General features: G+C 49.3%; 1 protein-coding gene across 3 annotated transcripts; it reads left to right on the top strand.

Annotated features, from left to right (window-relative positions):
- Positions 1-44,837: 44,837 nt before the first annotated feature.
- LRFN5 (leucine rich repeat and fibronectin type III domain containing 5) lies at positions 44,838-121,502 on the top strand. 3 transcript variants are annotated; one of them, XM_088674861.1, is made up of 4 exons: positions 44,838-45,498; positions 97,650-99,075; positions 112,291-113,066; positions 121,010-121,502. In XM_088674861.1, the coding sequence occupies exons 2-4, from the start codon at positions 97,670-97,672 to the stop codon at positions 121,132-121,134; spliced, it is 2,307 nt and encodes a 768-aa protein (XP_088530987.1). In that variant the 5' UTR covers positions 44,838-45,498; positions 97,650-97,669; the 3' UTR covers positions 121,135-121,502. The 3 variants fall into 3 exon arrangements, with proteins under 3 accessions (XP_088530987.1, XP_088530982.1, XP_034984515.2); XM_088674856.1 differs by having other exon boundaries at positions 112,291-113,306; positions 121,010-121,135; XM_035128624.3 differs by lacking the exon at positions 121,010-121,502 and having other exon boundaries at positions 112,291-113,915.
- The last annotated feature ends 21,519 nt before the right edge of the window (positions 121,503-143,021 follow it).

Here is a 143,021-nt window from a genome sequence, read left to right as displayed (position 1 = left end):
AAGATTTATATGAAATAGAGAAACCAGTAGAATAGAAATAAACCTCATAATGTGTAACACAAATATTTTTATTGGAATAATCATCATCATCATCATCATGAAGTACAATGTAACTAAAGTAACCAACTGCATTTACAAATAGTACATAGATAGACAACAACAATGTTAAAATAAGAATTGTATGCATCAAAGGGTTTATATACTCACAGACAATTCATGGACAATTGCATAATTAGAACAACAATATATAGAATGGATAAATAAAATGTGAAAAATTAGAAGTGACATAAAGAAACCAGAAGGCGGAAGGAGGGAAGTCAGCTCGTAGGAGCAAACTATAAATGTATAATGTAACATAATATGTATTTGAAGTATGAAAAACTTGTTGTTGTTGTTGTTTAGTCATTTAAGGCTATATTAAAAAACAAACAAAAAACAAAAGATAAAATCAGTGATAGACTAGAAACAGATTAAAACTTGCATTAACTTCCTAAATACCTGGTCAGGCTTATGTAAACAAGGATATTTTTAGCAGGCACAGAGCACAGTGGAGGCTGTGATGTCCATAGGCAGGGAGTGCTGGTGCTACCAAACTAAAATATCAAGTCCTTACAAATGCAGAACGAGTCAGTGTCAGTTCCACAGATCAAAGTGTCTTTAGTGCTGCCTCTCTTGGCTTGGCATCCGTCAAGATGGTTAGATGATAACAGATCCATTCCTGCTTCAAAACGATACTTTGCATGCAGAGCTCGCCCAAAGGAGACGTCCTGGGAATCCCCCAGAAGCCACATCCCCTCTGCATGCAAATACCCTTCCCTTCCTGACTTCCACTCCCTTCCACAGCCCAGAGCTCTGATCCATGTTATGGACTAACAGCCAGCACTATTTGCATCTTCCAGCTGGAAGGGCGTGTTAAGTTATGCGAGCGGAAAGCACAGCCTGCAAAGCGGGAAGCGGAGGTGCATGGCCATCCTCGCAGCTGTGAGAGTGCTGGAAGCCAGTGGAGCCTCTTGCCGTTGGCTTCGCCTTCCAGCACCTCCTTCCAAGCAAGCCAGGCTGGGCTGTGCACCTTGACTGTGCCAAAATGGTCTGGGAGGCGGCCTGAAGGAGAGCAGGGATGGCCACCAACTCGCATGGCTTTAAATGAGGATTGGACAAATTTGTGGAGGGGGAGAGGGCTATTGGAGGCTGCTAGCCAGGTTGGCTAGGCTCTGGCGCCTCAGTTAGAGGGAGCGATGCTTCTGAATACTAGTTGCGGGAAACCATAGGAGGGGAGAGGGCTCTGGTGCTTGAATCCTGCTTTTGGGTTTCCCTTCAGGATCTGTGAGGAGAGGGTGTTGGGCTTGATGCGCTGCTGGCCTGGTCCAGCAGGCTCTTCTTCTTCTTCTTCTTCTTCTTCTTCTTCTTCTTCTTCTTCTTCTTCTTCTTCTTCTTCTTCTTCTTCTTCTTCTTCTTCTTCTTCTTCTTCTTCTTCTTCTTCTTCTTCTTCTTCTTCTTCTTCCTCCTCCTCCTCCTCCTCCTCCTCCTCCTCCTCCTCCTCCTCCTCCTCCTCCTCCTCTTCTTCTCCTCCTCCTCCTCCTCCTCCTCCTCCTCCTCCTCCTCCTCCTCCTCCTCCTCCTCCTCCTCCTCCTCCTCCTCCTCCTCCTCCTCCTCCTCCTCCTGACTCTCTGCTGCCGCATGTGTGCCCAGATCATGCTCCAGACAAGAGCAGCGCCTAGCCATGCCTGTTCCTCGCCCTCTCCTCCAGAGCTGTCCATTTGCTGGGTGCTGAAGTCACAATTGGCTGCTCAAGAGGAGTGAAACGGCCTTCCCACAGCTGAGCGCAGCAGCTCATTCCAATGAGTGGGGAAGCTCTCCTCCCACCAGAGCCAGCAATCCGCAGCTGCTGGACCAACATGTTTCCAATGCAGATACATCATTGCACGCATCCGCCAAAGATGGATGCTTGGTATTCACTCTTGTACTGTGTGTGCCTTTGAGTATTGATTAGTAACATAAAAAGAGCCTGCTGGATCAGACCAATGGCCCATCTTGTCGCGCTGCCTGTTCTCACAGTGGTCAACAAGGTGCCTCTAGGCAGGGATGTCCAATGGGTAGATCGTGATCTACTGGTAGATCACTGGGGGTGTCCCAGGTAGATTGCGGGATGACTGAAGGTGATTCCTCCCTCCCCAAAAAGGTTAAAAAATGTGGCCTCTCTCCAAAAAAGCTCAACAACTTTGCTTCCCCTCCCCAAAAGCTCAGTCACCATCTTGGGTAGATCACTGGGTAGTTAGTTACCATCTCAGGGAGATCACTGCCAGTTTTTTTTATAGTGGGAGTAGATTGCAGCATCTTGGGAGTTGGACATGCCTGCTCTAAGGGAAGCTCACAAGCAGGACCCCTCCTGTGGCTTCCTGTAACTGGTATACAGAAGCATGGCTGACCCCAGAGACAGAGCAGAGTCTTCATGATTAGTAGCCATGGGTAGCCTTATGCTCCTCCATCAATTTGCCTAATCCTCTTTTAAAGCCGGCCAAGTTGGTGGCCATCATTGCCTCCTGTGGACATGAGTTCCTCTCCCATGACCACAGGCAGGAGCAAAGACTTGCGGGAGGCAGGCACTGCCTCTGTTTTTTGGATTCGCCAAGCAGCAATGTTCACCAAAGCACATGAAACAAGAATAGCAGCCTGCCTCCCTCCCTTCCCGGATCATAAATAGAAGTGACAGAGTCAATAGTACCCCTTCTAAAGGGAAAATATATCAATGTGACTGTAGGCCATAATAGGGAGGGTCTTAAATGACTCAGACATTTGGAGACCCTGACCCTGGTTCACCCTGAATTTTTCAACATTCAGCTTCATTGAATGAACATTCCTTCTTCACCTGCCGAGCAAAGCTAATGCAGGAGGCAAAGCTTCATGGGCATATGCAGAGTGCCAGGTGGACCAACCTATGTTACTCTTCAGCTGGAGTTGTCCCCCTTACAGCGGCATACAGGAGTTTTGCAGGGGGCACAAGTCTCTCCACTGCAGAGTGAGGGGCAGTGGTCTGCTCATCCACATGAGGAGCTCAGAGGCAGGCGAGCTCCTTCCTCCTCCCAGGGGCATTCAGGGTGAAAGTCTCCCCTCTCTTCCCTCTTTTAACTTCTTCCCGACTGCTCATAATCCTCTAATAAAGGTGTAAAAACTGAGTATTAAGCCCAGCAGAGATTGTGCTGAGCAGACTGACAGGTTCCCAGGGCAGCTAATCTTGCCTCAGACCCAAGGACTTTCTACATAATTGAAAAATCTTTAATTAAAATCCCCTTTTTAAATTTTAGCCCCATCAAAGCCAATGAGATGTCCTGCAGGGCTCAGCCAGACTGAAGAGTCATTTTGACCCTGGTTTCATGTTTCCAGTGTGGGTTCCATTTGCAAATTGTTCCCAGGGAACATTTAGCTGCTCTTGCTGGAGAAAATGCGTCTCGTTCAGCCAGGAGTTTCTGGAGAGGCTAATGCTATTCTAGGCTGCATCAACTGAAGTCATAGTACCAATCTTATCTTCTGTTGAGGCAGCTTGGAATAGCATTAGCTTTTTTTGCTGCTGCATCACAACGTTGACTCATGTTCAGCTTGTGATCCACCAAGACCCCTAGATCCCTTTCACATGTAGTGTTAGTAAGCCAGGTGTCCCCCATCCTATATTTGTGCATCTGGTTTTTCCCGCCTAAGTGCAGAACCTGATATTGGTCCCTATTTACATTCATGTTGTTATACCATACATACATACATACATACATACATACATGTAGTGCAGAGATGGGGCAGGTTTGCCATGTCACATGCTACTTGGAAAGAGGAAGGAAGGAAGGAAGGAAGGAAGGAAGGAAGGAAGGAAGGAAGGAAGGAAGGAAGGAAGGAAGGAAGCAAAAGAAAGAAAGAAAGAAAGAGAGAAAGAGAGAGAAAGAAAGAAAGAAAGAGAGAAAGAAAGAGAAAGAGAAAGAGAAAGAGAAAGAGAAAGAAAGAAAGAAAGAAAGAAAGAAAGAAAGAAAGAAAGAAAGAAAGAAAGAAAGAGCTGTGCTGTGTGTGGTGGAGGAAGACAAGCTTTGTAGAGGAACAGGTGGCATTTTGGTCAGAGGCCAGGGAAAGTTTGCTGCATCTTCTTGGCAGAGATGCAGGCCCCATGCAGGGAGCCCCCAGAGTAAGTTCCTGAAATGTACAAAAGCCGGCAAGGAAAGCGCTGCTTGCCTGAAGCCTCCCAAGTCTGGCCTGATTCTAGCGGCGTCTGCTCAGCTGCAAGGAGCTGCGCTGAGTTACGGCATCGCTAATTAGAAGGTCCCCCAATGTTTCTGAACGCCTCGGGGAACAGCAGAACTCATGTTTGATCTTGCCTAACACAAGCATCTTTGTTAACTTCTTACCTTTTCAGGAGCGAAAAAGCTCCAGAGCTGCTTCCCATGGATTCAGTTTCCTGCTGCCTGGGAGCAGCACCAGCTTGTCTCAGCAAGTCAGAGAAGAATTTGGACAAATATCTCCTCTTTTGTCGAGGCAGAGGAATGGGGGGTGGCCACCAGCTGGCGATGCAGCTCCTACTCCCCAACCCCAGGGAATCTCTCCCTACCCATGCCAATGTTTCCACTGAGCTGTGTCAGCCGTGGAACCCATGGGATTTGGTGGGATTTTCTCAGCGAAGTCTCGCCATGAGCCCCAGGACACCTGCAACAGCCCCCTGAGCCTACACATCACAACAGAATCAGAGAATTGGGGGTTGTAAGGGACCCCAAGGGCCATCTAGTCCAACCCCCTGGAATCCTGCATCCTGTTCTGGGCACCATAACTTCAGAAGTACATTGACAAGCTAGAAGGTGCACAGAGGAGGGTGGTCAAGAAGACCAAGGATCCAGAATCCAAGCCTTGTGAGGAACAGTGGAGGGAGCTGGGTCTGCTTAACATGAAGGAGAGAAGCCGAAGAGGTGATATGGCAGCCCTCTTCAACTGTAGGAAGGGCTGTTCCAAGGAGGACACAACAAGCTTGTTTTCTGCCGCTCCCAAGGGGAAGACGCAAACTGGCAGATTTAAATTGCGAGAAAGGAGATTCCGATTAAACCATAAGAAGAACATTCACAGTGGAACGGACTCCCTTGGAAGGCGGTGGAATCCTCTTCCCTGGGGTTTTTTAAGCAAAAGCTGGGTGGTCATCTGCCAGGGATACTTTAGCTGTGGTTCCTGCATTGCAGGGGGTTGGAGTAGATGACCCTTGGGGACCCCTTCCACCTCTACAGTTCTATGATTGTAGCCCCTACAATGCCAGAATCACAGCTCTAGAATCCCTGACAACTTTGCAAAGAGGCCAAAAGGGTGTGTGTGTGTGTGTGCTGGAACAAACCCTGAAGAACTGCATTAAACAAACAGCTCACCACCTCCCCTTCCTTGAGCTGAATGCAAATTTCCTTTAAGCAGGACGTCTGCTACTGGACCTGCATTCATACATGATCTCCATTTTCTATTTTAAAATGGTAGATAACTGCTCAGAGTCTCCTGGGGGGGCAGGCTGGGTTAGAAAACTAAATGATGAATCAAAGCATAAACAGAATAAGATGTGATGTTGTAGCAAATGAGCTGCATTGGGAATGATTGTGAAACTGAGTCTGCTGCAGCTCCCCCACCCAAACACACACACACACACACACACACACACACACACACACGAGTAAGCGCCACTAAGCATAGCAGGACTCACTTCCAAATAAACGTCATGCTACACTTCACATTCCTGCCAACCTAGCAGTTCGAAAGCACGTCAAAATGCAAGTAGATAAATAGGAACCGCTACAGCGGGAAGGTAAACGGCGTTTCCATGTGCTGCTCTGGTTTGCCAGAAGCGGCTTTGTCATGCTGGCCACATCACCTGGAAGCTATACGCCGGCTCCCTCGGCCAATAATGTGAGATGAGCGCGCAACCCCAGAGTCGGTCACGACTGGACCTAATGGTCAGGGGTCCCTTTACCTTTACCTTACACTTCACATAAGAAGAGAACAAAGAGCCTGGCATGTGGAGGAGGCCAAAGGGGGTCCATCTGGTCCAGAATCCTGTCTTCACAATGGTCAGCCAGATTCCCCAAAAGGAATCCCACAAGCAAGGCCTGAGAGCAACAGCACTGTGTCCTCACTTGTGATTCCCAGCAACCGATAGCCAGAGCTGCCTGGACTGTGCCTGGGCATTGAGGTTCTCCCAGTAGACCTCCACAGGTCTACAGTGGCCAACCAAATGCCCATCATGTGAAGCCCCCCCCCCCCAACAGCAGGAATGGTCTCTAGAGCTGGGATTCTCAGCAACTGGCACAGCAAGGCCTTTTTCCTCTGAGCGTGGAGGCCAAGTATATCTGCTTGCAAAGGCAAATGCTGCACACCAAACTGAGCCAGACCCAGGGAAGAAAGGGCATCTCTTCGCAATCCCTGGGACCAACCAGGAGCACCAAAGGGCATCCATTCACAAAGTGGGCAGAAGCACAGCTCCAATGTCTTCTTCATGGTCTAGGGCTGCATCCAGTGCCCCCTTTGAGGACCTCGGGACAAATCTCTCTGATTCAGGTCTGATTTGTGCTCTGGCAGGCTCATAGGAGATCCCTCCCAAAGACTGCTCAGTCAGCACGCGGCAGTTGGAGGCAGAAGCGCAGGTGTCATGGAGCATCTTCTGGCTGCTGCATGCAAGACAGGTATGTGCTCAGGGATGGCGATATTTATTCATCACTTGTTCAGCACAGATCACAAGGAAGAGTTCATCAGAAGATCAAAAACCAGGACTCTCCCTCAGAGCCGGCACTCCAATTGAATAGAAAGTGGAAAGAGGAAAGCTGTTTCCTCCACAGGAAGGGGTGGAGCCTTTTATGCCCCCAGCAGCTCCTCTCCTCTCTCTTTCCAGCTGAAGCAGCTGAGAGCACACCTGGGAGACCGTCAGAGACACTTCATCCTGTTCCAGAGACGGCTGCTAATGAAAAAGTGCAATTAATTGCGTGTAAAAGGTTGCACTTGACTTAGATGGAGTGAAGGGAGCTGGAGCGACTGCGCGGCCTCATCCAGGCACCAGGAGAAGCATCTGGGAAATCAATTAATCACCAACATTTGCTCTCTCTAGCGTGATGCAGGCCTTTCATTAGCTGCTGGGAGCGGCAGCTGCTCCTTGGAGGGAGCCTCTGCCCGTCAGGACACCCACCCCACAACTCCCTTTGGAAGGTCTCTCTCTCTCTCGGCAGGTGGCTCTTCAAAGCATTCCCACCGGGCCACTCATGGGATCTGTGGCCACAACTGCAGGAAGAATCACCCGGGGGGGACGGGACTCAGGTGTCCCATCCGCAGGCCAGCCCCACTTGTGTGCTCTGTGGTGTGGGGTGTGATACATAAGTAGCAGCCAAGTACAACATTCCTTGTTTTCCTAGAGTGGACATGTGGGGAAATGTTTGGTCCAGCCAGTTGAAGACTTCCTGTTTCCTCCTGGCTGGGACATATTTCCTTTGCTAGAGGTGGGCGTCACCTTACCTGTCCAGGTAACACAAAAGGACAAGGCATGCTGCCACACTCTCTCTTCCATCTTTCTTTCGTCGTGTGAACTGCAGTGACTGCTAGCTTGCAGTCACTGGGATTATTCCCCCATATAGGTAGAGCCACGTGCATATATTACTTGTAACTAGGTCTGCCTTCAGGGATCCAACTGTGAACTGAATGTGTGAGTAAACTTCTTTTATATACTTTACATAAGATTGTGGTGTGCTTATTCTTTTAAGAGGCATAGAAGGGGACTTAGGTAAAGGTAAAGGGACCCCTGACCATTAGGTCCAGTCGTGACCGACTCTGGAATTGCGGTGCTCATCTCGCATTATTGGCCAAGGGAGCCGGTGTACAGCTTCCAGGTCATATGGCCAGCATGACTAAGCCGCTTCTGGCGAACCAGAGCAGCACACGGAAACACCGTTTACCTTCCCGCTTGGAGCAGTACCTATTTATCTACTTGCACTTTGAGGTGCTTTCGAACTGCTAGGTTGGCAGGAGCTGGGACCGAGCAACGGGAGCTCACCCCGTCACAGGGATTCGAACCGCCAATCTTCTGGTCAGCAAGCCCTAGGCTCCGTAGTTTAACCCACAGTGCCACCCGGGTCCCTATAAGGGGATTTACCAGGAATCTAATATTGAGAGGCTTACACAAGACTGCAACTAGCTACCTGCTGTGCATTTAAAAGGGGATTGTGAAACTCTGCTAAGTAAAAGAACTTGCTAGCGCAAGTTAGGAAGAATATTTATAAACAATATATCCTCTCCTGCCTCCCTGAACATTCCCACATGTGGGGCAAATCCCCCTGGGTGGGTTCAAGCATGGAGGCTCACACCTACCTCCTGATTGGTGAGACCAGGACACACACTAAGAGGCAAAAGAGACACCATTCTCTACCCAACCACTTTCAGCCACCCCAGTATTTCACCATTTCCTCCTCCAGCCACAGTCCTTGAAATGCAGCTTTACTCAAACATGATTGAAGCCCTCCTTGTACCTTATTTGGAATTGGTTTTCACTTCAACATTCATCTTTAGGTTCTTCCTTAAATGGTCTTACCAGTTTGGGAGTCAGGTCACACTTTTGCATATGTGGCACTGACATTACTGAAATTGAGAATCCCACATGAGTGGAGACCCTTCAGACCAGGACATTTCCCCTCATATGGGAGTTTTGTTTAGGTGCCTGTGCTGCTCTTTCTTTCTTTCTTTCTTTCTTTCTTTCTTTCTTTCTTTCTTTCTTTCTTTCTTTCTTTCTTTCTTTCTTTCTTTCTTTCTTTCTTTCTTTCAAAAAATGCCCCACTCCAGAAGTGGGCAAAAGGGTGCAGTCAGGCAATTGGAAATTTGCTTGTGCAGTTTTCTAGTTTTTGCAAATCTGGGCACTCTACACCCCCTGCCCCCGTTTCAGGAGCACCTCAGAAATAGTAGCAAGTCTGGCTGGAAACTAAAAGGAAGCCTTGCGGAAGTAGAGGGCATGGGAAGGAGAGTAGCAGAAAGTGACCATTGATCCATTCACCCCAAAACACTGAAACAAATATACCGTGCTTTTGAGAGGAACAGCTTGGAAGCCCAATTTCCGCCAATTTATCAGATTATCCCTGTATCAGGTAAACCCAAATTTGCAAGGGGAAAACTCCTGCACTGCTAGATAACCTTAGAGTCCCTTCCAGCTCTACAATACTGTGATTCCTTCAGGTGTGGCTCGGCCTGCAGTGTTGCTCAGTATTCCGGAGTAGATTTATGTCCCAAGATATAAAACTCACACCTCCTCCTATTTTCAGGGTTTTTAAGTAATCAGAAGTGAGCCACCCAGCTCATGGCATCTTTGTTAACAACACCTCCACTCAAAATCAGCCACATTTTAACTGGATTAACCTTGAATCCAAAAACTCAAGAAGAGCCTTCACGCTCGTCCGAAGGTCGGCATTGCCCTCGCCAGTGCTGTTAGGCTCCTTCGGAAAGATCCCATACGAGCAGAGACTCTGCTCCTGCCTATTGGGGGAAGTAGGCAGCCCCGAGCATCTATTTTTTAGATGCCCTCTGTTTGATAAGGCACACAGAGATACCATCGCCCCCATTCTGGAGAGCCTGGCCGACCTCCCAGATAAGGTCAAACTAAAGGCCCTGCTATTAGGAAAGGAGCCAAAGTTAACTCGGACGGTAGCCAGATTCTGCGCGCAGATCTGCAGGACCAGTCTCTCCCCCCCCCCCCCGAACAGGACAGCCATTGGAATAGCAAACTCGGTATTGGACTGTGGGAAGTAGTTCCTCCGCTCGGGTACGAAACTGAGAACTTTGAGCAGCACCAGGGGAAAGGCTAGCTGGACCCGCCTTCTGGAAACATAGCCCCTTCAAACCCATAGACTCTTATATCCACCCCGAATGACAACTCCCATAGCCTTGTAAAGCATTTTTATTTTTAATAGCTGGTATATGACCGTAATAAAGCTTGATTGATTGAACTGGGTGGGTTTTTTTTAATGAAAATCGTCATCCTCGTCTTCATTTGAATGCTGCCTCTGCATAAAAATTTTGTTCAAAGCAGCTTACAACAGGAAAGAGAAACCACAAGACACAACAAGATGTCATAGTAGCAACATTAATTAGCCAGGATAATACAGCAATCCAAACCATTCCAAAGCAATAATTGGAACCAATAGTAACAAGGCAAGCAAAGCAATCAATAATAATATCGTTCAGCATAATGACGTCGAGTTAACTAATTAACCCAACATCTCAAGAGGCGGACAGAAGAGGGAATGGAGCACAGCAAAGAAAGAAACATGGCAGCAACAAAAGACCTAAGAATGAACATCTGGGGAAAGGCGTCTTCCTGAGGCCACATGAAATACAACACTGTCAAACCTGAATATTTTCTGCTGCAGTTGGAAGGTGATGGACCCTCTTTCCTTGGAGGTTTTTAAGCAGAGGTTGGGTGGCCATCAGCCAGGGATTTTCCAGCTGTGATTCCTGCATCTCAGGGGGTTGGGCTAGATGACCCTTGGAGTCCCATCCAACTCTACAATTCTCTGATTCTATGAAAAGCTACATGAGTCACAGTCTGTGCTGCTGGGGCAAAGAACATTTTGGAGGGATGTTTCCAACCTCCTGCCTGCTGGGCTGACGCTCCCTTTTGTTGGCACTTGCCAAGGATGGCACAGAGACCAAACCCTGTTCACTTGAGTAGCCTGTTGTTCCTAAAATAATAATAATAATAATAATAATAATAATAATAATAATAATAATTTATTATTTATACCCAGGTTCTCCAGCCACTCTGGGCGGCTTCCAACAAAATATTAAAATACAGAAATCCATCAGACATTAAAAGCTTCCCTAAGATGCCTTCTAAAGGTCTGGTAATTGTTGTTCTCTTTGACCTCTGGTGGGAGGGCATTCCACAGGGTGGGTGCCACTACCGAAAAGGCCCTCTGCCTGGTTCCCTGTAACTTGGCTTCTTGTAGCGAGGGAACTGCCAGAAGGCCCTCGGCGCTGGACCTCAGTGTCCAGGCAGAACGATGGGGGAGGAGACGCTCCTTCAGGTCTATGGTCTAATGGCCTCCTGGACCGAGACTGATGGAACAAGAGATCCATCACTAGCCTTCTCTTTATTATTCACAAAAACAGCTTTGTTGAATTGGGAAGGAAAGTTTAGCATCTTTCACTAATGTTCAATTAGTCATGCGGATTTTTCAGCATCTGTGCCAATGTGATGCAGGATTTGGAGAATGCCAGATCCCCCTCCATCGTGGGCCTAGGAAGGAGGGCTCAGGTGGGGACAAGTTCTGGCACCACCTGAGCTTCAAAAGCACACACAACATACAGCACGTACCCCTCTGCAAAGAGGCGGGTTCAAATCCCCCAGGCTGTCCCTGAGGAAGGGCGACGAAGGTTTGCATTTGTGTGAAATGCGGAAAGGTTCCAGCACAAGACTAGAGCGCATTCGCACCCATCAAAACACACAACAAAACAGCACCAGCATCAGTTTGACACATATTATTTGTGGATTATCAAAATTAGTGTCATAGGAAAAACCTGAAATAATTATAGCTATCAGAATTATAATAATCAGGAAAATCAAAGAATGTGTCAGCAGCACCGTCATGTTGGGATGTAAAAGCTGTGTCGGAGCAATCAAAATAAGGAACATCAACAGACACAAATAGATTCGGAATAATTAAAGGCAAAGTTGGCGTCAGCCTTGTGGTTTCGCTGCTGGATCAATACAAAACAGGGTCCAACTTCAGGTGCAGGAGGAAAAAAGTGCTTCATTGGACCTGGTATAGCATCACATCCCAGAACGGTATCATTGGAAGGGACAGCAAGGGGCATCTAGTCCATCTCTGGCATTGCAGGGGTCATGGCTGAGGAATCCCTGACAGATGACCACCCAACCTCTGCTTAAAAACCTCCAGGAAAGGAGAGTCCACTGTTGGGAAGGTTACAGGTAGGTAGCCGTGTTGGTCTGGGTCGAAGTAATTGGACCTATATTGGACAAACAGGCCAAACCCTACGCCAAAGGATAAATGGACACAAATCTGACATCAGGAACCAGAAGACAGAAAAACCAGTAGGAGAACACTTCAATCTCCCAGGACATTCTATACAAGATCTCAAAGTAGCTGTCTTACTACAAAAGAATTTCAGAAATAGACTGGAAAGAGAAGTTGCTGAATTACAACTTATCACCAAGCTCAAAACCATGGAGGGACCTGGTTTGAACAGAGACATTGGATTCTTATCTCATTATACATGATAAGCGATCTTCAGCCATCTCCACCCTTGCTTTTTCATGCAAGACCATTGGCAGTCGTTTTCAGTCAGTCAATCACCCACTCCCACCACCCTTCTGAGTGATACCCCCTCCCCACCCCACCCCTCCCCACCCCTTCTCCACATAAGCGCCTGGGGACTCCTGTTTCACTGTATCTGAAGAAGTGTGCATGCACACGAAAGCTCATACCAAAATAAAAACTTAGTTGGTCTTTAAGGTGCTACTGAAGGAATTTTTTTATTTCACTGTTGGGAAGGAGGAGGTCAATTAAAGACCCTCCTGGTGACACAGAACAAAACAAACTTATCTCCCAGCACTGTTCCTAGGAAGACTTTTTGAAAATGCAGTAAGAAGCACATCCTGCTCACATAGAAATGAGTCCAACCTCCTAAAGAATCTCTGACAGACAGGGAGCCATCCAAGCGATGCCTAAAACCCTCCAATGATGGAGAGCCCACCACCTTCCGAGTCGGTTCCACTGTCCAGCAGCTCTCAGCATCAGGAAGTTCTTCCTAAGGTTGACTTGGAATCTCCTTTCTTGTAGTTTGGGTCCTCTCCTCGGGAGCAGCAGAAAACCCTACAATGCTCCCACAGTGGTCCCTTGGTTCTCAAATGCCTTGGGACTCAAATAACTTGGAACCCAAACGCTGCAAACCTGGAAGTAAGTGTGTTTCGGTTTGTGAACCTTTTTCGGAAGTCGAATGTGCTCTGTTTTGAGTGTTACGCTTCTGATTTGAGTGCCACAATTCCGTTTTGAGTGTTACGTTGAGGTCTGTATGTTTTTGCTATTTGTTTTGAGGTCTGTTTTTGTGGCTCTTTGTTTGTCTCTTGGTGACAGTGTAGAACCCAGTTCAGCTACTGATTGATTCATTGATTGTGTGACTGCAGTATATTGTTTATTGCTTTCATTTAATGGATCAATGGTCTCGTTAGATAATAAAATTCATGTTAAATTGCTGCTTTAGGGTTGTTTTTAAAAGTCTGGAACGGATTTATCTGTTTTGCATTCCTTTCTATGGGAAAGCACACCTTGTGTTTTAGAACACTTTGGTTTTGGAAAGGACTTCCAGAACAGATTAAGTTTGAGAAGCAAGGTACCACTGTATTCTCCTATTTGGCAATGCTGCTGCCCAAGTGAGGCTCCATCTTGAGGGGCCTTATGGAGGGAGGGGGGGCTAGGGAGAGAATTTTCTGCTCCAGCACCCAGTTTGGCAGGCCCCCCCCCTGCACCTCAGAGCAGGAGGGAAAAGGGGTTCTGAGTCCCTGCCTCAGGATTGGGCCTTTGCCCATGACTTTCTTTAGGGTTGCAGGACAGAGGCAGGATGGGGGAGCACAAAGGGGGATGCCCACTATACCCTCTCCGTGTGGTGCCCTTGACATCTGGGTGGGCTCTTAGCTCAGGAAGAAGAGTTGCTCAGGCCCTTTTCACCCCCCTCCCCACCTGTTGTGTTGGAAGCAGGAAGGGGGAGGGGCAAAGGCAGCCAAATGAGTGGCAGGTGATGCTCCCTAGGAGGGATGCAGGGAGGGGAGAAGCAATCAGGAGAGACAGAAATCTGTTGAAAAGGTTAAAGACGGCATGAATAATGCAAATTTCAATTGCTTCTGAATAAACGAGGGGCTGTTCAAGGCTCTGCTCAGGAGTTGCCCAGGGAGGGGCTGGGGGAGCAAGGTCTGTCTTCCTTCATGGGAGAGAAATCTGGGAGTGGGGGGGGGAGACAGAAGTAGGAGGAGGAAGGGGAAACGCCTTGCCTTACCATAAAGAAGAACATGAGAGCATGAGACGAGCCTGCTGGATCAGGCCAATGGCTCACCCTGTTCCCACAGTGGCCAACCAAGCACCAGTGGGAAACTAACCTGCAAGCAGGACCCCAGCACAAGAGCACCTCTCCCTCTCTTTTAATAGTCTTCTAAGGCGAGTGCCAAATCTTCAGAAGTGTAATGGGAGGAAGCAGTTTTAATCATCTTCTATCTTAGGGAGCGTATAATCTCAGCAAGCAAGCAGAGTTCAAACCAGCAGAACCATTTCGAAGGCAAAGCTTCCTTCCTTCCTTCCTTCCTTCCTTCCTTCCTTCCTTCCTTCCTTCCTTCCTTCCTTCCTTCCTTCCTTCCTTCCTTCTAGTAAGAGTCAAAGACTGATCTTCTTTAGCCATCTTTAATGCTTGCCTCCTCCACTGTTGCCTGAGCCAAGGGTCATTCTGTTGTCAGTGCAATACCTATAGTGAATGAGAGAAGAGGGGAAGATGGGACACTCCACTCGGAATCCTCACCTACATCAGCCAAGAAACACGACATCAGCCAAGAAACACGGCATCAGCTGGTCACTTGCGAACTGCTCAGCAAGTTGAATCTTCTCGCCAGGTGCTTTGTCTCAAAACACAATGAAGAAATGGCAGCTCAAAGGCTCTGAATCAGCTTCCAGACTGACGCATGTTCAAATAGTAAACAAAGGCAAAACTGCCAAACCAAGTTCAAAACTAGAGACCAATAAGATGTAGAAATCACTAAAGATGATTTACAATGTAACGCAGTTGGAGGACGAATGAGGAAGTCAACAGTGTTAGATTTGAATTAAGATATAGAAAATTGGAATTTTATTTTTGTTTTTTGTATTTTTGTATTTTTGTATTTTGTATTCTGTATGTTTTTTGTTTTTGTTTGCTATAAAATCAATAAATATATATATATAAACTAGAGACCAATAGACTCCATTTTTTAATAGTACTAGTTACAGGTAGGTAGCCGTGTTGGTCTGATGTAGTTGAAACAAAAATTTTTTAAAAAAACCTTCCAGTAGCACCTTAGAGACCAACTAAGTTTGTCATTGGTATGAGTTTTCGTGTGCATGCTCATACCAATGACAAACTTAGTTGGTCTCTAAGGTGCTACTGGAAGGATTTTTTTTCATTTTTTTAAAAAAGTGACATGGTATTAGGAGCCTGGATGCAAGGTATTGCTTAAACTTTGCTCTGCAGTGGGAATGCAGGAGGACCACACACATACCGAGGAAAAGCTGACCTTTGGAAGACACATTAGGAGCAGGGGGGAAACCAAAAACAGACACCAGGCCTCTCTTTCCCTATTTGGTGACAAGAAAGTGCAAGAGAGCGTTCCTTGGGACCCCTCCTGCTGTTTCCAGCAACTGGTACCGGTATTTGAGAGCACCATTGCCTCTGGCTGTGCAGGGCAGGGCAGAGCCACCATAGCTAGGAGCCATTGATCTCCCTCTCCTTTTTTATGGTCCAATCCTCTTTGGGACCCATCCAGGTTGGTGGCACTGCTGAGGGAAGGAGTTTCATGGTTTAACTATGTCCTGCACGAAGAAGGACTTCCTTTGATAGGCGAGAAGGAGAAAGTCTTTCCTCTATTCACTTTCTCCATTTTGTGCATGATTTTAGAATCATCTAACTCGCCTTTTCTCCAAACTAAAAAGTTCCAAACACTGCGACCGTTCTTCATAGGGCTGCAGCGCTGATCCTTCTGGCAGCCGTCTTCTGAACTTTTCCCAACTCTGTAATATGACCAGAACTGTGCACAGCATTTCAAATGTGGTTGCACCATAGACTTGTATGATGGCATTAGGATACTGGCAGTTTTATTTCCAATCCATTTCCTATTGATGCCTAGCATGGACTTTGCCTCTCTCATGGCTGTTGCATTCTGGGTCAGCACCTTCCTTGAACCCCCTGCTCTGACCCCGAGGTCTTGTTCTCGGCCTCCCTGTGAGACTCACCACATCTTTTTGTGGGGGTTGGCCAAGGGATCTGTCCAACCCCTCATGCACAGCGGATCTTTACATTGGCACTTGGGCCCATGGCGCTTCCTCCAAGGAGATCATCCTGGCTCTCCTGAAGTTGATCCCTTTTCATCCTCGCAACAGCCTGCTCATGGCAATTTCTGGAGCTGCTCGAATTCTGCACGGATCCTCTGCTTCCTAGCCAAACCCATCTTTCATGTAACCAGCTGTGATTTATTGATTTGCTAGCGTTTGACGCCGCATCTCCCAGCAACAGCTCCAGGGGAGCCCACTTGGCAAATATTTCAGAAAAGCAAAATACTTCTCATAAAAAACTAGAGAAAGTGCAAACTGTTTTCACCCTGCAGAAAACAAGGTTCCATAAATCAGTAATTGCTTTTTTTGATTGGCAAAGGCAGGTCTGCAAACAGGGCTAGGATTTTAATTACTGGGGGAAGTCAGTTCACATTGCATCCCTTTGCCAGAGTAATGGCCACCATCTTAGCAGTGGGGAACGGAGGCTGAGGGAAGGAGAGCTGGATTCTCAAACTGGAAGCTCAAACTCCTGCTTGAGATGGGATTTCCATGTTTGCAGCCGGCTGCAGGGCCTGATGATGCCCTTGGAGAGGAGGAGGAGGAGGAGGAAGTGGAGCACAGACTAGCTGCCAGGCAGAGCGGGACATAGGGGGCCAGGTGGACCAATGGCCAAACTCCGTGAAAAGCAGGCTTATAGGCTCATGTAGCTATTAACCTCTGAGAGCCAGTGTGGTGTAGTGGTTAAGAGCAGTGGGCTCGTAATCTGGTGAACTGGGTTCACTTCCCTGCTCCTCCACATGCAGCTGCTGGGTGACCTTGGACTAGTCACACTTCTCTGAAGTCTCTCAGCCCCACCCACCTCACAGAGTGTTTGTTGTGGGAGAGGAAGGGAAAAGAGAATGTTAGCCGCTTTGAGACTCCTTCGGGTAGTGATAAAGCGGGATATCAAATCCAAACTACTACTACTACTACTCTTCTTCTTCTTCTTCTTCTTCTTCTTCTTCTTCTTCTTCTTCTTCTTCTTCTTCTTCTTCTTCTTCTTCTTCTTCTTCCCCCTTAATGGAACTGGAACCTGAATTATTCAATTAGATACTATTGAAGTGAGAAATTTTCAGTTTGCGAATATTATTTAAACATTACGCTTATTACAGAAATTGTATGGTTGCATGTAATTTTGTTTTCTATGTTCACAATTGGTTTGTTAATAGGGATTATTCCCATTATTGAATGGTATTGTTGGCCTGAGTTCTTGGCCTGATTCATATTGGTGTGGCTTCCTGTTATGGGCATCTGGCCGTTCACTGTGAGAACTGAATCTTGGATCAGATGAGCCCCCTTGGCCTCATCCAGCAGGATTCTCTTATGCTCTTACCATTTTAATCCAGTTTGGTTCTTGCCTTACACAAGAATGCCGAGCTGATCGAGTGAATCTGACAAAACTCCAAAAGATAACTTCATAATTAACAAACTCTTTGGATTTGAACGATGCCATTCAAATCAAAACAGCTTTTCAGATTATCATTAAAATTCAAGCTATCTGACAGGCGCTCTCTGAAAGTACTTGGGCAGTGAACATCCCCAAATGGATGCCTGTATTTTAAAAAAGGCATTATTTATTAAGGGAAAGTAGAGAATAATGTGAGACACTTTCCTCGGGGAAATCACTAAAGTTCCTTATGTTGCTGACGATCAACATTCATGAGCTGCTTTTGAAGCATGCGCTGGGATGTAAATCTGAATGAATTAATGAATGGGCTTTGGGAAGAGCAAGAGGCTCAGCCCTCTATAGTCATTCTCGCCTCCCCCCCCCCAAGCAATCCGCCTGGGACCCTGACGGCAACCATTCTCCAACATGTCCATCCTTTGCAGGTCTCATCACAGGCCCCCCAAAGGCTCCATTCCAGCCACGGGAAGGAGGTTCCCCAAGCCAGTGCCAGGCAAAACCCTCAGGTGGCTCCTAGGCAGGCAAAATCTTCTAATATGTGAAGATGGGGGTGGGGACTGCCACCTGTGGGGTGGGGCATCCAGCGTGGGGGGGACACAACCGTGATGGCAGCCTCAGGATTGCGCTGCCCGGGGCGGAGTGCCCCTATTGCCCCCTCTTCCTACACCCCTGGTTTGATTGAGGTGGCTCTTCTGATCTCATGTTCTTGACCGCCTCCGCAGCATGTTGCCTCTCTCACATCCTTCAAACACCTCTTCCTATCCCAGCTTCCACCCAGACGCGGGTGGAGCTGTGGTCTAAACGACTGAGCCTCTTGGGCTTGTTGATCGGAAGGTTGGCGGTTCCAGTCCCCATGACGGAGTCAGCTCCCATTGCTCTGTCCCAGCTGCTGCCAACCTAGCAGTTCGAAAGCACACCAGTGCAAGTAGATAAATAGGCATGTCTGTCACGGTGTTCCATTGTGCCAGTAGCGGTTTAGTCCTGCTGGCCACATGACCCAGAAAGCTGTCTGTGGACAAACGCTGGCTCCCTCGGCCTGAAAGCGAGATGAGCGCCACAACCCCATAGGCGCCATTATTATTTATTATTATTATTATTATTATTATTATTATTATTATTATTATTTTATTTATACCCCGCCCATCTGGCTGGGTTTCCCCCACTACTCTGGGCGCCTTCCAACAAATACCAAAATACATTAAAATATCACAGATTAAAAACTTCCCTAAACAAGGCTGCCTTTAGGTGTTTTCTAAATGTCCGGTAGTTGTTTATCTCCTTGACCTCCGATGGAAGGGCGTTCCACAGGGCGGGAGCCACCACCGAGAAGGCCCTCTGCCTGGTTCCCTGTAGCTTTGCTTCTCGCAGTGAGGGAACTGCCAGAAGGCCCTCGGCGCTGGATCTCAGTGTCCGGGCTGAACAATGGGGGTGGAGACGCTCCTTCAGGTATATAGGACCAAGGCCGTTTAGGGCTTTAAAGGTCAGCACCAACACTTTGAATTGTGCTCGGAAACATACTGGGAGCCAATGTAGGTCTCTTAGGACCAGTGTTATGTGGTCTCGGCAGCCGCTCCCAGTCACCAGTCTAGCTGCCGCATTCTGGATTAATTGCAGTTTCCGAGTCACCTTCAAGGGTAGCCCCACGTAGAGCGCATTGTCCAAGCGGGAGATAACTAGAGCATGCACCACTCTGGTGAGACAGTCTGCAGGCAGGTAGGGTCTCATCCTGCGTACCAGACGGAGCTGCCCTGGACACAGAATTGACCTGCACCTCCATGGACAGCTGTGAGTCCAAAATGACTCCCAGGCTGCGCACCTGGTCCTTCAAGGACACAATTATCCTATTCAGGACCAGGGAGTCCTCCACACCCGCCCGCTCCCTGTCCCCCCCAAACAGTACTTCTGTCTTGTCAGGATTCAACCTCAATCTGTTAGCCGCCATCCATCCTCCAACCGCCTCCAGGCACTCACACAGGACATTCACTGCCTTCACTGTTTCTGATTTGAAAGAGAGGTAGAGCTGGGTATCATCCACATACTGATGAACACCCAGCCCAACCCCCCCCCCCTGATGATCTCTCCCAGCGGCTTCATATAGATGTTAAAAAGCATGGAGGGCCCAGGGGTGAGAGCCCAGGGGTCTGAACACTCATCCCCCAGGGGTCCTTTACCTTTCTTTACCTATCCTGACTTTCTTTCAAAGCCTTTGGCCCAACCCCCCTGCCCCCCACTGAATCAAGGGCTCAGGCTCCTCAATTTCATTTTGGTGCTCAGCAGATCTCAAGGTCCTTGATATTAAGGTGTTTAAAAGAAAGGGAAATGTTTGGTTTGACACCCCCTCCAAATTATTTGTCCATGCGGATGAGTGAAATGGGGATTATTTTCTAACAAAAGTGTTCCATTATCGGGTGGGAGTGGGGTCACACTGAGTCGAGATCAATGAATGGGGAACATCATCATTTTTATTTAAGAAATGAATAGAAGTGTCCTTCCTTCAGTCCTTGGCAACCATCCAGTAGCCTAACAAACAATGCCAAGAGCAGACCTAATATCATATCCATGAAACCCACACGGGGAAAAACAGATCTACAAAAGGAATTTATGGCAATAAGCACAATACACAATAATATGCAATGCCTAATAGCAAGACATAATCAGGAGCCTTTTCACAGTGTCAACACAGATATAAATTACACAACTCAACCATTGCGAAATGCAAGAGTCTAACAACATGCATTATTATCTACCCCTCCCAGGTGCTGCTCTAAAACATAATGCATATTTAACAACAGCAATGGGCGTGTGTGTGTGTGTATTAAATGAGATTTTTAAAAATGTGGTCATTAAGCTACTGGAATGAAAATGGAGACGAAAGAAAGATATCCCAGACAACAGGTGATTGTTCAATGCTTGCAGGCAGAAATGTTTCGGAATACCTTTCCTGGAAACTGCAGGAGGGGAGAGTTGCTCTTGTGCTTGGATTCTGCTTGCAGCCTTCCCCTAACGGGCATCTGGTTGGCCCCTGTGAGAATAGGACGCTGTTTTTATCATGATCATTTGTATGGTTTGACTGCCTGTGCATCATTTCTGGCTGCTGTATGAGGAAGCACATGAACCTGACCTTTTTGTAAGTAAAACCATTTTATGACTTACCAAGTGTGTGGTCATAGCTTCAAAAGAGATTTTAAAAGGGGACATTTTGGGGACTCACTGGAAAGGCACATTTTAAAGGATTTACAGCCTATAGTTCTATGCATTTCTTGGCTGCATCTTTTGCAGCTGGGGTTCTCTCATCAAAGATTGCTGGCCCCAAACTTTGGTCTTGGCTTCCAGGACTCCAAAAGTATCATGGGATCTCCAGAGAAAGGCCCCCACCCCTCCAACTCTGAGCCCCTTGCAGATGTTTCTCTCCCAATTGTTTGCCATCATGCGTTCCCTCCTACAGATGACATTGCTGGCCTCATTCCCATTGCTGCTCAGGCACCCAATTAACATGGCAAAAACCTTGGCAGCTGCACCAGGCAGGCAGAATTGCACCTGTGGAGACCAGCCGGATGCTACAGCAACACTCCACACGTGGCTCTCCTCCTTCCCTCCCTCCTGAAGTTTCAAGCTCACGGCGAGTCACTGGGTCACCTGTGCCGAGTGTAACTGGCTTCCCTAACTGCTGCTCATTATGCAGATGTGTTATTTACAAACACCATTGGGCTGAAGCGACTGTGATTGGAAAGTGGAATCAGCACCACTCCAGGAGGAGAAGCCACCCTGTGGGAAGGCGAGAGGGAACTTGCGTAGGAACCTAGCAAGGGTGTAGCTCTATTCTTGGCCCCACCTGGGGTCCTGTGTCCAGTTCTGGGCAGCCCAGTTGAAGGAGGATATGGAGAAGCTGGAAGGTGTGCAACCAAGATGATCAAGGGTCTGGAAACCAAGCCTTGTGAGGAATGGTTGAGGGAGTTGGGAATGTTTGGAGAAGACAGGATCGGGAGGGGATGCGAAAGCCATTTTCAAATACCCGAGGGGCTGTCACATAGAAGATGGAGCAAGCTTGTTTTCTGCTGCTCTGAAGGAGAGGACCCAAACAAATGTATTCAAGTTACAAGAAAACAAATTCTGACTAAACCTTAGGAGGTACTTTCTGATAGTAAGAGCTGTTTGACAGACACCCTTGGAGGGTGGTGGGCTCTCCTTTGTCTGGGATGTGATACATAAGCAGCAGTCAAGTGCAACATTCCTTGTTTTCCTAGAGTGGACATGCGGGGGAATGATTGGTCCAGCCAGTCGAAAACTTCCTGTTTCCTCCTGGCTGGGACATACTTCCTTTGCATGTGCCTAGAGATGGGCACATGACCTTACCTGTCCAGGTAACAAAAGGGATAAGGCACACAGCATTCTTTCTTGTTTATTAATCAACAATATATCAGGACTGTCCACCCCACTGCCTGCATGTGCTGCTGTCAAGAGCTCTCCATTCTCCTGCTGGTGATTTGCTCCAGCTCCTTCCCACACGAGGTCCTTGCCCGGTGGCCCTCATTAAACTGTCGCAGAGACCTGACAGCCAGCATAGGTTGGAGCGAGGCTGTCACGGCTCATGAGGGGTCTGTCAGCACTTTGAGAAAGTTGCTGCTGATGCCATTGTCCTTTGGCAGCCCCCTGGAGCCCCTCAGCCTTCACAGGCTCCACATCCCCCTGCCCGCCAAGGACAGGGTGACCACTTCATCAGGGAACTGGAGGGCCTGGCCCTGGGAGCCATCGGCCAAATCCTGCTGAATGGTGCTGGGATTGGTAACCCCGATGCTCAGGAGTGTTTTCCCCTGGGGTTTCTGCAGATAATGCTTTTTTATTTATTTATTTATTGAAAGATAATATTCTCCAGAAACAGCCAGTGAGACAAAGGCCTCCCTCTGCTAAGAGGAGTGTTTCTCCAGGTGTTACGCAATCTTTTCTCAGGTGCTTCTGGAAAAGCATAGAATCATAGAATGGTAGAGTTGGAAGGGACCCTGAGGATCACCTAGTCCAACTGCCTGCAGTGCAGGAATCTCAAGAATGCTCAGCCTGCCCGCCCCCTCCCTCCCTCATCCCCCTTCCCTGTGGGCCAAGAGAGGCCATCCTGCTGGCATGGCCAGGACCACCATCCCAGGGGGGCCACAGATGATGCCTTGTGAGACCTGGTGGTCTTCCTCCCATGGGCAAGATCGAGGGACATCTGATCAAGGCTTGCTAGCTTGGCAGGGAAAAGACTCGCCTAATGATCTTCCTGAGAAATTTTATGCGCTGTGATAAGTGGGGAGTTGTCATTCCGCTTGATGCTCCCCAGCCTGCTCTGTCTTCCTAATGATTGCAATTGGTGGGCTGCTCTGCCCTCCTGCTTCACTCACAGGAAAGGCACAAAGCCCTCCCCCCTCCCTGATGATGATGCACAGCATGGCCAGGCACTGGGATGAAGCAAAATGAACACCCCTAAACCACCCTGAGAAACCCCAATTCCTATCTTCCCTGGTGCCCAGGGACCTTTGCTCTGCTCTGCCTTCCTGCTGCTGAGGCACATCTGTGTTGCGCAGGCAGCGAAAACTCAGTCAGACCCCCCCACTCCTTCCCCATAAACACTTGCCTGGCAACCTCCATCCACCTCAAATAGGTGATAGAGGATACCAGGAAACAAATCCAAATGTCAATCTTAATTGTGATTTGGAGCTTACTGCACCCGAAACCTTGAGTGTGGCATTTAAGAGAAGTCATTACACTGCTTGATTCTGCCTTGGCTAGACGCCACCCAGGGTCATAGCTGTCAACTTATGGATTGGAAAATAAGGGATCAGCAGCCTCGCCCAGCAGCGCAGCATCGGAAGTCACTTCTGCGCATGTCTGGACACACACATAAGCGACTTCCGGTGCTGGGCTGCCCGTGTCCACATGTCTGGGCACCAGAAATCGCTTCTGCGCATGTCTGGACGGTTTCTGGTTTCCAGTGCCCAGACATGGGCAGAGTGACATCGGAAATTGGTTCTGCGCATGCCCGGGCATGTGCAGAGGCAATTTCCGGCAGCACTTGGCAAGTGAGCAAGCAGCCAACCGCCGAGCGAGGCGTTTTACCGGGCGGCGGCTGGCTGCTCGCTCGCGGGGGTGGGGGTGCCGAGTGGAGAGGAGCTGCTTTGAAATCCGGGAAATTTACAGGATTTACAGGATATCTACAATCTGGGATAGCAGCGGGAAACAGACTGAAAGAATGCTTTGATGGTGTTTCCTGCTTGGCAGGGGGTTGGACTCGATGGCCCTTGTGGTCTCTTCCAACTCTATGATTCTATGATTCTATGAAATAAGGGGGTTTTCCGCAAAAAACGGGAGGGTTGACAGCTCTGCCCAGGGTCCTGTGTCCAGCTCTGCACACCACAACTTAAGGAGGGTGTTGACAAGCTGGAAGGTGCACAGAGAACTGTGGGCAAGATGGCCAAGGCTCTGGAGACAAATCCTTGTGAGGAACGGTTGTGGGAGTTGGGTCTGCTTAGCCTGGAGAAGAGAAGACTGGGAGGCGATATGAGAGCCACCTTCAAATATCTGAAGAGCTGCTTCACAGAAGAGGGAGCAATTTTCTTTTCTTTTCAGGGGAGAACCAAGTCAGGAGATTCCAACTCAACAGGAGGAAGAGCTTTCTGGCAGTAGGAGCGGACTCCCTCAGAAGGGAGGGAGATCTCCTTCCTTGGAGGTTTTAAGGAGAGGTTGAGTGGCCATCTGCCAGGGAGTCTTTCCCTGTGATTCCTGGACCACAAGGAATGGGGGTGGAGGACCCATAGTGTCCCTTCCAACTAACTCTGCAATGCTACAGTTCTCTGATCCACGTGCACAACCCACCCTAAGCTTTGTGTGTCCTTTCAATGATGTGGTTTCAGGTTGGTGCCGATGTGCAATTTGGATCTTGGCCAACCCAGGCTGTTTTTCTTTATCCTGTCGAGTCTTGGAAAGCTGTTAAGAGGCTGTTAACATTTGGGGTTTGGACACTGTGGTTTTACTTTAATGTTGATTTTGATTATTTGCTACTTTTCTCATGTGACAGCATAATTGCAGATGTAGAAATCAAATGTTTCCATGCAGTCATTCAAGCGGAATTTAGGGGAAATAGGAAATGTTTGCTTCTTGGCAAACCAGACGAATTCAGTCTAAATACAGGAACCATTTATCACACACACACACACACACACACAGAGAGAGAGAGAGAGAGAGAGAGAGAGAGAGAGAGAGAGAGAGAGAGAGAGAGAGACACTTAAGAACCTTAGAAACCTGTTTTTAGGATTTCTTTAAACTTCCCCTTTATTCATTCATTCATTCATTCATTCTGCTCTTCAGATGTGCTCAGCAAGAGTGGAGGGCAGCTTTGGAACATGCCAGACCATAATGGAGGGGGTGGAATCCTTAGGTCAGTCCCAAAATCGCAGTCTGGTAGAGTTCCCAAAAGAGTCAAGTCATGGTCCACCAACAGTGAAAGTTGAGTGGACACAGAGCCTCTGACTTGCTTCTCTTTTGATTCCTCCCCATCTTCTTTGATGCCCCTGAGCTTGCTCCAGTCAAGTCTCTCCCCTTCATGAAGCATGGGATCCTCACCTGCCCTGAGCGCCACCTAATTGAGCGACCACAATCCTTCTCCCAGACCTCACCTGTTGCAGTCTCTTAAAGGGCACTTTCCTACTCACTGGATCATCACCTTGTCGTAGTGAGTGGGCTTGCATGTTCCTATGACCCTTGTGAGCGAAGCCGTCGGGAATCTCGTACTGCCAGCAGGATCACACAAGGCGGTAAGGTCAAAGGGAAGGAGCTAAACAAAGAATGATCCAAGACGTCCTCAACGGCAGAACAGGCGGATGATAACAAATGGTATGTTACAACGGCTGTGAAGGCGGGTGAAGGCTGCAGCAGATAGGAATCTACCGGTTTGTTGTGACTACTTCATGCCATCGGAACAGAGCCCTACTGCAAAGACTGTGCGTTGGTCAGCGTGCACTGATCTTCTTGTTGTTGTTGTTTAGTCGTTTAGTCGTGTCTGACTCTTCGTGACCCCATGAACCAGAGCACGCCAGGCACTCCTGTCGTCCACTGCCTCCCGCAGTTTGGTCAAACTCATGTTGGTAGCTTCGAGAACACTGTCCAACCATCTCATCCTCTGTCGTCTCCTTCTCCTAGTGCCCTCAATCTTTCCCAACATCAGGGTCTTTTCCATGGATTCTTCTCTTCTCATGAGGTGGCCAAAGTATTGGAGCCTCAGCTTCACGATCTGTCACATAAAACAAAAACATAAAACTTCACTGATCTACACACATAAAACAAAATCACGCACAGGCGTCTTCCAGAAACCCAACCCAAACCCCAAAAGTCCCATGGCAATTGACAAATTGCTTCAGGTTACAAACTCCGCTAACCCAGAAATAGTACCTCAGGTTAAGAACTTTGCGTTTGTAACCTGAAGAGTTTGTAACCCGAGGCACCACTGTACTTCTCTGAGCATCGAGTTGTTAAGACTTTTGCAAATAATAATAACAATAATAAAAATGTGGAAGCAGGTTTTTGTGCAAAGGGCATCAACAAAGTGCTTATTAATACCCTTTGCAATTTAAATGCAATCAAGGAATGGCTCTTTCTGTGAAACTGGCTCAACTAATCTGCATTACACACTTGTTCTCTTTCTCCCTCACCAGTGGCAAGAATTCTCTTCCGCAAGCAACAAGCGATGAGCCCAAGAGTGGGGCAAAGCTGTGTGTCTTTTGCCGTGGGGAGGAGGTATTTGCCAGGAGAGGTCTAACCTTCAGACCTGCCTGCCTTGCTTGAAGAATGAAAACATTTTGTGGAATATTTGAGAAAATACCACGGTTATGTTAAAACATATGCAGGATGTGTCTAGCAACAGATGAGAAATTGTCATTTAATAATTTGATAATTAATTTTGTTTAATAATTCTGAATTTAATAATTCAGAGTTAATGTGTACAATGGATAAAATGTAAGTAAGTAAGCAGTTTGTAAAGGAATAAAAGTACATCATGGAAGGGTGGATGGGAAGACAACCGATATAAGAGATTGGTTCTGATTGTATTTTTAAAGTATTTGTAAAATTTGAAAATTTAATAAAAAGATATTACGGAAAAGCACGACTTCCTCTGACACATAGCCATTGTAGCCATGAATTTGTCTGGCCCTCTTTTGAAAGCACCCACGATCGTGCCCCCACCGCCCTTAAATCTGCTCTGCAGAGACTTTCTTTTCTCTGCCTTGAATCTCCCGAGGTTCAGCTTCTGCTCTGCTCTGGGGCTCCTGGAGACGATGGCCGCCCCCCTCCTGCCTCGCTCTTTGAGCAGAGCCGCTGTCACCGCCAGAACGGTGCAAATTCGACTTTGCTACAAGTTGACGGGATGCAAAGCCTGATTATGGCTCACATTTGGATGACATTTCATTAATGAAAACAACAACGCACATCAAAGGCGAAGAAGAAAAATTAATATTTCCAGTGACATTTTCAGGTTTCGTTTGCATAAGTAGGAAGAGGGCCCTCTGGTCAAACGCTGCTGCTGCCTGGGTGATGGCTGGTCCTGCCCAGACTCCCTCCATGGCCTGAAGGGAGGTTTACCTGCATGGTTTCTCACTCAGGTGAGCTTCCCCTAGGAAACACGCATGGCAAACACTCCCCACAGTCCTTCCGCCCTGAGATTTTGCCCCGCAGACCCAGAGATGGCTCCAGTTTCCCCTTTTTCTTGTGTTTACAGCAAGAACTGAGATAGCTGCTCCCTGCCCCCCTGACAAAAATCCTGCTACCTACTGAGGTGTGCTCTCTATTACTGTTAAATTTTATTTCAGTGCATTTCCTCCAAGGAGCTCAAGGTGCTGGACCTGGTTCTCCCCCTCCTCATTGAATCCCCACAACAACCCTGTGAGGTAGGTCAGGCTGAGTGGCCGTGCCTAGCCCCCTTAGCTTCACAGCCAGGGGGGGGGGTTGAACCCTGGTCCTAGTCTGACATGCTAACCACTACACCATGTTGTCTCTTTGGAGAACAACCCACAGGGCACCCAGGCACAGAGTATTTTGAGGGGGTGCTGGGTCACCCAGGACTGGGTTGAGGTTTGAGAAAGCCCTCAGCTACTGAAGAAGAAGAAGAGTAGTTTTGGCTTTGATATCCCGCTTTATCACTACCCGAAGGAGTCTCAAAGCGGCCAACAATCTCCTTTCCCTTCCTCCCCCACAACAAACACTCTGTGAGGTGAGTGAGGCTGAGAGACTTCAGAGAAGTGTGACTAGCCCAAGGTCACCCAGCAGCTGCATGTGGAGGAGCGGGGAATCGAACCCAGTTCCCCAGATTACGAGTCTACCTCTCTTAACCACTACACCACACTGAAGGCAATGGGGCCATTTATCTGTCCAGCTGTCCTTTGTCAACAACAAATTGTCACTGGTTTTTGTGTTGAATATACGCTATATGGTAATTTATGGACCTAGAAAGTATCTCAAGCCATTTGCACATGCAGAATGGAGGCACCCTATATATAGAAATGAGCAAAGCAGTGATATTTGAGGGAGGAGGCGAGCAGGCAGGGCCCATGACTTACATCATAGGAGCCGACACAACACAAAACAAAACAAAACACAGTTGCTGGATGTAGGTTTTATTTTATTTGCTTTTTATCTTATATTTTGTAAATGTGCATCCAGGTGTTTTTTTCCCCTTTAATTTTTTTTGGGCTTGTTGAGCTTATATGTCAATCCAGCCCTGGGGTCCCCACCCAGGTCAAGAAAAGGGGAGATGGAGCAGCTTGGGAACAACCGCTTCTGAAGAAGAGAAAGGGTGGGAGCTGGATTTGTGCCCCCCCCCCAAGGCAAGTTCATCCGCAGTGCAGATATTGTGGCCAGAGAGGCAGAAGAGAAAGAGCCTAACTGCGTGAGGACAAGACAGACGAGCAGCGGCAGGAGGAGGCAGAGCCTGTGAGACCAAGGGAAAGCCCTGGACTTGAGGCAACAGGCTGGGCAGGGGGCTCTTCCCTCTCCCTTGCCCCCCCCCCACCCGGTTGCCTGCTGCCTTGCGCCTCCTTGCATGGGTGAAGAGCTCTCTGGGCACGCTTTGGCACAAGTGAGCAGGGCGATGTGACAGCCCACCGCCATCCTGCCAGCCACTTAATATATGCAGCTGCGGAGCAAGAACAACAGATTCCAGCTGACAGCTCAGACGGGCGCCCAGCCCCTTCGCACACACGGGATTAAACCGAACAGAAAGGTGATCATATTGAGTTTGCGTATCTCAGGAGCCAGCTGGGCTGTTGCAGCAGACAGTTCATGGGAATGCAGGGAGAGCTGGCTGGATTCGGCCAAAGGCCCATCTAGCTCAGCATCCTTTTCTCACAGAGGCCAACCAGATGCCCCAGTGGGAAACCAGTGGGCAGGAGTGGAGCACCAGAACCCTCTCTCCTGCTGCCATTGACAGTGATTCAGAAACCTCGCTCTCCCTGACTATGCAGGGTGGAACACAGCCATCACGACTAGCAGCTTGAGGACCTGGTTAGTGGGGTAGAAGTGGCAGGATCATTAGGTGGGAGTGATCATGCTGTTCTGGAGTTTATTGTTCAGCGGAAAGGAGCAACCAAGCATACTAAGACTCAAATTCTAGACTTTAAGAAAGCCGACTTCAGAAAACTTAGGGAAACGCTGGGTGAGATCCCATGGACAGAAATACTAAAAGGGAAGGGAGTTCACGATGGTTGGGAGTTGGTTAAAAGAGAGATATTAAAAGCACAACTCCAGGCAATACCAATGAGACGGAAACATGGAAGGTGCCTAAAGAAGCCAGGGTGGCTATCTAAAGAACTTTTAACTGAGTTAAGATTTAAAAGGGATATGTACAAAAAATGGAAAAGGGGGGAAATCACCAGAGAGGAATTCAAACATATAGCCAGCATGTGTAGAGACAAAGTCAGAAAAGCTAAAGCACAGAATGAACTCAGGCTCACCAGAGAGGTTAAAAGCAACAAAAAGGGCTTTTATGGGTATGTCCGTAGCAAAAGGAAGAACAAGGAAACAGTGGGGTCACTTAGAGGAGAAGATGGTGAAATGCGAACAGGGGACAGAGAAAGGGCAGAACTCCTCAACGCCTTCTTTGCCCCAGTCTTCTCCAAAAAAGAAAACAATGCCCGACCTGAAGAATATGGAGCAGATGATTCAGCAGGGGAAACACAGCCCTGAACAAGTAAGGAGGTAGTACAAGAATACTTGGCTAGTTTAGATGTCTTCAAGTCTCCAGGGCCAGATGAACTACATCCAAGAGTATTAAAAGAACTGGCAGAGGTGATTTCAGAACCACTGGCAATAATCTTTGAAAATTCCTGGAGAACAGGCGAAGTCCCAGCAGACTGGAGGAGGGCAAATGTTGTCCCTATTTTCAAAAAGGGGAAAAGAGAGGACCCAAACAATTACCGCCCAGTCAGCCTGACATCAATACCAGGAAAGATTCTAGAGCAGATCATTAAGCAAACAGTCTGTGAGCACCTAGAAAGAAACTCTGTGATCACTAAAAGTCAGCATGGGTTCCTGAAAAATAAGTCATGTCAGACTAATCTGATCTCATTTTTTGACAAAATTACAAGCCTGGTAGATGAAGGGAACGCTGTGGATGTAGCCTATCTTGATTTCAGCAAGGCCTTTGACAAGGTGCCCCATGATATTCTTGTAAAGAAGCTGGTAAAATGCGGGCTAGACAATGCTACCATTCAGTGGATTTGTAACTGGCTGGCTGACCGAACCCAAAGGGTGCTCATCAATGGCTCCTCCTCATCCTGGAGAGTAGTGACTAGTGGGGTGCCACAGGGTTCTGTCTTGGGCCCAGTCTTATTCAACATCTTTATCAATGACTTGGATGATGGGCTTGAGGGCATCCTGAGCAAGTTTGCAGATGACACCAAATTGGGAGGGGTGGCTAATACTGTACCCCAGAGGACAGGATCACCCTTCAAAATGACCTTAACAGATTAGACAACTGGGCCAAAGCAAACAAGATGAACTTTAACAAGGAGATATTGGTTGACCACAAACTTGACATGAGTCAGCAGTGTGATGCAGCAGCTAAAAAAGCCAATGCAATTCTGGGCTGCATCAATAGGAATATAGCATCTAGATCAAGGGAAGTAATAGTACCACTATATTCTGCTCTGGTCAGACCTCACCTGGAGTACTGTGTCCAGTTCTGGGCACTACAGTTCAAGAAGGATACTGACAAACTGGAACGTGTCCAGAGGAGGGCAACCAAAATGGTCAAAGGCCTGGAAATGATGCCTTATGAGGAACGGCTTAGGGAGCTGGGTATGTTTAGCCTGGAGAAGAGAAGGTTAAGGGGTGATATGATAGCCATGTTCAAATATATTGTTTTCTGCTGCTCCAGAGAAGCGGACACGGAGCAATGGATTCAAGCTACAAGAAAGAAGATTCCACCTAAACATTAGGAAGAACTAGGAGATCTTGGTAGCCCTCTCCTTCTCCATGAATTCATTGAAGCCTCTTTTAAAGCCATTTGGGTTGGTGGCCATCAGTGCCTCCTGTTGCAGGGAGTTCCATAGTTCTATAGGGCGAGACAATGACTATGGGACACTTCTTCTTCTTCTTCTTCTTCTTCTTCTTCTTCTTCTTCTTCTTCTTCTTCTTCTTCTTCTTCTTCTTCTTCTTCTTCTTCTTCTTCTTTCCCTCGTAGCCAAGTAAGATTGTCTTCCATGAACACGGTTTTAATAATGAGTCCGTAAGTGACTGTGGAGGCCAATTCTGGATCCACACATCCTTCCACAGTGGAGACATTGGTTTCTGGGTGGGAGTTGATCACGGTGAGGGTTTGCCAAGGGTTCCTTCCTCTTAGCATGTTTCTCCCTTGCGTCCTGAGTTTGAGTGTTTTCAAAGCCCATGACACCTTTGGTAGAGGCTGTTCTCCAACTGGAGTGCTCGCAGGCCAGTGTTTCCCAGTTGTCAGTGTTTATACTACCTTTTTAAAAATAGATTTGCATTGAGAGAGTTTTTAAACCTCCTTTGTTGACCACCAGCATTACACTTTCCATTTTTAAATTCGGAATAGAGTAGTTGCTTTGGAAGACGATAATCAGACACAACATGATCAGTCCAACGAAGTTGATGTTGAAGATTCATTGTTTCGACTGGTGATCTTTGCTTCTTCCAGTACACTGGCATTGGTTCACCTGTCTTCCCACGTGATGTGTAATTTTTTCTCAGACACCCCCTTCCACCCACTGCTCAGAGAACTCTATGCACCTGCAGTTAAATCTCAGCTCAATCCAAACTCTGGGATTTCCATAATCCACATTTTTACTGCACAACGGCATCTATTTTTGGAAGCAATAAAGGCCTGGCTGTCTTTTGCGTGCACATGTTGGTTTCACCGATGTCAAAATTGCAAGAGGAACAGCAGCTCACAAACCTGGCTTGCAAAGGCAAGTGGAGAAACTGCAAGCGTGTAAGTGGGAGCAGCAGCTGCCACTGTGTGCTCCTTTTGCCATCCTGAGTGACTCATAGAGTGAGTCAGGCATGGGAGGGGGATTACTCCCATTTCATTCATGGGTCTCTCCAGCTGGACTTGCAAACAGTGATTCACTTCTCTTTGGGCGGCTGAGAGAGCGGCAGAGAGAGAAGCGTTGTCTTTCAGATCTGCCAAAGACCCAGAAAACACACAAAGGATGGAGCCTAAGCAGAGGCTGGGGGGGGGGCATTGGTCAGCGAGTCTTTCGCTGTGATCCCTGCAGCCCTAAGGACAAAAGCGGCAGACCCTTGCCAGGCACTCCTGGGCACCTTCTCCTCGGTGGTCTTGCAGCAACAGGTTTCCTGAGCTCGGTTGCTGAAACTGGCAAGACATTGTCAGAGCTGTTGAGTGAACTGGAAGCTCTTAACTCAACAGAGGTATTAAACTAGACACACATGTAACTAGCCAACTGCTAAGAAAATCCAATACAGTTACGTTTTGGATGTGGCAGCCCTTCATGTATTTGAAGAGGTCTCTTAGGTCACCTCTCAGCCGGCTTTCACCTTCCCTTGGAGAGGCTTCCATTGGATTTAATGGGAGTTGCTTCTGAGTGGACATACTGTATGTAGACAGGATTGCTGCATTAGAAAGATGCTTTGAACTGGTCTGGGCAGGAGGAAGTTTTTAGGATGGGCCTGAAGACTTAGCAATAGACATGTTTTATTGGTAGCTGTAAGGGCTCCATAGAGAGTTAGAGAGTTCCAGAAAAAAGCTAGAGAGTTCCAGAAAAACATCTACTTCTGTTTCATTGACTACGCAAAAGCCTTTGACTGTGTCGACCACAGCAAACTATGGCAAGTTCTTAAAGAAATGGGAGTGCCTGATCACCTCATCTGTCTCCTGAGAAATCTCTATGTGGGACAAGAAGCTACAGTTAGAACTGGATATGGAAAAACTGATTGGTTCAAAATTGGGAAAGGAGTACGACAAGGTTGTATATTGTCTCCCTGCTTATTTAACTTATATGCAGAATTCATCATGCGAAAGGCTGGACTAGATGAATCCCAAACAGGAATTAAGATTGCCGGAAGAAATATCAACAACCTCAGATATGCTGATGACACAGCCTCGATGGCAGAAAGTGAGGAGGAATTAAAGAAACTTTTAATGAGGGTGAAAGAGGAGAGCGCAAATTATTAAAAAGCCCAAGATCATGGCCACTGGTCTCATCACCTCCTGTCAAATAGAAGGGGAAAGAAATGGAGGCAATGAGAGATTTTACAAAGTTGACAGAGGAACAGGTTGGTGGGGTAACCTAAGGGGACGCAAAGGAAGCCTACAGTCAAATGGGTGCAATATTGCACATAATATTGAATGTATAATACTGAATATTGAATGTATAATACTGCAGTGAGAGATTTTACTTTCTTGGGCTCCTTGATCACTGCAGATGGTGACAGCAGTCACGAAATTAAAAGACGCCTGCTTCTTGGGAGAAAAGCAATGACAAACCTAGACAGCATCTTAAAAAGCAGAGACATCACCTTGCCGACAAAGGTCCATATAGTTAAAGCAATGGTTTCCCCAGTAGTGATGTATGGAAGTGAGAGCTGGACCATCAAGAAGGCTGATCGCTGAAGAACTGATGCTTTTGAATTATGGTGCTGGAGGAGACTCTTGAGAGTCCCATGGACTGCTAGAAGATCAAACCTATCCATTCTTAAGGAAATCAGCCCTGAGTGCTCACTGGAAGGACAGATCCTGAAGCTGAGGCTCCAATACTTTGGCCACCTCATGAGAAGAGAAGACTCCCTGGAAAAGACCCTGATGTTGGGAAAGATTCGGAGCACTAGGAAAAGAGGACGGCAGAGGACAAGGTGGTTGGACAGTGTTCTCGAAGCTACCAGCATGAGTTTGACCAAACTGCAGGAGGCAGTGGAAGACAGGAGTGCCTGGCGTGCTGTGGTCCATTGGGTCAGGAAGAGTCGGACACGACTAAACGACTAAACAACAACAATTACTTCCCTTGATCTAGATGCTATACTCCTATTGATGCAGCCCAGAATTGCATTGACTTTTTTAGCTGCTGCATCACACTCTTGACTCATGCCAAGTTTGTGGTCTAGATCCTTTTCACATGTACTACTCTCAAGCCAGGTGTCACCCTCGACTAAACGACTAAACAGCAACAACAACAATGGTTAATGATGGCCATTCCTTTTCGTTAATTAGTCAAATTGCTGCTCTCTTTAATGCCCCCAAATATCTCCCTATCTCACTCCACAGATTAATTTTCTTTTGTTTCTGTATTTATTGCTCATTCTACATTTTTGCATTTTCTTTTTCCAGTTAATCATTGATTGCATCTCAAACGGCACTTTCCCATTTACATGCCTCTTTCCTTTATACTGTATTTCAGAGTTTTCATGGTTTATCTTCTGTGATTTAAATACATCTTTCCAATTGTATTTTTACTCTTAGCCTGACTCTGGCCTCTTCCTGGTCCTGGAGACAAGGAACTCACTGGAGCAAGAACTCCACCTGGCTAGAAAGATACCGGCACTTGGGTTCACCAACAGCTGGGGATCCCAAGGAGCAGGAAATGCAAAATGGAATGCAGTAGATACAGGTAGGTAGCCATGTTGGTCTGGTGTAGTCGAAACAAAATACTGTAAAAAAAAATTCCTCCAGTAGCACTTTAGAGACCAACTAAGTTTGTCATTGGTATGAGCTTTTGTGTGCATGCATCTGAAGAAGTACAGTGATACCTCTACTTACGAATTTAATGCGTTCCAAACACACATTTGTAAGTAGAAAAAAAAGTAAGTCGAATCCCATAGGAATGCATTGGGAGAAAAAATCGTAAGTAGGAAAAATCCTATCTAAAAAATTGTAAGTAGAAAAAAATCCTATCTAAACCGCATCCAAGATGGCGGATGGAGCTCCATTCGTAAGTAGAAACATTCGTAAGTAGAGTTATTCATAAGTAGAGGTACCACTGTACTTCTTCAGATGCATGCACACAAAAGCTCATACCAATGACAAACTTAGTTGGTCTCTAAGGTGCTACTGGAAGGAATTTTTTATTTTGTTTGGAATGCAGTAATGTTTGTTTGTGGATTCAATTTATATCCCTTCTCCCAAAGGAGCCCGGAACACGCCCCATGCATGTGGCATGCCACACTCCCAGAACACACGCCAGCCCCACCCCCGTGGCGGAGCTTGGTGTGCTGTGTTCAGTTCTGGACACCCCAATTTTAGGAGGACATTGACAAGCTGAACCATGTGCAGAGGAGGGTGACTGAGAAGATCAAGGGTCTGGAAACCAAGCCTTGTGAGGAACAATGGAGAGAGCTGGGGATGTTTGGAGAAGGCAGGATTGGGAGAGGATCTGAGAGTCATCTTCAAATACATGAAGGGCTGTCCCACAGAAAAGAGATTCTGTCTCAACCTGAGGAAGAACTTTATGAGAGTAAGAGCTGCTCAACAGTGGAATGGACTCCCTCAGAAGATGGTGGGTGCCCCCTCCCTGCCAGTTCTGAAGCAGAGGTTGGATGGCCACATGTCAGGGATGCTTTAGTTGAAATCCCTGCATTTCTACAATTCTTGGGTTCTAGGTTTTGAGCAGAAGAGCCCTCTCTCCTCCTGTGCCATGGTACCTTGGTTCTCAAACTTAATCCGTTCTCAACTCAATCCAGTGATATGATAGCCATGTTCAAAAATATAAAAGGATGTCATATAGAGGAGGGAGAAAGATTGTTTTCTGCTGCTCCAGAGAAGCAGACACTGAGCAACGGATTCAAACTACAAGAAAGAAGATTCCACCTAAACATTAGGAAGAACTTCCTGACAGTAAGAGCTGTTTGGCAGTGGAATTGAGTCTCCTTCTTTGGAGGTCTTTAAGCAGAGGCTTGACAGGCATATGTCAAGAATGCTTTGATGGTGTTTCCTGCTTGGCAGGGGGTTGGACTGGATAGCCCTTGTGGTCCCTTCCAACTCTAGGATTCTATGATGAGCAGGGTAGGCAGTGCCAGATTTACGGATAAGCTAAAGAAGCTCTAGCTTAGGGCTCCAATCTCTTGGGGGCCCCAAAAAATGTAAAGAAAAAAAACTTGGTGTACATTTCCAAAAAATAAAATAAAAAAACAAATAAAATAAAACCTACATAGAACAACAGTGTTTTGTGTTGTGTAGGCTCCTATGATGGAAGTCATGGGCCCCACCCGTTTGCCTGCTCCCTCAAATATCCCTGGTTTGCTCCTTTCTATATATAGGGTGCCTCCATTCTGCATGGACTGGTTGCAGGGCAACATGTGCAAATGGCTTGAGATACCTATTCAGTCCATAAATTACCATAAAGCATCTATTCAACACAAAAAAACAGCAGCAATTTGTTGTTGACAAAGGACATACCGTAGCAAAGGCCCCATTCCCTTCAGGAGCTGAGGGCCTCATCCAACCTCAATCCGGCCCTGAGCGTAGGGAAGGCATCAGGAACCTTCCATGGTGCTCCTGGCCTCTCTTTTCTTTTCTGAGTGCAAGGAACATTTATTCACAAGTATCACACTCTCTTTTCATTGGTGCCCCCCCCCTCGCTGTGCAACACTCTGTCTCTGCCAGGGAAAGCTGAGCAAAATGGCCTGGAGGCTGTGATGTTGGCCGGCTTGTCTGAACAGCTCCTGTTGCTGCTGCTGCCTCTGATCAGGGGGGGAGATGAGTGGATTTTGGCCCAATTATCTCTCCAGCCAGGAGGTGTGAATGTGAGCACAGAGTCAGGGACTCCCTTGCAGCAACAGGCAGCAAGGGGTTAAACAGTTACACTCACCCCTCCTTAATTATTCAATATACAGATAATTACGTGAGTCATTTACATGAAATTATCTCCAAAAGATGTGCCACAATTCCCATTAATTGCTGAATATCTCAATTTCTCCTAATTAATGACTGTTGCTCCTAGAACATCACAGCTTAATCTGGTAAGAGAGATCTCTATTTTTAAAATAAATCCAATTCCGTGTAAATCTCTTGGGGAGGAAGGAGGCGCAGGCAGGCCTTCCTGAGAGGAGGAAGAGGAGGAGGAAGAGGAGGAAGAAACACACCCAAGCTTGGAATTATTGAAAATATCAGGCAGCCAAGAAATCTGCCTCCTTCTCAGTGATTTCTACCTCATCCCAGGTAAAACCAGTACAGTTTAGAATCCAAAGACATTAAAACGTGGAACTATAGAGATGGAAGGGACCCAAAGGGCCCACAATTCTATGGTTTTATGAAAGGGATTTGGGCTATGATAATAACCCTATTAAATGGGGAAGAATGTGGAGCAGGGTGCCTTGGAAATCAACTGCAGCAAAGATTTAAGAATCTACTCTCAAGATAATCTTTAGGTGGCACTGCACACCAGTCATTTTATCACACGTTAACCCCTGTCTGTCCCCCAAAAGCTGGTGCTGGGGGAAAAAACATCAAAAAACACTGTAGTATTTCCACTTACAGTGGGAGTGTCACTCAGGGCATCTTTTGGGGAGGGGATGTTCCTAGAAATCAATTTATAAACTCAACCAAAATGAGATGGGTCGAACAAAGATGTTTGGATAAAGAATGGATTCTGTGTTTATATTGTGAGTTACAAGAATGGCTATTGCAAAAAAAATTGGAAATATTTAGAGGAAAAAGGATTTACGATATAATCAAATCTAGTCTGTAGCTATTGAAGAAAAATTAACTCAAAATTCAAGGCATGCTAGAGGACAAACGGGGGGAGGGAATCATTTTCAACTACATGCTGTTGTTGTTTAGTTGTTCAGTCGTGTCTGACTCTTCGGGACCCCATGGACCCCAGCATGCCAGGCACTCCTGTCTTGCACTGCCTCCCGCAGTTTGGTCAGACTCTTGTGGGTAGCTTCGAGAACTACATGCAACTACATGGCAAAATATTATTTTGGATATGGGCAATAATAACTATGTTCAAAAGCTTCCTGTGATATATGCTTCCATTTGGATCTCAGAGTGACTTTTCAGCTTCATGTGAGCACATCATACCTTGAGGGCAATTACTGATATTTTGTTGTTGTTGTTTAGTCGTTTAGTCGTGTCTGACGTTTCGTGACCCCATGAACCCCACCGCTGATATTTACAGATGAATAAATATTTTAACGATGTCTTTCTCCCTCACAACACCAACTTTAATGAATAAGTTAATCCCTTTTTCAGGGAATGTGAGTGAAGCAGTGCAAATTCGTACCCTCTGTGTGCATTTGTGTAGGCTTAATCTTACTTTTTGCAGAATCATAGAATTGTAGAGTTCAAAGGGTCGTCTAGTCCCTAAGTGAACATGTTTTAGTTTAAATAAATAAAAAAACTACATATATTTGAAATAATAATAATAATAATAATAATAATAATAATAATAATAATAATAATAATAATAGTTGTTTAATCAGTTGTGGGCAAGCCAAGGTCTTCAGGCCCCTCTCCGTGAGAATATTCCACCCCCAATGCCCGGGTCTGGGGTCAGATGAGGCGGGGCGGGGTGGACACGCGCATCCCGAGCAGGACATGCAAAAAGGGGATCCCTGAGCAGAGCAGGATCTCTGGGGCAGCAGGGCAGGGAGGGAACTGCCAGAGGGGATGCCAGGGAGGGGGGCTCCCTCCCCCCGCGGGAGTCTCCTCGGGAGCCGGGCTGCTTTGCGGCTTAACGTCTGTCGGGCAGAGTTTTCTCCGAGGCAGCAGCGGCCCCAGCCTACAGACCGAGGAACTTCAAGATAACGTCGGGGGAGAAGGAATCCGAACTGGGCAGAGTCTACTCTTGGCCCCCGGCCATTCTCACTATTCCTAGCAAGAAGGGGCAGCAGACCCGCCAGGAGGAGGCGGGGGGGGGTGTCGCATTTTCTCTTGGAAGAGAGATGGGGGGGGGAGTCTCCAAAATCGCAGCTTTGCAGAACTTGGTTAAGAGAGAGATCAGGGCACGGAGGGTGGGGCTTGTGAGGAAGAGAAAATAGGGGGGGGGGCTCCTCGAGGGTGGGGGAATATCCAAGATGGGTGGGGGCTGTGCAGGAGGAAGTGCGCCCTGGAAGGATTCTGACAGTTCCTGCAGAGGGAGGGAGGGAGAGAGAGCGCGCGCACCTGGCTTCTGGTTTCTAGCAAAGCTGGAGGATCTTCCAATACTGTAGTTTGAAACACCTACAGGGTGTCACGTCCCCGAGGAGCTGAATTTGGAAGGGATTTCCTTTCAGGATAATATTGCAAAAGCAGTAGCTTCTGGTTCACGTGGGAAGAAGAGCAGAAACACGTGGCTTTCTGAATTTCATCAACAGAAGCAAGCACCCCATATCGTGCCATCCTTTCGCACCGCATTGAAATGGTGGCCAGGGCTCAGTTCCATTTCAGGCACAGTGTGGCACTGGGTTCAAAGTTCATAGGACTTTGAGATGGTTACAAATCTATCTATCTATGTCTCTGAAATTCAGGGCAGGTCGCAGAGTATTATTGCATCCCAGAGAGAAAAAAAGATGCTTTAGTTGAAAAATTATAAGAATGCAAGATTGTAATATTTGCAGAAGACTGGGAGGGGTAGTGAATGCTGCAGAAGACAGAATCAGAATTCAAAATTACCTTCACAGATTGGAGAACTGGGCACAAGCTAACAAAATGAATTTCTGTAAGGACCAATGTCAGGTCCTTAGCCAGGAAGAACCAGATGCACAAATATAGGATGGGGGACACTTGGCTGACTAGCAGTACATGTGGAAAGGATCTGGGGGTCTTGGTGGACCACAAGCTGAACATGAGTCAACAGTATGATGCAGCAGCAGAAAAAACTAATGCTATTTGAGGCTGCATCCACAGATGTCTAGTGTCCAGATCAAAGGAAGTAATGGTCCCAAACTATTCTTCCTTGCTCAGACCCCACCTGGAATACTGTGTGTCCAATTCTGGGTGCCACAATTTAAGAGGGATAAATTTAGGAAGCAGAAGCTGCAATGTGTGCAGAGGAGGATGACCAAGAAGAAGGAGAAGAGTTTGGATTTGATATCCCGCTTTATCACTACCCGAAGGAGTCTCAAAGCGGCTAACAATCTCCTTTCCCCTCCTCCCCCACAACAAACACTCTGTGAGGTGAGTGAGGCTGAGAGGCTTCAGAGAAGTGTGACTAGCCCAAGGTCACCCAGCAGCTGCATGTGGAGGAGCGGAGACGCGAACCTGGTTCCCCAGATTATGAGTCTACCGCTCTTAACCACTACACCACACTGGCTCTCAAGGGCCAGTGACCAAGAAGATCAAGGGCCCAGAAACCAAGCCATATGAAGAATGGTTGAGGGAGTTGGGTATGTTTAGCCTGGAGAAGAGGAACCTGAGAAGTGATATGATGGCCATCTTCAAATATCTGACGGGCTGCTTCATGGAAGATGAAGTGAGTGTGTTTTCAGAGGGCAGGACCTGAACTTGCTAGATTCAACTCGCAAGAAAGGAGATTCCCACTAAACATTAGGAAGAACATTTTCTTTATTTATTATTATTATTATTAAACAAAATGTAATAATAATAATAAATAAACAAAATGTTCTTCCTAATGTTTAGTGGGAATCTCCTTTCTTGCAAGGTTGGAGTAGATGACCCTCAGGGTTCCTTCCAGCTCTACAGTGCTATGATTCTGTGACAGTAAGAGCTGTTCGACAGTGGAATTTGCTGCCAAGGAGTGTGGTGGAATCTCCTTCTTTGGAGGTCTTTAAGCAGAGGCTTGACAGTCATCTGCCAGGAATGCTTTGATGGTGTTTCCTGCTTGGCAGGGGGTTGGACTGGATGGCCCTCGTGGTCTCTTCCAATTCTATGATTCTATGCAATCCCAGCCTGCAGGATGCTCCCTCTCCTCACACAGAGTTGTGGGCATGCATGACCAGCTCACAACCCCACAGAGCTGGTGGTGTTCTTTGTGAACCCCACTCTGCCTATCCATATCTCTATATGTGCAGCAATGTGGAGAAGCATCCCTGTTCGACGCGTTGAGTCATGCTGCACACAGCGTGAGCCGCTCACCATGGAGAGGCAGACAGCTGCCACAGCAGGCAGTAGGAACACAGGAAACTGCCTTGGTGCATCTGGCTCAGCATTGCCAACACTGGCTGGCAGCAAGAGCTCTCTGGGGTTTCAGGCGGGGGGCATTTCCTACCATACCAGGGACCTTCTGCATGCAGAACAGGTGTTCTATGGGGGTGGGACTGTATCCCCAAAACAGCAAATCAGCCTCCATAGACTGGTCTCCTTGAGGCTCCCAGTGACTCCTGTTCTGCAAGTTACAGGCAGAGTGAGGGATGGAAAGCCCATAGATTCCTGGCAAAATCCAGCCTGGTCTGTGGAGTGGAGCCTGTCTGGTCCTCCTGCTCTGCAATGCGACGTCAGGCGTCATGGGCTGATGTGAATTATGTCTGGCCCAGGTCCAAACTGACTCCTTGGGGTGGGTGGGGCACCTGCTTTCCAAGCGGAAGGTCCCAGGTGCTAGGCTCTGGGAGGAGAACAGGCCACTGGACTAGATAGCTCCCCCCCTTTGGCCTGATCCAGAAGGCTCTTCTGATGTCTTTATGGAACCTGCGGGTGGAGAGAGGGCTCTTGTGCTCGAGTCCTGCTTGTGGGATCCCCATGGGGGTTGGCTGCTGTGAGAGGAGGATGCAGGTCAACATGGGTCCTTGGCCTGATCCAGCAGTAACTTTTGCTTATGTGTTTATCACCCTCAGCTCCGGGGAAAACCATGCAATCGGAGAGGGCGCTTCGGAGCCAGACAGTCAATAGCCCTGGTTAACTCCATATTCCAACAGGTCACCAGGGAATCAGCTGAAAGGCCATCAACAAGGGATAAAGCATCCCCTACTGCTCTCTGGAAACCATTTGGATCCATTAAGTGGCGGGGGTGGACCATCCAAATTGGTCCTACCTCCCTGCAGAGGGGAAGGGTCGCGGAGAAGTCCAGTTGCACTTGGAGGTTTCTCAGCAGAGGTCAGATGGCCACCTGCCAGGGGCCATTTTGCTATGATTCCCTCGTTACATAAGGTTGAACTAGATGACCCTTGGGGTGCCTTTCAACTATACAATTCTATGATTTCACAGCAGCCAATGGGACTCACTAAGAGGCTCAAGAGCCTGGTGGGCAGAGCGTGGACTGCAAAACCTCCTTTACATCTTGAGTTGAAGAATAAATTTGGGTCTTGGCACAGGGTGTGTGGCTTCCCTTCAGCTCAGAATACAGACAAGCATTAAGAGTTGGAGAGAGGCAGATTCCAAGCCAAATAATTAAAAACTCACTATTCCCAACTAATTAAGAAGCCGGCATCTCTCTGCATGGAAGAGGAGGGCTTATATTGTACATGCTTGGACAGGGAGTTTGGAGATTCAGTGGAGAGAGTGTTGGATTAGGACCGGGGAGATCAAGGGGGCACACATGGTTTCCCCCCTCCTCATTTGATCCCTCCAACAACCTGCGAGGTAAGCTAGGCTGAGCTTCGTGGCTGACTGGGTGGGTGGAGATTCAAACAATGGTATCTCAGGCCCTAGACCAACACTCTAATCCAGGCATGGCCAAACTTGGCCCTCCAGATGTTTTGAGACTACAACTCCCATCATCTGCAGCTAACAGGACCAGTGGTCAGGGATGATGGGAATTGTAGTCCCAAAACATCTGGAGGGCCAAATTGGGCCATGCCTGCTCTAACCACTACACCACACTGGCTTCCCCACTGGTCCACAGGGAGTCCTGCCTGGCCTACTACATTCGGACCTGCTGTTGCCAAGAGGTCCCTCCCATTTCTCGGAGAAGGAGGTCACCCACGTTCCGGCTCTTATTCCAGGATCTCCCACTTACTCAGGGAGCAGAGGGTGAGTCACCCAGGTGAGTCACCTGCTCACAAGGTGCATGTAGCTCCCCAGTGTCCCTCGGGTGCTTTGAGTGTTCAGAGTGCTTCACACCAATTGAAACAACCTTGTAAGGTAGGTCAGAGGAGGCCAGGTCTAAGAGACTTGAGACCTCTTGGAAGAGGCAAGTTTCAAGCCTTAAGAGGTATTCCCCCCCCCACCTGCTTGGAAGAGGCCACAGCAGAACCCCAGGGTGAGCTCTTTCACACCTCAGGACTTTTTGCCTTCCCTTGCCAAGGAGGACTTGCCTGTGTGCCTTCTCCTCTCCAGGCTGCTCCCTAGCACCATCACCAGCGGCAGCAGACCACCCACATCTCAGGGGGATGTGGGGAAGTGGAAGGATCTTCCTGGACCTCAGGACCTTGAACCACCATTTGCTGCCCTGTTTGGGGGTCACCTTTGACCAGGGTGCCCTGGCCTTCAATGCAAGCCCTGCCCTGAGCTGTCAAATGAGGGGACAACACTGCAGGGAGAGTGGCTGGCCTAGCAGTTTTGCAGAAAGACCAATTACAGCCAGTATGTTCCTTGGAGAGAGACGCAGGCAGCTGCTTCAGGCCAGCTAAGCAGGCAGGGATGAGGGCTGGGCAGAGGCTCTGGAGCTCAGCCTGGGAGATGCTCAGTTATTGCATAGAAAGAATCATGATCACAGAATTGCAGAGGTGGAAGGGACACCCCAAAGGTCCTCTAGTTCAACCTCCTTCAATGCAGGGCCATCATCCTCACCAGTGATTTCCAAAGGATTGTGCTCTGAAAGAACTTCCAAGCCCCCTCAGTACTCCTACAACCCCCTGCAAGGTAGGCCCATGAACTTTATTATCATTATTGTTATTTATTAAACCTGTAGGCCACCCTTCATCTGAGGATCACAGCGTGGTTTGCAACTTAGAAATACAAAATGAGATCAAAACACACATCACAAAAACAAGACCAAATCAAGACCACCCACTCCCACAAACACATTTAAATGGACGTCGCTTCTGTCAGCTAAGAGTCCGGCCTGCTGCCCGCTTTCCCTCCACGCAGGCCGATCGCCGGTGAAAGCGAAGCAACACCCCTTCGCCATCTCCGCCACCGAGCGAAGCTCCTGTCCAGCCTCCCGGGTCCCCGCCGTCGGAAGAAGCGCCCGCGCCGCGCCCCGGAGAGAGGCCGGCAGAGCGCGAGCCCCGTCGGGAGGAGCGCGTCCCTTCTCGGCTCAGCTACGGTAGTTGCTCTCGGGCCCGCTCCGGAGGGCAGCAGCACGTCGCAGAACCGCTGGCCCTCGTGCTGTTGGCCCTGCGCCCCCGTCCCACCGCAACTCCTCCGCTGGGCAGCCCACAAAGTCCATCCTCTTCCGACGGGGCGTCCGGCCGGCGTTCCTTTCGTCGCTCGGAAGCGCGGCGCCGCGGACCTTCTCCCGCGCCCCAGCAGCTCCGCCATCGCCGTCCTCGCGATCCGAGAGGGAGCAGCACCCGATGGAGCCGAGACCCCGCACCCCGTCTCTTTGTTGGTGGAGGCGGGGAGGAGAAAAGAAGCGGCGGTCGCGGCAGAACAGGCGTGCACTGCCCGGAGGAAGAGACCGGCGGTGGTGAGGGGCGCACACAGGTCGGGCAGCCCCCTCCCCGACGGCGACGGCCTCGGCGGTGCGTCCCGGCTCAGCCGCGGCCGCCGCCGAGTGGAGGGGCGTCTGGGCGGCGGGCGCCTTTATTGGAGGCCGGGCTAGGCGGGCGCCGCCTCGCAGCTCCTGCGCCGGCGCCGCCCCCTCCCCAACCCGCTTGCTTGCCCGCCCCTCCGCGCCGCCGGACGCTTCCCGTCTCCGCCACTCGGGCGCGCTTCGGACTGCGGAGGAGACGCCGCTGCCGCTGCCGCCGCCACAAGGCTTCATGCGGCAGCGAGGAGGCGAGCGGGGTTCGGCCGGGCGGCAGCCGCCTTGTTCCGGGGCTTCTGGTGGTGTGGCGCCGGGGATGGAGCTGGCCGCGGCGGGCGGCGGCGGCGGCGAAGAAGGAGAGGCTCGGTTCGGCGCGCTCGGAGGAGCCCAGGCGGGCGGCGCTCGGCTGCGACTGTCCCCGCGGCGCTGCCACTGAACGGCGCCCGGCCGAGGCTCCGGCGCGCCTGCTCCTCTCGCTCGCGCTCTTTCCTTCGTGCCTGCCTGCCGGCGGCGGCGGAATCTACAACAGCAGCGGGGATGTGATCGGCGACCGGGGCGGCGGCTCTGGGGCGGAGGGGCCCGGGGCCAGCGAGGGCGCGGCGCGCCCGGAGGGATCTTTGCGCATCGCGGGAGCGGCGGGCGAGGCGGCGCGCAGGGCGTCGGGGCCGGGCAAGGTCACCCCCGGGCCGGTGGAGTCGCTTCCCGCCGCCCGCGCGCTTCCCATGGGGCGAGCTCGGCGGCTTGAGTGCGCCCGCCGAGCCGGGCGCTCCGGCCCCGAGCGCAGCCGCTCTTGTGCCGCCGCCGCCGCCGCCCGGGGCCGCTGCCGCCGCCTCTCGCCTCTAGGATGCGGCGCCTGCCGCGGCTCCTGGTGAGCGGCGCACCGGAGCAGGGAGCGGGCGGACGACGACGACGAGGAAGGCGGCCAGCAGTAGCAGCAGCAGCAGGAGGAAGGCGGCCGCCGGAGACGGAGCGCCCCGGGCGGCCGGTCGGATTCCCCGGGAGGCAGCAGGTAAGCGCCTCGGCTCGCGCTTTCTGCATTGCAGCCCCCGCGCGGGGAGGGGGGGAAGGGGGTTGAGAGACGTGGGGAGGGGAGGGGGGCGAGCCACCTCTTCCCAGTGGGGGGCCTGTTTCCTCGCGCCCTCCCCGGCGGAGGGAGGGGGAAGGGAGGGGAGGGTCCCGCTGGGCACGGCCAGGTGTGGCTGCTGCGCTCTTCTCCCGGTTTTCCTGCGCGACGAGGGGGTGAGCGTAGCCCCTCCTTATTTCCCGGTTCTATAACAGAAGGACGCTCCCCACCCCCCACCCCGGTCCTGTTTAGGAGAGATGGAGGTTCCTGCAAAGCACTCCCTCCCCCCACCTGCCAAATCCTCCCCCGTTTTCGGGGCTCCGGAACTCGCTTCTCCGCCTGCCTGCCGCTGCGGCTCTGGCAGGTTGGGGGAGCTCCAGGGTCGGTTTTGGAGGGTCTGGACGCGGGAGCGCCCCCCCCCGCACCGGGGGGAAGGAGTCAGCCGCCAGCCCCCGATTCCCAGCACGTAGAACCAAGGGCCTGGCGCCGAGTGGATGGGATTTCTCCGGGGAGGGGAGAGCACCGTTCGTGCGGCCGAATCCAGGCTTGCCCCCCCCAAAGCCCCGGACCCCTCGGGGGACTCGCTCCGCTTCTTGCCTGCGCATATTTTTTTTCTCTCCGCAGCAGCGGGGGGGGGGTGTCCCTACCGGTTTCTAGGAGAGAGGGTCTTTGGGCTGCCCCTCCCCCAGCGCTTTGGATCTCCCCGCTCCTGCCCCCCTCCTGCTGATGCTCTCCGAAGGTGTGGGGTGCCTCCTGGAAAGGAGTGCTAGAGCCCCGAAGCAGGAGGGGGCGGGCAGAATGGCAGGTTTTTTGGGGGGGCTGAGAGGAGGAGGAGGAGGAGGATGTGGAGGAGGACAGAGCCCAGGCAATGGTGGGGTCTGTATCCCTCCCCCCCCCAGGTCGATTGGCATGGAAATGGCAGCTCCCTGGAGGAGGAGGGGCAGGGGGGAGGGAGAAATACCTGGCGATGAAGAGGTTTCCAACTGTTAAGTTGCCCTCCTGTTTCTTTGGCGTTGGGGACCTAAACTGCTGTTGCAACCTGTCCCCCTTTTGGGGGGGGGATGGAGAGGGGCGTCTTTCTGTAAGGCCCTTGTGAATTGTGCTTGTCGGGCAGGAGTCTCTTCCTCCTGGCTGCTGGTATGGGGCTTTCAGGAGAATGGGGCAGGGGGTGCCCTTAATGGTGAGCTGCTGGGGTCTCCCTTCTCCCTCCAGGCCCTGAGAGCAGGTCTGAGGTCTTTGCAGAGCTCTGGAGCCAGTTGGGGGGGGGGCTGGAGGGCAAGGAGCCCCCCCACGTGGGGGAAGGGTACTTAGTATTCAGTATCTCTGGACATTGTTTTAGCCTCATGTCCAGCCGGTTTCTTCCTGGCCTGGGGACATGTGCTTGGCCAGAGGAGGCTCCTGGCCCCCCCACCCCAGGCCTGTCCCAGTTGAGGCACTTCTCTGAGCCATGGAGCTCATCCTGCCCATACTCACACCCAGTTCATTTTCTCTTTGTCCCTTTTGTTTGTACCAGAGGACAGATGCACAGATTGGTGGAGGGGGGCATTCCTCGGGGAAAGGCCAGAGCTTAAGGGTCGAGCAGCTACTTTTCCAAGTAGGGGCTGAGGGAGACCCTGGACCCCTGGAGAGTCTGCTGCCAGGCAGTCTAGATGCTACAGAGCTCCATGGCCTGTTGGCCTGGATCCCACATAAGCAACTCCCTGAGTAGCAACTGGTTGGAAGGTGGAAGACAGGCCAGTCTTTCGTCCAAATGTCACCTTGGCTGTATGAGGTGGCCTTAGGAAGCCCGTATTTCCTTGGCCCCCAGCTGCGATATGGATAGGAAAGGTGGCCCCTTACAGGTCTGCTGCAATGATTGCTCTTATAATGTTGCTTAATTTTAGGGCCTAAGCCCTAAGGCATGAAGGCTTTGCCAAAACAGTGTATTGGAAAAGCCTGGCGGCTGGATCCGACCAAAGCGGAGGCCTGACTAGTTGGGCACCTGGTCTCCCTACCCCACCTCACCCTCCACTGGTGCTCCCCAGGACGTGGTCTCCTTTGGGGGCCTCCTGAGGATCTCCGTGGTGGAGCATTTGCCTTGATAGCCAAGGGTTCAATCCAAGTTCCCAGCTGGGAGTGGGAATGTCCCTGGCCTGAACCCCTGGAGAGCCATCACTGGCAGCCAAGGTAGACAAGACCAAGGGAGATGGACCCAGTGGTCTGACTCAGGAGAAGACAGGCTCCCCAGTTTCCTGCCTGCCTCTGGCAGCGGAGGGAGGACATTGACCGCAAGGCTGGCACCCACATTCCAGCCCCCACTTGCCCATGGAGCCCCAAGGCGGTTGTGGAGGTGGAGACCCCCCAAGCCCCTCCCTCCCTCCTGGTCAAGGAGACCTTCAAGGGGGAGTCCAGCCTTTCTTCTCCTTCTGGGCGAGGAGAGCTGGATGTGGGCAAGCCTCCCGGGCTGCAATTGCTTGCCCTCCCTTTCCCCAGGGGATCGATACTCCTTCTGCTCGAGGGCTTGATAACAGGGCTGGTTTTATAGGAAAATCTTTGGGGATGCTATCAGAGCAAACATTCTGCTCGGGAAAATCATTAGAGTAGCTTTGTCTTTAGCAGGCTGAGCCGAGCCCCAGCTAAGTAGGCGAGGTCTGTCTGCTGGCAAGGAGAGCAGGCCCCTTGGGGAGCAGCCATGGCGGTTGCCGGCGGGGTGGGTGTCACTTGGAAGCAGGTGTGAGCGACTTGTGCTGATCCAGATAGGGCAGGGGGACAAGGCCTGGCAAGGAAGTTTCCCCTGCCCCCACCCTACCAGAAGAAATTGAAATATGGACGTGGTTCAGTCCTTTCCAGGGGAATTGGCCTGGAGAGTGTGGCTGCCTTTGGACGGCCAACTGCCAAATGGCTCAGGGCACTTATGGGTGGGGTGTGTGCTCAGGCCCACATGTGAATACCCAGATGGGACCATCCCCACTTGAGGCTGAGGGGAGGAAGCAGGCAGGCAGGCAGGCATTGTCAGAGGAGCGATTCAGCCCAGCAGGACCAAAGGCTGCCTTCCTAGCGGCGGCTGCTTTCTCCTCTCGGTGTCTCCCGTGCCCTTGAGCCTGAAATAGATGCTACTCCAGAACGGAACAACAAGCCTTGCAGGATTGCGCCGGCTCCGCAGCTCCGCATGCATCTGTTCAAAAGGTGCAGCGGTTGTAGAAGCACCACATGCGGTGGAAGGGGGAGGCGAGGGGTAGGATTTGGCCTGTGTGTGAGAGAGTGAGAGAAGGAGTGGAAAGGGGGCTGTGTTCTGGGCACCTGAGGCCGTTTTCAAGGGAGACGTGGAATGCTTCTGAGCCTCTCCCCTCTATGGGTCACGTGTGGGAGGTTTTGACACACAATTGGACAGAGCGAGGGAGAGACATCAGACCTTGGTTCCTGCCAGTGTGGATCTTGCCAGTTTTGTGGACTAGCCAGTTCCAGCATCATGCTTGGAAGCAGCCTCTAAAGCTGCAGCATCCAGCCTTTTCAGACCCAGGATGCACTTTGCATAGAATCAGAGAATTCTAGATTTGGAAGGGACCCCAAGGGTCATCTAGTCCAACCCCGTGCAATTCAGGAATCACAACTAAAGCATCCCTGACAGGTGTCTGTCCAACCTCTGCTTAAAAAAACCCAGTGCCCCCAAACATGCATTGGGGGACCCATTTCTTAACCTTCCCCATCTATTTCCACGCTGGCAGTGCTCCTGTTTGAGCTTCTGCTCAAATCAGTCCGTGGCCTGCTAGTGGCTCTTGCCCCACCAGCTGAAGACCAGTCCTCGAAAAAAGCCCCCTCAAATGCTGGAGTATTTGTACTAGTTTGTGGCTTGGAGGTGGAGAGGGGCCCAAGGCTCTTGGGCATTTTGGTGGCCCTACAAGCCTGAGTTCACAGGGGGGGCTATGGAAGCTGCCATTTTGGATTTCTGTTTGGCTGATGAAAATTGGAGCAAAGGCTCTGTGGAGAAGTGGAAGGATCAAATGAGATAAAGAACATCTCCGTTGCCCCCACTTCTCTGGTTCTGCTCACCGCCTGAAATGTTTCACAGAGGGGAGGGGGTGGTCTGTCCTGGATGGTGCAGAGTTCCCAAGGCATGGATATACCAAAGTCCTCTCACCACCAAGGGGCTTGGAAGCAGACACACCTGCAAAGATCACAGAATACCTGTGGGAGTTGGCATGGGGGAGCTGGAGAAGAAGATAAAAGGTTCATAGAATTGTAGAGTTGGTTCGTCTAGTCTATGCAGTGCGGGAATCGCAGCAAACCTTCTGGCTGGAGAGGAGGGGGCAGAGCATTTCTGGGTCACAGGCTTGTCCTGCTGAGCCTCCCAGACAACCCAGAGAGCTCAGTTCAGCCTGGCAAAAATCCCTGGCCTCCTCCTCGCCGGTTTTCTTTTTCATTTATGGGAGAGGAGCAGATCTTGAAGTATAAATCAGGGAGAAGCTACACGAGAGCAGGTGCTCATTTCAATTTGTTGTTCTGGTTGTTGATGGATGTCTCTGGACTACGGCGGTACAAGGTATTCGTTCTCAGATCAAAAGGACCCTTTTGCTGAAGAATTAGGGCTGCTACAGATCGGCTTGTGCTCCCCAAAGCATGAGCATTAGAAGTTGAGCCTCCTGCCTCAGCCTCCAGCACCACATCAACAGTCAAGAGATGCCAACCCAGTTTGTCCTGCTAAGCCCAACCATGGCTTTGTGGGGGCAGGCAGGTGTGGTCTCTCAGAGAGGAGAATGTGCCCACTGTGCAGCTGAGAGCTAAGTCATGGTTTGGTAGAACAAACCAAAAGCAGATGACACCCAAGCAAACCATGGCTTAGCTCCCAGTGGTGCAACAGAAGCTGAGGAGGAAGGAGACAGTGGTAATCTCCTCTCCAGAGCCCATAGGTTTGTGGGTCCATGCTAAGCTATGGTTTGTTAGGTTATGTTACTGTTTATTTACCGTACATGCTGCCTTTCCGCCGAAAGACTCCCAAGGCAACTCCCAGGAACAAGCAGATACATTATTCACAAAACATATTTATATACCACTGTTTCAAAAAACAAACAGCAGTTTGCAACAATACTGTATATAAATCCAAAACCGCACAGTAAATTCATAAGGCATTAGAAGCAAATACGTACACACAAAATGATTCAAATACAGAATAATGCAAATACAAATGATGTACCATCAAAAGAGCCATAGAATCATAGAGTTGGAAGGGATCCCAAGGGTCATCTAGTCCAACCCTGTCCAGTGCAGGGATCTCAGCTAAAGAATTTCTGATCAGGGTCCCAGGCAGGGTCGGTGTGGCAAGGCAGTGGGCCCCCCAGACCCTCCCCTGCCCCTCAGTGTTGCATGAGAACAGGTCCCTTCCCCTGCGTTGGGCCCATGCTTCCCTCTCCTTGGCCTCCTGGCTCTGGGGCCGTGAGCCCCTTCCCTCTCTGCATTCCTCTGGCTTGAGGAAAAAGACACATCTTGATAAGGAGCCCAGAAGCAGCTGGATGGCTTACCTGGCCCATCATCCCTTTCCCCCTGTTGGCCAACCAGAAGTCCCTGTTGCTTCCGAGGTCTTCCTTTGTTTGGAGCGCCAGGCTGCTGGGCTCAGGGAGAAGGAGCCGGAATTGGTGCCAGGGGTGGGGATCCTTCCAGCCAATTGGTATTTTGTAATGTCATGTAACAGCTTGAGCCCACCATGTTCCCTTCCTTCTCTCCACCCTTACTATGTTTTTCCTATGCCAACAAACCTCATGGAGATCATCTGTCTAAAAAACCAAGTAGCTCCCCTCCCTCCACCTCCCTAGCAACGCATTTAAAAGCAGGGACCAGATTGAAGAACATCAGAAGAGCTTTCTGGATCAGGCCCATCTAGTCCAGCCTTCTCTTCTCACAGTGGCCAACCAGGTGCCCTAAATGGGAAACCAACAAGCAGGATCCGAGCATAAGAGCATCCCTCTCCCCTCCTGGGGTTTCCAGCAACTGGTGTTCAGAAGCATCGCTGCCTCTGACTGTGGAGGAAGAGCAGAGTCCTCTCCTTGTGGCCAGGAGCCATTGAAAGCTTTGTCCTCCGTGAATTTGCACAATTCTTGTAAAAAGCTATCCAAGTTGGTGACGTTTGCGGCCTCCTGCAGAAGTGAGCTCCATCTGTTTCAGCAAAGCTACCTTCCTGGACTGAGCCTCTTTGCCTTCTCACCTGGGGGTGGCAATCTTCCCAACATGACTGCATGCCAAAATGGTGCCCCCTGTCTCTGTGAGGTAGAATCATAGAATCATAGAGTTGGAAGAGACCACAAGGGCCATCCAGTCCAACCCCCTGCCAAGCAGGAAACACCATCAAAGCATTCTTGACATATGCCTGTCAAGCCTCTGCTTAAAGACCTCCAAAGAAGGAGACTCCACCACACTCCTTGGTAGCAAATCCCACTGCTGAACAGCCCTTACTGTCAGGAAGTTCTTCCTAATGTTTAGGTGGAATCTTCATTCCTGAAGTTTGAATCCATTGCTCTGTGTCCGCTTCTCTGGAGCAGCAGAAAACAACCTTTCTACCTCCTCTATATGACATCCTTTCATATATTTGAACATGGCTATCATATCACCCCTTAACCTTCTCTTCTCCAGGCTAAACATACCCAGCTCCTTCCCTTGCTGCTCATTCAAGGGGTCTCTACCCCCCCCCCCTGTTTAATCCTCCTCATCCTTCTCTGTGGCCTTCATGGGGCTTGTTCTTCAAATGGGGGCAGGGAAGACTTGCCCCCTTTAGATGTGTTTTCTCTGATTTCAGCGTCTCCGTTGTGTTTGCTCTGAAAGAAATCACCTTGAGGTACCTGAGCGCAAAAAAATGCAGCTAATATTTATTAATAACATCAGCTGCCGCTACTGCATTTCTAACCGGCCTGAATCAAATGATCTCAGGGCAGGTTGGAATCTATAAAAATGCCGATACAATGTAAACTGTAAAAACCGCAAAAAATCAGCCATGTGAAATCTAATAACCAGTGGCAAAATCCAATATAGGGCCATTATACAAATTGGTGGCATGACTGGCTTTGGAATAATGTACTGTTCTAGTTGCCTCCCCTCCAAAAGGACACTGTAGAGTTGGAAAAGTTTCAGAAAGGGGCCACCAAATTGATCAAGGTGGCAACAATGCTGCAAAATACCAGTTGCTCAATTCGCCAATGAATTTGGGACGTAGAATTTCAGTGTCATGTGAGTGAGATGAATAAGCACCCAGCAATCAAAGACGGTTTTACCCCAGCAAGATATCTGTCAAAATTACAAATATCTAATATAGACGGTCGTTCACCCTCACTAGATTCAACATGCTGCCATTTGCCTTATTGCAGGGCGGATATGTGGGTAAACCCGTAGGCAGAGTGAGTCTGCCCCTGCGGCCTGATAGAGGTGGAAACCGTCTCTCATGTCTTGCTACGATGTCGTTTTTATGAGGATATACACTTGGTCTTTATCACCCCTGTTACACAGAAAATTCCAAGTGGGTCTGAACCTCAATGCTTAAAATCCCTGATAGAGGATAAGGATCCAGAGATCAAGCTAAGGGTGACTAAATTTTGCGCGGCTGCCACAAAACTCAGGGAACAAGCTGTGCTATTACAAAGACTAAGGCTTCAGATGCAAACTCTAGATAATATTTTAGAGACTAAGACCTAAACCACATTTCTAATGGCTGTCATATTCGTATTGTTTATTGTCATATTTGATTGTTAATTCAAACTTCATTCTATTGTGTTTGATGTTCGCTTAGTACGGTTTGTGAATCTGGTCTGGGACCATAATAAATTCCATTCATTCAAATACCAGTTGCTGGAAACCCCAGGAGAGGAGAGAAGAGCTCTTGGGCTTGGATCCTGCTTGCGGGTTTCCCATGATGGGCATCTGGTTGGCCCTTGTGAGAACAGGATGCATGGCTAGTTGGACCCCTGGTCCTAGGCGTGCAGCTCAGATGCCACAGCTTCCACTAAGAGCCACCCACACCCCAAATTCTCCAGTGAACAGCCACGTCTGAACTTGGCGCCTGGACGAGACCAATGAACGTTGGTGCCAACCAGGCCTAATCCTGAATTCACTGGGAACAGGAGGCACACTAGACTAGATGGCTGGATCCAGCAGGCTGTTCTTGTGTTCTTCTGCACTTCCTGGTGGCCTGAATCGCACATCAAGAGCTGGGGACCCCAGGCCACTGCATGGGTTTCTGGTCTCTTTGTAACCCCCCTCAGCAGAGGGGCCAGTGGGGGGCTGATGACCCCAGCCCCCCACCGGCATCCCCAATGACTGGCAGTGCAGAGAAGGGCAGAGGGAGGGCCACAAACCGTTTCCTCCTCCGGTGCATGCACATTCCTCCGCTGCCGACACTTTCCTCCCTTGGCCTATTCTTTGCAGGGCATCTGGGAGGTCAGCCGTGGGGAGACGGGGGCCAAGAGGAGCCCTATCTTCTGAAAATAAATGTTCCCTGGTGCTGTAAGGGCAGCACTGTGGGGGCTCCACAGTTCAAGAAATGAATGGAAATCTCTCTGGTTTTGGCATTCTCCAGAGCCTCTTTTCTGAGTTTATGCTCCTCAGTAAAATGGATTGTTTACAATATCATCTGTGTCCTTAGTAAATCTAAAGCCCATGAAATGGGAGAATCTCATCTCTTACCTGCAAATATTGTGTGAAATGGCAAATCTGCAGAATTGCACACCCCCCCCCAACCCCACCACTACTGTTGCAATAGTCATTGTGCATTGCTGAATTACTTTCCATGGTGTATTTTTGCAGCACACTCTTAATAGTTGAAAGGGGAAATAGAAAAAGATATTTCTGCTTATTTATTTTTGTGTGGGTTCATTATTATTATTATTAAACACATTGTAATTCCCTTTTTTTGATACTTTTGTGCTGTGAGAGCGAAGGAAGGGATTATCCATCTTGGGTGTCTCCTCTTATCCGTCAGAATAATATCACAGGTCAGCGTTACCTGTGATTCTCCTATGATTTCTGGGGGGCCCTCGCCCTGGTTCTGCAGTCAAGCAGGGATGTCTCTGTCTGTGCATTTCTGGTCATGCTGGATTCAGCAGGATTTGTCAGCAAACATGCTGAGTTTTGTCGTGCTATTGCCTTCCTTAGTGGGTTGTGCAAACTGCTGTTCTGAATAATGCTTTTTGTAGGGTACAGTGTAGAGGATGAGTTTGTGGAACGAAGGGGGCAGGGCCCCCCCAAAGGTTTTGGGAACCCCTGAACCGTAGTTAAATTGTGCTTTGAATTGACTGGCTGGGTGGTCGGCTCACCTGAGCCCACAGTGTGATGCAGCAGCAGGAGAAGAAAGATAATGCTATTCTAGGCTGCATCAAGAGAGGTCCAGTGTCCAGTCGAAGGAAAGTCCTGGCACCCTCTCTTCTGCCTTGATCAGACCACACCTGGAATATGGTGACCAGTTCTGGGCACCACAATTTGACCTACCTGGCAGGGTTGTTGTGAAGGTGAAACGGGGAGCAGCACGCCACGTTGAGCTCCTTGGAGGATTAAAGGTAAAGGGACCCATGACCATTAGACCCAGTCGTGTCCGACTCTGGGGTTGCGCGCTCATCTCACATTATTGGCCGAGGGAGCCGGCGTATAGCTTCCAGGTCATGTGGCCAGCATGACAAAGCCGCTTCTGGCAAACCAGAGCAGCGCATGGAAACGCTGTTTACCTTCCCGCTGTAGCGGTTCCTATTTATCTACTTGCATTTTGACGTGCTTTCGAACTGCTAGGTTGGCAGGAGCTGGGACCGAGCAATGGGAGCTCACCCCATCACAGGGATTCGAACCGCCAACCTTCTGATCAGCAAGCCCTAGGCTCAGTGGTTTAACCCACAGCGCCACCTAGGTCCTTCCTTGGAGGATATTGGTGGTCTAAAAGTGCAAGAAATAAAAATAAACACCAAAGCAATGGACTGTGGTTTCCCAGTGTGGATTCTTCACGGGCAACGAGGCCTCCGGGTTGGCGATTTATGCATGTTTGTTTCCTCCATCAAAGGGCCTCTAGGGATGGCCATTCGAAGAGGTGGAAGGGAGCCCACCCTGGACCCACAAGTGCTGGCCTCCTGCCTTCCCTGCTGTGTCGGATGCTGGCCTTCGTGAAGTGGGGCCTCACTCTGGCTCGCAGGAGCCCTTTTGTCCGTCAGCGCCTGTTTGGTTGCCTTTCCTGGAACAGTCACGAGCTTCTCCTTAGCAATGCCAGACTCCGCAGATGACATCAACCTGGCAGGTGGTCTGTGGCTGCCCTGGGTCCCTCCCCACAGGTCTGAGTCACTCTTCCTGGCTTCTCTTGGGGGGAATGGGAAGTGAATGCCATAACCTCCTTTCTGCACGGCATCCACCTGTCTTCGTGCAGAATGGAGACTGAGAGCAAGTTTCAAGACTAGGATCGCAAGAGCACCTTGAAGGGAAGCACTCGGGTTTTTGCTGGACGTAGAAATGGCTGGAAACCCTTTGAACCACTAAGTGCAGCTTCACAGTGAAGGTTGGTGGAGGAATTGAGGACCTTGGATCAGAGGTGAGCTCACAGAGAGCTTGGGGAAATAATTGTATTTGGGCAATGGATCTGAGTCCTGGTATTTTAGGTGCAGCTGGACATTGGCTGTTTCCTAACTGTCTTCTATCCCTTTAAGGTATTCCATGACCCTGAATTCAACTTCTGAAGAGGTTTCTGCTTGGCAGACGTTAGAAGGCTTTTGAATTTCGCAGTAGAGAACATGTGTGTGTAAATTGCCTCTCAGAGTTAGACTTACGGCACCTTAAAGACTAATTGCAGATATATCATTATATTGATTGATTGCATCTATATTCCACCGTTTTCTCCAAGGAGCTCAAAGTGGTGTACATGGCTCTCCTCCTCCTCTTTGATCCTCATAGCAACCCTGCGAGGTAGGGTTAGGCGGAGAGGCAGTGACTGGGCCAGGGTCACCCAATGAGCTTCAGGCTGGGTGGGATTTGAACCCAGCTCACTCCTAGTCTGACCTTCTAACCACCACATCACACTGGCATGGTGGGCCTCAGGGGATCCCTGGTCATCCTTGAGAGCGATGTGCGGGGCACTCCCACCTGGAAAGGGGCACATGGCACAATTTCATGCCCCCCAAGCAAGGGAGAAAGCTTCTTCAATGGTTGTCTCTTGACCTGCATGGGGGGGGGCAGGGGCAAGGGAGAGGGCTTTCAAGGGCTCCCAGCCAGGAAATCACACTAGCCATGAAGAGGGCTCTTGTGCTCGGATCTTGCTTGCTGGTTTCCCACAGGCAACTGTTCAGCCATTGTGAGAGCAGGATGATGACCCAGGTGAACTACTGGCCTGTTTCAGCAGGCTCTTCTGATGCTCACTCTCCTTCCTTGGAGAGCAGATGTTGGGATGGTCATCTGTCCTGGAGACTCCTGCATTACAGGGGGCTGGACTAGATGACTCTTGGGGTCCCTTCCAACTCTACCATTCTATGGTTCTATGATTCTCATGGAAACAGAGAAGAGCAGGCTCTTCTGGTGTTGTTATGCAAGGGAAATGCTGTCATGCTCCTCAACGTGCTTGAGCAAGCGGCCTTCTTGGTAGCAACGGCAAGAGCAGGTCCTAGTAAATGACAGATGGAGAGAGCTATTCTGGCAGCAGGCTGGGGAGATGCAGGCTGCTCTTCATGAGAGCATCGGAAAAGCCTGCTGGATCAGGCCACTGGGCGCCACCTCGTAGTGCATCCTGTTCTTGCCATGACCATCGGATGCCCCAGGGAGAAGTCCACAGGCAGGAGCTGAGCATAAGAGCACTTCTCCAGCACATCCCCCACCCAGCAGGAGGGGGGAAGGATCAGGCCCTCGGCAAGAGTGAGCAGCCTCCATGCCAAAGGAAAGGGCTTGGTGCCAAGTGGGGCCAGACTTGTCTGCCCCTTAATCCCATCTTGGTTTCAACCCCTACCGGTATTTGGATATCTGACTCGAGGTGTGTGGCACGTTGAGAGTTCTGTGCTCTGACTCTGAGGCAGAATGAGAAAGCAAGGAGACCCATGCCAATCAAGTAAAAAAGGTTTTTGGGGTTGTTGTTTTTTTTAAAAAACCCAACAACAACAACTGGGGAATTTGTGTGGCTTGGTGGGAATTGTCACAAGCGAGGTTGAGAAGTTGCCGTGTTGGCGTTCCATGTGGTAAGCACCAACGAGTCGTGATTTCCTCTCCCTTGCGGGCCTTGGCACACGCCGTCCTGCAAAGTATGGGTGGGCAGACTCCTCTCAAACCCTCGCCACCTATGAACACCCTTCCAAAAAAGCAGGATAAAATGGGGTTCGGATACCTTAACTGCAACGAGTTTAGAGTTGCCCGCCAAATGTTCTCCTGAGTCCAGAGGTCTGACATTGCTGGCTCTCTCAGAAGAAGACTGTTTCTCAAGAAAGGGGCACATATCCAGTAGGCACTCCATGATCCCATGTGGGTCACACTTTCGACACTTGGTTGCGATGAGCAGGCCTCTGGGCAGATGCAGGAAAAGGCATCTTGGACCTGTGATGCTCCTGGTTTGGCGGTTGGCTTTGAGCAGATCTTCCTCTGGTCTTGAGCGAAAGAATTGTAGCAGGATCGGGAAGGCGAAGCCAGGAGGGGACTGCATCTCAGCAGGGCTGGGCTGGCAGATGTGTAGCCTAGCTGTGCTCTTTGTGTTTGTGCTGCAAGCAGTGACTTAGCGCCTGAATTTATCTCCAGGCAAAGCTGAGGGTTGTGTAAGTTTCCTAGATAAATAAAGGAACTGGGCCACTCGCCCACACCCTGCCCTGTCTGGCCATCTGTCCAAGGAAGGCCGGAAGCCAGAATTGAGAGCTGCAGCTTCCTGAATTCTTCTCCTCCTCCTCCTCTTTCCTCAAGTGGCTTTGGAGTCAAGAGCTAGTGGTCCAGTGACCAGGCACTGCCCTTGATTTCCCAGCAGGGGACGAAGGCCTTGTCTCCCAGGATGATGCTTGCCAGCCCTCCTTGTGCCCCCCAAAAAGAAGAAGCTTTTCTGCCCGAGAGAGAAACCCTCCAAATAAGTGAAACAGAGAAAAAGGTTTGCTTTGCCTGCATGACTGGAGGTTTGATGGCCACTCTTGTGTTGGAAAATCTCCCCACACTTTTGTTTTGTCCCGCCACTGGAGCATCCTCTCAGAGCAAGAATTCCCCCCTGCGACTCTCTCACGGATCTGTCCTTGGGTTCCCCACAGAACAAACTCCTTCAGAAGGTGGTGGAGTGTCCTTCCTTGGAGGTTGGAAGGTCTTCTGTCGTGGGTGCTGGAGATTCCTGCAACCCTCCCAGCCCCACAATTCAATGATTCGATGAACTCTCCAGAATGGATTTGAGGCTCTCCTGAGGCACATCTAATGCCACAAAGCAAGAGCCTGGGGTGGGGCTGGTAAAAAGAAAGCAGTCTTTGCACTGAATCTGCACTTCATTTTTGCCTTGGGCTCCAAAGAATCTTGACTGAGCACCTGCAGAAGCTGTCCATTAATGGTCAGATACTTAGAGGAGGGCTAGGACCCCGCCCCCCAAAAAGCTTGTGGGCTCTGCAGAAAGTGAAGGAAAAAGTCCTTCTTCATGTACTGCATGGTTAAACTAAGGAATTCCCTCTGCAGGAGGCAATGATGGCTGCCAACCTAGATGGATTTAAATTTGGATTAAATTCATGGACGGCCATTGATGGCACTTAGCCAGGATGGCTCTGCTCAGCCTTCACAGTCGGAGGCAGCCAGGCTTCCGAATGTCAGTTGCTGGAACTGCAGGAGGGGAGAGCTGCTCTTGTGTTCGAATCCTGCTTGCGGGATTCCCACTGAGACATCTGGTTGCCCCTGTGGGAACTGGGTGCTGGACTAGATGGGCCATGGGCCTCATCCAGCAGGGCTTTTATTGGTACATTCTTAGGCTACCCCTTCAGCCTTGAGATACCTTCTGGGCAGATACAGTCATACCTCGGTTTAAGTACGCTTCGGTTTGAGTACTTTCAGTTTAAGTACTCCACGGACCCATCTGGAACAGATTAATCCACTTTCCATTACTTTCAATGGGAACGTTCGCTTCAGGTTAAGTACGCTTCAGGTTAAGTACAGACTTCCGGAACCGAGGTACCACTGTACCTTGAACTGGAAGTGATCTTCTGTGGATCCCTGTTTGAGCTGGTGGCTGTTTCAGCCAGTGCTGCATGGACCCCTGGCCTTTGGGTGGGAGGGAAAAGCTCATTTACCTGGAGCCCCCACCAAGGCTCCCCTTAGCAAGCCTTTGCCTGAACATCGCCCCAACCATGGAGCGATTCAGATGGGGATGACATTGTGCCAGAGCTGTGAGTGTGTCTCTTATCTCAAAGGCTCAGGTGAAGAGAGTGCGGAGTTAAGAACATTAGAACCTGGAGGCCCATAAAGGCCAGGCGAGAGAAACACAAACAGAGGACCTTGATCTGCCTCCAGATACAAATCTTGACTTGCTTCCTTCATGCAGTGAGAGTATTCATGGGGGTGGGGACAATGGGAGCCAACAGTCTTGTTTAGGAGGTTATAAACATGGTTGGTTAATAACAGAATATGAGTTTCTGCTGCAGTTGTGATGTTCATCCTATTTTTTTAGTTGCTGGTTTGTTTAATAGTGTTTTGTGGATTGCAGTTGTTTTACTGACGATTTGTTAATTATAATATATGATTTATGCTGTCCTTGTTCTGTTCTCTTATTGTTAGTTATGGTTTGTAAGCCAATTTGGGAAAAGAGCATGGATGTATTATCAATCAATCAATCAATCAATCAATCAACAAGCCCCTTTGGAGCAGCCAATACTTTTCCTGGGAAAGGGCCTTTCAACATCAGTAGAAGGTTTTCTAGTCCCCCACCCAGCCCCTTCCCTGTTTTCTGCCTTTTCCAGAAAAGGCCGCTTGTTTTTCAAAGCTCTTTGTGGTCTGGCAGCTCAGATGTTTGATTTGCCTCTTTGAAAAAAGGACAGGGGGAGATAAATTCCTTCAGGGTGCTGGAATTGATCGAAATGGGCCTAATAATAATTAGGTCGAATCAAACTTGTTTTTTTAAAAATGTAATTGGATCTGAGATTCAAGTTCTGCAATGATGATCCTTGTTCTTTTCTGTAATCTCCAGATGGGGTCTGGGCTGGGCTGCTATCTCATGTGGGGTCTGGTGGGGGCTGTTCCAGGTGGGGAGAGGGCAGGACACCCCTTGAGTCTCTGAAGCCAGCTTGCTGCCGGTGGCTCCGCTGGGGGTGAGTAAGGGAACTCTGCCAGGAACATGGAAGCCCTCCTGTCTCCATGATGTGTTGTGTGATGATTAGAATCCCCATATCTGCACCTTGCTCTTGTTGTTTAGTCGTTTAGTCATGTCCGACTCTTCGTGACCCCATGGACCAGAGCACACCAAGCACTCCTGTCTTCCACTGCCTCCCGCAGTTTGGTCAAACTCATGTCCGTAGCTTCGAGAACACTGTCCAACCATCTCATCCTCTGTCGTCCCCTTCTCCTAGTGCCCTCCATCTTTCCCAACATCAGGGTCTTTCCCAGGGAGTCTTCTCTTCTCATGAGGTGGCCAAAGTCTTGGAGCCTCAGCTTCACGATCTGTCCTTCCAGTGAGTTGTGTGATGATTAGAATCCCCATATCGGCACCTTGCTCTTAGAATCCCAGACTTGTAGAGTTGGAAGGGATTCTCCAAGCCCCTGCAATGCAGGAATCACATTTCAAGAATCCCTGCCAGATGGCCGCCCGACCTTTGCTTAAAAACCTCCGAGGAAAGAAAGCCCACCACTTTCCATCAGAAAGTTATTCCTAATGTTCAATCAAATAATGTTTAATCAAATCCACAAGCCATTAAACCTGGGGAGAGAACCCTTCAAACAGGCAGGCAAGGGGTGGGGACCAGTTGCTGCTTTGCCTTGATACAGCTTCATCCAAGATGATGGGCGACCAAGAAGATGAAGGGTCTAGGAAGCAAGCCTTGTGAGGAACGGTGGAGGGAGTTGGGTGTGTTTAGCCTGGAGAAGAGAAAACAGAGAGGTGACATGAGAGCCACCTTCAAATATCTTGTAGGCTGGAGGGAGCCAGCTTGTTTTCTCCTGCTCTGGAGGGGAGGACCTAAAATCAATGGGTTCAAATGACAAGAAATGAGATTTTGTGTATTGCAGGGAGATGGATTTAGTGACCCTCGGGGTCCCTTCCAAGGCTACATTTCTATGATTAAACCATGTTTCTGAGTGTTTGTCTGCCCTAGACATGCAATCAAACATTTGCCAAAGGAAGTTTGAAGACTTCTCCCTTCTCTGCAATTTTCCCCAGTGCTGGTTTTGGACTTCAAGCCTCTTCATGGTGAGGGGCCTTTGCCATAGAATCATTGGAAGGGACCCCAAAGGTCATCTAGTCCAACCTCCTGCAATGCAGGAATCACATCTCAAGAATCCCTGACAGACGGCTGTCCAACCTCTGCTGGGAAACCTCAGTCCACCACCAGTAGGGAGTCCATCCTACTGTTAAATAGCTCTTGCCAGCAGAAAGTTCTTCCTAATGTTTAGCTGGGACCTCCTTTCTTCTCATTTGGATCCATTGAATATTCCGCCTTGGTCAAGCCCCACCTGGAGTCCTGTGTCCAGTTCTCAGAGGATATGGAGGAGAAGAAGAAGAAGAAGAGGAGGAGGAGGAGGAGGAGGAGGAGGAGGAGGAGGAGGAGGAGGAGGAGGAAGGGGGAAGTTTGGATTTGATATCCCGCTTTATCACTACCCGAAGGAGTCTCAAAGCTGCTAACATTCTCCTTTCCCTTCCTCCCCCACAACAAACACTCTGTGAGGTGAGTGAGGCTGAGAGACTTCAGAGAAGTGTGACTAGCCCAAGGTCACCCAGCAGCTGCATGGGGAGGAGCGGAGACGCTAAGCTGGTTCCCCAGATTACGAGTCTACCGCTCTTAACCACTATACCATGCTGGAAGCTGGAAGGTGTGCCGGGGAGGGCAACCAAGATGATCAAGGGGCTGGAGACCAAGCCTGATGAGGAACAGTTGAAGGAGCTGGGTATGTTTAGCCTGGAAAAGAGAAGACTGAGAGGAGATATGAGAAAAATTCCTTCCAGCAGCACCTTAAAGACCAACTAAGTTTTTTATTTTGGTATGAACTTTCGTGTGCATGCACACTTCTTCAGATACGTATCTGAATACTTAGTTGGTCTTTAAGGTGCTGCTGGAAGGAATTTTTTTTATTTTGTTTCGACTACGTCAGACCAACACGGCTACTAGGGGATATGAGAGCCATCTTCAGAGATATCTCAAGGGCTGTCACATGGAAGAGAGAACAAGGTTGTTTTCTCCCGCTCTGGACGGTAGGACTTGAACCCATGGCTTCAAGTTACAAGAAGGGGATTCTGACTAATCATCAGGAAGAACTTTCTGACAGTAGGAGCTGTTCCATAGTGGAATGGTTTCCCTCGGGAGGTTGTGGACTCTCCTTCCTTGGAGGTTTTTAAGCAGAGGTTGGATGGCCATCTGTCCTGGATGCTTGAGCTGAGATTCCTGCATTGCAGGGGGTTGGACTAGATGACCCTTCTCCTCCCTTCTAACTTTACAGTTCTAGGATTCTATAAGTGACAGTATCCAAGACTGCTGAATAGAGCTTCCTTGTAGAGGAGCAGTATATCTCTGTGGCTTCTCCTGTTTCCATGCCCTGCTTATGGCCTTTGCAGAGGCCTCTGGCTGGCTGGGAGCAGCTCTGGTGGGACTTTGTGGCGGTGTGAGGGGCCTGGGGCATCTTTGCCCTGTCCTAGCTGAGCAGTCTCTTCTCTGCATAGAAGCTGATTGTGGTGGAAGTTGAGGAGACTGAAGATTAGGAAGAACTCCCTGGTGGAATCCTGCCAGGGATTTGTTAGTTGTGCATTGCAGGGGGTTGAGCTAGATGATCCTTGGGGTCCCCTTCCAACTTGATAGTTGTATGATTCTATGCGACCCAGAGAAGGTGGCGCCAGGGCTGAACTGCCACCCCACAGCAGATGCCGGCCATCCTGGGATGAGCTGGGGCTCTGCTCCTGCTGGCGATGAGTTTGATGCACCTCTGGATGAGTTTATTAAAACTCTTCTCTCTTTGCCCGATGAATTTTTCATGTCCGCAGGATGAATTGTACATAGCCCAAAAAATAAATTAAAATAAGTGCACATAAATCATTTACCATTCTTGGCTCCTGGAAAAAAAATATGTTTCCGTTGTGTAGGGCTTGTCCTTTTTTGGAAGGCATTATGATTATCCCCATCTTCTGCGGCGTGAATATTCCTTGAGATGATAAGGACGTCGCGTCTCCAAGAGATCCAAATCATTCTCTCTCCCCCGCCCCCCCATTGAAGATGGTCGGAGGAAAGCCTCTGTCTCTCTGCAGTTTCCTGGAACATGTTGGATTAGCTTTATCTCACTTTCATATGGATAGAGCATCCGTTAGTGGAAAAGGCTGCAAATAAATCTTGCTTATTAAAGGGCTGAAAGAGATGCTCTCGTTCTCCGATTGTGTCTGCTGTGCACGGAGCCATCAATTTTCTCTTCTGTCCTTGCAGCAGCCTTAGAAGTCTGGTGCCTGTTTCTGGAACAATGCGCATTACGGAAGGGTGGCCTAGTGGTTAGAGTGCAGGACTCGCACCTGGGAGAGACCAGGGTTCAATTCCCCCCCCCCTCGGCCGTGTTACCTCGGGGGCCAGTCACTGCCTTTCAGCCCAGCCTACCTCTCAGGGGTGTTGTGAGGATAAAACAGGAAGATGAAAACCGTAGGTGCCACCAACATTTGAGGAAAAGTGGGATACAAGCTCAATAAAGGGACCCCAAGGGTCACCTGCTCCTGCCCCCTGCAAGGCAGGAATCCTGGCTAAAAGATCCTTGACCGATGGCCCTCTGGCCTCCAAGGAATAGGAGTCTTGGTCTAGGAGTCTTGGTAGACCACAAACTTGACATGAGTCAACAGTGTGATGCAGCCGCTAAAAAAGCCAATGCAATTCTGGGCTGCATCAATAGGAGTATAGCATCTAGATCAAGGGAAGGAATAGTACCACTGTATTCTGCTCTGGTCAGACCCCACCTGGAGTACTGTGTCCAGTTCTGGGCACCACAGTTCAAGAAGGATACTGACAAGCTGGAACGTGTCCAGAAGAGGGCAACCAAAATGGTCAAAGGCCTGGAAACGATGCTTTATGAGGAATGGCTTAGGGAGCTGGGTATGTTTAGCCTGGAGAAGAGAAGGTTAAGGGGTGATATGATAGCCATGTTCAAATATATAAAAGGATATCATATAGAGGAGGGAGAAAGGTTGTTTTCTGCTGTTCCAGAGAAGCGGACACGGAGCAATGGATTCAAACTACAAGAAAGAAGATTCCACCTAAACTTTAGGAAGAACTTCCTGACAGTAAGAGCTGTTCGACAGTGGAATTTGCTACCAAGGAGTGTGGTGGAGTCTCCTTCTTTGGAGGTCTTTAAGCAGAGGCTTGACAGGCATATGTCAAGAATGCTTTGATGGTGTTTCCTGCTCGGCAGGGGGTTGGACTGGATGGCCCTTGTGGCCTCTTCCAACTTTATGATTCTATGATTCTATGAATGAGAGTCTTATCTTATCCTCTTCACTGCCCAACAGCTCTGCCTGCATCTCTGCATTTGTTTATTTCACCCTCAAAGTGGTTTACAAAGGAAAGAAGACAATGACATGGTCAGTGAAAACAGCTCTTCTTTCTTCGTCAGAGTTTCCTTGTTAGAGACCATTAGGAATGGTATTTTTTTATTTTCATTTTAAAAAAACACCCTGTCATTTTATGATTTTTAAAATACAGCAAAGGTGTCCAAAAAATATCTGTCCCGATTTTCTTAAAATATACATTTTGCACCAGATGACAGAATTAAAAATCGACAAAATATTAATGTGAATAAGCAATTAAAAACCTAGGAAAACCAGGAGGACGGTCTGAAGCTGGGAATGTGGCAGCAGCAGCAGCAGCAGCAGCAGCAGCAGCAGCAGCAGCAGCAGCAGCTGATGTAATTCATGAGGCCTCTCTTGAAATCTGCCACATAGCCACCCTTTTAAATACTCAAAGAATCGTAACATTGTAGAGTTGGCAGGGACCCCAGGGGTCATCTAGTCCCACCCCTGTAATACAGGAAATACAGCTAAGGGATCCCTGACAGGTGGCCACCCAACCTCTGCTTAAAAGGCTCCTGTGAAGAGACTCTGCCCCCTACTCTGTGCAGGAAGAGGTTTGCCCTGGCACTCGGCCCCCTGTCTCCCCTGGGCTTGACTTCAGAAGGGCTCCAAGTGCCTATTTAGGTCTCACTTTTCCATGAATAACACTCAAAACACCTAAAATCAGAACAGAAGAATACAATGGTATTTTAAAAAAAGAAACAACAAGGATATATTAATATATGGAACAACTTGGTAAACCTTATTAAGGTTATATAACATAAATATCAAAATATCAAGTCATGAAAAAGCCCAGTGCTTTCTTTCTGGGGGTACGCAGGGGTACACATACCCCTAAATATTGTGTGAATCTTTGTACTTTTGTCCATTTACTGTATTATTTTCCTCAATTTGAACTATAACATGGTGGTTTTCTTGAGTAAAAGGAGAGTACCCCTCAACATTTTTAATAGAAAGGACGCACTGAAAAAGCCACTAAACAATTCATAAAAATATTTAAGACCATGGTTATAGCCTTCAGGATCAGGCCAGCATCCTGTTCCCACTGGGGCCAGCCTGCATGAGCACCACCTTATTCTACTCCATAAACTTGCCTTTTATAAGCCATCCCTGCCTCCTGTGGCAGGGAGTTCCACAGTTTAACGAAGCTGTGCATGGCAAAGGACTTTAATCTGTCTTGAGTCTTCCAGCTTCATGGGATGTCCAGAGTTAGGAGAGAGGGGAAAGGGCTTTTCTCTTCCCACTCTCTGCGTGGCTTGAGCTCCCTGAGTGCGCTTCCTTTCTCTGCCCGTCCCGCGCAGGCACCAACTCTTTGCACATTGGGGTGTGTGTGCATCATTCCGCTGAGAGGAGAGTCACATTGCGAGGTGGTGGCAGCGCCACCTGCCCTTCACCAGCTCACGGTGGGCAGAGGTCCAAGTTGCGTTGCGATTTCGCATTGCCATTTGGCGTCCAGATGGATGTGTGAATCAGCTTTGAGGCAGAGAATGAGGAGGAATATTTGGTCAGCCGAGATGGAGGCCTCCTTGAGTTCTGCTCCGCTCAGTCATCTACTCTCTACTTGGCTTAAGCATGGGAATTAAAATTGAGTGAAGCTCAGTGACTAAACGCGAAAAGGGATGATTCAAACTTGTTGATTGTAATCTTTGTGCCACCAGCTAATTAACAGAAAATCTAGTCTTGATTCCCCTTGCAGCCTCTTGGTCAGATGGGCTGAATCAGCTGGGCGGATGCGCGCAGGCTTCCTACAAAGTTCAGTCCTACTGGGCTCAAGGGAGCTTACTCCTTTTTTATTTATAAAGCATTTTATTCAATTTTCCAAATAAACGCATTTAAAACAATAAACGAAACAAACAAACATTCAAAAACAAATAACACACACAATTATCTTTTTAACAATTCTTCCCAAATTTCTCCTTCTCAATGCTCTGCCGAGCTTGACTTCCCTCCCTCCCCTCATTTGGTTTTCTATTCAGCTCTTATCTCGCAGTTCCTTTATTCCATCCATTTAAAGTCAATTCGTAGGATTTATTTCAGTCCTGCAAGTGTCTTTAAACTTCTACAATTCTTTTCCATATAGTCCACAAATTTATTCCAGTCTTTTTGGAACCTTGTTTCCCCCTGGTTCTGGATCCTGCTAGTCAGTCTCGCTAGTTCCACATAGTCTATCATTTTTGTCTGCCACTCTTCAATCGTCGGCAAATTCTGAGTTTTCCATTTTTGGGCTAATATAATACAAGAATATTATATAGTCCTCCTTTGCAATCTCTTGTCCAATAATTCCTAATAAAAATGCCTCTGGTTTTTTGGGAAAAGTATACTTAAGGATCTTTTTCAGTTCATTATATATCTTTTCCCAAAATCTTTTAACTTTTTCGCATTTCCACCACATATGATAAAACTCTCCTTCCTTCTCATTACATTTCCAGCACATTTTATTACTCATCCTATACATTTTAGCTAATTTTGCTGGTGTTAAATACCATCTGTACATCATCTTCCAGACATTCTCTTTCAGGGCGGCACATGCAGTAAATTTCAATGTTTGATTCCATAATTTCAACCACGCATCATACTCAATATTGTACCCAAAGGGAGCTTACTCCTGAGTAGGCTTGTGCCACAGAAAACTTAGACAACAAACTAGTCATGAACTTTGTCTCTTAAGCAGGACAGGCCTAACTCCACCCAGATACAATTATGTACAGTGCCACCTAGTGAATAAATGATACAAAAGCTCTATTCACGCAGGGAGCACAATATTGTGCCCTTGATTTGGTGCCAATGCCAAGGGGGATTGAATTCTTCGATGTGAATTTTTTTAAAAAAACATTTAGAACTCTTTAGTCGCTCCATCTTCCATGAAGCAACCCTTCAGATATTTGAAGGTGAGTGTACCCAACTCCCTCAACTGTTCCTCATATGGCTTGGTTTCCAGACCCTTGATCTTCTTGGTCACCCTCCTCTGCACACCTTCCAGCGGGTCAACATCTTTCTTAAATTGTGGTGCCCAGAATTGGACACAGTATTCCAGGTGGGGGTCTGACAAAAAACAGAAAAGAGTGAGACTATTACTCCCCTTGATCTGGACACTAGACTTCTGTTGATGCAGCCTAGAATAACATTAGCCCTTTTTTTGCTGTTGCCTCACACTGTGGACTCATGTTCAGCTTGTGATCCACCAAGACCCCCAGATCCTTTTCACATGTACTGCTAGTAAGTCAGGTGTCCCCCACCCTATATTTGTGCATCTGGTTCTTCCTGCCTAAGTGCAGAACCTGACATTGGTCCCTATTGAAATTCAACTTGTTGGCTTGCGCCCAGTTCTCCAATCTGTTAAGGTCATTTTGAATTCTGATTCTGTCTTTTGTGACATTAATTACCCATCCCGGTTTGGTGTCATCTGCAAATTCGATGAGCGTCCCCTCAATTCCTTCATCCAAGTCATTTATAAGGACGTTGAACAACAAGACAGGACAGAACCCTGCAGCAGTGCAGCACCCCATTTGTGTCCCTGGAAGTGCTAGATGATGATGATGATAGTAATAATAATATTTATACCCCTCCCACCTGGCTGGGTTTCACCAGCCACTCTGGGCGGCTCCCAACAGAATATTTAAAGCACAATAAGGCATCAGTCATTAAAAACTTCCCTAAACAGGGCTGCCTTCAGATGTCTTTTAAAAGTCAGATAATTGTTTATTTTCTTGACATCTGATGGGAGGGCATTCCACAGGGCGGGTGCCACCACCGATAAGGCCCTCTGCCTGGCTCCTTGCTTGAGCATTTCTATAAAATCTCAGGCATTAAGGAGAAGAAGCTGGAATCTGGTTTTTCTTTGCTCCCTTCTGGGGGTTATTCAGAAAGCTTTTCCTTCTGATGACTGTCGGGAGCAGATGGGGGCCACCAAATTATCCCACTGATTATTTAGTGAACATGGGGATGCTGAGAGCTTGATTCAGATCCTCAAACAGCAGACTGGGAGGTTGTATGAAATTTCACACCTGCTGTGTGACAGTGGAGGCTAGAAGATGCTTTTCATGCCCATGGTCCTGGGGTCAATTGCAGGCATCTCAAGGATCCAGTGGTGTCTGGCTGAGAACTGAATGCTGGACTAGGTGGGCCATTGGCCTGATCCAGCATGTTCCTATGTTATCCTCCATGAATTTGGAGGAGCATTGCTCGATCCTCTGGATCATTTTGCTTTCCCTTTTCTGCAGCCGCCAATACCTACAGTATCCTTTTTGAGGTGAGAGGGCTGCAAATGTACACATTTGTAGAATGGTGTTAGGATGCCAGCAGCATTATTCTGAGTCCCTTTCCTAATGATTCCCAACATGGAAAGTCCCACTGGCTCAATGTTTCCATCCACTGTCCTCTCTGGTCCAAATATCCTGGTCCTTGTCTGGAGCTCCTCACAATCTCCCCCCTCCCTTTAATGATCCCAAACAAATTTGACCATCTCACTGCAGAACTGCTTTGGGAATCCTGGGGCATTTGTGTTTCATTTAGGACAGGGGTCCCCCAACTCACCACGCTTCGGGTTTGTGCCCGCAGTGTGCACACACACTATTTCCGGCGCACTTCCGGGTTGCGGGAGCACCGGAAATAGCTTTTGCGCATGCGCATGCACACACGCCCCCTCCGACACTGAAGTGCACTGGAAATGATGTTTGCGCATGTGCGCAAACTATTTCCAGTGCCCCTTTAGACCCAGAAGTGGGTAAGAGCGGGCGGCAGCAGCGGGCAACGGGCCGGATAAATGAGGCCTCCGGGCCATATCCGGCCTCCGGGCCGTAGTCTGGGAGACCTCTGATTTAGGAAATCCTGAGATGTTTAACTACCTGGAGTGGAATGTCTGCAAAGCTGCACTCCATGTAAGGAGGCTTTTGGGAAGCCCCTTTTGGCTAGTTTTAGGGGGTCCCTCTTGGGTCTCCTAGTAAGTGGATGGTAAAGACCTGAGCCCTCTTGGATCAGAGGAAGCATCCTGTTGAGAACAGCATCCTGTGTCCTTTCCCAGAGCAGACAGTTAGATTTCCCAGTGACAGCTGCCAGTTTACTGGTGGATTCAAATTACAGGAAAGGAGATTCCGACGCAACATGAGAAAGAACTTTCTATTGGCAAGAGCTGTTCTCAAGTGAAATGGTCTCCCTTGGAAGGTGGCGGACTCTCCTTCTTTGGAGGTTTTTTAGCAGAAGTTGGATTGCCAGATGTCATGGAGGCATTGCTGGGCGCTCTGGTTTCCATCACAGTGTCCCGTTGTGCCAGAAGTGGTTTAGTCCTGCTGGCCACATGACCGGGAAAGCTGTCTGCGGACAAACTCCGGCTCCCTTGGCCTGAAAGCGAGATGAGCGCCTCAACCCCATAGTTGCCTTTGACTGGACTTAACCATCCAGGGGTCCTTTACCTTTTTAAATTTTAGTTGAGATTTCTGCATTGCAGGGGTTTGAACTAGAAGACCCTTTGGGTCCCTACAATTCTGTGAGTCTACAAATAAAAACAAAAACCACAGCTCACCTTGGTTGGAGGCCATCTGTAAGGGGTGCTTTAGTTGAGATTCCTGCATTGGACTAGTTGACTCTTGAGGTCTCTTCCAACTCGATACTTCTGTGATTCTATACCTATCAGAAAGGTCCATTCTTGGCTTTTTCTCCACCACCCTGAACCATTCTCTCTTTATTATGGCAGAAATTTCTTTTGGGTCCCTCACTGTGCTTCAGTGACTGTACGTGGTGAAGAGAAGAGACACGAGTTTTGCATCCTCATTTTTGGGGTGGTCCTCCTTTGACTGAGTGGGAGATGACGGAGGTGGGAGGAGGTGTGTTGGCGGTGAGGCAGCTCCTCCTGAGCAGGTTGGAGAAGGAGGCAGCTGTTGCTGGGGTGGGGTTGCCATGGTGTTGGCTTGGAAACCGCACTTTGGCAGTGGGATTTGCTGGGTGACTTGAGCATCTTGTGGAGCTCTTGCGCAACTGCCTTCTTCCATGTCAGTCCTTCACTGCCCCCGGCCACGTGCTGAGCACAAGAACGTGAGAAGAGGCTCTTGGATCAGGCCAATGGGGACCGGTCTCATCCACCCTCCTGATCTCATGGTGGCGAACCAGATGCCCATTCACAAGCAGGACCCGAGTGCGAGAGCAACTCTCCCCAAGAGTCTTCTCCATTAATCCCCTCTTAAAGCCATCTTGGTTGATGGCCATCATAGCTTCCGGTGGCAGGGAGTTCCACAGGATAACTATGTGCTGTATGAAGGACTTACTTTTATCCGTCCTGAACCTCCCAACATTCAGATGGTGATGGTGGGGATGGCATTAAATTTAAATACTGCCCTTCATCCGAAGATCTCGGGTGGTTAACAAGATAAAAAAGTTAAAACAAAACCATAACCCCATCATTGGATGTTCACAGGAGAGGAAGAAAAAAACGTCTCCTCTTTCTCCTTGACATGCATAATTTTATATAATTATATAATTATATATAAAGATGCAACATAATATCATGTTGCATCTTCTCTAAACTGAAAAGCCCCAAATGTACCACCCCCTCCGTTGTTTTGGTTGGCCATTTCCAAACTTTTCCAAAGCTACAAAATTTTTGAAGTAAGACAACCAGGACTGCAGATTCTTCCAAATGGAGTTACAGTCAGAGGTCAGCAAACTTTTTCAGCAGGGGGCCGGTCCGCTGTCCCTCAGACCTTGTGGGGGGCCGGACTATATTTTGAAGAAAAAATGAATGAATTCCTATGCCCCACAAATAACCCAGAGATGCATTTTAAATAAAAGGACACATTCTACTCATGTAAAAACTGATTCCCAGGCTGTCTGTGGGCCGGATTTAGAAGGCGATTGGGCAGATCCGGCCCCTGGGCCTTAGTTTGCGTAGATAAAACTATTATAAGTAGAAAACAAGTAAAGTGGTTCTAAATGGAATGATATAAATGCCACACACACACACCCCAAAATCCCCAGGAGAAACTGTGACTCGGAAATGACGTCTCTCAGTGGCTCATGGATCTCTTCTGAAAAATCCAGGGGCTGATCCTTCTGGCGAGGAGGACCCATGGATCTGCCGCTCCTCACCTGCCGCTCTTTGACTGCCTGGGGAAGAGTCTCCAGATCTCAGCTGCCCCCTCTGGGGGCTCCAAGACGTGCTTTATTACAGGCGTGCGACGGCGTTCCGCACCGCCGCAATTAAAAATGAAAAATAAAACCGAGAATGCATAAAAAATTCATAGGCCACAGCAAATTAATATCAAATCAGTGGTGTGTGCTGGTATCTGGAATTAACACTATTATGCTAATCACTAATCTGAATTCAAATTGGACAGCTTGAAAGTGGAGAGGCATTAATAGCATTTTAAATCAGATTGGCTGAAACCTGACAATTTAACTACAGTCAGGTGGGCTCGGCTGCCTCTGCAGGTGGGGGGGGGGTGCAAGGAAAGAGAGCCAGGGGAAATGCTGCTGTATTTGGGGGGGAGGGGGTTGGGGAGAGGAAGGAGAGCTTCGGGCAGTTCAATTCCCCGCCCCCTGCATTGGATTTTGTGTTTGGGTGTGTGAATTCAAGTCCTGCTGTGTGCGAAGAAGCTTCCATTAGGTTCCCAAATGTTCATTGGATTCTGCTTGTGACAGCCTTGCGAGGTAGGATGTAGACTCGGGCCCAGGGAGGGGGAGCCGGGCAGCTACTTGTGGGCGCCTAGTTGGCCACTGTGGGAACAGGAAGATGGACTACCCCCCACCCAATTTGTTCTGACCCGTCCGTAAGAGCTAAGTGACAGTGCAGCAGTCTCCGCCAGGAGATTGTGGACTCTTGTTCCTTGGAGGCCTTTAAACAGAGGTTGGGGCCATCTGTCAGGGATGCTTGAGCTGAGATTCCTGCATTGCAGGGGTCAGACTAGATCAGTGTTTCCCAACCTTGTGCCTCCAGATGTTTTGGGACTACAACTCCCATCATCCCTAGCTAGCAAGACCAGTGGTCAGGAATGATGGGATTTGTAGTCCGAAAACATCTGGAGGCACAACGTTGGGAAACACTGGACTAGATGATCCATGGTTCCAGCCAAACTTCACAATTCTATGATCTTATGATATCATCCTTCTTCTTTGGCGATCACTCGTAGCCGAGTAAGATTGTCTTCCATAAACATGGTTTTAACAATGAGTCCGTAAGTGACTGTGGAGGCCAATTCTGGATCCACACGTCCTTCCACAGTGGGGACGTTGGTTTCCGGGTGGGAGTTGATCATGGTGAGGGTTTTCCAAGCGTGCCTTCCTCTTAGCACATTTCCCCCTTTCGTCCTGAGTTCAAGTGTCTTCAAAGCCCATGACACCTGTAAGAGAGAGGGCTTGCAGAGAGCAGCCCACTCTGCTTACTTCCATCAGATGAGAGAGCAGCAGCAAGTCTGGGAGTTCAAATCAGGAACAGGAAGGGTTAAGACGGGTCCAGGGCTCTGCAGAGTCCTGGTGGCTCAGCTCCAGGTTGGTAGCAGGGAAGCAGGGGAGGAGCTAGCTTCAGCAGGGGCTGGAAAGGAGGGAGGAGAGAGAACGGCACCTCAGGAGCCTGGTTTGGGACCACGGAGGACCCATAGAGCAAGGAGGAGGGGCGTTTGGAGTCTTAAAAGGGGGGTCAGAGCCCACGAGACGCCATTGTGGGCTTCTGCCCCATGCAGAGCAGACATGATTTGAGACATCTCACCACTGTATATAGCATGCACAATAAAACTATGAAAATCCAGAGGATGTGTGGAGTGCTTACTCGGGAGTAGCCAACACCCCATCTGTGACAGCAAGCCCACAAACTTTTGATGGCTACCCCGAGGGAAGAGGGCTGCAAATGGAGCAGCCGGCATGAAGTTGGCAGCATCTAAAGCAGAAGAGAGAGATGCCGAGGGAGGATTGGCATGAGTTGCCAGCACCCTGCAACTATGGAACGGCTCAAGCACCAGGTAGGCACCCGGGCACAGGGGAAGCCAAGCTTAGTGAACCGAGCAGCTCTGAACACAGCCAAGCCGGGGGAGCGGAGGCTGGACAAGCAGAGAGGACACTCGGGACGGGCCAGCACTTCGTAGGGCGACCCTCAGCACAAGCTGGCTCTAAGACTGAGAGGCATGGTGGCGTGGAAGTGCAGGAGGCGGAGAGGCGAGTCCGGGCAGAGGGGACAGACGGAGGGGAAAGGCAGCGGCCACAAGTTCCCATACAGTCCCGGGGAGGCAGCTGCAGCACAGCACAGCCCCCTCCAGCCAGATGTGATGCAGAGGGACAAAGCCCGCGCGCGGGTACTTTTAAACGCTGACGCGGGAAAACAGAGGAAAGAGAAAGGCGGGAGATGCCTTTACAATGCACCCAGCCACTGGGTGGAACACTGCCCCCAGAGGAAGGAATGGCGAGAGCAGGCAGGCACAGACACAAGCTTGGATGCCAGATCAGGAGGGGAGGGGCCAGGCAGAGCACCAACAACTGAGCCCTCCTGTAACACCCCACAGCACGACAAAGAGATGGAAGTGAGTCTGCAGCTGCCAAGAGGCCAGACCCAGGAGACAGTCGGGCTTCTCCGCAGGGGCAGCAGCGACGATTTCCTATCGGTGCACTTGGCTAAGCAGGATCAGATTCCCATTTTCCCAAGGGAGCTGCCCATGAGCGTCTTGACCGTAGGCGGCCGGGAATTGCAGGAGGGTGAGGTCACGCAACAGACCCCCTCTCGGAAGATGACAGTGAACAAGCACGCAGAAGTGCTAGCTTTGGACTTAATGGACAATGACCCTGTGGGCAGCCAGCGCCGGGGAGATCTCACCTTTGGAGATGCAGACGGCAAGGAGCACTGCAGGAAAGAAGGAGAATCCTCAGGATCGCACCACATCAGCTCCCCAGGCGGATGGAACGACGCAGAGGCGGGGATGCAGGAAGAGAAACTGAGCCAACTCACCAAAGAGGACACTTTGACCCAGAACATACGGAGGGACTTGAGGGAGAAAAAGGGGGCAGGGGAAGGGCTTGCAGAGAAAGAGGGGTTACTCTTTAGCAATGATGCCCGGTATATGCCCCAGGACTCCCTCAGAGGGAAGATTCTCAAGCAATATCATGACAACCCCACGGAGGGGCATGCAGTACATGTCTTCACGAGGCTCACACCCAGTAAGGCCAGTCTTGGGCGAAACCCCAGAGCCTTCCCAGAGCAGGGGGAGGGGGAGATTGGGGGACCACCTATTGAGGCATGGGGTGAGAGGAGGGAGACAGTACACCAACAACTGGATGGAGACGTGGCAAGGGGCAATGAGGCTTACAAGGAGGGGGCAGACCATCACAGGGGACTGGAGAAGGTCTTCCACGGAGGGGACAGGGTCTGGCTGTGGTCAGAAGGCCTTCCCATGGGGGGAAGGGGGAAGAAGCTGGCACCCAGAAGGCTGGGGCCCTTCAAGGTTCTGACACAGATCAACCCTGTCACCTTCAGGGGGGAAGCACCTACAGCGAGAAAGGTCCATCCCGTGGGTCACAGGTCTTTGCTCTCACACTTTAGGGAAAGCCCAAGGTTCAGAGGACGTGACACACATCCAACACAAGACGCTGACAGGAGGGAGGGGGAGGAAATCACACAAAAGACACTAGACAGAAGGGTGGAGGGAGAAGGCAGCCAAGAGGTTCCAGAAAGAAAGGAAGAGGAGGAGGTCTACAGTGCCACAGCGAGCCCGGGCTCCCGGTGGGGGGAGGGGGGGTTAAAATGTCTGATGGCCAGGCAGGGCACTCCTGCTTCCCAAAACGCGGAGGCAACCACGCACACCATGCAAGGGGAGGACCGCACACTGGAACTGCACGCTCCTTTCTCCCACAGACCCAAACCACCACACGTCAGTAGCACAGGGAACACAGAGGGGGAGGGCGATCCCAGGTGGGGAGCAGGGGAGACGCAGACCCAAGGAGCCCTCCGGGAATCGGAAGCAATTTTCCAGAGGGAGGAGGAGGATGACAACGGAAGGAACTACACGGACCAGCCACCCAGCACCGACGGGGAACAGGATTTTACACACACTACAGAGGAGGAAGACCTGTCAGGCTTCCAGCCCTCTTTACAGACATCAGACCAGGCAAACCAGGCCTCAGGAAGGGGGGGGGGAGCCTGGAGGGGGGGTGGATGTAAGAGAGAGGGCTTGCAGAGAGCAGCCCACTCTGCTTACTTCCACCAGATGGGAGAGCAGCAGCAAGTCTGGGAGTTCAAATCAGGAACAGGAAGGGTTAAGACGGGTCCAGGGCTCTGCAGAGTCCTGGTGGCTCAGCTCCAGGTTGGTAGCAGGGAAGCAGGGGAGGAGCTAGCTTCAGCAGGGGCTGGAAAGGAGGGAGGAGAGAGAACGGCACCTCAGGAGCCTGGTTTGGGACCACGGAGGACCCATAGAGCAAGGAGGAGGGGCGTTTGGAGTCTTAAAAGGGGGGTCAGAGCCCACGAGACGCCATTGTGGGCTTCTGCCCCATGCAGAGCAGACATGATTTGAGACATCTCACCACTGTATATAGCATGCACAATAAAACTATGAAAATCCAGAGGATGTGTGGAGTGCTTACTCGGGAGTAGCCAACACCCCATCTGTGACAGCACCTTTGGGAAAGGCTGTTCTCCAATTGGAGAAATCACAAGGGAGTGGCCTCTCCTTCCTTGGAGGCCTTGAAGCAGATTTTGGGTCTGTAATGGAAACTCTAGCTGAGATTCCTGAATTGCAGGGGGTCAGACTAGAGGACCCTTGGTGCCCCTTCAGTCCTGTGCTTCTATACTGCTCTTGGCTCGAGGGTTGCCACTTTGGAAGCAAAAGGTGGCCCTGGTGAGGAGCAGCAGCCTGTAATGTGGCCCTCTTGCCTCTCACCTTGAGGAAGGTTTGCTTCCCCTCATCCCTTGCCAGAGAGGCTGAGATGTTGCCCTTGAGCCCTTCAACCTCCCCGGCTGGAAAAGAAGCATCTCCTCTCCTCCCCCCCCCCCGGGTCTGTGCCACGCTGCCTTGTGCTATTTCAGAGCCTGTCGGCCATGAATAGCCCCACGTGGGTCTCATAGTGTAATGTGCAGGATGCTCGGAGTGACTTAGCGTAACTGGATTACACCCCGCGGATGCTCTGCACACTCCAGCTTTGTCCCTGCAGACCCTGGGGCTTTGCCGGGTCTTACGTGTCACCGGACCGCGGCTTAGGCAGAATTAGGCCACTTAGGGGCCAACCGTCTCGCCTGGAGGAATAGCCGGGCAATCTCTGAAGGGGAGGCCAGAAGGGAGACACACTCATCTGGTGGATCAGGCAGGAGCTTCTCCCACCTCCCGGATTCCAGGCACCCGGAAGGTGCCTGATCAGCCACATGCAGGAAGGGAATAGCAAGAGACTTGTTGGCCTCATCCAGCAGGATGACTCTTATCCCATGTTTGTGTCCTCAAAAATGTATCCTTGCCAGGGCTGGGCGATGTCTGCTTTTCCACATCTTCTTTGGCAATCCCTCATAGCAGAGTAAGATTGTCTTCCATGAACACGGTTTTAACAATGAGTCCGTAAGTGACTGTGGAGGCCAGTTCTGGATCCACACTTCCTTCCACAGTGGGGACATTGGTTTCTGGGTGGGAGTTGATCCCGATGAGGGTTTGCCAAGCCTGCCTTCCTCTTAGCACGTTTCTCCCTTTCGTTCTGAGTTCGAGGGTCTTCATAGCCCATGACACCTTGGGTAGAGGCTGTTCTCCAATTGGAGCGCTCGCAGGCCAGGGTTTCCCAGTTACCAGTGCTTATACCACATTTTTTTAAAGATTTGCCTGGAGAGAGTCTTTTTGTTGACCACCAGCATTACGCTTTCCATTTTTAAGTTCGGAATAGAGTAATTGCTTTGGAAGATGATAATCAGGCATCCACACAACATGACCAGTCCAGCGAAGTTGATGTTGAAGAATCATTGCTTCAACACTGATGATCTTTGCTTCTTCCAGGACACTGAATCATAGAATCATAGAATCATAAAGTTGGAAGAGACCACAAGGGCCATCCAGTCCAACCCCCTGCCAAGCAGGAAACGCCATCAAAGCATTCTTGACATATGCCTGTCAAGCCTCTGCTTAAAGACCTCCAAAGGAGGAGACTCCACCACACTCCTTGGCAGCAAATTCCACTGCCGAACAGCTCTTACTGTCAGGAAGTTCTTCCTAATGTTCGCCTGTCTTCCCAAGTGATGTGTAGAATTTTTCGGACGCCATTTGATGGAATCTTTCAAGGAGTTGGAGATGGCGTTTATAAGTGGTCCATGATATATCACCAGCTAAACTTCGCAATATGTCAATATATCATGATGTCTGAAATAAGGGTGGAGCTATGTAGAGGCATCGGCTGGCTTCACGGTTTCCCCTACATCGTGATTTTGGCCAGCTGCTGCTCTTGGAATTCACTGCTCCCTGCAGGAGGCAGGGGAGAACTCAGCCGGCAGAGTTAGTAGAGAAGGATTACTCCCTCCGTGTCCCCCCCCCCCGCATTGATTTTTGCATAGCACACACAAACATGCATCATGATTTGCAATATATTGCCAGGTCAAAAATTATGAACCCAGTATCATGATATGGACCGCAAGGCGGATTTGGGCGATATATTGAAATATTGCCCAGCCCTAATCTTTGTTCTTCTTCGTGCAGCACAGAGTTAAACTGTGGAACTCTGTCAGGGGACCCTGGGTGGGGAGCGAGTTTGCCCAGGGACAGGAACTAAGGGGACCAGCCGAGCAAGAGGAGGGCTGGCTGGAGTGCAAGCCGGAAGGCGGTGCAGGGGCTCTGAGCGAGGCGGAGGAGTCTAGGGATGCAACCGAGACGCAGGCGGGAGAGGCGGTGTCCGAAGATACTGCAGCAGGGGAGGTATCGGAAGCTGGGGAATCGAGGAGGCTGTTTAGCAGTTCGGGGGAGGGGTCTGGTCCTGCTCCCTCCTCTGAGGTTCGTAGATGGGAAAAACGTCAGGAGCAAAGAAGGAAACGAGGCGAGCCGAGGTTGTTTTGCTGGATCGAGACGCGCGCCAGTTCCGGATTCTGACTCAGAATAGGCGGCCATGTCTTTCATAGAATCATAGAATCATAGAGTTGGAAGAGACCACAAGGGCCATCCAGTCCAACCCCCTGCCAAGCAGGAAACGCCATCAAAGCATTCTTGACATATGCCTGTCAAGCCTCTGCTTAAAGACCTCCAAAGGAGGATACTCCACCACACTCCTTGGTAGCAAATTCCACTGCCGAACAGCTCTTACTGTCAGGAAGTTCTTCCTATTGTTTAGGTGGAATCTTCTTTCTTGTAGTTTGAATCCATTGCTCCGTGTCCGCTTCTCTGGAGCAGCAGAAAACAACCTTTCTCCCTCCTCCATATGACATCCTTTCATATATTTGAACATGGCTATCATATCACCCCTTTACCTTCTCTTCTCCAGGCTAAACATACCCAGCTCCCTAAGCCGTTCCTCATAAGGCATCGTTTCTTTCTGAACTCTGAACTGTACATATGTATATAGTATTAAAATCTGAAAAGCCATCACTGAGCCTTGGTAGTCTTTGGCCATGGGAATCCGCACACCAGCCCTGACAAACCCCCTCCCCCAGGAGGCAGAGGTGACCATCAAACTGGATGGCTTTAAAAGAGGGTTAGCTAAATTCGCAAAGGAGGCGGCTTTTGATGATTATGAGCCTCAATGGCTCATCTCTGCCTCTTCTGAATCTCGGTGTTGGAAACCTCTGCTGGTTACTTGGCTGATACTGAATCTGGTCATGATGCAATTAATAAAATGGAAAATCAATCCATGTCAACAATCTCCTAGGGATTTCTAGGTTACTGTCATGAGCAGCGATGCAGTATTCTGAAATGCTTGGGGTGACCTAAATAAATTGGGATCTGAGTTATGATGTTTGATCCCCCCCCCAAGTTTAGTTGACTGAACAAGCTCACCATCCCCATTTGACCTGCTCAAATTTTACCCTCCTCCCAAAAATAGCACTTAACTATAACTGAAATATTTGATTAAGGAGAAGCATCTCTCCAATGCACGTAACAGTAAAATCCTATGTGCATCTTTTCAAAAATAAGTCTTGTTGAGTTTTATGGGACTTATTCTCATGGAAGTGTGTACAGGATCACAGCCTTAATCTGGTTTCCGAGTTATTTTCAGTAGATTTATATCTTTCCTTGGAAATTAATATGCAAGTTCTTGTAAATGTTTTAAGACATCGCCAATTAGTTGCATGAGACAAAAACCTAAGGAGATCTTGCACATCATCATCGTTTATTTTCATGCTGCCTTTCCATCGTTAAAACCCTCAAGGTGGCTCGCAACATGAAATGATTTGCATATTTACAAAAATAGAACCCAAGCAGTCATAAGCAATAAGGGGCATCATATCAAAATGTACACAACAAAATTAAACAATCCCCACATAAGTCATGATAAGTTCTCAAAATAAAGATACGAAAAGAAGGTGGTCTCTCTGGAAGCCTCACCATTGGCAGCTGACCTCTGTCAATCAGTCAAGGGGGGCGGGGCTCTCTGCTCCAGCACCCCAAAAGCCTTCTTTGCAAGTTTTCTAGGTTTAGGGAATTTTGCAATTATATTCTTCCCACCGGTCACCTTCCGAGTCTGGTTTACTAAAAGAACAAGGAAAATGGACCAGCGCAATCTGCTGCCTGTTTGGGACACCCAAAATGCAGGATTGGAGGAAGGCGCTCAGCCCTGAGCTGGACTCTGTCCAAAGGCAGCAGGCTGTGCTTGGCACTTTGGGGTGGGGTGTTTTGCACACATTGCACAATCCTGACGGAGGAGGACTTCATCTCGGGGTGGGTGGACCTGTCAGTTTGGTTGGTTTTTTTAAAGTCCTCATGAAAATTCATCAGCATTTCAGTGCAGATCTCTCCTGGTAAACACACATTTCTGCAAGCAATTTCCCCCAGTGCAAGGCATTTCCCCCACGAATGCATGCACACCCCCACCTAATACTCCAGACAGACAATTTTGTACCCCTTGCTTGGTTGGAGAAATCCGGGGAGGTGCAAATTCCAAAGGGGAGGCTGCCTTTTGGTTCTTGTTCTGATTTGGAAAGGGCACCTGAGGTCTGGAGAGCAGGTGTGCCAGGGCGGGGAGTCCAGACCTGTCCTGGCTAAAAAGCACCAAAGGGATTTGCACTGATGTCCTCCAGTGCTTCAAGTTTTGCTGTTGTGCTTGGAGTTCTCAGTTAATGGTCAGGGTCGGTCCTGGGTTAAGGATCTCCCTATGAATAAGGGTGACCCCACGGGATGCGACCCACTGAACTCTGTCTGGGCATCTGGGCAGAAGCCTTCTCCCCGGACCCCTTTAATGAGGCACCCCACTTCCTTGGAGGAGAGCAGGGCTCCTACAGGCAAGATCCTACTCCAGTTGAGCTGTCAGGTCCTGCCACGACCTCCTTAAATGCCCCAAGAGGGGACCACACTGGAAGAAGGGACTGGGGAGACTCCCCTCCCCAGGCCACGCCCACTGGCCCACCCGGGATTGGCTGGTGGTAGGGCAGGCACCCCTAGCACCCTCTGCTGGCCACGCAAGGCGCAACAGGCTTCCCTGGCGCAGCAGAGAGACGGTCCAGGCCACCAGCCCTGCTCTCCACGGAAGGTGGACAACCCTTCTCTGCTTTGAGGATGGAGGCTGAGTCAGGAGGAAGAGTCTTTGCCCCCACTCTGCCTGCTTGAGAGTGTCGCCAAAGAGGAGCAGCATCTCACTCACCTCTGAGGCAGGCAGGAGCCAAGGGCAGGACCCCTACCCAGCAAAGCAAAGAGATGGGAAGTGGGTACATGGTGGGGAAGGCAGAATTTGCCCCCTGCCCTGCAGCAGGAGTAAAAGGAGAATCGGATGCTCACAGTTCTGGAGAAGACTTGCACTTCTGTTGATACAGCATAGCATGTTGTTGTTGTTGTTGTTGTTGTTGTTGTTTAGTCGTGTCCGACTCTTCGTGACCCCATGGACCAGAGCACTCCAGGCACTCCTGTCTTCCACTGCCTCCCGCAGTTTGGTCAGACTCATGTTGGTAGCTTTGAGAACACTGTCCAACCATCTTGTCCTCTGTCGTCCCCTTCTCCTTGTGCCCTCCATCTTTCCCAACATCAGGGTCTTTTCCAGGGAGTCTTCTCTTCTCATGAGGTGGCCAAAGTATTGGAGCCTCAGCTTCACGATCTGTCCTTCCAGTGAGCACTCAGGGCTGATTTCCTTCAGAATGGATAGGTTTGATCCTCTTGCAGTCCATGGGACTCTCAAGAGTCTCCTCCAGCACCAAAATTCAAAAGCATCAATTCTTCGGCTGGGAAAACCATAGCTTTAACTATACGGACCTTTGTCGGCCAGGTGATGTCTCTGCTTTTTAAGATGCTGTCTAGGAGACAGGAGTGCCTGGCGTGCTATGGTCCATGGGGTCACGAAGAGTCGGACACGACTAAACGACTAAACAACAACAACAACTAGGTTTGTTATTGCTTTTCTCCCAAGAAGCAGGCGTCTTTTAATTTCATGACTGCTGTCACCATCTGCAGTGATCAAGGAGCCCAGGAAAGTAAAATCTCTCACTGCCTCCATAGCATGAGCTTTTTTGCAGCTGCATCGCACTGTTGACTCCTGTTCAGCTTGTGATCCACCAAGACCCCCAGATCCTTTTCACATGTACTGCTAGTAAGCCAGGTGTCCCCCCCATCCAATATTTGTGCATCTGGTTCTTCCCGCCTAAGGGCAGAACCTGACATTAGGATCTTCTTAGGTTCTTGTTTCCTTAAGGCAGGGAGAGGAACAGGCAGGCCAGAAATTGAACCAACAAGCAGGTCTAGTTTCAGGCATGGAGCCCTTCCCAGCCTCCCCACCCCCACCCCGAGATGCTGCCAGGGGCTTCTGCAGGAAACAGAGGGGCTTCTGAATGGCTGTTATCCCTTGCCCCTCTGTTCCATGACTCAAGTCCAGCACTTTCCCTCCTGATCCACCACACACCCTCTGCCGGGGCCCACACGCTGCTCCCAGGCAGTGGTGCTGGAGGAATGCCCAACAGAGGGGGTGGGTGGGGAGGAGGAGGCAGCTGCCCTTGGTTATCACCATCACCATCACAAGAATGGATCATGCCAATGGTCCATCTAGTTCAGCATCCTATTGGTTGGCCATATACCCCCAACGGGACACCCATAAGCGTCACAGCGCTCCCCCCTCCTCCTCCTCTTTTTTTTTTTTTGCAAATCATCTTTATTGGTTTCTTTTCATTTATGTTCATAGAATCACATTATAACATCTCAGCTCTCTTATGGCTAAACATGTATTTCTAGTTACAGGTAGGTAGCCGTGTTGGTCTGACATAGTCGAAACAAAAAATAAAAAAAAATCCTTCCAGTAGCACCTTGGAGACCAACTAAGTTTGTCATTCTTGTGCATGCACACTTCTTCAGATACACTGAAACAGAAGCCACCAGACCCTTTTATATATGGTAGTGAGAGGGTGGAGAGGGGTATTATTCAGAAGGGTGGTGGGAATGGGTGATTGGCTGATAGGAGTGGTAAACCTGTTGACGACTGTTAACGACTGCAATTGGTATTGCAGGAAAAAGCAAGGCGTGAAATGGCTAAAGAAAGCTTTATCATGTATAATGAGATAAGAATCCAGTGTCCTGGATAGAATGTCCTGGGAGATTGAAGTGTTCTCCTACTGGTTTCTCTGTCTTGTGATTCCTGATGTCAGATTTATGTCCATTTATCCTTTGGCGTAGGGTTTGGCCTGTTTGTCCAATATAGAGAGCTGAAGGGCACCGTTGGCATTTGATGGCATACACAATGTTAGAAGATGAGCAATTAAATAGTCCTGAGATGGTATGTTGGATGTTGTTGGGGCCAGTAATGGTGTTGTCTGGGTGTATGTGGCAGCAAAGTTGGCATCTGGGTTTATTGCAGGCTCTGGTACCAGTGTCCATGTTAAGTCTGGTGGTTGTATTATTGTGGGTGAGGAGTTGTTTAAGATTGGGTGGCTGTCTGTAGGCAATGAAAGGTCTTCCTCCCAGAGCTTGAGAAAGGGAGCTGTCATTGTCCAGGAGAGGCTGTAGATCTCTGATGATGCGTTGTACTGTTTTAGCTTGGGAGCTGTATGTGATGACTAGTGGTGTTCTGTGATTTTCTTTTTTGGGTCTGTCTTGCAGCAGGTTCTCTCTAGGTATCAGTCTGGCTCTGTTGATCTGTTGTTTAACTTCATCAGGTGGATATTTTAGTTCTAAAAAGGTTTGCTGTAGATCTCTTAGGTGAAAGTCTCTGGAGTTGGAACAGATGCGGCTGTAACGTAGGGCCTGGCTGTATACGATGGATTGTTTGGTATGTTTGGGATGGTAGCTAGAAGCATGTAGATATGTTTGTCGGTCAGTTGGTTTACAGTATAGGGTGGTGCCTATACGACCATCCTGTATTTTTATAGTAGTGTCCAAAAAGTGTATTTCTTGCATAGATTGGTTCATTGTTAGGTTGATGGTGCGGTGAAAGTCATTGAATGTCTGGTGGAAGGTGTCCAGGGTCTGTTGTCCATGTGTCCAGATAATAAAAAATATCGTCAATGTATCACAGGTACAAGAGAGGTTTGAGTGGGTAGGAGTCTAGGAAACGATGTTCTAAATCTGCCATGAAGATGTTGGCATACTGTGGGGCCATGCGGGTGCCCATGGCTGTGCCGCTGATCTGGAGGAACAGGTCATCACCAAATTTGAAGTGGTTGTGGGTAAGGACAAAGTGGCAGAGTTTGGTAGCAAAGTCCGCTGTGATTTTATCTGAAATGGTGTTCCTTATGGCTTGTAAACCATCGTTGTGTGGGATGTTGGTATACAGAGATTCCACATCCATAGTGGCTAGTATAGTGTTGTTAGGAAGATTATTCAATGATTGTATTTTCCTCAGAAAATCTGTGGTGTCACGTACATAGCTGGGAGCACTGATAGCATATGGTTTCAGAACAGAGTCCATATAGCCAGAAACACCCACTGTAATAGTGTCAATACCTGAGATGATGGGGTGTCCATGTATTTCTAAATAATAATAAAGAAAACAAAAACAAAAATTTGTGCTTAATTGCTTGATTCGTTCGCATTCCTTTTATACTTGACTTCCCTCCCTTTCTTACTTGGGTCCTCAGTTTTACTTAGAATCATAGAATCATAGAGTTGGAAGAGACCACAAGGGCCATCCAGTCCAACCCCCTGCCAAGCAGGAAACACCATCAAAGCATTCCTGACAGATGGCTGTCAAGCCTCTGCTTAAAGACCTCCAAAGAGGGAGACTCCACCACACTCCTTGGTAGCAAATTCCACTGCCGAACAGCTCTTACTGTCAGGAAGTTCTTCCTAATGTTTAGGTGGAATCTTCTTTCTTGAAATTTGAATCCATTGCTCCGTGTCCGCTTCTCTGGAGCAGCAGAAAACAATCTTTCTCCCTCCTCCATATGACATCCTTTCATATATTTGAACATGGCTATCATATCACCCCTTAACCTTCTCTTCTCTTATTGAATGCCTCTCTTATGAGTGAGTTTTCCTGTTTTTCCACTATATTTTAGTATTTTTTTTCTTACAGAAGTTATTATAAACCAGTCAAAATTTCAATTTCCCCATATTGTTTGAATATGTTCCAATCTTTTTTTAAAAAATGTTTTGTTTGATCTCTTATCTGCCTGGTCAACTTGTCCATCTCCGCGCTCTCCTCTTTCGGGATTTCCAGCACCTGCCATCAGAAGGACTGCTCCCTCCCACTGGGGAGGCAGAGCAGAGCCATCCTGACCTCCTCCTCCTCCTCCTCCTCCTCCTCCTCCTCCTCCTCCTCCTCCTCCTCCTCCTCCTCCTCCTCCTCCTCCATGAATTTGTCCAATCCTCTTCTCAAGCCATCCAACTTGATGGCCAGCCTTGCCTCCTGTGGGGGCGAGTTCCATGGTTTAACTGTGCTCTGCCTTGGAGCAGGGAGAGAAGGGGAGGCGACCAGCATGGCCTCTTCCTCCTTGCCCAGGCTGGGGAGGCCTGCTGGGTATGTCTGGCTGCTCCTGAGGAGATGAGAGGGGTGGGTGGGGTCCTCTCTCCCCCCCCCGCCTGCTCCATGCGCATTATTGCTCCGCCATCAATAATTCACAGGCTGCTGCTGCTGTGGCTCCACCAAGACTCTCTGGCTGCATCCATTAGAGGAGAGAGGAGAGATGTCAGGAACCCGAGAGCTGCATCCTGGAGGTGCTGCAGCGGAGGCTCCTGCGAAGCAGCTGACCCGCCGCTTCTCTCTCTCTCTCTCTCTCTCTCTCTCTCTCTCTCTCTCTCTCTCTCTCTCTCTCTCTCTCTCTCTCTCTCTCTCTCTCTCTGCAGCTTCTGCTCTCCTCCCTTCCACCCTCCCCATGTTGCCATGGGGGTTTCCTCTTCATTTGCCCCCCATCGCGCCAGCCTTGTGCGGCTTCTCTGGAAGCAGATGTGCTTGGAGCTTTGAGAGCCCGATAAAAAGGCAGAGCATCAAGAGGTGTTGGTGCAGGATGAAACATTGCTTACTTTTGCACCCGCAGGTGTTCATAAGGAGACCAAAGAGCCTGCCGGATCAGGCCAATGGCCCACCTTGCCCAGCATCCTGTTCTTGCAGGAGGTAGAGCGTAGCTTGTTCGCCTTAGAGAGCCCCCTCCTCCTCCTTGAATTTGTCCAATCTTCTTTTAAAGGCCTCCAAGCTGGTGTCCCCCGTGGGAGCAAGTGCCGCAATTGAATTCTGTGCTGCATGAAGAAGTCCTTCCCACGTTCAGCTTCATGGGAATGTCCAGGAGTTCTCAGTGTTAGGAGAGAGGGAGGAAATGTCCCTTTTCCCCACTCTTTGTGGATGGTGTCCTGCTGGAGATTCGGCTTGTACCAAGCTGCCCTTCAGGGCTTTCTGGAAAAGTTTCTTCTTCCCCTCTCTTCTGTCTTTCACCCCTCCCCAAAATGCCCCTGAATTGATAGGGGGCCCATCTTCAACCTCTGTGAGACTTGCCTTGGTCTCTGTTCACTGGATCCCCCCCATATAATTTAGATTAGGCCTGTGGGAATCTGCTCTGTGTCCAGCTCCCTGACAACGGCTCCCAAGGGTCATCTCTTCCAAGCACCTGCAATGCAGGAATCACAGCCATAAAATTATTTCCATCACTTGTTCCCTGCCATTGAGCTCTGGTATCTTCCTCTGGGCTTCTCCCCTTGGAGACTGGAGGCTGGGCTGGGCAGAGACCTTTCTTAGAGGGACAAACAAATGCAGACGTATCTTCTCGGTGAAGTTTGCACTTTGCCCGAGGTGAGCCTTAGAGGGAGAGGCCCTGCGCATTGATGGTGCGGCCTAAGAAATGATGGCAGTGCAGGGGTTAATCGAACATGGAGCAATTCAGGAGTTGATGGATGGCTTGCAACTTTTCTCCAGCCTTTCCAGGAAAGGTGGGGGTGGCATCTCTGAGCCACTTTGCTTCCAAGCTTGCATAGAACTTGCGTGCCTATCGATCTCTTCCATCTTTGGGTCTTGCTACTAAAGGATTCTCAAGGCAGCTCAGGATAAATGTCCATAAAATATTAACACTGGATAATTAAAACAATACATAAGCAGGAGGATAAATATACGTGGAGGTCCAGGGAGAAAGCCGCCCAGCGCCCTTCTGAAACAAAGATGTCTTTTCGGGAGACGGTGAAGGAATGATCTGCTCTTTCTCCTCTCTCACATACAAACCCCTCCAAGGAGAGACTCTGAGCAGCGATTCTCCTCAAGGACTCCACAGAGTAAAGGAGTCTGGCTTCACTGGGATGCAGAGGGTGCTTAAAAAAAACACCAAGGCTCTCTCCTCACTCCAGATCCCAGCGCTGGAAGACGGAGTCCTCTGTCAGGGATGCTTGAGTTGTGATTCCCACTTTGGAGGGGGTTAGACTAGATGACCCTTCCAACTCTACAGTGCTGTGATTCCCACAGTGCAGGGTTAAACCCTGGAATATGCTCCCAGGTGTATACAGATTCATGGAGGAGGAGGAGGAGGAGGAGGAGGAGGAGGAGGAGGAGGAGGAGGAGGAGGAGGAGGAGAGGGCTATCGGTGGTTACTATCCAGGAAGGCTCTGCTCTGCAGTTGGAGACAAGTCAATGGTTCTGAATACAGTGGTACCTTGAATTACTTCCAGAAGTCCGTTCCAAAACCAAAGCATTCCAAAACCAAGGCACACTTCTTTCCCATAGAAAGTAATGCAAAATGGATGAATCCATTCCAGACTTTTAAAAACAACCCCTAAAAGAGCAATTTAGCACCAATTTTACTATCTAATGAGACCATTGGTCCATAAGATGAAAGCAGTAAACAATGTACTGCAGTCACACAATCAATCCATCAGTAGCTGAACTGGGTTCCACACAGTCACGAGAACAAAACAAAAAAGAGCCACAAAAACAGAAATGCAAAATAAATAGCAAAAACAGACAGACCTTAGCATAACACTCAAAATGGAGCACATTCGGCTTCTGAAAAAAGTTCACAAAGTGAAACACTTACTTCTGGGTTTGCAGTTTTGGGGTTCCAAGTTGTTTGAGTACCAAGGCGTTTGAGAACCAAGGGACCACTGTACACCGCTTGGTGGAAGCCACAGGAGAGGAGAGGGATGCTCATGTGCTCGGATTCTGCTTGCTGGTTTCCCTTGGGGCATCTGGGTGGCTACTGTGAGCACAGGACCCTGTCCATTTTAATGAAGAAGACAGGCTATGCTGTGGTCACAGGCAGCTCACCCTCTCGGCCTCACCTGTCTTCTCCTTTGCCCCCCCTCCCGACTTGTGACTCTGGAAGGGCAGGCCAGGAGGGGGGGGGGCTCCAAGCAAATGGGCTTCTGCCATCCTTTCAAGCTGTAGCAATGAGAGCAACTGGCTGCTCAACATTTTAATTAAGCTTACAAGGTGAAAATAAAAGGAAAACCTGAAAGGAGCAAGTAGCATCGAGGAGTTTTACAGCTCAATTCACGTCTTAGCTCACTGCGAGGGTGCTAAGGAGGGAGAGAGCCCAATGAAGCTGAATGCTGGAAGATTCAGGAGAGATAAAGGGAGTTCAACTGTGGAACTCCCTCCCACAGGAGGCAGGGAGGGCCACAAACCTGGATGGCTTTAAAAGAACTGTGGACAAATTCATGGAGGAGGAGGAGAGGGCTATCAATGGCCACCAGCCAGGATGTTCTGCTTTGGCTCCACAACTGGAGGCAGAAATGCTCTAAATACAAATTGCTGGAAGCCAAAGGAGGAGAGAGTTGCTTTGGGTTCAAGTCCTGCTTGTGGGTTTCCCCTTGAGACATCTGGCCGGCCACTGTAAGAAGAGGAGGCTGGACTAGGTGAGCCGTAGGCCTGATACTGCATGTCTGAGGTTTTGATCCCTGGCAAGAGGTTGGCCAGCCTCTTGTTCTTGGGACAAGCTCTTCCATTGTTGAGCATCTCAGATCGGGAGGAGTTGACACTTGCTTCCCTGTTGCAAGACCCACCAATTTGGGGTCAGGCCTGACCTTTGGAGCAATGGAGAGCAGGAGTCTACTCCCTCTTCAGCTCTTCCAGGGCAGCTGCCCAGTCCCCTTTTCATCTTCACCTGAATCATCACCATTGTTTATTTGTGTGCTGCCTTTCCATAGCCAAACCCTGCCCAAGGCGGCTTTCAAAATGGAAATAGTCATGGAACTGCAAAAATAGGACAAAAGTAGCCGTAAGCAATAACTAGAAGTGAATCAAAACAAACACAGCAAAATTGAAACACTCCCCACATAAGTCATAAAAGGATTATAAAAAATACAGGTGCAAAAAATAATAATACCAATAGCAGCAAAATTAGCATCTCCAGAGTTAAATGTTGACCCCAAGAAAAACCCCTAAACCCCACCCCACCCCAAGAGTCTGCAGGCATCCTGAAAAGAAGGTCTTTCAGGGCTCACAAGCAAGAAGGCCTTTCTCAAAGCCTCAGCTCCATCTGTCGGTCCATCCACCATCTGTCCGGGCCCCAGAGCCCTCCCTGGTCAGGTGCCTCAAGAGGCTCGCAAAGCAGGGAGCAGGTCTTGCAGGACTCGCACCAAGAACCTTCTCCGCTCTGGACCTCTCCGGCTCCTCCGACTCTTCTTCCCAGGACCTGCCTTCAAGGACCCTTGCCATTCCAGCCTCCGTCCTGGTCTACCTCCTCCTTATAATGTGGATTTCCGTGTGTCTCGGACTCCAGACCAGCCTGGTCAGCGTAGAAGACTCTGTGTGTCCGTCTGTTGGAGACTCTGTTCCCTTCGCACCCAAGCAGCCTTGGCTTGCCTTTGTCCTTTCAGCTGCCTCCTGGGGACCTGACGCTTCCTGCTTGCTGAGCTCTCAGCTTCTGCTTCCAGCGTTGGGGCCTTTTGCTCTTGGGACCGAGGTCCAGGGTTTATTTTAAAGGGAGGATGTCACCTCCCTGGTGCTGGCCCAGCCTGCCAGCCTGTCAACATCATTTTCCATCTCTGTCAAATCTGTAAGCGTTTCTGACTTTTTCCTGTCATCCGTTAACATTTTGCTGTTTCCCCCTAAGCATCAAACTTCACCTTCCCTTGACATCCTCCTCCTTACTCCACGCAGAGCTGGGGAAACCCACTTCTGTTGTTTTCTACGCCTCTGGCCAGTCTCAGCTCCTTCTGGGAGGACAGGGCTGCGGCTACTTATGGCTTCTCTGTGGGGAGTTCTGGTCGGTCCTGGTGAGAGCCTCCTGGTGGACATTGTAGTCATTCTAGGCTGCATCATCAGGAGGTTGGAATAGATAACCCTCAGGCTTCCTTCAAACAATACAATTCTATGATTCTAAGTCATGAGTAGGCAAACTAAGGCCCGGGGGGGGGGGGGGCGGGTCTGGGCCAATCGCCTTCTAAATCCTGCCCACGGACAGTCCGGGAATCAGCGTGTTTTTACATGAGTAGAATGTGTGCTTTTATTTAAAATGCATCTCTGGGTTATTTGTGGGGCATAGGAATTCATTCATTATTTTTTCCCAAAATATAGTCTGGCCCCCCACAAGGTCTGAGGGACAGTGGCCTGGCCCCCTGATGAAAAAGTTTGCTGACCCCTGTTCTAAGTCTAGTGTCTTCAGACCATACATGGAATACAGTTTCCAGTTCCGGGCGCCACAATTTAAGAAGGTTATTGACAAGCCAGAATGTCTGCAGAGGAGGGCAACCAAGATTATCCAGGGTCTGGAAACTAAGCCTTATGAGGAACGGTTGAAGGAGCTGGGTATGTTTTGCCTGGAAAAGAGGAGACTGAGAGGAGAAATGAGAACCATCTTCAAATATCTCAAAGGCTGTCACATGGAAGAGGGACCAAGCTTGTTTTCTACTGCTCTGGGGGGGGGGGAGGACTCGAGGCAATGGCTTCAAGTTCCAAGAAAGGAGATTCTGACTAAACATCAGGAAGAACTTTCTGACCATAGGAGCTGTTCCATAGTGGAATGGTTTCCCTCGGGAGGTTGTGGACTCTCCTTCCTTGGAAGTTTCTAAGCAGAGGCTGGATGTCCACCTCTCCTGGATGCTTTAGCTGCCTTGCAGGGGGTTGGACTGGATGACCCTTAGTGCCCATTCCAATTCTATGATCTATGATTCTGCACCTGACCCTTCACCTGCCAGTTGGATGCAAGTGCAGGAGAGCAGCGTTTCCTCCTCGGCTTGAGAGAGAAGGTTGTCGGCAAGGTGTGGATTTATGGGATGATCTGCTCCTGGCAGAGTTAATTTCCAGCAGATGCCAGGATAGCTGAAAGCCCCCATTACTACACTTCTCACCTGCAAAAGTTCAGTCATCTCTTTCAGGAGTTTCCTCCTTGTCTTCTGGCTGGCTGACAGGAGAATGCCAGGCCGCTCTGCTGTCCTCAGATGTCTCAACTTCTGCTAACTAACATGTTCTAATTGTTATCTTAAGTATTCCCCTCCTCCCTTTTGTACACCGCTTTGACCTTTCTAATAGGAAGCAATTAATGAGTTGTGCAAATAAACGAATAAAGCAACTAAACCGTTAGGTTTCAATTAGAAATGCAAACAATCTTGCAAAGGAGTTGAGCTGCTAGCAGGAAGCAGGAACCTCCTCAATGGGGAGGGGGGGAAAGCAGGCAACAGGTTTTCCTTGGTTATTTTCCTCTATGCCAGGGGTCCCCAGACTTACCCGGCTTTGGGCCGGTGCCCGCCACGCCGATCGTGCGGCGGGCCGGAGGGCGGGGGGTGCGCGCCCGTGCGCATGCGCACACACACTTACTGGCGCGGTGGCGCGCTTCCAGGTTGGAAAAATCGCCGAAAATCGTTTGTGTGCATGCATATGGGCCTCCCCCCCAACCCGGAAGTGCACCGGAAATGACCTCTTCTGGGTCGGGAGAGGCCCATACGCATGCGCACAAACGATTTTCAGCGCTTTTTCCTGATCTGGAAGTGCGCCGCCGCGCTGCGCGCCGTAAGAGCGGGCGGCGGGGGTCGTCATGGGCCGGATTGGGCGGCCAATTGGGCTGCATCTGGCCCGCGGGCCGTAGTTTGGGGACCCCTGCTCTATGCTAATCTGCCTCAAACAGAACTTGAAAGTGTTGTTATCACCTCATTGACTTGGCAGGCCAAGAAGTGTCTGTCAGATGGCTCCTGAATCTGCCCCTGCCCGCCTGCCATCCCTGCTCCTCCTCTAGCTTTCCAGAGTCATAGAAGTGCAGAGTTGGAAGAGACCCAAGGGGTCATTTAGCCCACCCCACCCCCTGCAATGCTGGAATCGCAGCCACATTGCAGGAGCCCAAAGTGGGGCTGGGGGGTCCTCTCTCTTTCCCCCTCTCCATTGCCCGGGATTCTGAGGAGCCTTCTGGGGAGCTCAGTGGATCTCCCTATGGATCCCATTCCTGGCTTCTCTTTCTATACTAGGCCACAGAACTTGTGGGGAAGCTTTTTTCCGCCTGGCTGAAGTTGGTGGGCCTAAAATTTACCTGCCTCTGTGGAGGCACCTACATCCAGTCCTGTTTAGGGAAGTTTTTAATGTTTGAAATTTTATTCTGTTTTTAGTGTTCTGTTGGGCGCTGAGAGTGGCTGGGGAAACCCAGCTAAATGGGTGGGGTATAAATAATGAAATTATTACAGTGGTACCTTGGTTCTCAAACTTAATCTGTTCCGGAAGTCCGTTCCAAAACCATAGCGTAATGCAAACCAAAGTAATGCAAAATGGATTAATCCGTTTCAGACTTTTAAAAACAACCCCTAAAACATCAATTTAACATGAATTTTACTACCTAACGAGACAATTGATCCATAAATGAAAGCAATGTACTGTACTATAAAATAAACAAGCGAGTATTGTAGATGATGAAAATTAAATTTTTATTTTCTTACTTGCTCTGATGATAGTCATTGTTTGGAAGGGGGACTTTTATCCATTTCCGCAGTAACACCATCTGTCAATCAGCTGAACCGGGTTCCACACAGTCACAAAAACAAATTAACTGAAAAAGCCTCAAAAACAAAAATTCAAAATAAATAGCAAAACCAAAAGTGCCAAATACTGTGGTATCTTGGTTCTCGAACTTAATCCATTCCAGAAGTCTGTTTGACTTCCGAAATGTTCTAAAACCAGGACACAGCTTCTGATTGGTGCAGGCGCCCCGGAAACAATAGACGACAGCCACATCGGACGTTGGCTTCCGGAAAACGTTTGAAAACCAGAACACTTACTTCCAGGTTTTCGGTGTTTGGGAACCAAGGTGTTTGAGAACTAAGGTACCACTGTATTATTATTATTATTATTATTATTATTATTATTATTATTATTATTATTAATATTATCCATGGCCACCATCCCTGGGAGAGAAGGCTAAGCTCTGCCTCCACAGTCGGAGGCAGCAATGCTTCTGAATCCTAGGAGGGGCCAGGTCGTTTGTGCTTGGATCCTGCTTGCAAATTTCCCTCTGGGGCATCTTCTCTGCTGCTGTGAGCGGACTAGATAGGCCATTGCTTTAGCCTCTCGGCATTCAGAGGCAGCATCATGCACAAGCAGTCATAATAATAATAATAATAATAATAATAATAATAATAATAATAATAATAATTTACTATTTGTACCCCGCCCATCTGGCTGAGTCTCCCCAGCCACTCTGGGCAGCTCCCAATCAAATATTAAAACAATACAGCATTAAATATTAAAAAAAACTTCCCTCAACAGGGCTGCCTTCAGATGTCTTTTAAAAGTAGGAGAGCTGCTTATTTCCTTGACATCTGTTGGAAGTTACAGGTAGGTAGCCGTGTTGGTCTGGGTCGAAGTAAAATAAAAAAAATCCTTCAGTAGCACCTTAAAGACCAACTAAGTTTTTATTTTGGTATGAGCTTTCGTGTGCATGCACACTTCTTCAGATACAGTGAAATGGGAGTCCCCAGGCACTTATGTAGAGAAGGGGTGGGGAGGGGTGGGGATGGGGAGGGGGGATCACTCAGAAGGGTGGTGGAAGTGGGTGATTGACTGACTGATAGCTGTTGATGACCGAAAACGACTGCAAATGGTTTTGCATGAAAAAGCAAGGGTTGAGATGGCTGAAGATCGCTTATCATGTATAATGAGATAAGAATCCGATATCTCTGTTGGAAGGGCATTCCACAGGGCGGGTGCCACTACCGAGAAGGCCCTCTGAATGCACAAGATTCTTTCCTGCGCATTTCCTTGTGCCACTTGCCAGGCACGATGCTCCTGCGCTCGCCTTCCCTGACCCAGCCTGGCCTCCTTTCCCTGGCATGGAGGGCCTGTTTCTCTGGGGGGGGGGCACTGAGGGGGACCCTCCCCATCTGCTGCCAGGAGGAAGAGCAAGCGCTCCTGTCCGGAATCTGCTTGCAAGGAGTTGTGTAGGGAACGGGAAAAGGTTAGTTAGCTGGACTTTATTTCCATGTCGCCTTTTGGCCAGAAAGGACTCCCAGGGCAACTCTCAAGGAGCAGAAGATAAATAAAACTGAAGCAATAAAATGCAGCTTATAGAAATCTGGGGCAAAATCCGAACATCTACTCCCCCCCCCCGAAAAATAAGGTCACTCTTCCCAAATGCACACAATACACTTCCTGAGGACAAAAGAATTTATGAATGTAAGAAGAGTTTGCTGGATCAGGCCAGTGGCCCATCTAGTCCAGCCTCCTGTTTCTGTTTCTGTGTCTGGAGCCTCGCTGCAAATGGCCCGCCTTCTCCAGGGTCAGAAAAATTGGGGGCCTTCTCCTCAAGGATGTGCTTAAACATCACCCTTGGAAGTCTGAATTAATGCAAAAGAATATTCTCTGTGGAAAGGCGTAAATGGTTTTATTCCAAAAATTTATGGTTCCTTCTCAGAACGACCTGCCTCCCTCATGTTCAAAGCTGCTGGGGAAGGGAACAAGTTTAATTGGTACATTTATAGTCCTGGACTGCCTGGCTCTCCACGAAGGAGCCCAACCACTTTCTTTCCAACGCAACGCATAAATTGGAGCAATATTGGATTCTGCAGAGAAGAGATTACCCTCTCAGCTGCCTATAAAAATGAATTTGTTTCTGTAAGCTTTTTCCCTTTGTCCAGTGGACACAGAGTCTCCTGGGCGTCCGCAATGGAGGCAGAAAAAGACAAATCATGCCATTGGTCGGCCCCTGGGCTCTCGACACCCTCTGGATGTGGGGCAGGGGCAGACTGTCCCCCATCAGGGCAGGCCATGGGGGTCCTTGTCTGGGGGCGGGAGGCCGAGCCCTCTGGACATGAAGGGAGTTGGCAGAGGGGCTGGAAGAGGTTGCAGACTGACATTCCATAAACCACAGAGAGCATTTTAATATGTTTTATATCCTGCCTTTCAACAAAGCAGTTTGCAAGGCGGCTAATGTTAAGTGCACAGAACCATGTGGGATGGAAATAATTAAACGGAGGCAGAAGAAAATCGGCAGCAAAGTAATCTTCAGCCGTCATAAAAAAAAGCACTATCTCCTTCCAATAAAACAGTTTTAAGTTGGAAGCAAAGCGAAGTTGGAGCCAAGGAAATTTATCTGGGGGGGGGAGGGCGATTGCACGGCCTGGATCTTCAGCTTGCCCGTGGTTTCAGACATGTGCTCCTAGGATTGCAGAGTTGGGAGGGACCTCAAGGGTCATCTAGTCCAACCCCCTGCAATGCGGGACTCAAAGCTGATTACCGTCTGCGAATGGTTGAGAGGGAGCCAGGAGCTGCTGGGTTATTTGTGGGGCATAGGAATTCGTTCATATTTCCCTCCCCAAAATATAGTCCGGCCTCCTGCTGAAAAAGTTTGCTGACCCCTGACATATTAGCTGTATTTCTGCCCCAGTGGGGGTGGAAACTTGCAAAATCGCCAGTTTCATAAAGCAACAGGTTACCATAACTTCTCTATTAGAAGCGCACTCAAGGATTTCCAAGAGTACACACGATCACATTTATTGTGGCCCTTTGGGCCACCACCACAATATTTCTTCAGCTGCGACTGGTTTCCTGCTAAACTCCTGCAACTTTCCTGCTGCAAATGCTCCAGTTCTTTTGGTGACGTTGGTTGTCCTGCTTTTAATGTGCTACAGCACAAGAGCACCTATGCATAACACTCGGATTCCTTGTGATGGAGCCATCCCCACTTTCCCATTGCTGGAGACCTCAGGAGGGGAGAGGGCTCTTGTGTTCGAATCCTGATTGCTGGTTTCCCGTAATGGGCATCTGGTAGACCTCTGTGAGGACAGGCTGCTGCTGGGCTGGATGGGCCCCTTTGGCCTGATCCTGCAGAGCTGTGCTTACTGTTGTGTCTTTGTGCATGGATCTAAGCAATTGCTTAGAACAGGAATCACAGCCAGAACATGTCCTCCTTTTCAAGGGTAAAATTTCTCTGCCTGGGTGGATTTTTTAAATTTACCAAAATGTCTATGGCTTTACTTTCTGCAGGAGACATAGATGTAACTGGCAGTTGAAGACTTGCTCTCCTCTCCTCTTCTCCTGCCCCCTCAGCAATATACCCCTCAGCTTCTATAGCCTACCTATAGTAGGAGGTTTAAAATGAGAGTTGTCATAGCGTCGTCTTTTTTTGCTCTTCAGAATATGGCAACCCAAGTTCTGATCTTATTTTTTGAAAGTTTTAAAGAGGTGTGTGTGTTTTTTAAAAATACTAATAATGTTATTGTCGTATTCAGCTTGTAAACCAATTTGAGGTTGTTGGAGTGTTTTTTTTGCAATCAAGTGGTGTATACATTTTATGAAATAATAAATACAGAAATAGCTGTTCCATAGTGGAAGAGACCCCCTTGAACTCTCCTTTGCCAGAGGTTTTTATGCAGAGCTCGGACAGCCACCTGATATGGATTCTTTAGCTGTGTTCAGGGGGGAGGTCCAGATGGCCTTGGGGTTCCCTTCCAACAATTCTACACTTCTATGAAACGAATTGCGCCGGCGTGGCTGTGTGTGGGACTCGAACCTGGTGCTCCCCATGTAACTCCTCTTCCCTCTCTCTCCTCTCTCTCTCTCTCTCTCTCAGCATCCTGACCCCGCTCTACAATGGAAAAACTGCTTCTGTATCTGCTCTTCATTGGCATAGCGGCGAAGGCCCAGATCTGTCCCAAGCGCTGCGTCTGCCAGATCCTGTCTCCCAACCTCGCCACCCTTTGCGCCAAGAAGGGCCTCCTGTTTGTGCCCCCCAACATCGACCGGAGGACCGTGGAGCTGCGGCTGGCCGACAACTTTGTCACCAGCATCAAGCGCAAGGATTTTGCCAACATGACCAGCCTGGTGGACCTGACCCTCTCGCGGAACACCATCAGCTTTGTCACCCCGCACGCCTTTGCCGACCTGCGCAACCTCAGGGCCCTGCACCTGAACAGCAACCGGCTGACCAAGATCACCCACGACATGCTGAGCGGCCTCCTCAACCTGCACCACCTGATCCTCAACAACAACCAGCTGACGCTGATCTCCGCCACGGCCTTTGACGACGTCCTGGCGCTTGAGGAGCTGGACCTGTCCTACAACAACCTGGAGACCATCCCCTGGGACGCCGTGGAGAAGATGGTCAGCTTGCACACCCTCAGCCTGGACCACAACATGATCGACAGCATCCCCAAGGGGACCTTCTCCCACCTCCACAAGATGACCCGCCTGGACGTCACCTCCAACAAGCTGCACAAGCTGCCCCCCGACCCCCTCTTCCAGAGGGCCCAGGTCTTGGCCACCTCAGGGATCATCAGCCCCTCCACCTTCGCCCTCAGCTTTGGCGGGAACCCCTTGCACTGCAACTGCGAGCTGCTGTGGCTGCGGCGCCTCTCCAGGGAGGACGACCTGGAGACGTGCGCCACCCCGCCGCTCCTCTCGGGCCGCTATTTCTGGTCGGTCCCCGAGGAGGAGTTTCTGTGCGAGCCGCCCCTCATCACGAGGCACACCCACGAGCTGAGGGTGCTGGAGGGCCAGAGGGCCATCCTGAGGTGCAAGGCCCGCGGGGACCCCGAGCCGGCCATCCACTGGATCTCGCCCGAGGGCAAGCTGATCTCCAACGCCACGCGCTCGCTGGTCTACGACAACGGGACCCTCGACATCCACATCACCACCATGAAGGATACGGGCTCCTTCACCTGCATCGCCTCCAACCCGGCCGGGGAGGCCACGCAGTCGGTGGACCTGCACATCATCAAGCTGCCCCACATCGTCAACAGCACCAACCACATCCACGAGCCGGACCCCGGCTCCTCAGACATCTCCACCTCCACCAAGTCCGGCTCCAACGCCAGCAGCAGCAGCAGCAGCAGCAGCAGCAATGGGGAGACCAAGGTCAGCCCCGACAAGAAGGTGGTGGTGGCCGAGGCCACATCCTCTACCGCCCTGCTCAAGTTCAACTTCCAAAGGAATATCCCTGGAATACGCATGTTCCAAATCCAGTACAATGGGACGTACGATGACTCGCTTGTTTACAGGTAAGGAGCCCCGGACCAGTTTGGTCCATCGCCTGCTCCCTTTGCTGGGGGGAACCTTTCCCTTTCACCTCTTCTCGGCTCTTGGGGGGTTAGGTGGACTCAGCAGGAGATAGGGAGAAACCCTCTTCATTCAGGTCTTGCCAGCGCCGAATTCAGGACAGTGTGGGGCTGGACAAAGGAGGGATGGTGGAGATGGCCTCCCCCTCCTGAATCTTCCAGAGAAGAGGAAGACAGTATAGATTTAGAGCAGTGGTTTGAGGAAGGACATGGCTCAGAGGTAGATGAAGAGCTGAGTTAGGAAATAACAGCAGAGGAAGGGAGGGGAGCAGAGCCGGAGCAGCTGGATGACACATTATCACTAGATAGCATTCCAGACCCCCTTCTCCCGGAAGATCAAAGGCTCCTAAGCAAATGGCCTAAAGCGGCAACTGTAAAATGGGTGGTGCTGTTGGCGATTGAGGAGAGAAGGGGGATGGAGATTATTCAGAGCAATGCCATCATTTCTAAGCCTCCCTCTGTGAATATTGAATAAAAGACATTGGTAAGAGCTTCCTTGCCTTATCTATTCCTGACAGCCTGCTGTGGGGGATCAGATTCCTTGACACCTGACAGCGGGTGGCTTCCCTGCACAGGGCACTGAGCCAAGGGAGCACAAAATCGAGAAGATCCGTAACTGAGATGATCTATTGGTGGAGGGGGGCAAATTTTGGCCTCACACAGGGAGCCATATTACAAAAGATTACCAAATCCAGCAGCATAGCTAGCCACTCGGGGGCCCTGTGCCCGGGGTGGGGTGAGCAAGGGCAGGGAGTCTGTCCCCTGCCTCCCCCTAGAGCATAGCTGCCAAGTCTCCCATTTTCTCCGGGAAACCCCCGTTTTTCCAGCTGTCCCCAGCCGAAAAAATGGATTTTTTTTTGTTTTACCCCGGTTTATTCTGGCGCGGCGGCCATTTTGGAACTGTGCTGCAGCCATTTTGGAACTGGGCAGAGCAGCATCAAAAGTGGCTTCTGAGCATGCTCCGCCCAGTTCCAAAATGGCAGCCGCGCTACTTCTGGTATGCTAATTTCGGTCCGCTCCCTTATTTTTCAGAGAGGAACTTGGCAGGTATGCTGTAGAGTGGCTGAGAGTGTGTGACGGGCAGACACAAGCCTCATGGTGCCGTTTTGGGCAGCGTGGAGCCTGCAGACACCCAAGCCACTCCATCACTCCCAGGAGAGATGTGGGACCCAGTGACCCACCCCCCCAGCTACAAAGTCTGCCCCTGGTCTTGCAAGACTTCTCCCCCCAGGCCTTTGGGAACAGACTGCCTTTACCCAAAAGGCTGGTGCCATGTCAGTTTAATTGCAATTACTGGTATGGCTTCCATCGATGTTATCTATGTGCTTAGTTTTAACGCTAGCAGCGTTTAATTGTTTTTCAAGGATTGCTTTCCACCTCATGCTTTTAGAAGTCTTTCTTTTTATCTGTACGCCACCTGAAAACGTCAAAATGCAGAGCATTGGAAGTGCAAATATACAAAATGCAGTTTATGGAAGTCGATTAAAAAATGACAGAAATCAGCAATTTCTTCTTCTTCTGTGGCGATCACTCGTATCGGAGTAAGATTGTCTTCCATAAACATAGTTTTAACAATAGGTCCATAAGTGACCGTGGAGGCCAATTCTGGATCCACACATCCTTCCACAATGGGGACATTGGTTTCCAGGTGGGAGTTGATCACGGTGTGGATTTGCCAAGTGTGCCTTTCCCTTAGCATGTTTCTCCCTTGCGTCCTGAGTTCGAGTGTCTTCAAAGCCCAGGACACCTTTGATGAAGGCTGTTCTCCAACTGGAGCGCTCGCAGGCCAGGGTTTCCCAGTTTTCAGTGTTTATACTACATTTTAAAAGATTTGCCTTGAGACAGTCTTTAAACCTCTTTTGTTGACCACCAGCATTACGCTTTCCATTTTAAGATCGTAATAGAGTAGTTGCTTTGGAAGACGATCATCAGGCATCCGCACAACAATGTCCAGCAGCACCTTAGAGACCAACTAAGTTTGTTCTGGGTCTAAGCTTTTGTGTGCATGCACACTTCTTCAGATACTCTGAAATAGAAGTCACCAGACCCTTATATATAGTGAGAGGATGGGGTGGGGTTTTTCTCAGGAGGGTAGTGGGAGATGGGTGCTTGACTCAATGGGTATGGTAAACCTGTTGACAACTGTTAACGACTGCAAATAGTCCTACAGGAAAAAGCAAGGAATAGTATGCAGATGGTTAGCATATGTAATGAGACAGGAATCCAATATCTCTGTTAAGACCAGGTCTCTCCATAGTTTTCAGTTTAGTGATAAGTTGTAATTCAGCAACTTCTCTTTCAAGTCTATTTCTGAAATCTTTTGTAATAAGACAGCTGCTTTGAGACCTTGTATAGAATGTCCTGGGAGATTGAAGTGTTCTCCTACTGGTTTCTCTGTCTTGTGGTTCCTGATGTCAGATTTATGTCCATTTATCCTTTGGCATAGTAGGGTTTGGCCTGTTTGTCCAATATACAGTGGTGCCTCGACTTACGAATTTAATCCGTTCCGAAGGCACCTTCGTAGGTCGAAAAATTCGTAAGTCCAAAAGCGCCATTGGAAATGCGATTTCCCATAGGAATGCATTGGAAACGGAAAAATTTGTAAGTCGTAGCAACCCCATCTAAACCCCCCCCCTATCTAAAACCGCCACGGTTTTCCGTTCAGATGTTGAGAAATTCGTAAGCGTGCGGCCATTTGCCCCATTCGTAAGTCAAAAAATTCGGTTGTCGAGTCGTTCGTAAGTCGATGTACCACTGTAGAGAGCTGAAGGGCACTGTTGGCATTTGATGGCATACACAATGTTAGAAGATGAGCAATTAAATAGCCCTGAGATGGTATGTTTGACGTTGTTGGGGCCAGTAATGGTGTTGTCCGGGTGTATGTGGCAGCAAAGTTGGCATCTGGGTTTATTGCAGGCTCTGGTACCAGTGTCCATGTTAAGTCTGCTTGCTGTATTATTGTGGGTGAGGAGTTGTTTAAGATTGGGTGGCTGTCTGTAGGCAATGAAAGGTCTTCCTCCCAGAGCTTGAGAAAGAGAGCTGTCATTGTCTAGGAGAGGTTGTAGATCTCTGATGATGCGCTGTACTGTTTTAGCTTGGGGGCTGTATGTGATGTTCTGCTATTTTCTTTTTTGGGTCTGTCTTGCAGCAGGTTCTCTCTGGGGATCAGCCTCCTGGAAGTCTCCGCTGCTGGTGTAAGTCTTGGTGCATTTCAGGAAGTTGGGGGGTCTAGGAAAGTGCGGTGAAAGAGTAGCCAAAAATGTTCAGTGTTCTCAGGCCAGTTCTCTGGGACTCTCTGCCACTGGAGACTCAGTAGGGACCTTCTGTGCCAACTTCTAAAAGCCTGCTGAAAACCTTCTTATTCTATTCCTCTAGGTCTCTGCAGGCCATTAAAACTGCAACCTTCCACAATATTTTGTTGATGTCTGACATTTTGTTTTATTTTGTTGCGGTTTTTATGGGATGGTTTTATTGGTGTAAACCACTTTGATATTTTGTATGACACAGCAGTAGAAATATTCTTCATAAATAAGATGTCTGATGATGGGAAATGTAGTCCATTTCACTTTTTATTTGCAGGCTGCCTTTTCTGTATCTCTGCCCGCGAGATGCTTGCAAGCAGCAGGAGAAAAATTAATACACAGCAAAGATCAGACATCTCAAAGCAATCTGATCCAATGCAGATAAGAATAGGACCTTCACATAAACAACTTATATCAAATAAAGAAATGGCCAATAATACATTTAGAATATAATAGCACCCAATAATGAAATAGAAATTAACCCTCAACAATTGCAATAATAATAATAATAATAATAATAATAATAATAATAATAATAATAATAATAATAATTTATTATTTATACCCCGCCCATCTGGCCGGGTTCCCCCAGCCACTCTGGGCGGCTTCCAACAAAACAGAAATTCTAAAATACAGAAATCCAATAAATCATTAAAGGTAAAGGGGCCCCTGACCATCAGGTCCAGTCATGTCCGACTCTGGGGTTGCGGCGCTCATCTCGCTCTATAGGCTTAGGGAGCCAGCGTTTGTCCGCAGACAGCTTCCGGGTCATGTGGCCAGCATGACAAAACTGCTTCTGGCGAACCAGAGCAGCGCACGGAAATGCCGTTTACCTTCCCGCCGGAGCGGTCCCTATTTATCTACTTGCACTTTGATGTGCTTTTGAACTGCTAGGTGGGCAGGAGCTGGGACAGAGCAACAGGAGCTCACCCCATTGCAGGGATTCAAACCGCCGACCTTCTGATCAGCAAGCCCTAGGCTCTGTGTTTTAACCCACAGTGCCACCTGGGTCCCTTCACATAAACAACTTATGTCAAATAAAGAAATCGCCAATAATGCATTTAGAATATAATAGCACCCAATAATGAAATAGAAATTCACCCTCAACAATTGCAATAAATCATTACTAGGTTGTAATCAATAAAAATAGCAGTGAGTCAGAATGCATAAAATGCCATAATAATAATAATAATAATAATAATAATAATAATAATAATAATAATTTATTATTATTTATACCCCACCCATCTGGCTGAGTCTCCCCAGCCACTCTGGGCGGCTCCCAATTGAATATTAAAACAATACAGAATTAAATATTAAAAGCTTCCCTAAACAGGGCTGCCTTCAGATGTCCTTTAAAATTAGGATAGCTGCTTATTTCCTTGACATCTGATGGAAGGGCGTTCCATGGGGCGGGTGCTGCTACCGAGAAGGCCCTCTGTCTGGTTCCCTGTAACTTCACTTCTCGCAATGAGGGAACCGCCAGAAGGCCCTCGGCGCTGGATCTCAGTGTCCGGGGTGAGCAGTGGAGGTGGAGATGCTCCTTCAGGTATACAGGACCAAGGCCATTTAGGACTTTAAAGGTCAACACCAACACTTTGAATTGTGCTCAGAAACGTACTGGGAGCCAGTGTAGATCTCTCGGGACTGGTGTTATGTGGTCTCGGTGGCCGCTCCCAGTCACCAGTCTATCTGCCGCATTCTGGATTAGTTGCAGTTTCTGGGTCACCTTCAAAGGTAGCTCCACGTAGAGCGCATTGCAGTAGTCCAAGCGGGAGATAACTAGAGCATGCACCACTCTGGTGAGACAGTCTGCAGGCAGGTAGGGTCTCAGCCTGCGTACCAGATGGAGCTAATAAACAGCTGCCCTGGACATAGAATTGACCTGCGCCTCCATGGACAGCTGTGAGTCCAAAATGACTCCCAGGCTGTGCACCTGGTCCTTCAGGGGCACAGTTACCCCTTTCAGGACCAGGGAGTCCTCCACACCTGCCCGCCTCCTGTCCCCCACAAACAGTACTTCTGTCTACAATACACAAAAAATGTAAAAGGACTGAATTGAGTAACAAAGTCAAATAATATATAGATATATATAAACCCCACCAACATCTGGCAGACCAGATGTTCTCCAGACCTCCTTGAAATGTGTTGGAACCAAAGTGTGGTCTCAAAGAGGGGAATGGCTATTTGTACGTTGCCTTGAGTCCCATCAGGGCAAAAGGCTGAGTCTGAATAAATATGTAATGTACAAAAAACAGAGAGGTGAGGGTTGAGGGAGTCAGGTAAACTTCTAGATTTGCTTTGAATTAATTGTGCATAGGTTTCTTTGCCAGAATGAGCCTGTCGCCAAAGCGGCTGGCGATAACCATTCAAAACATCCCAGTGCAGAGCGTTGGAAGTGGAAAAATAGGAAGTGCAGAGGAGGTCAGTAAATTCAGGAATGACAGAAATCAGGAACACTCCCATGGTTAGATTCTGATGAAACATTAGGAGGACCTTTCCGACAGTGAGAGCCAGGGCCGGATTTAGGTTTGATGAGGCCCTCAGCTCCTGCAGGTAATGGGGCCCGTGTTATGTCCAGCTGTCTTTTGTGAACAGCAAATTGTCGCTGGTTTTTGTGTTGAATATATGCTATATAGCCGACATGTCCACCAGGTAGATCACTGGACGTCTGTGGTAGATCACTTGTAGATCACTGGCTCCCCCCAAAGAAGCTCACCAACCTAAAAAAAACAGGGCTTTCCTCCTCCCTAAGAAAAAGCTCAACAATTTTGACCTGAACCCCCGAAAAGGGGCTAGATCACTGCCGGTTTTTAACTTTGTGAGTAGATCCCAGCCTCTTGGGAGTTGGCCACCCCTGCTATATGGTAATAGATGGACCTAATAGGTATCTAAAGCCATTTGCACATGCAGAATGTAGGCACCCTCTATATAGAAAGGCACAAACTAGTGATATTTTATGGAGCAGGCGAGCAGGCGGAGCTCATTTCTTACTTCATAGGAGCCTACACAACACAAAACACTGTTGCTCTAGGTAGGTTTTATTTTATTTGGTTTTTATATTATATTTTGGATCTTATATTTTATCTTATTTTTTATCTTATATTTTAGTTTATATTTTGTTTGATGGCAGGATGGATTCCCTTGGGAGGTGGCGGACTCACTTTCCTTGGAGGTTTTCAAACACAGCCGCCTGTCAGGGAACCTTGAGCTGTGATTCCTGCATTGCAGGGGGCTGGACTAGAGGACCCTTGGGGGTACCTTCCAATTCTGCAGCTCTTTGATTCTCTACAAGCACCAACTGGCTCCAGGCAGGAGGAAAGCAAAGCCTTTTTGCAGCCATCAGGTTTGATTTGTGCTTTATTTTTGGCTCATCCCCGCTGACCTTTAATCCGTCAAGGTAATCTGATTAGCGGAAGGATTGGAAAGTTAGCCCTACTCAGGAGACACTAACACCCTCTGTTTGGGGGAGGGAACGACAGGGGAAAAGGATATCCATGAATTATTTTTATTTATATATATCCATGGATGAATGACGGGAAGAGCGTGTGGACAAGGTGTTGGATTTGCTAAGGGGATTTGCTTTGAAGCTTCCTAATGGAGCAGTCACACCTTTCCAAACCGATTTGTCATAAATTATTCCCTTTTTCTCCCCCACTTTCCCAAGCCACGTCCTTGGGGAGGGAGCGGGATCCTGCAGATCAAAGCCACCCAGAAGCCTCCCCCCCCCCGACTCTCCCAGGACACCGGCAAGTTTCCTTGCAGTTTCTGCATCGGGCGAGAGAGCGTTTGCCGGGGACTCCCCTTGGGGGCTGTGGGGAGGGCTGGGTGTCTGTGGTTGTGGGGCTGCTCCCAGGGACTAGAACAGGCATCCCCAAACTGCGACCCCCCAGATGTTTTGGACTACAATTCTCATCATCCCTGACCACTGGTCCTCTTAGTTAGGGATCATGGGAGTTGTAGGCCAAAACATCTGGAGGGCCGCAGTTTGGGGATGCCTGGACTAGAAGCCTGAGGAGGAGAGGAGGCAGAAGGACAGAGCCTGTCCCGAGAGAGGATGCTCAGCCAGGGCGGTCCTGAGTCTTTGGAGACGTCTCAGGTTGTGTCTGGGCCCCTTGGACTGCTTGCCCCCGAGTCCGGGCCAATCGAGGCCAACTTGCGGTGGGCAGCTGCAGGGCCGTCTTGAGCATGCCTGGCGCCCTGGCGCAACGGATCCCTCCGGCGCCCCCCCCGCCCCGTTTCCCAGCCTGGCCATAGGGCCGGCCCTGGGCCAGGGGGCGCTGCCTGCCCCCGTTGTGATGCCCCTGCGCGGCGGAGGCGGCCCCAGGCCCGCACGCCTCTGGGGAGCGGCCTGAACAGCTGAGAGGTGGGTCTATGGCTGCATCAGGCGTCCGGCGCACCTGGGGTGGCCTCAGGCGGCCTCCACCGCACCTTGCAGTGGGTGCAGCGGCGCCCCTGGTAGCCTGGCGCCCTGCGCCACCGTACCCGGGCCTAGAGACGGCCCTGGGCAGCTGGCTGGCTCACCTCTCCACTTTGTTTTCTCGTTTTCCCTATATTTACAACCCACCCTATTTTTATGACTGTGGTTTATGACGTTGCTTTCTGGCTGCCGTCTTCCCTGAGACCTTCGGATGAAGGGAGCGTCATAAATAACATGATTTGCTTCTTTCTCCGGCCTTAGGAAGCCAGCAAGTGGCCTCGATACCTAGTTGGCCCTGCTGGTCCAGCTTGCTCTGTATTGCCTGCAGAGACTGGCACACAATTTCCAGGGGTTCAGGCAGGGAGATGCTCTAACCACTGAGCTACAACCCCACAGTACAGTAGTCCTAAGCTCACGGTTCCACATTTTCACAGCAGTTTGCCACCATTATTGTTGCCGTTACCCCACTAGCCTTTTAGTGTGATTTCCTCCAAATGGACAAACCTGTTTGCAATTTTGCTTGATAAAGACATTTTTTGTGAAACAACTTTCCATAATGAGTCTTTAGTTACAGGTAGGTAGCCGTGTTGGTCTGAGTTGAAACAAAATAAAAAAATTCCTTCAGTAGCACCTTAAAGACCAACTAAGTTTTTATTTTGGTATGAGCTTTCGTGTGCATGCACACTTCGTCAGATACACTGAAACAGAATCCACCAGACCCTTATGTATATTCAGAGGGTGGGGGTGGGGGTGATGGGAATGGGTGATGGGCTGATAGGAGTGGTAAACCTGTTGATGACTGTTAACGACTGTTAATGACTGCAATTGGTCTTGCGGGGGGGGGGGGGAAGCAAGGTGCAACAACATTCAACATACCATCTCAGGACTATTTAATTGCTCGTCTTCTAACATTGTGTATGCCATCAAATGCCAACGGTGCCCTTCAGCTCTCTATATTGGACAAACAGGCCAAACCCTACGCCAAAGGATAAATGGACATAAATCTGACATCAGGAACCACAAGACAGAGAAACCAGTAGGAGAACACTTCAATCTCCCAGGACATTCTATACAAGATCTCAAAGCAGCTGTTTTCTTGCAGAAAAAATTCAGAAACAGACTGGAAAGAGAAGTTGCTGAATTGCAACTCATTAGCAAGCTTAAAACCATGGAGCCACCTGGAATGAACAGAGACATAGGATTCTTATCTCATTATACATGATCAAGCTTTCCTTAGCACCTCAGCCCTTGCTTCCCCCCCCCCGCAAGACCAATTGCAGTCATTAACAGTCATTAACAGTCATCAACAGGTTTACCACTCCTATCAGCCCATCACCCATTCCCATCACCCCCACCCTCTGAATATACATAAGGGTCTGGTGGATTCTGTTTCAGTGTATCTGACGAAGTGTGCATGCACATGAAAGCTCATACCAAAATAAAAACTTAGTTGGTCTTTAAGACGAGTCTTTGTTTGCTGTTTTCCTCCATTCCTGCCTTTACGTGAGCATTTGCCCTTGCAAGTGCCACTTTGGAGAACCGCATTGCAAAATCTGGAGAAGTGCGGGTTTCTGAAGGGTGGCCGTGTGTTTCAGTTCACATGCCATTCTGGAAAAGCCAAATTTGGGTCTCTTCTCCATTCTTATCTGTGAAAAGAGGACCTTGCAGGACTGTTGTGGGGATTAAACAAGGAGGGGGTGAGAACCATCTAAGGCGCCTCGAGCTCCTTGGGGAGAAAAGCTGGGATATAAATGCAGGAAATAAACAAGAAGACTTGAGAGCAAGGAGCAGGCCCCTCCCCTACCAGAAGTGGACACGGGGGTCTGATTCCTTTACCCACCCCTCTGTGTGTTGGGGAGCTTGTCTTTTTGCCATGGGGTATTTGCAACAAAGCCACCTTCTCCTCTGGCTTCTGCACTACTGAGAAAGAGGCGGCTGGGTGCCCTAAATGATCTCGGCCCAGTATACCTGAAGGAGCGTCTCCACCCCCGTCTCTCAACCTGGACGCCGAGGTCCCTCTCCCGAGGGTCTTCTGGTGGTTTCCTCACTGCGAGAAGTGAAGTTATAGGGAACCAGGCAGAGGGCCTTCGTGGTGGTGATGCCCGCTCTGTGGAACGCCCTCCCTTCAGATGTCAAGGAACTAAACAACTCTCTGACTTTTAGAAGACATCTGAAGAGAAGTTTTCAATGTTTGATGAGAGCCAGTGTGGTATAGTGGTGAAGAGAGGTAGACTTGTAATCTGGGGAACCGGGTTCGCGTCTCCGCTCCTCCACATGCAGCTGCTGGGTGACCTTGGGCTAGTCACACTTCTCTGAAGTCTCTCAGCCCCACTCACCTCACAGAGTGTTTGTTGTGGGGAAGGAAGGGAAAGGAGAATGTTAGCCGCTTTGAGACTCCTTCGGGTAGTGATAAAGCGGGATATCAAATCCAAACTCTTCTTATTGTATTTTTAATATTTTGTTGGGAGCTGCCCAGGGTGGCTGAGGAAACCCAGTCAGATGGGCACTGTATAATTATTATTATTATTATTATTATTATTATTATTATTATGCACCCCCCCTTGCCCCACAAGGCTTCTCTTCAGGCCTCCCAACCTGTTTCAGGTGGGAGGCAGAAAGAGGGCTCATCTTTTGCCAGGGACAAGCATCACGGAGCCTCCAAACCACCGTTTGTCCTGAGTGGCAGCTGAGGAGGAGCATCTTTTGGCAGCGGCTGGAGAGCGGGCGAGGAGAGGCTGCGGCCGGCAAGGCCCAGACCCACGTGACCCTCTGGCTCTGGGGTGCAGGCAGGGGGCAGAGCCACCCTGGGCAGCAAGAAAGGGGGAGCAGAGCGGAGTGGGTGGAATCTTGTTTTTTTGGGGGGGAAGTATGCATTGTGCGTCTGCATCTAATCTTGCCCCTCTCTAAAATGGATATATTGGTGTGTGTGTGTTTCTTTTTGTAAATCTACCAAAGAATGCAATAAAACAAAATCGGGATTCAGGGCTTTCCGTTGGTGGAGTGATGGCGGGGGATACAGGCAAAAAAGAGGGGGTCGAGGAGGGTCAGTTGTAGGGAAGTGAGCAATGTCCCTATTTTCATCTGAGGAGCGTGGGTGGGTATGCTGGAGGTGCAACGGCTTCCGTTCAAAAAGAGAACAAATCCCATGTTATGCAGGGAGCAGGGGGGGCAACAGCTCCTGCCCTCTTCCTGACTTTGGTGCTTTGAGTTTGGGGGTGCCCTGTCCCCTGGCGCTGCTTCTGAGTCTTCCTTCTCCGTTGTTTGACTCTCCTTGGCACAGCGAGAAGCGTTGGCTTCTTTCCTTTGTCTTCTTAAATAACGTTCGTTGAATTGTTTCTGCAAAGGTTATACAAAATTCTGCAAAACAGGGCAGGATCAGGCAGGATCGGCTGACAATTCGCAGAGTCCCCATGCAACCACCGGCCATAGCTGCCAAGTTTTCCCTTTTCTCGCGAGGAAGCCTATTCAGCATAAGGGACAATCCCTTTAAAAAAGGGATAACTTGGCAGCTATGCCACCGGCTGCTCGGTTTTATATTGCTGTAAACTGCTCTGCTACGATTTTTTACGATGCAGGGGTATATACATATTTTTAATAACTAAATAAATAGAAGGACAGATTGCTGTGGAACAAGGACAGATGAGAAACAAAAGGAAAGTAAAGAAAGCACAGGTGTGTGGATGCATCAAACGCAGCAACTGGAACTATTTCTGGCATAGACATTGCGGTTAGACAAGACAGGGTTGCCAAACGTGGGCCCTGTTATGGCTGGCCAGGGAAAGGAATTGAAAGTATTTGCAGGCCTGAGTCACTGCACTGGCCTTATTCGCTCGTGCACTGAGGGGGCTCCCAGCTCATGCTCCTCCTTGGTCGGCAAATGAAATAAAATCAAGCCAAACAGGTATGAAATTGCTGACCCCGTGTGCAGCAGCCATGGAAAAGGCAAATTCCACGATAGGAATAATTAGGAAAGAAATGGGAAGCAAAACTGCCAACATCATAATGCCTTTGGCCAGATCTATGGCGCAACTGCATCTGGAGTCCTGCATGCAGTTCTGGGTGCCTCACGTCAAAAAGGATGAAAATGAAAGGGATGAGAAAAGCCCCCCCCCCCCGAAATGATTGAGGGGCTGGAGCAGGTTCTCTACGAAGAAAGGTTGAAGTGTTCGGGACTTTTTAGTTTTGAGGAAACACTAGACCTCATGGACATCCAATGAATGAATGTGGGGAGATTCGATCCTCCTTCATGCAGTGCATAGTTAACTTACGGAACTCACTGCCACAGGAGGGAGGGAGCAACGGCCACCAACAGGGCCATCTTTAGCATATGCGCCGCCAGGGGTGCAAAGATCCGCCTAGTGCCTCCAAATTTAGTTTAGCTGCCCCCAAGTTTTTAAGGGGGGGCACTCAAAGTTGTTGAGCTTTTGGGGGGGAGGAAAATCGCACACCTGTAACAATGACTAAGTTTGTCACTGGTATGAGCTTTTTCTTCAGATACACAGTTGTCCACAGGTTTGCCTCACCTATCAGCCAATCCCCCATTCCCACCACCCTTCTAAGTAATACCCCTCCCCACCCTCTGACTATACATAAGGGTCTGGTGACTTCTGTTTCAGTGTATCTGAAGAAGTGCGCATGCACACAAAAGTTCATACCAATGACAAACTTAGTTACTGGAAGGAATTTTTTTATTTTGTTTTGACTACGGCAGACCAACACACAGCTACCTACCTGTAACATTTTGGCAAGTTTACTTGGTGTTAAAAACCACCTATATAGATTCAGGTAGGTAGCTGTGTTGGTCTGACGCAGTCAATATATATATAAATAAAAATAATTGTCCAGTAGCACCTTAGAGACCAACTAAGTTTGTTCTTGTTATAAGCTTCCATGTGCATTCTTCATCTGAAGAAGTGTGCATGCACGCAAAAGCTTCTACCAAAAACAAGCTTAGTTGGTCCCTAACACACACATGGACCCAGGTGGCGCTGTGGTTAAACCACTGAGCCTAGGGCTTGCCAATCAGAAGGTTGGCGGTTCGAATCCCTGTGACGGGGTGAGCTCCCGTTGCTTGGTCCCAGCTCCTGCCAACCTAGCAGTTCGAAAGCACGTCAAAATGCAAGTAGATAAATAGGAACCGCTACAGCGGGAAGGTAAACAGCGTTTCCATGTGCTGCTCTGGTTTGCCAGAAGTGGCTTTGTCATGCTGGCCACATGACCTGGAAGCTGTACGCCGGCTCTCTCGGCCAATAATGCGAGATGAGCGCGCAACCCCAGAGTCGGTCACGACTGGACCTAATGGTCAGGGGTCCCTTTACCTTTTAACACACACATATATATATATATATCGACCACCTATATAGCTCCTCTAAGATTCTGAGGTTGGTCCTCCCAGTCCAACCCAGTGACGTGTTTCTTCTCTCTGTCCCTCCGCAGAATGATCCCTCCCACGAGCAAGACCTTCCTGGTCAACAACCTGGCGGCGGGGACGGTCTACGACCTGTGTGTCCTGGCCATCTACGACGACGGCATCACCTCCCTGACGGCCACCCGCGTGGTGGGCTGCATCCAGTTCACGACGGAGCAGGACTACGTGCGCTGCCACTTCATGCAGTCCCAGTTCCTGGGGGGCACCATGATCATCATCATCGGGGGCATCATCGTGGCCTCCGTGCTGGTCTTCATCATCATCCTCATGATCCGCTACAAGGTGTGCAACAACGGCGGGCACCCCAAGGCCGCCAAGGTCAGCAACGTTTACTCCCAGACCAACGGGGCCCAGCAGGCCCAGCAGCCAGGCTTCGGCGGCGCCGGCGCTGCCCTGCCGCCGTCGGGCTCCAAGCAGGCCGTGGGGCGCGAGGAGAGCCTGCAGTGCTGCAAGGTGGGCGGCGAGGGCTCAGCGCGGCCGGCGGACGCCTTTCCCGGCCAGGACTCCTGCTCCACTTCTGCCGGCGCCGGCGCTACCTCCGCTCTGCCGCCCACGTGGACTCCGGGGCCCCCCGCTTCCCAAAAGCTGAAGCGCAAGCCCACGCCAAAGTCCGGCAGCCACGACGCCGTGCCGAGCGAAGGGGCCTCCTGCTCCTCCGCGTCCGGCGGCCTCGAGTCGCAGAACACGAACCGCAACAACTCCACGGCGCTGCAGCTGGCCGCCCGGCCAGCGGACTCTTCCCTGGGGGCAGCCCCCACCCACAAGAGAGCGCAAGCCAAGCCAAGTAAGTTCCTCACCTTGCCCGCCGACCCGTCCCGTGCCAGGCGCAGGTACTCCCTAAACGGAGAGATCATGGAATACCACTGTTACCTTAACTCCCCGAATCCGGGCGGATTTTGGTCTAAGCGGAGCCTGTCCATGAATGGGATGCTCCTTCAGACAGACTCCTCCGAGGCGGATAGTGGCCAAGCGACTTTCTCCAGTTCGGAGTGGATATTGGAAAGCACGGTGTGAGCCGCCGGGGGTGTGTGGCTGTTCTTTTTTTTATTTTGCCAGTCCTAAAAAAGGACGGAGGTTCCGCCCGCCCTCCAAACACTGTCCAAGAACTCGTGTCCCGGTGGGGGCAGAGGCTGGATTTTTCCTGCCCCTCTCGCCTCTCTGTGCAGAGCGGGGCGTGGACCACCGAGGAGCACCCTTTCTCACCACCTTTTCTCTCTTGGGGTTTCCGTTTAATCTAACAACCGGAGGGAAATATTGGCAAGGAAACAAAGATTTAAGGGGAAAGCACAAGAGTCGAGTGGGGTCTCCGCCTGTGCTAGGATCGGCACCCAGGTCCCCCCCTAGCTGATCAAGGACCCAGGAGAGAGAGAAAGAGCCTTGGCCAGGGGGGAAGAAAGAGCCGTTTGTAGAAGGGCCTCGTTGCTCTTTCCTCGTGCCAACGGACGGCTGCTTTTCTGATGGATCAGTAGACAAAAAAGGGAGAGGGAGCCTTTCTAAATCGAGCCAAGTGTCTTCTGCCCTCTTTCCCCCTGTGACTTTGGTCCTGCCTTCCTTTCTGGCCCAACGCTGTACAAAACCCATCAACTCTGTGTTGCTACGTTGTGTAAAATAAAATATTCCTTCAATACCTTCAGCCGGTGTGACCAAGCCATGCCCTTGAAATGACCCTCCTTGGTTCAGAGGTGCTGGGGGTGCCCTGTCCAGGTGGCCGATGGGGAGAGGGGGAAGGAGGAGGTCTCTGCCCCTGCCCCCTGGCCAGGCTTCCCAATGGGCAGAGGTCATCTGCTATAGAGGCAGGATGGAGCCGGGATGGAAGTGTGTCTGGTCAGAGAGCCTGTCCATCTCTCTCTTGGTAGCTGTGAGTAGGAGCCGGGGGTCTCTAGCAGCAGAGAAAGTGGGTCAGCGGTGCTACAGGCTGGCCAGCCTTGCTTTCTGTGGGTCTTGTTGGCTCTAGGGGGATTTCTCCAGGCTGAGTCAGCAGCATTTATATTTGTGCCAATTTCGCTCTTTTGTTCCTTCTATTTGTGCGAGGCTATGAGTCAGCTTTCCAGGCAGAAAGGACGGCCTGTTGCAATGCAATAAAACTGATAGAAAGTGGTTAAAACACCCCGAAACAGAGCAGCCGTAAAACCTCTGCAACGCTCGCCCCGGGAAATCTCTCGAGGCTTCTGCAAATTCCTTCTTGGGGCTCCAAATGGCTTAATCTTGTTTCTGGAGTTGCCCCGGTGCTCGATCGATCCCTTGTTCTCCTGGACAAATCCTAGAAGCCGCTCACAGTATGGCTGTGCGCTTTCAGCCCCAGGTCGCTGACGGATCCCAGGGAAGGAATTGCATTCGCTCGCAAAGAGGGATCTCGGCGTGATTTCACAATTGCGTCAAGATTCCTCCTTCGTTTGTTCCATGATAGACTTAATGCATATGACAAGTGGGCTCGGTTGGCTTCTCTGTTTTGAGAACTTGTGTGGGCAGAAGAAAAAATACAACAACTGAAACTCAAAATGTGCCTGTGCCAATTCAAAGATGAATGCCCCCCCCCCAAGTACTCCCATCACCCCACACCACCCGTGGGTTCTTCCTTGGCCTTGCCTGCTTTCTGGGTCCTTCCTTTGGGGTTACTTTGGGGCGCCAATGAGCTTCTCTCTTTGCTTAGGGTGAATCTGGTGGGGAAGGAAAATGAGCCTCTCTTGCATTTTCTCCCTCCAGAGTCAGCTCCTCTTGCTTGCAAAGCCTCCCCTCCCCCACTCTCTTTCTATTTATTATATTTATTTAGTTCCATTATATTTCTTATTCCCCCTGATATGAACTCAAGGGTATTTTTACCTAAAATTACTCACTGAGTGGCATTTTTAAAAGTCACCTCTCTGGCCAAGTCCATCCAAAGCAGCTTGCAACATTATTATTATTATTATTATTATTATTATTATTATTATTATTATTATTATCATTCCCACATGCAAATTTAAACGGCACAGAGGGAATACAGAAAGCTAAAAATGTCACAAAGACAATAGCTGAAAATGAATTAAACTCTAATATGATTAAAACAATATAAAATAACCGAATCTATTAAAATACAGATAATAAAAGAACATTAAGAAAAAAAAAACCCAATGGGCCAGCTGTTCTTTAGCCGTGTTTCCTTCATTGCATTTGCTGCATCCTTTCAGTCTATTATGGCTTTAACCTTTGCATGTCTAAAACTGTTGTGTTTTCCCCTTGGTTTTAGTGTTTTATCTCTTTGAGATAAACTACTTTGAGATCATTTTACAATCAAGCTCTGCAATCATTTTATGAAAGGACTAAATAATAAATAATTGCAGGGGTGGGCTAAATGCCTCTCGGGGTCCCTTCCAGCTCTACAATGCTGTGATTCTATTAATAATGTATAGACTACCCTAAAAGAAGGCAGTGAAAACAAAATAGGAGCAGTATAATTTAGACAAAAAGCCCAATCTTAAATTTCAGGTCCTGGCCCTAAATAATAATAATAATAATAATAATAATAATAATAATAATAATAATAATAATATATTTATACCACGCCCATCTGGCTGGGTTTTCCCAGCCACTCTGGGCAGCTTCCAATAAAAGATTAAAAGTACATTAAAACACCAGTCATTAAAAACTTCCCTAAACCAATGCTGCTTTGGAGAGAAAATGTTCAGAATTGCCATAGCCGGTCCCCTTTCTGGAAGTTGTGTGGCTTGGGGGTCTGTTTGTTTGTTTGTTTCATAAAATTTACACGTCGCTTGATTGTTGAAAACAAATAAGCCTCAAAGCAGTTTACAAGGAAACCATCGAGAAAAATTGACAGCAACACTTTAAAACATGCATGAAGTTAAAATGCTAGTAACAGATTAAAACTCACACCAGCTTTTCAGGGACCTGAGTTGAGGTAGTTCTGATGAGGTTGTTTTGAGCAGGGACCCCCCAAGAGAACATGGCTGGATCTCAAGAGGCAGGGAGTTCCAAAGTGTAGCAGCTGAATGTGGTGCCTGTCACAGTGTGGGACTCTGGAACTCCCTGCCACAGGAGGCAGAGATGGCTGCCAACCTGGATGGCTTTCAAAGAGGATTGGCGGAGGAGAGGGCTGTCCATGCCTAGGACTGGACTGAGGTGGTCACCTGGTCAAACCCTTCGAAATGCAGGAATCACAGGGAAAGAATCCCAGGCTGGTGGCCACCCGGGGGGGGGTGTGGGGTGGACCGCTCCGGGAGCCTCACTGACATTTGGTGCGCCGCCCGCCCGTGACTCCCAAGCCTACCCCAAGCCATCGGGGTAAGGGGGGAGCTGCGCCGCTTTGCCGATAGCATCCCCCTCCCCCTTCGTTTTGACAGCTTGGGGGGGGGCTTGGGAGTCACAGGTGGGCGGCATGCCAAATGTCCGCCATGGGTGGCTTGCTTTGCCCCTGGCTGCAGGGCGCGCACTGCTCCGGGCCCCTAGGGAGGGCACCCTGCGCACCACGCCCCCCCCTTGGGAGCACGCCCGCCCTAGGCAGCCTGGGCATATGGTCTGCTGCTGGGCCATCCAACCTCTGTTTGGAAACTTCCAATGAAGGTTACAGAATCCTAGGATTGTGGAGTGTGGGGGGGGGGAGACCCCAAGGGCCATCTAGGAGGTAGCCACCGGCCCCATCCCAGCGCAAGGCCCCACCCTTCCAGACAAAAGGGACTGGAGGAGGGTGAAGCTGGGGACAATCCTGAGGGCCGCATAGAGAGCCCGCAAGGGCCACGGTCATTCCCTGGCCCTAAACTAGGCAGCCTTGACACTTGCAGACCAGGCAATTGCTGCTTGGCCTCCCATTCTTTGGTCTCTCATGCACACTCTCCCCTGGGGCGCCTCTGCAAGTTCAAAGCTCTAGGCTGACATCCTTGGCCCGCTGACCCGGGTTAACCCAAGAGGACTTGCTCCTGAGGAGTAATTGATCCGGTTTCGCTAGACTAAACCCTGCCTTACTCTGAGCACAAAGAACGACGTGTGTGAATGTGGGCCATTATTATTTGTAACAAAATCTGTGTGCAGCTTTCCTGAAAACAAAAGTTCTAGCAGTTTGCGAAGAACATAAAATATGCATTAAAAGAATGCAAAAGATACATTAAAATAAAAAAGCAACATTGAAAGCATTTGGGGGTTGGAGTAGATGACCCTTCCAACTCTACAATTCTTAAGTTCATAGAAAAGCAGAAGGAATAAAATTCACAGTTAAAAGCACGCATTCTGAGCTAAATAGGCAGATTTTTTTATTTAAAAAAATGCATCAACTTTGCAAAACACACGTACATTCTTTAGGTCACTGTTTACCCTGAGCACATCATGGGCCATATATTTTGTGGTGCTCTCTCTCCAACCCCCCCCCCTCAGGTGCCGGAAGTCATAGCTGCCAAGTTTTCCCTTTTCTCGCGAGGAAGCCTATTCAGCATAAGGGAAAATCCCTTTTAAAAAGGGATAACTTGGCAGCTATGCCGGAAGTTTATCTACAGGGACGAGAGCTTCCTTTTCTCTCCTGCCTTCTAGGCCATCCTGCTTGGGGCTGGCGGGTTGGAATCAGAAACGATGGTATGGTGCTAAACTTTCCTAGCAAAGTGTGGTTTGTCATTTTCATGGTTAGTTCAAAGCATGAGGCAGATGCTTCCAAACTCATTTTGGGGACGGGGGACAGGCAGGGACCGACTCAAAGCTGCCTGGCTCCTAGTCTGCTAAGCAATGGTTTGGCATCACGACCAAACTGGGTTATTCATCATCACCATCGTCATTTTATTTGTATTCCGTCTTTCCATAGTTAAAACAATGCTCAAGGCGGCTTACAACATGACAAGGTTTACATAATTATGTTGTTGTTGTTGTTGTTTAGTCGTGTCCGACTCTTTGTGACCCCATGGACCAGAGCACGCCAGGCACTCCTGTCTTGCACTGCCTCCCGTAGTTTGGTCAAACTCATGTTCGTAGCTTCGAGAACACTGTCCAACCATCTCGTCCTCTGTCGTCCCCTTCTCCTAGTGCCCTCAATCTTTCCCAACATCAGGGTCTTTTCCAAGGATTCTTCTCTTCTCATGAGGTGGCTAAAGTATTGGAGCCTCAGCTTCACGATCTGTCCTTCCAGGGAGCACTCAGGGCTGATTTCCTTAAGAATGGATAGGTTTGATCTTCTTGCAGTCCATGGGACTCTCAAGAGTCTCCTCCAGCACCATAATTCAAAAGCATCAATTCTTCGGCGATCAGCCTTCTTTATGGTCCAGCTCTCACTTCCATACATAACTACTGGGAAAACCATAGCTTTAACTATACGGACCTTTGTCGGCAAGGTGATGTCTCTGCTTTTTAAGATGCTGTCTAGGTTTGTCATTGCTTTTCTCCCAAGAAGCAGGCGTCTTTTAATTTCGTGACTGCTGTCACCATCTGCAGTGATCAAGGAGCCCAAGAAAGTAAAATCTCTCACTGCCTCCATTTCTTCCCCTTCTATTTGCCAGGAGGTGATGGGACCAGTGGCCATGATCTTGGTTTTTTTGATGTAGAGCTTCAGACCATATTTTGCGCTCTCCTCTTTCACCCTCATTAAAAGGTTCTTTAATTCCTCCTCGCTTTCTGCCATCAAGGTTGTGTCATCTGCATATCTGAGGTCGTTGATATTTCTTCCGGCAATCTTAATTCCGTCTTGGGATTCATCTAGTCCAGCCTTTCGCATGATGAATTCTGCATTTAAGTTAAATAAGCAGGGAGACAATATACAACCTTGTCATACTCCTTTCCCAATTTTGAACCAATCAGTTGTTCCATATCCAGTTCTAACTGTAGCTTCTTGTCCCACATAGAGATTTCTCAGGAGACAGATGAGGTGATCAGGCACTCCCATTTCTTTAAGAACTTGCCATAGTTTGCTGTGGTCGACACAGTCAAAGGCTTTTGCATAGTCAATGAAGCAGAAGTAGACGTTTTTCTGGAACTCTCTTGCTTTCTCCATAATCCAGCGCATGTTTGCTATTTGGTCTCTGGTTCCTCTGCCCTTTCGAAATCCAGCTTGCACTTCTGGGAGTTCTCGGTCCACATACTGCCTAAGCCTGCCTTGTAGAATTTTAAGCATAACCTTGCTAGCGTGTGAAATGAGCGCAATTGTGCGGTAGTTGCAGCATTCTTTGGCACTGCCCTTCTTTGGAATTGGGATGTAGACTGATCTTCTCCAATCCTCTGGCCATTGCTGAGTTTTCCAAACTTGCTGGCATATTGGGTGTAGCACCTTAACAGCATCATCTTTTAAAATTTTAAATAGTTCAGCTGGAATATCATCACTTCCACTGGCCTTGTTATTAGCAGTGCTTTCTAAGGCCCATTTGACTTCACTCTCCAAGATGTCTGGCTCAAGGTCAGCAACCACACTACCTGGGGTGTACGAGACCTCCATATCTTTCTGGTATAACTCCTCTGTGTATTCCTGCCACCTCTTCTTGATGTCTTCTGCTTCTGTTAGGTCCTTACCACTTTTGTCCTTGATTATGGTAATCTTTGTACGAAATGTTCCTTTCATATCTCCAATTTTCTTGAACAGATCTCTGGTTTTCCCCATTCTATTGTTTTCCTCTATTTCTTTGCATTGCTCATTTAAGAAGACCCTCTTGTCTCTCCTTGCTGTTTTTTGGAAATCTGCATTCAGTTTCCTGTATCTTTCCCTAATTATTTAATTATTATATATAATACATAATTATATAACATAACAAAAGTCATAAACAATCAATAAAACACATCAAAAGGTACACAACCAAATGGAAAACAATTTCCACATAAATCATACAATCTAAAGCTAAAAATACAACATCAATATCAATAACAATTTAGAATGGCATAGATAAGAAACCAAAAGCAATATTTAAAAAGGAGCCCTCTCCGTCGAGCAGCAGCAGCAGCAGCCCTTTCTTATGTCCTAATGCTTGGCTTTGGCCTGTTCTTCGCCAGCCTGCCTTCACGGAAGCTTCCAAGAATGAAATGCAGGGAGGCGATAAATCCGGCTGGAGCCAACATGATAAAGACAGAACAAGGTGCAAACAGCCTGGGAAGGAGAAAACATTTAAGAATCAATAGAAAACCACATATAACAGAACCTGGGTTTTGTTTTTTTTAAGCAGCTATAGCTAAAAGGCTAATTATAGAATGCCATAGCTTCCAGCTTGCCATAGCTGGAAAGACAGCTAGTTCTTCATGCAGTGCATGGATGAACTGCAGAACTCCCTGCCACAGGAGGCAGACATGGCTTGAAAAGAGGATGAGGCACATTCATGGAAGATTCAAGCGCACTTTCTCCCCTCCTCTGGTTTCCAGCAACTGGCATTCAGAGAAGCAGAGCAACATGCCTCACACCCCTGGATAGCCCTCTCCTCTTCCAGGAATTTGTCTCGCCCTCTTGTAAGGCCATCTAGGTTGCTGGCCATCTCTGCCTCCGGTGGCAGTGAGTCCCACAGTTCAACCCGGCACTGTGTGCCGAAGCCTTTTCTTTCCTGGGTCCCGGGTCCTCCTGCGGGGGGGGGGGGGAACCTGGCTCCATCTTTCCTGCTTGAGGGGAAGATGCTTAGACGGGCAGGTGGGCGGCAGGGAGGGAGGGAGCTGGTGGAAGTTCTCCCCTTCCAGGTTGGTTCTGCTTTTGTGAAGTTGAGGAGCTGAGCCAAGCCGGGCGTTTTGTCTCCTTATAGATCTCTTTCTCTTTCTCTCTCTCTCTCTTTCTGTTTCTCTTTCACCACACAGAAGCTGGCAGCAGCCTGAAGAGTGCTTGCCACCCTCCTCCTCCTCCTCTTCCTCCTCCTGAAAACGTGGCCGCCCACGTTTGCACCCGACAAAAATCCATTCGGTTTCAACTCACCGGAGACTGAGAATAGGGCCAAATTCTGCTCCACCAGCAGGGACGTCACACCCCCCGGTGCCTCAGGCCTGCGCTGGGAACCCACAGAGACTGGAGATGCTGGAGGGATGGAGGGTCTCCCCTGTCTCCCCTCCCCCTTTTCACCCCACCCCACCCCCGGAAAACCCTGCCCAGGCATTGCAAGTGTCTTCTTCTGGCCTTCAGGACTTTATTTCTCTTTTGTACAGCAAAGAATTAACAGGGAGAGGGACCTGGGCCCAGCGTGGCCTCCGTTCTTCCTATTCGTGGTTGCTGGTTGGTGGTGGTTGAATTCACAGACCGTACGACTGATTCTCCATTATGTCACACCACCCCTGGAAATAAATGTTTTAATATGAAGCGTTTCCCCACTGGTTCATTGACAAGAGCATGGCGGGCGGGCGGGCGGGGGCGTCTTGGAGACACATCCTGCAACACCTTGGAGCAGCTTCCAGGCGGGCTGGGAGAAGGTCCAGCTCACTCCCCGCTCACTGAGGCTGGAACAGAATTAAGTGTGTCGTCTTCTGAATCCAGCTCCTTCCCAGCCATCTATGAAGCTCTTGCCTTGTTCAGTAAAAGGGTCTGGCAGCCTGAAGGGCCTGGGAGTCACATGACCCTTTCCAGGAAGATTGTGTTGGGTCAGTGGGCCAGATTTCGGGAAAGTCTTGTGACCATCATGCACACCCCACCTTTTCCTCAAAGGAGCTCAAGGGGAGGGAGGTTCATGGCTCTCCCTCCTCCCCATTTCATCCTCACAACCACCTTGTGAGGTAGGCTAGGCTAAGAGGCACCAACTGCCCCCCTAAGTTACAGCCAGTGATCTCCATGGCTGAGTAGGGAGAGTCAACCCTGTTTTCCCAGGTTCTAGTCCAATGCTAATGATGATGATGATGATTAATTAAATTTGTATGTCATCTGGGGATCTCAGGGTGGTTCACAATATTAAAAATACAAGTTAAAAATACAAAATACATAATAAAACAAGAACCAAAACCGAAACATACCCTGTTTCTCATATTTTAAGACATACCCATAAAATAAGCCATAGCAGGATTTTTAAGCATTCAAGGAATATAAGCCATACCCCGAAAATAAGACATAGTGATAGGCGCAGCAGCAATGCCGGCCGCGGCAGGAGGAGGAGGAAAAAAATAAGACATCCCTTGAAAATAAGCCATAGTGTGTATTTTTGAGAAAAAAATAAATATAAGACATGTCTTATAATATGAGAAACACGGTAACAATAACCCCTTCTACAAACACATCTAAAAGGACATAGGATGTCAATCAGCCAAAAGCCTGGTTAAAAAGGAACATTTTTGCCTGGCGTCTAAGGGTGTACAATGAAGGTGCCAGGTGAGCCTCCCTGGGGAGAGCCTCCCACAAATGGGGAGCCACTGCAGAGAAGGCCCTGTTCTCGTGTTGCCACCCTCCAGTCCTCACATGGAGGCGGCACATGAAGAGGGGCCTCGGAAGATGATCTCAGAGTCCGGTGGGTTCATATGGAAAGAGGCGGTCCTTGAGGTATTGTGGTCCTGAGCTGTTTAAGGATTTACAGGTATAGGTCAAAACCGGCACTTTGAATTGGGCCTGGAAGCTAATAGGCAGCCAGTGCAGTTGGGCCAGGATCAGTGTAATATTCTCCAACTATCTGGCCCCTGTCTTGCCTGACCGCCAAATTTTGCACCAGCTGAAGCTTCTGAACCATCTTCAGAGGCAGCCCCACATATAATGCATAATACAGAGAAAGTGTAGCCCCGTCAAGAGCTGGCAACCCCCCCCCCATCACTCCTGTCTAGGGAACCAGCCACTAAGAGTACCTCCGTTTTATCCAAATTGAGCCTCAGTTTGTTGGCTCTGATCCAAACCCTTACCAAGTCACGTCAATGGTCCAGCACATCCACTGCCCCACACTGGCTCTCTGGAATGGCATCTGCCCCCCACCCAGCACAGAGAGGGGCGCAGGCAGGCAGCCCAGTGGGCAAGAAGGGTGTCAGACTCCATGCTGGAGCGTGACCAATGAGCCTTTCGTTTTGGCCTCTGCAGTCCAGCAATCTGCCTTGTGAATCAGATGGGGCTCTTCTTTGGCAATGCCCAGGGGTGGCCTCCTGTTGGGATGTTGCCAGCATTTTTTTTTGGGGGGGGTGAGCCTTCCTTCCTAGATGCTGGATCACAGAGAGAGGACAGCTCTGGAGACGAGTCTTCTGGTTTCCGCCAAGCATGTGCAGGGGTGCAAAAGGTGTGCTTGTGCTTGGCAAAGAGAAAGAGGGTGTGCATCATCGCACCCTCCCCAATGGATCGGCTGCTGGGGCCATGTGTTCCATCCTGCCTTTGAGGATCCGGCTAAAGGCAGGCAGGCAGGCAGGCCCCTCTCTGAGTCCTTTGGGCCACCTTGTGGGCCCTCTCAGAAGCCATGGCTTACCAGGGAAGGAAGCCCAAGGCCAGGGGCAAGAGGACAGAGAGAAGTTCTTCTCCCTCTTTCCTGACACTGGAACACTCCTGGACAGCCAGTGAAGCTGTCCAGTGAAGCTGTCCAGGTCAGAGAAAAGAAAGTGCTTCACGCACCGCATGGTCCAACTCTGGAGCTCACTCCCACTGGGGGGAAACTAGCTTGAAGGGCTTTAAAGGATTTTAGGCAAATTCCGGGAGCAGAGGGTCATTCATGGCTGCTAGCCGAGACAGCTATGCCCTGCCTTTCTCAATGGGAAACAAGTAGAATAAGGAAAATTAAAGGCATGTCTTAATTATGCATTCTCAATGCATTTTTAATTTTAATTTTCCTTATTCTACTTGTTAATTCAGTGCAATTCTATTACAGTTGATTTTGACAGCTTGGTGACTAAGCTCTTTAGCGACGAAACGTCGGATAAGCGGAATGACGCCTAAGCATTGACCCACTGGAATATCACAACTGGGCTCTTTATTACTGCGTTTGCAATTGTTCAAGATAAAATCTATTTTGGAAAGAGAAGAAATGAGCACTGAACCACTGACACTACAAGTGCGCTCTTTATTTACAGCATTTGCAATGGTTTAAGATAAAACCTATTTGAGAAAGAAACTCCTTTTGCCATTTTTATGGACGTTTATTGTTTGTTTACAGATAGTTGCCTTGGGGATATTACCTTGTGCCGATTGCAGTTGTCCTTGTCCTTGTATTCAGAAGTTGTCCTTCTGAATCCCAGTTGCTGGAACCCACCAGATGGGATGGCTGTTCTTGTGCTTGGATCCTGCTTCCTGGTTTCCCACAGGGTTGGCCTTTCTCCCTCCTCTATATGACATCCTTTCATATATTTGAACATGGCTATCATATCACCCCTTAACCTTCTCTTCTCCAGGCTAAACATACCCAGCTCACTAAGCCGTTCCTCATAAGGCATCATTTCCAGGCCTTTGACCATTTTGGTTGCCCTCCTCTGGACACGTTCAAGCTTGTCAATATCCTTCTTGAACTGTGGTGCCCAGAACTGGACACAGTACTCCAGGTGAGGTCTGACCAGAGCAGAATACAGTGGTACTATTACTTCCCTTGATCTAGATGCTATACTCCTATTGATGCAGCCCAGAATTGCATTGGCTTTTTTAGCTGCTGCATCACACTGCTGACTCATGTCAAGTTTGTGGTCTACCAAGACTCCTAGATCCTTTTCACATGTACTGCTCTCAAGCCAGGTGTCTCCCATCCTGTATTTGTGCCTTTCATATTTTTTGCCCAAGTGTTGTACTTTACATTTCTCCTTGTTAAAATTCATATTGACCCTGGATCATCTTGATCGCCCCCCTCTGCAAACTTTCCAGCTTGTCAACATCCTTCTTAAATTGTGGTGTCTGGAATTGGACAAGTATTCCAAGTGTGATCTGACCAAGGCAGAATACAGTGGAACCAAATACTTCCCTTGTTTTGTTGCCTCTTGACAGCTTCTAGGAGCTACAGGGGAGAACTTGCTTACTCCATCTTGCATCTGGCAGCCCTTGAGATATTTGAAGATGGCTCTCATATCTCCTCTCAGTCTCCTCTTTTCCAAGCTGAGCACACCCAACTCCCTCAACTGTTCTGACTCTTCCTGCATCACCTCGGCTGCTTAACCCAACAGCCCTGTGAGGAAGAAGATTCCACCTAAGCATTAGGAAGAACTTCCTGACAGTAAGAGCTGTTCGGCAGTGGAATTTGCTACCAAGGAGTGTGGTGGAGTCTCCTTCTTTGGAGGTCTTTAAGCAGAGGCTTGACAGGCATATGTCAAGAATGCTTTGATGGTGTTTCCTGCTTGGCAGGGGGTTGGACTGGATGGCCCTTGTGGTCTCTTCCAACTCTACGATTCTATGATTCTAAGAACACTCTCTGTCCCATTTTCCTGGCTGCTTCTCCACCCCAGCCCCCCTTCCCATCATGGCCTGGGAGAGGGACAGCTTGCAATGGTGTTCCTGGGTTCCTGCTGGCCTGTCAGGACAGCACTAGGTGTGCACAGCCTTCCCTTGGTGCCAATGATGGATGTGCCCCTCCTGCCCCATAAGGGGGATTTGGTTGGACCTCAAACCATGAGCAAAAATGAAGGAGCCTTTCCCCTCCTTGGAGCCAGCCAAGAGCCAGCCTTGCCTCTAGAGATGCTCCTCTCCTGCCCAGCTGCTTCTCCTGAACACCTTGGCAGCCCGGCAGAGCTTTCTCTGCCCTGCAGATGTCTCCTTGCCAAATCGGGCTTCCCCAGAGCCTAGAGCTGGCCATATGCTCCCACTTGCACCCTGGCAACCTTGGAGAGAGCAAGCACCAGGGCTTCAATTTATTTCCTGTTGTTTTTGCAGAGAAGCTGCTCTGCCCCGATGTTTTGAGCGTAGGGCAGGCTTGCCCTGAGCCAGAGGTGACCCTACTGCAAGGCAGAGGGAGGTGGTTCTATAATTCTGTGAAATCTGGTGCCTTTTTCTCAATCTCAGCCTGCAGAAGAGGAGACGTAGAAGAGACTGTCACCTGGAAGATGGAGCAAGGTGAGGACCCAGAACAAGGTTTCCTACATTGCAGGGGCTGGAGAAGATGACCCTTTGGGCCCCTGCAAACTCTATGATTGTATGATGATTCAATGGATCCAAATTCCAAGGAAGGAGATTCCAACTCAACATCAGGAAGAACTTTCTGACAGCAAGAGATGATCAGCAGTGGAATAAACTCCATCAGAAGGTGGAGGACTCTCCTCCCTGGGAGGTTTTTAAGCAGTAGTTGGATGGCCATTGCTCAGGGATTCTTTAGCCACGAGTCCTGCATTGCAGGGGGTTGGACTAGATGACCCTGAGGGTGCCTTGCAGCCCTATCATTCTATGTTTCTATGGTAGGGCTGCCATATTTCAAAAAGTAAAAGCCAGGACACCCCAGAATTCTTGAGCTTTTTTAAAAGGAACCCCCCTCCAAGTTGTTGAACTTTTATTTACAAAAGCACCTCCCAAAAAACCATGCAATTTTTCTAATATCCAGGACAAATCCCCCCTGGACGTCAATTCCGCCTTTGAAATCCTAATGATATCCAGGAAAATCTGGACGTATGGCAGCCCTATTCTGTGGCTCCTTGGGGAGCAGAGAGAGAAAGAGGCCCCTGCTGGGACTGGGACAGGGCCTGGTTTGCAAGCGCCAGGGGCTTTTCTTTTGCAGAGAAGGGGGGGGGACTTGCCCTGAGCCAGAGCCGGCCCCACCATGAGGCAGAGGGAGGCAGCCACCTCAGCCATCTGTTCAAGAGTGTCCGGAAAGGGCAGCAAACAGTTATTCAGTTTATTAATGTTGCTTCATTCCTCCCCCACTCCGGCCTCCTGGTGCCTATGCATAAGGGAGGCTTAAAATAATTCTAAAACCACATTACAATAAGGAATATATTTAAATGCAAAGAATACAAATGAGAACAATGCACAAGATACACAGCATTGAAAAACAGCAACAGCAGAGCTCAGGAGTAAAAAGAATAATAAACTGAGTAAGACTGGTCTTTTCTGTATTGTTGGGGGTGGGGGCGGGAAAGGCACTTTGGGGATTTTCCAGCTCAGATGCCAAAATAACTTGGCTCGCCTTGAGGGATCCCTTGTGGGCACCTTGACTGGGGCAGGGAGGGGAGGGGAGGCCCTGTTGGGTGCTGGGCATTTATATCCCACCTTTTTCTCCCAGAAGCTCAGAATGGCACCTGTGGTTCTCCCCTTATCCTGTTTCATCTTCACAACAACCCTGTGAGGTAGGGTTAGGCTGAGAAGAGGTGGTGACTGGCCCCCAAGGTCAGCCAGTGAGCTTTGTGGCCATGTGGGGACCTGAAGCCTTCAGAGGGTCAGGCTCTCTTCAGCCTTGGAGTCCTGTGTCCACTTCTGGGCACCACAATTTCAGGATATGGACAAGCAGGAAGGTGTGCAGAGGAGGGTGACTGAGATGATCAAGGGTCTGGAAGCCAAGCCATGAGGAATGGTTGCAGGAGTTAGGTATTTTTAGCCTGGAAAAGAGAATCATAGAACCGTAGAATTGGAAGGGAACCCAATGGTCATCTAGTCCAACCCTGTGCAATGACCGAGAGGGGGCATGATAGCCACCTTCAAATATCAAAAGGGCTCTCCCATGGAAGAGGGAGCAAGCTTGTTGTCTGGTGCTCTGCAGGGTAGGACCCGAACCAATGAATTTAAGTGACAAGAAAGGAGTTTCCAGCTCAACCTTCGGAAGAACTGTCTGCTGGTAAGGGTGCTGGACAGCGGAATGGACTTCCTCAGAAGGGGATGGACTCTTCTTCATGGGATGTTTTTCCACAGAGGTTGGGTGGTCATCTCTCAATGATTCTCTAGCTGTGATTCCTGCACTTCGGGAGTTGGACTAGATGACACTTGGGGGGTCCCATCCAAATCAACAATTTGATGATTCTACCCTAGGCTGCAGCAATACCTTTCCATTACAGGACCCTCTTCCCATGGAGATCTTTGAAGGCCATCCCCATGTTGCATCCCAGTGACTATCTGAGATAGCTCAGTGGGTAGAGCATGAAACTCTTAATCTCAAGGTTGTGGGTTTGAGCCCTACGTTGCAGGGGGGAAAGATTCCTGCATTGTGGGGGGTTGGACTAGAAGACCCTCATAGTCCCTTCTAATGCTACAATTCTATGATTCTTCCTCTGCTTTGAAACAGTCCTGGGAACATAAAATTCAGGAGCTATCCTCCCTCTGCCCCCCAGTAACCCATCTGTGTGTAGTTGGAACTCCAGTGCTGTGGAGCCTGGAAGTTGGGCCTGGAGCTGTCCGTGGTGCTGGCTGATCTCTCCACGCTCTGAAAGGATGTAATGACAAGCGAAGCACAAGAACAAGACAAGATGGTTTCGGGCAAATTCACAAGTTTAATTAAACGTGTTATCAACCAGCTTTCTGCCCTCGGAAGAGGTTTGGCGAGGAATGGGGGGGAGGGGGTGTGTGTCTCCGCAGAGGATGATGTCACCCACTGTTGGTAAATATTCAAGATCCGTGTTGTGAAGGCAGCTGGAGCTTGTCCACACCTCAGTGGGAGAAGCTGAGCAGGCAGGCTGCCAATCAGACCAGTAAGCATCACAAGGAAGCCGGTGGCCTCAGATGGTACTTGGTGATCTGTAGAGCTGTGGGGTGTGCTGTGTGTGTGTGTGTGTGTCAACTGGGAGGTCATGGGGTTAAGAGCAACACACCCAGTGGGGTGGGGAGAGCAGTGCTTCTAATCTTGCATTTCTGCCAGAAGTGTTCTCTGGATTCCAGGTAGACCTCTTTCCTCATGTGCCTCTGAAGAACACAAATATCTCTCTAAAAATAGAAAAGAGCATCTCCGGGGCAAGAACCACCCAGGAGCTTCGGGGGTCTACTGTGTCCAGTTCTGGTGGCCTCACCTCATAAAGAAGATTGTAGAGTTGGGGAAGGTTTAGGGACAGGGCCAGCAAAATGACCAAGGGGGCGGAGAGACTCCCCTCTGAAGAAAAGCTGCAGTGTTTGAGACTTTTCAGTTTAGAGAAAAGGAGACTAAGAGGTGGCACCTAGGAAATTTATAGACTTATGTATGGCGCAGAGAAAGTGGGCAGCAGGAAGATTTCCTCCCTCTTTCATAACACTAGAACTCACCCAAGGAAGTTGAATGTCATAAGATGATCCAGAGAGAGCTATCGGGGGCTGCTGGTCACCAAGGCTCTGCTCTGGCTGCTCTTGTGTTTGGGTCCTGCTTTTGGACTTCCCACCGGGACATCTGGTTGGCCTCTGTGAGAAAAGGATGCTGGTCTGGGTGGGCCATTGGCCTGATCCAGCAGGCACTTCCTATGTTCTTTAGGGAGGCTTTTCATGTTTAATAGATTATTTTATTTCATTTTTCTGTTGGAAGCTGCCCAGAGTGGTTGGGGAAAACAGCCAGATGGGTGGGGTATGTATAAATAAATAAATAAATAAATAGATAAATAAATAAATAAATAAATTATTATTTATACCCCACCCATCTGGCCGGGTTCCCCCAGCCACTCTAGGCGGCTTCCAACAAAATATTAAAATACAGAAATCCATCAAACATTATTATTATTATTATTATTATTATTATTATTATTATTATTATTATTATTATTGCATCTTTTTCAAGAGGCCTAGAGACTCTCCCAGGCTTGAGGGCTCAGGAACACAGGGAACTGCCTGGTGCCCAGTTAGACCAGGCACCCCCAAACTGCGGCCCTCCAGATGTTTTGCCCTACAACTCCCATGATCCCTAGCTAACAGGACCAGTGGTCAGGGATGATGGGGATTGTAGTCCAAAACATCTGGAGGGCCGAAGTTTGGGGATGCCTGCGTTAGACCATTGTCGGTCCATGATGAGGTTGAAGCTGGGACCTCCTGCATGCCAAGCAGAAGCCAGAAGGAGGCTGCCGTGAATATCCCCAGCCATTCACAACTGCAAAGTCATCCCTGCTCACTGAGTGTGTGCAGAAAAGCAGGCTCAGTCCCTGCCAAATTGCAGCTACTGCTATTTGCATTTCATTATCTCTGGAACTATAAATACCCCCAACGTTATTTTCACAGCACTCGCGTGTGGTATTTGAACATTTTGCCAGTTAGCAGCAAAACGGGGGGCAGAAGGGATACTGGGCTCTGTGTTGCTCACTTCTACACACAGACACAGCACATTTGATAGGAGAGATGGGAGTAAAGTGTGTGTGTGTGTGTGTGTGTGTGTGTGTTGGCCTTGCATGTCTGAAAGGGACCAGACACACACACAGAGGCAGCTGCTGGGGTGTGACTCTGTGAACATAGGAGAATGAGCTCCCCGAATAGTGATCAGTGGTCACAGTTACCAGCCAGTTCTCAATGTGGGACATCTGCAAGCAGGATTCAAGGGGGGGGTCTCCTCTCCACCCCTGTGGCTTCCAGCAACTGGTTCTGCTGGTTTTCCATTGGGGCATCTAGCCGGCCACTGTGAGAACAGAATTGGCTTGAGAAGAAGGCAGTGCAAGTTCCCTGGCATCCAAGGAAGTGGGGCTAGCATTGTGAGTGCAGCTCAAGGCATGGGAGAAGAGGGATCCTGCCCACCCCAGGATGTGGCCTTGCCCCCTTCAGTGGGAGCTGCCCCCTTTGCCTCGATCTCCTCATCCACATCCAGATCCAGTTTGGAGGGAGAGCGAGTGTGGTGCTGCTGCTTACTCTGCGGAGGTGCTTCCAGATTCTCTCCTTCCTGATATGGCAGGGAGAGCAGAGAGAGAACTTGCCGCCTTCATCCAGATGGTCGGATGTGACTGTGGGAATGTTAGGGATGTGGATTAGGATATATTATTAGATAGATCCTATCCAAGCTTGTGTTAGCAAGCTTCCAATATCAGCAGAGTGACATTCCCCTTTTGTGCGCAGCAAAGCGTGAGCGTTAGGTTCGCTAGAACCTCTATAACAATATTATACTTTATACTTCAATATTACACTTCCTGGCAAAGTCCCCTTTGTCCCTCTTAAAAGAAATACACAACACAGTGTTTATAAAATAAGATAGAGTTTACTTTCAGTTTCATCCTGAGTTAACAGCATAATCTCAGAAAGGCAGGCTTGCTTAGAAAAGTTACAAGTACTGTATATACATCTGGAGACTACTTGGTAAAGTGAGGCTCCATTTGGTCTCACTCTTGACTGCAGGCCAAGATGGAGAACCATCCTAACTGGAGATATTCTGAAGATGTGTTCCCATCGAAGGATAGAAGGCTAAGAGAGAGAGTGGCTGCTGGTTAGAGGTTTTTGTTCCAGCTAAACCATCTCATTTGCATGTCTTTAGGAACAGGAACTTAATCAGGTGTCCCTCCAGGTAAGTTCCTGTTAGTGGACACTCTAGGAACTGTTGTGACTTGTCTGCCCCAGTGTTCCATCCCACAGTGACTGGGCAGGAAGGGCAGGTTGGTTTCCTGTCGGGGAGGAGAGGAGAGAAGAGGAGGCCCTTGTGCCAGGTGACCTTCAGAAGGGCCTGGAGATTGCACGAGAATCACCGGAGGGAAATTCCTCAGGCAGCTGCAGATGCTCTGGACAATGGACAAATTAATGGAGGAGAGGCCTATAGAATAGATGGGGGCAGCAATGCTTCTGAACCCCAGTGGCTGGAAACCACAAGAGGGAAGAGGGCTCTTGGGCTCAAATCCTGCCCATATGGGCATCTGGTTGGCCTCTGTGAGAACAGGATCCTGGACTAGATGGGCCACTGGCCTGATCCAGCTTCTCATGTTCTTATGTTCATCCTCTCCTTTATCCAGGCATCCCAAGGGGGGTGTCAGGACTCAGGAGACCTCCATACTCAGCTTTTGAAAATGAAAGCACGCATCTTTTGCCTGCGGCTGAACAGGGGGGAGTCTGTGCTCTGATGCCCCACCCGCACTGCCTTGGGGGGCAATTCCCAGGGCTGGAGATGGTGAGATTCCCTGGGCGACCCTTTCATCTGCAGAGGATGTCTTCCTCCCAGGAGTAAGGGGTGTCTCCTGCTCACGCTTACGAAGGTTTCTGTAGGGAACCAGTAATCAGGGTTCGAGCACAAGAGCCCCATCTCCTCCTGCAGTTTCCAGCCACCAGTGTTCAGAAGCAAAGATTTGTCTCCCTTCCCTCGAGTGAGAGGGAGATGCACCCACAAGACTGATTCTTCTGTGTGTCTTAACAGGCAGCGCTAGAGTTTTAAATGAAACCTTTGCCAGGGCAATCAAAAGGTGAGTAGGAGGGGGGAAATCAACTAGGTTCCCTACTGAAAACCCGGCTCTCTCTTTCACCGCCTGGCCCCCACAGAGCTTGTTAACATTTCCTAGCAAATTCTCTTTCCCTTAATAGCCTCTTTCCATGGCAAAACCCAAACACCTCCTGCCCCTCTTGCCGTCCTTCAACTCCGCACATAATTGCATCCTTGCCCTGCTAAATGTTTCCTTCCTGCTTAATCTTTCCACTCGCTCGGCTCCCTTCATTACAGAGCATCTGAATGAAGAGTCCTTAATGGCCTCTTGTGGGGACCATTATTGAAGGTCTTATGAACCTTCTAAAATGTGTTTCTGCCACCCCTGAGGAGCTCAGAGACCGAGCGACTGGGATCCTTCTCCCAGTCAGAGGTGTGGATGAGATTTCTCCTGGGTTGGAGGGAGGAGGCCCTGGGAGGGAGCAGGAGATTTGGCAGGAGGTCAGACAAGAACACTCACCTTTGCTTTTCCAGCTCCTAACACTGGATTGTTGAAAGGCGAACAAAAACTGGACACAGTTGTCACAAACATTTCCCTCAGTGCTGAAAAAGTCTTTTTGCGCATCTTTGTGCCCTTTGCAGAAATGTGGACAGGGGACCTCACTGAAGTGCCCTCCCTTGTTCACAGTGAATGGCTGAAAAGCAAAAAGAATACAGTATAAGAAGAGCCTGCCGGATTTGGCCAATGGGGGCCCATCAAGTCCGGCATTCTCACAGTGGCCAACCAGATGCCTGTGGGAAATCTTCAAGCAGGATTTGAGCATAAGAGCAGCTCTCCCCTCCTGTGGCTTCAGGAGCTGAACTGGGGTTCAGAAGCATTGCTGCCTATGACTGTGGAGGCAGAGTAGAGGCATCATAATCAGTAGCCATTGAGTCCTCTTTTAAAGCAATTGAGGGAGGGAGTTCCATAGTTCAGGGGTTCCCAACAAAATTTTCTCGAGGACCCCTCATCGAGCCACTATTGGGACAAGGACCCCCATTAATTCCTAATCCTAAAATTAAAAAGTGAGAGCCAAATTAAGAGTCTTTTTATAAGAGTCCAGGGAGGAGGGAGGGGAATGGAGAAGACAGGGTACCTGCGCAGCAGCGCACAAATGAAGCCGACGCGCGCAAAGCATCTTGGGGAGGTGAGCGTTAGTAGAATGCGCGCGCTGCCTCTTTGCAAAACAGTAGTGTTTGTAAAGCGCCACCTAACGGCATACAGCAGAACTACTGCCTCATCTAATTCTAGTTTTGCGCTAGACTCTGCTCATGCAGGAAGCGGCCAAAACAAAAAATCTGTTATCATACAAAATATATTTAATATATTTTTTATTCTAATAGCATCTTGCGGACCCCTCTGGCATAGCTCGCGGACCCCTGGGGGTCCCCGGACCACCTGTTGGGAACCACTGCCATAGTTGAACTATGCACCGCGTGAAGGACTTTCACTTTGTGCACCTTGATGTCTGCTTCCTCCCATCCCATGAGCATCAGACACCCATTTCCTGAGGGTGATGCTGAACTGAGGCTCCTGAGAGGCTCCTTGGCTTTTGCTCATTGAAATAAGATTGGGCCTGGGAGGAGCCTCGGTCTCTTGCTGTAATGCGTTGCAGAGATGTGTGCAACCGTGACATGAAGCCTGGTAGCATCAACCCCGCCATGTGGGGATCCCTTGAAGACGACCGCAGTTCCTGGAGACAGTCGCATCCATGGCAGTGACCAGAGGAGAAATGACCACTGGGAGGAGCGCAGAGAAAAGGAACACCGTGGTGCTTTTGAAGCGGCACAACTGGATGCTTTCATTTGCACCAACTGCAATGAAACATGTCTCTCCCATATCAGTCTCTACAGCCACAGCAGCCGCTGCAATGTCCCAACATTTTGACTTCACCCCCAAAGGCACACTCCTCCATTGTCTCCTGAGACAGGCAGGTGCCAACCAGCCAACTTGCCTTCGTCAACCTCTGGATATGATGAGTTGCCAACCTGTGGCCAACCGTCCGTCTTTCAGGTGCCCTTCTTGCATTTTAGCCCAACCCTCTGCAATGCAGGAATCACAGGTAAAGAATTTCTGCTAGGTGGCCATTTAACCTCTGCTTAAAAACCTCCAAGGAAGTAAAGCCCACCAACTTCCAAGGGAGTCAGTTCCAGCATCCAGCACCTCTTACCATCAGACGGTTCTTCCCAATACTTTGTTGGAATCTCCTTTCTTGACATTTGACTCAACAGAAGCATACTGTCATCAACAGAGGTATAGAGTCCATCATGGGAAGTCAAAATGCTGCTCTATTCTGCCTTGGTCAGACCACATCTGGAATAGAATCCTAGAATCCTAGAGTTGGAAGAGACCACAAGGGCCATCCAGTCCAACCCCCTGCCAAGCAGGAAACACCAAGCAGGAATACTGTGTCCAGTTCTGGGCACCACAATTTAAAGATGGAATAAGCTTGTTTTTCCCCTAACCTCTGGATGTTAGGATCCGAAGCAATGGATTCAAGCTTCAAGAGATTCTGAGCAAACATCAGGTAGAACTTCCATCTGTCATGGAAGCTTTAGTTAGCTCAGCAGGTTGAGCTCTTAATCTCAAGGTTGTGGGTTTGAGCCCTAGGCTACAGGGGGGAAAGATTCCTTCATTGCAGGGGGTTGGACTAGAAGACCCTCATGGTCCCTTCTAATGCTATAGTTCTATGACTCTATTGGTTTGGGTCCACCCCTCTGGAGCAGCAGAAGGAAAGCTGGCTTCATCTTCCATATGGGATCCCTTCAGATATTTGAAGAGGCCTCTCCTATCCCCTCTTAGTCTTCTCTAGGGATGCCATATGCCCAAAAGGCGGCACTTTGTCCTGGATCTTGGGCAAGTCAGTTGGGGGGGGGGGAAGAAATGCACTTATTTGGTGGTTTCCTAAAGAAAACAATTCCAACAATTTAGGGGACTTCCTTAAAAAAGCCTAACAATTTTGGGGTGTCCTGGTTTTTAGTTTTCTAAATATGGCAACACTCGTCTCCATGCAGACAGGAGGCAGGGAGGTGGGTGCTGCACCCAGATGCCAATCCGCCCCCCATCCCAGCGTGTCGCTCAAGGCAGCTGCCTCCGAGAGCCTCATGGGAGCACTGGCCAGGGGTTGCTTGATACGCTACCGCTAATAATAGAGGTGAATTGAAACCAGCCAGAGAAGGAAACCAGCCCCAGGGTCTGCGGGGCCATTAGAGAAGGAAGGGAAAAGCTGAGAACTGAAGGAATAATTGAGGGGAACGGCAGGGAAGCCGAATTGTGGTTTCAGCCATGGAAGAAGAAGACGTTGAAAGGAGACCCACGCTTGGAACGTTATTTTTTGGAGAGGGCCTCTCAAGTGGAGGTGACAAAAGGATGACATTTCAGAACTTAGCTGACAAATGAAAAAATAATGAGCCGCTGAGGCCAGATGGCATTCATGTTGCATGAGAAAATGCAAGCTGCACTCAAGTTATTTGATAGTTCATAGGACAGCCTACACACACACACACACACACACACGATTTCTTTTGGGTGTTAGAGTCATAGAGTTGGAAGAGACCACAAGGGCCATCCAGTCCAACCCCCTGCCAAGCAGGAAACACCATCAAAGCATTCTTGACATATGCCTGTCAAGCCTCTGCTTAAAGACCTCCAAAGAAGGAGACTCCACCACACTTCTTGGTAGCAAATTCCACTGTCAAACAGCTCTTACTGTCAGGAAGTTCTTCCTAATGTTTAGGTGGAACCTTCTTTCTTGTAGTTTGGATCCATTGCTCTGTGGCCGCTTCTCTGGAGCAGCAGAAAACAACCTTTCTCCCTCCTCCATATGACATCCTTTGATATATTTGAACATGGCTATCATATCACCCCTTAACCTTCTCTTCTCCAGGCTAAACATACCCAGCTCCCTAAGCCGTTCCTCATAAGGCATCGTTTCCAGGCCTTTGACCATTTTTGGACTCCAGCTCCCATCAGCCAGCACAGCCAATGGTCAGGGATGAGAATGAGGATGTGGAAGAAAGTACTTCTCCGTGCATTGCTAACTTTGGAACTCACTGCTACAGCAGGCTGTGATGGCCACCAACCTGGATGGCTTTAAAAGAGGGTTAGACAAGTTCATGGGGGAAGAGAGGACTGTCGGTGGCTAATAGACATGGCTGGAAGCAGCAGTGCTTCCAAATGCCACTTGCTGGAAACCACAGGAGGGGAGAGGACTGCTTATAGAATGATAGAATTGCAGAGTTGGAAGGGGACCCAATGGTCATCTAGTCCAACCCTCTGCAATGCAAGAATCTCAACTAAAGCATTCATTACAGATGGCCATCCAACCTCTCCCATCCAAGGACAGAGAGTCTACAACCTCCTGAGGGAATCAGTTCCACTGCCAAACAGCTCTTACTGTCAGAAAGTTCTTCCTGACATCCAGTTGGAATTCCCTTTCTTGAAACTTGAAGCCATTGGTTTAGGTCCGGGGGAGGCAACCTAAGGCCCAGGGCCCGGATCTGACCCAATTGCTTTCTCAATCCGGCCCACAGACGGTCCGGGAATCAGCATGTTTTTACATGAATGTGTCATTTTATTTAAAATGCATCTCTGGGATATTTGTGGGGCATAGGAATTTGTTCATTCCCCCCCTATATATATATATATATATATATATATATATATATATATAGTCCAGCCCACCACATGGTCTGAGGGGCGGTGGACCAGCCCATGGCTGAAAAAGGTTGCTGATCCCTGGTTTAGGTCCTCCCCTCCACAGCAAGAGAAATCAAGCTTGTTCCCTCTTCCATGTGACAGCCCTTGAGATATCTGAAGATGGCTCTTGTGGCTCCTCTCAGTCTCTTTTCCAGACTCAAAATACCCAGCTCCTTCAACTGTTCCTCATCAGGCTTGGTTTCCAGAGCCTTGATCTTCTTGGTCGCCCTCCTCTGCTCACCTTCCAGCTTGTCAACATCCTTCTTAAATTGTGGTGCCCAGAACTGGACACAGTATTCCAGGTGGGGTCTGACCAAGGCAGAAGAGAGGGGGACTGTGTGACTTTTCTTTTTTCTTTTGGCTGGATCTCAACAGGCAGAGGATGCAAAGTGTTGGTGCTGCCACACTGCATGGTCGATTCTTTGGAATGTGGTACAGCTATTATGTGGCTCTTGTAACTCTGCTGATCAAAGTGGTTGAGTGGGCGCAGGTGGGGTCAGGCGAAGTGGTCTTGAGTGTTTGTGGGCTTTACATACTAATAGTGAGTCCTTAAACTGGGGCTGCTAGCAAATCAGCAAGTGGTGCCGATTTCTCTTTCGCCGCCCCCCCCAGCACCTCTCTCTCTGCCTCTCTGCCTCTCTCTCTCTCTGCCTCTCTCTCTCTCTGCCTCTCTGCCTCTCTGCCTCTCTCTCTCTCTCTCTCTCTCTCTCTCTCTCTCTCTCTCTCTCTCTCTCTCACACACACACACACACACACACACACACACACACCACAGAGCAGAGGATGAAGCTTGCCAGAGGGAGCAGAAGCAGAGGCTGCATCATCTGGGTTGCTGGAGGAGGCTGGGGGGGGTACAGTAAATGAAGCCTAAAGTCCCAGCCTCTGCTCATTCCCTGCTGGGGTTGCAAGGGTTAACCTGCTGCATCTGTACATTCACCTTCAGCAGGCCATGGAGGGGGTAGGGGGCTTTCCTGTGGATGCCCGCAGCAAAGCGCCTGCTTGCCTGTGCCAATTTTGGAGACTGAGATCTGTTTGTGTGGGGGGGGGAGGTGGGCGGGGAAGGGGCTGCAAAGCAGAGGCCAACATCTGCTCGCCTTGTCAGCTAAACTGGGGCAGTTCCGGAGGGAGAGCGAATCCACACACACTGAATTGGGGGGGGGGGCGCTGATGCAGAAAAAGGAGCTCAGCTCTCCTCTCCTGCAGGGAAACTGGTGGGGAGAGGGAGAGGCTTTGCTTCGCTGGCACTCAGAAGTCGGGAAGATTCGCTCAGGGTCCTCAGACGCCTGCCAGTCAGGAGAACGTCAGTTGATGGATCACCGGGCTCAATGGCCCATCTAGCGCAGCATCCTGTTCTACTCTCTGCTCCTGTGGCCTCCATAAGGACATCCGAAGAGCCCCCTGGACCAGGCCAATCCATGGTCCATCTCGTCTCCTCCAGTAGGCTCTTCTTATGATGTGCTTATGTTCTTAAGGGCAAGAAAGGTGACCTCCTCCTCTTTGCACACAGAAAACTCTCCTTCTTTGGCGATCCCTCGTAGGTGAGTAAGATTGTCTTCCATAAACACGGTTTTAACAATGAGTCCGTAAGTGACTGTGAAGGCCAATTCTGGATCCACACGTCCTTCCACAGTGGGGACATTGGTTTCCAGGTGGGAGTTGATGACGGTGAGGGTTTGCCAAGCGTGCCTTCCTCTTAGCACATTTCTCCCTTGCGTCCTGAGTTCGAGCGTCTTCAAAACCCATGACACCTTTGAACACAGAAAACTAACCATTCAGGGACAAAAGATAGAGAAAATCCTCTTTCTTTCTTTCTTTCTTTCTTCACCCCCATCTCTCCATGAGAGCTCTGCTGGATCGTGCCCCCTTCCACCCCTTTCCCTATCGGTAGATTTGTCTCTCTCTTTCTCATGCTCACCCACCCCGCTTCCACAAAGGGCGCCTGGCGGAGAGCCGCTTGCTGAGCGTGGAGTGCGAGTCCTTTGAAAACGAGCCATTGCATTTTGCACGGAGCAACGCTTGCGCTTGACAACAAGGCGAAGCCCAAAGGCGTGCGCCAACCCTGAGGGCTCTTTGCCAAGAATACCAGGGCCTTGCTTGGAGAGAGAGAGAAAAGTTCTCGGCGGCGCAAGGACTAGTTAATTACCCAACAATTAGGAGCAGATTGAAGCGGAGAAGGAGACGAGAGCGAAATGTCAGCAGAAGCGGGGCTCCGTGATTTCCTGTTTGCGCATCGTACACCTGGCCTATTCTTCCAAATGTTCCTCCCTCATTAATTATGATAAAACCTTTCCAAGGCAGAGCAGAAGCATTTGTGGCTTCCAAAAATAAGTGTTTTGAAAATATTTAACTTCCGTGCGTCAGGCGTGATTGTGTTGGGAGACGTTCCCAGGTGCGGCTCTGTTGTGGATGCCTCCTCCTGGCAGGAGGGAAAGGAAGACCGCCAGGAGCTGCGGGAGAAGCGCAGGTGAGGCTGCCCTGCCACCTGAGTCAGGCCATTGGCCCTTCCAGCCTGGAACCGTCTCCTATGACCAGCCAGGATCCCGGCGCCCCCTGGCTGAAGAGAGCCTGGAACAAGGCTGAGCTTGGCAGCTGCCTTCAGGAAATAAGAACTGTGCTGGATCAGGGCCAATGGCCCATCTACGGTACTATTGCCTCCTCACAGTTGCCAACCAGGCGTCCCAATGGGAAGAAGCCCACCAGCAGGATCTGAGCACAGCAGGAGAATAAATGCCTAAGAAGAGTTTTGCTGGATCAAGCTCAGTGACCCATCTAGTCTAGGATCCTGTTCCCACAGAGCCAACAAAATGCACTTCATGGGAAACAGCAATCAGGATTTGAGCACAAGAGCCCTCTTTCCTCCCATGGTTTCCACTAGCTGGTATTCAGTGTGGGATGTGAAACACAAGAGCAGTCAAGTACAACATCCCTGGATGTCTGGTCCAGCCAGTCGGGACTTCCTGTTTCTCCTGGGCTGGGACAGACTTCCTCTGCATGTGACAAGGTGGGCGTGACCTGTACAGGTAACAAAAGCACCTGGCCTGGTGGCCATTCTCTCTCTTCTGACTTGGCTCTCAAGCAAGCAACAACTGCTTAGCCTAAGACAGCGTTTCTCAACCGCTGTTCCCCGGCACACTAGTGTGCCGCGAGACGCTGGCTGGTGTGCCGCGACGTGCGGCGACGAGAAGGGCGATTTGCATTGTCACATGCCTGGCGGCCGCCAATACACAGCGCTAAGTCACCGGAAAGGGCCACGACGCGGAGCGAGCGCAGCTCTCAACAGCCACCACCACGGGAGGGTGGTTTTAGACAAACTTAAAGAAGCTGGCTGGATGAGCTCAACCTGAAACTTGCTGAGCAAAGGATTGTGCTGGCAGAGAAATCAGCGGCTTGTGAAACCTTATTAAAGGAGATTGCAACCAACACAGCAATTGGCAAGTGTTTCTTACAGTCATAATTATATAGTCAATATAGGGCGGCACAGAGTTAAATTTTTTAACTTTTTTAATGGTGGTGTGCCTCGTGATTTTTTTCATGGAACAAGTGTGCCTTGGCCCAAAAAAGGTTGAGAAACACTGGCCTAAGATGCTTCCAAGAGAGGACAAAGGAGCTATCTCCTTATGAGATGGTTTCCAAGTGTATATTACTTTTTCTAAGCTAAAGTCTGCCTTCTGGGATCCTGTGTGAACAGAATGATGTGAGTATACTTTTATAGAAGACTATGTTGTGTCTTATCTTTTAGGAGGGAATAAGGGGGGAAATACCAGGACAATATTATTATAGAGGTTTTAGTGAACCTGAGCATCCGCTGCTGCTGTGAGTTTAAGAGGGGAATGTTAACTCTGCTAAATTCTGAAACTTGCTAAAACAAGTTGGAATAGGGATATAATCAAATAATATATCCTCTCCTGCATTCCTGAACATTCCCACATTCAGAAACATTGCTGCCTCTGACCACTATGGAGGCAAAGCATAGCCTTTGGGGCTAGTGGCTCCAATAGCCCTCCCCTCCTCCAGGAATTGGTCTAATCCTGTTTTAAAGCCATCTAGATTGGTGGTCACAGGATGCGGGTGGTGCTGTGTTCTAAACCACAGAGCCTAGGGCTTGCCAATCAGAAGGTCGGCAGTTCGAATCCCCGCAATGGGGTGAGCTCCCATTGCTCGGTCCCAGCTCCTGCCAACCTAGCAGTTTGAAAGCACCTCAAAGTGCAAGTAGAGAAATAGGTACCGCTCCGGCAGGAAGGTAAACGGCATTTTCATGTACTGCTCTGGTTCACCAGAAGCGGCTTTGTCATGCTGGCCACATGACCTGGAAGCTGTACGCTGGCTCTCTCGGCCAGTAAAGCGAGATGAGTGCCACAACCCCAGAGTCATCCACAACTGGACCTAATGGTCAGGGGTACCTTTACCTTTACCTTTAGACTGGTGATCACCACTGTGTCCTGTGGCAAGGAGTTCCATAGCATGCATTGTGCAAATAAGGGCTTTATTTTATCTGCCCTGGATAAGTGCTGGAACCCCTGGCATCTCTCACCACTGAGAGAATGAAGGCACCAATGGTTCGAATCACAGAAGTTGGAAAGGAATCCTAGAGTTGGAAGGGAACCCAAGGGTCATCTAGTCCAACCCCCTGCAATGCAGGAATCAACTTCAGACGTTTAATAATAATAATAATAATAATAATAATAATAATAATAATAATTCTATTATTTATATCCCACCACTCTGTGAAGCTTCCAGCAAAATATAAAATAATAATAAAATGTCAAACATTAGAAACTTCCTGATAGAGGGTTGCCTTCGTATGTCTTCTAAAAGTTGTATAGTTCTTTATCTCCTTGTCATCTGAAAGGAGGGCGTTCCATAGGGAGGGCATCTCCCCTTGAGAAGATCCTCTGCCTGGTTGCCTGTAACTTTTCTTCCCGCATTGAGGGAACCACCAGAAGACATTTGCAAGTGGACCTCAGTGTCCAGGTTCAGCATCCATTAACATCACAGGTGTGCCTGTTGTTACCTGGAAAGAGGAGGGGAACCCCCCCAAATGTATGCTTTCCAAGCTGTTTCCTGAAGAATACCGTCTTGTGCTAATTTATGCAAAAGTGCCGCTTTTGGATATTGAGAAAAACAAGCGAAGAGAAGCCGCAGATTCCTCCTCCCGGCCTCCCAGTTTCACTATAACAACCGGAAACGGATCTGGCTTCCTCCCAACACAAGCCCCCCTCCCCAGGTTCTTGCGAGGTCATTTTTGTTTTTGCATGAGCGAGCTGGAGCTCAAATCTGGGGAAGCAAACAAGCCCCTGGTGAGCTGGTAAGACAGAAACACACAAAGGGCAGGAGATGGAATTATTCCATCTGGCTGAATCTCTTTTGTGGGCTTCTAAACTAATTTTGCATTGTTAGGACACAAGGAAACTCAGTTATGACAAGAGATTGAGAGAAATGGGCCTGCCTCATCACCAAAATGCTCTCCACTTTCCCTCCGGTCTCCCTCTCCCCTTCAGCTGCACTCATAGAATGGTAGAGTTGGGACCCTGAAGGTCATCTAGTCCACCCCCCGCAGTGCAGGATACACTAAAACATCCCTGACAGATGGGCACCGGAAGTCAAGAGAGCCCACCACCTTTCCAGATGGTTGTGCAATAGCTCTTAGCCCTAGAAAGTTATTCTTTTAATGTTTCGCCATAATCTCCTTTCTTGTCATTCGAACCCATCCTCTCTCGCCTTTGTACCCAGGCTTTCTGCCTGGAGCCTACAGTTGCTCTCTTGCAAAGCTGGGCATCTGCCCTTCAGCAGCCAGCTGCACACACAGCTCAGAACTTGAGCCGGACTCTGTGGGCAAGGGGTTTGATGCTAGAGGTATGGAAGGGGAAAGGAAGACACCATGAAATGTGGAGGAGAGAGAAGAAGTGGTGGAGAAGGAGGAGAGACCTCCCTTTCCCTTCTCTATTCCTCCCCCTTCCATCAACACACCTTTTCCCTCTCTTCCTTATTCCCCCCCCTCTGTTTCCCTTTTCCCTCCCTTGCTTCA

Source organism: Zootoca vivipara, chromosome 1, assembly GCF_965207765.1.
Source record: "Zootoca vivipara chromosome 1, rZooViv2.hap1.1, whole genome shotgun sequence".
In the NCBI taxonomy this organism is placed as follows: Eukaryota; Metazoa; Chordata; class Lepidosauria; order Squamata; family Lacertidae; genus Zootoca; species Zootoca vivipara.
Note: the sequence above shows the minus strand (reverse complement) of the source record. Positions and strands in the feature narration are given on the sequence as shown.

Coding starts and splice junctions, on each gene's coding strand:
- LRFN5 (XM_088674856.1), top strand. CDS start 97,670: ATGGAAAAACTGCTTCTGTATCTGCTCTTCATTGGCATAGCGGCGAAG. Junction 99,076..112,290: donor GATGACTCGCTTGTTTACAG/GTAAGGAGCCCC, acceptor GTCCCTCCGCAG/AATGATCCCTCCCACGAGCA.